Here is a 105644-nt window from a genome sequence, read left to right on the forward strand (position 1 = left end):
AATTAAAAATTTAAATATTTAATTAAATATGTTGTCAATGATTTTATTTTTTACTTTGTTAAGGAAAAATTATAGCCTGAGATTATTTGAGCCACCCTAGGATAACTAAGCCAGGAATCACTATTGTAAATAAGCAGTGTTTACCGATGGAGGCATGTGTTATGTGGGGCAGGGAGGAAGCAGGGAGAGGAGGTATATCAGAATTACTGGGAAAGCTTCTCCAAAGCACAAATGTCCATGCTCCTCTCTACTGCTCCTTTAGGTTAAGAACCACTGATACAAAAGAAAGTAGAAAAACAGAAGTATAATGGCAGAGACCCCAAGTTCTCCAATTTTTAGAATTGACTTTGCCTTTAGCTTGCAAACTGAGTAATATAAGCCAAATTCTGCATATGGTAGGAAATCCAGAGCCTTCTCCAATGTTCCCATGGTTTGCTGTAAAGGGAACTTACGTTCTTCTAGATGCCAAATGCCTGATCCTGCAGAATTCCAAATCCCCACTCACTATCTATCTATCCCCCTTCCTCTGTCCCCACCCCACTGTGTGGGCAGCCATCCCTGCACTTGCTTTCTCTTCATTCATGCCAAATACCACGGATATAAATCACCTCCACTCCCAGCTCTCCCTAAATCTGTTACACGGCTTCATTGTTTGCCATTGCATTTGGTCTGTTTTGTTTGCTGCTAAATGCTGTGCCCCATGCCATAGGAACCCAATAAATAAGTGTATAATGAGCGAATGATTGAATGAAGAGAGTTTATTGTTTGTTATTTATTTTAACTATGTAGTGGAGTTTCACTGTGGGCTTTGGATACTGGAGATTACTTATACCAAGACTCAGAACAGGAAACAACTTCAAATGGACCCCTACACAGCTCTCTTTTCCAAGCTCCTGGACCATCCCCTACAGGGGATTTCTCACAAGCCTTTCCCTTTAGGCCACTTGTGTGACTTTCTTGGGGATTCTTTACTTTCTCTTTCACACCCCACCCTGTCTCTCCTCCTGCCCCAAGTTTAGGGCTCTTCCTGCTTCCATTGCTGGTTCAACCAGAAACATCTCTGCCCAATCAAAAATCCAGTGGTTGTGTTTCCAATGCTGGATACCTAAAACTTAATTAATCATAAAACGTGGTTCATGACATGGTCTCATCCTTGGTTCAGGCATGGTCTTCTTTGTATTTGTTTATTTACCTATCTGTTTGCATAAAAAACAATTTGTTTGTTATGCAATAAATACCTGTGTACACACTACCCTGCATGACAGTGGAAACATTCACAATTTCTAACATCCTACAATGTTATCTTCCCTATCTTATACCCTGCCTCCCTCCGCCAGAAGTAACCACTACCTTGCAACTTACGTTAGTCTTCCCTTTGCTTTTTAGAACTACAGTTTTACCATAATATAAATATTTCTTAAAAAGCATATTGGGTAGTTGTAGTTTTTTGTAACTTCTTTAAATGAGTTTTGTGGGCCGGGCGCGGTGGCTCAAGCCTGTAATCCCAGCACTTTGGGAGGCGGAGACGGGCGGATCACGAGGTCAGGAGATCGAGTCCATCCTGGCCAACACGGTGAAACCCCGTCTCTACTAAAAACTACAAAAAGAACTAGCCAGGCAAGGTGGCGGGCGCCTGTAGTCCCAGCTACCCGGGAGGCTGAGGCAGGAGAATGGCGTGAACCCAGGAGGCAGAGCTTGCAGTGAGCTGAGATCCGGCCACTGCACTCCAGCCTGGGTGACAGAGCGAGACTCCGTCTCAAAAAAAAACAAAAAATGAGTTTTGTGGTATATGTAACCTTTTGAGAGCTTAATTTTTATTCAAATTCTATTTCTAGCATCATTTATATTCATTTTCTTTCCAGTAAGATATTTTATTGTATGAAGGTACCACAATTTGTCTCTTCTCCTGTCATGAGGCATGTAAGTTTTTTTCAAAGTTTTTGCTGTTTCAAACAGAAACACTTCCATGGAAATTCTTGTGTATGTCTCCTAATGTACACCTGCAATAATTTATTTTGAGTATATGCCTAGTGTAGAATTACTCATCATAGATATATGAGTCTCCAACTTTAAGAGATAATGCCAAATTGCTTGCTAAAGTGGTTAAAGCAATGTACACTCCCATCAGCAAACTATAAACTAATCTACTGATCCACAAACTTCCCAATATTTTGTGTTAGACTTTTTTAACTTGCCAATTTACTGTGTTTAAAATAGTATCTCACTGTCATCTTGATTTTTGTTTATCCACTTCACTGATCACTAATGAACTTGAGTATCTCTTCATAGATTAATTGGTCATATGTTTTGTCTCTTCTGTTAGTTTCCTATTCATGGCTTTTGTCCATTTTTAAATCACTGGTATGGCCATTCTTTATTAGTTTATAAATGTCCTTTAGGTCCTTTAGATATTATTGTTATCAATTTTTTGCCAGGGTGCCACAAATATTTTGTCTCCATTTATTTTTCCACTTTCTTAAAAATATCTTTTAATATGCAGACATTTTTGGTTTTAATATATTAAATTTATTGTCAGAGACATATGCTGTCATAGAAGTTTAAGGGATGGCCTTGAAGGGTGGTGATAAGAGAAATTTTCCAAATGATTAGAGCTTCAAGCTGGGTACCTGATCAAACACTTTGTACAAAAAAAGGGAGTGATCCAAGATTAGAACATACATGGACTTATGGACAGTGACCAACACATAGCCAGCTCTTCAGGGACTCTACTAGTTTCACAGAGCTGCCATGGAAATGACCACAAATTGAGCAACTTCAGTTTACTCCCTCTTGGCTGGGTACAGTGATTCACTCCTATAATCCCAGAACTTTGGGAGGCCAAGACAGGAGGATCACTTGAGGCCAGGTGTTCAAGATTGGACTGGACAACATAGCAAGACTCGGTCTCCACAAAAAATAAAAATAATTTACTCCCTGGTTGGTTTAGGAGGCCAAAAGTCTGAAATCAAGTTGTCAGCTGAGTTGGTTCTTATGGAAGTCCAAGGAAGAAAACATCCTGGGCCTCTCTCCTAGCTTCTGGTGATTGCTGGCAATTCTTGGTGTTCCTTGACTTGCAGACTCATCATTCCAATCTCTGCCACTATTGTCATATCACCTTCTTCCCTACGGATCTCTCTTGTGTTCTCCTCTTCTTATAAAAACACAAGTCAAGATATGTTCAGGATGATTCCAAGATGTTTCATCTCAAGATTTTTAACCAATTGCATCTGCAAGGACACTATTTTCAATAAGGTCACATTCTGAAGTTTCAGGCGGACATGAATTTTGGGGGGACACTGTTCAACCCACCACAGGGGCTTAAAAAAGGAAAAGATGGGAAAATCTAGAAAAAGGAGATCTTGGAAATAGACATGCGGTTGGACATTAAAGAACAAGCATGAAGAATGAAGAGTTTCATGAGATATGTTAACAACCACCAACACCCACCAAAGAGTGCCAACGTCGAAGGAACACCAAACAGCCAGTCACAGACAAAATGACTCATCCAGCTCACATCAGTCAGCCTCTGTCATCAGCAACCCCACTGCACTATGGCTAAGTGGATGCAGTAGCCATCATGGCAGGGAGAGAGGCTATGCATATGTCCAACCTAGGTTCCCATTCATCAAGATTGATTTAAATGCTACTCCTGCCAAACGTACAACCTACGAGCAAGAGAGACCAGTGCTGAGCGCTCCATACAGAATCACACTCTCTGGCCTCTTGTTTTCCTCATTCAACAATAATTTATGGAAATTCCTGCAAATTATTTGGATGCCCTCTAATTCATTCTTTTTAATGGCCACATAATACTCCGTGACATTCCAAAGCTTTTCCTACAATGGTCTCCTTTCACATTACGACATACTGTCAACTTCCTCTGATGGTAGGAAAATGGAACAAATTGTCAAGAGTAATTGACTATGAGGATACCTGAGAAGATCCTGTCTGACTTGTCGTCTGCCAGTAACACACTTCCTCTCCTCCTGCTCTCATTTCACATCACACAGCAAAAGTTAATAGTTCAGAGCTGAATTTCTACAACTGATAAATTTAATTCTGGGAATTGAGTTATAACTTTAAAATCTATTTCTGGCTACAAGCTAGTAAAGCTACTGCTCTCTCAAATAAATGATAAAAACAGGGAAACTCCTTTAAGGACTTTCCAGGAGACTTAGCAGAAAGCTAATAGTATTTTAAAAGCTGCAACTATATTCTCAGAGTCACGGTAAATAGAGGAAAGTCAATAGCAGGTATCTAAAACTCTGGTGCAGAAGTTCATGTAGCCAGGCGTGGTAGTTCATGCCTCTAATCCCAGCACTTTGGGAGGCTGAGGCAGGCAGATTGCCTGAGGTCAGGAGTTCGAGATTAGCCTGGCCAACATGATGAAACTCTATCTCTACTAAAAATACAAAAATTAGCCAGTCATGGTGGCAGGCACCTGTAATTCCAGCTACTCGCATGGCTGAGGCAGGAGAATCACTTGAACCGGGAAGGTGGAGGTTGCAGTGAGCCGAGATCGTGCCATTGTACTCCAGCCTGGGTGACAAGAGCAAAACTCTGTCTCAAAAAAAAGAAAAAAGAAAAAAAAAAAAGAAAAAAGAAAAGTTCATGTAGGTCCTTTTGAGGACCATCATATATCCACACATTTTTCTTAATAATGAGCTAAAATTGATCTAGAAAGAGGTGATGGAAATGGCAAAAGAGAACCTGTCTACCTTCCACTTGTCCTCAGAAAAGCAGCAGCTGCCACAGGATGGCCTTATATGGCATTTGTTTCCTGTTGTCCCTTGAGTGAAGTCTGCAGGGACACACTAGGGCAAGTGGTACTTGCCATTTCCTGGAAGACAACCACAGGGCCGACTCTATAATTACCCAGAGGCCCTGCCTAGGTACCACAGTAGTAATCAGGCATCGGTCACCGGAAGGAGAGACGAATTGGGGCTCTGGATAGATATGCTGGACACAGACAGTGAACCGTCCAAACCCCATTTGTACAGAGCCTATCAAGAAAGCTTTGCCCCTACAGATGCTACACAAAACATTGTGTACATGTTACACAAGGCAATGGACAACCACCACAAACTGCTCTGCAGTCCAAAATATCTGAATGAGGGCAAAATTTTATGAATGCAAATAAATAGTGCTTGAGTATCTAGAGATGCAGTTTACATTGGCAACAAATCCTGTGTCTTGTCTATCTGGATCTCAGATCAAAAAATCATGACTCTACCAACTAACTGCCAGTTTTAAGTGACCCCTAGGATGAGTCCTCTAACAATTTCATTTCTCTGCAATGCAGCAAACAGTACATTAGCTAGGGTTAAATCAGCACCTGTGATTTCATAACAAACCAACCAATTCTAATACCATGTCTAAATTATGTGGCTATTTGTAATCACTTCCCTTGGAAGGTATAACCTTTTATTGTAACAAATAATATATCAGATCACCTTCTAAAATACACCTCCTTCTCTTATTAAAAACTAAATGATTTCACATGGTTTGATTTTTATTGTCTCAAGAAATTTCCACAGTCTTTTAAGAAGTGGTTCTCAAACTTTATCCTGGGAACTCTTTCTTCAGAAGAAATATTCCCAGAGGGACAGACAGATAAAAGCAGAGCTCTCTTAATTTGCAGTTGGGCATTTTCCCTCCTATTGCATTGCTCCCCAATAAAGAAAGAAAAAAATCTGTCATGGCTTATGTGTTCATGTAGTCATTATTTTTAACTTATTGAAATAATTATAAACTCAGGAAAAGTTGCAAAAAATAATACAGAAACGTCCTGAGGGCGCTTCCCCCAGTTTCCTCCAAAGGTAACATCTTACTTAAGTATAATGCACTATCAAAACCAGGAATACCATTAACCAGACTATAGACTACTCAAATTCCACTGGTTTTCACATGCAGTCATTGTTTTGTATAGTTCTATGAAACGTTATCTCACGTATAGATTCCATCGCCACAAAGGAGCTCCATTGTGATACCCCTTTATAGCCGCACCCTCTCTCCATCCCCATTCTTAATCCTTGGCAACCACTGATCTGCCTCCATTACCTGATCTCTAAAATGTTACCATTTCAAGAATGTGATATATGTGGAATCATACATTATGTAACCCATTGAGACTGGCATTTTTCATTTAGCATAACACCCTTAAGATCTATCCAAGCTGACATGCTATATGAATAATTCACCCCTTTGTATTTCAAGATAGATTTCCAATTTATAGATTTACCTCAGTTTCTTCATCCATCCACCTTTTGAAGGACATTTGGGTTGTTTCCACCTAGAGTTATTGCAAATAAAACCGCAGAAAATATTTGTGTACAGGTTTTTGTGTGAACATAAGTTTTCATTTCTCTAGGATAAATGCCCAAGACTGCATATGCTAGAATGTATGGCAAGCAATGTTTAATTTTATATGAAACTGCCAAACTGTTTTCCAGAGTAGCTGCCCCAATTTACATTCCTACCAGCAATGTATGAGCGATCTAAGTATCTCTGCATTCTCAACAGCATTTAATATTATTAATATTTTTTCCCATGCTATTATGTATGTAGAGGAGAAATGATTTATTTTTAAGAGCATTACCTTTCCTTTCTTTGTGTGCCCAACTTAAAATTGGTAACTATTTAAATTAAAATAGTGTTTCCTAAACATAAAGTTAGCATAAGGTAAATGTGATAATTTGAACTCAGGAATGGCTATTTCAAACTGACTCTCAGTGAATGGCTTACACTGAGGTCAGTGATCTGCTCCCAGCTTTAGAGACTAGAAGCTATTTTATTCATTGACCTAGAGATAGAAGAATATACAGGCATTGAGCCATGCCAAACTCCCAAGAGATGTATCTACAAGCTAGCATATCAAGTATAGCTATATCAGACAAAGCTTGCCCAGGGGAAGGGTACTCATTTCCTCTGGTTTGGTGGGTCACCCAAGAGCACAAACCTCAGAGCAAATATTTACAGAAGGAAAGTACAGAACGTGGCATGTTCTTATAGGCATATTTATGAAGCTAAGCCGGTTGGATAGAAAGCTTCCTTCATTTTAGGTATTCCCTAATGAATCATGATCACAGTCTATGAGGCGAAATCATTCTTTGGCCATTGACCATGCTACAGAAAAAGATCCACTATTAATCCCCTTTCTATAAAAGGGTTACTTACCTTCTTCTAAAGGTAACATTGCAACATGAGCTTTCTTCTTTCAAGTTCCATTAACATGCTAATTCCCAAGTGTATTAATTTTCATTGATTATATTTTAAAATACTGACTTCCTATAGATGCTGTGGACCCACTCTCATAGAGCAGAATATTACCTCTAAATTATAGGATAATTCTAAACTGGTAAATAACCAATTGCAACCTTAGACTGAATTTTTTAAAGCTTGTTTTGAAATGTGAAACAATACATGTCCTGAGTAAATTAGACTTAAGAGTCCTCAGCATGTGATTGCACTGATCACGGAGGTAGCTTTTATTCTAAATTTTAGAGTCTATAATACTTTGATGTCTACATCACTCTATCCAGGGACTGAGTATTTTAAAACCCTAAGTACAGGCTATGTAGGTAATCACATTGCTACTTGTTAGAGTTCTAATCATACAAAATAGTATTTAACCAAAAACCCAAAAGAGCTTTGGTAATTGATAACATTGCAAATATAACTGTGCATCACCACTGATCACTAGAGCTGGATCTTTATTATGGGACAAAGAACTATGAGAAAAAGATTTGAAAAATACTTGGAAACTCAAAACTTAATGTGGTCTCTTGAATTTTAATTGGTCTACTTCAAAGGGATGTATTTCCTTTCTGAAAATGTCTGCATTACATTGAAACTATTTGCAACTATCTTTATTATTGTGGTTGAGTAGAGTGCCAGTTTTATTGAGTTAATTTGTCTGTGTTTGTTATAGATTAAGCTAAGATGTCTCAAAATTCTGTGGCTAATACAAGGTAGAAGTTTATTGCTCTCTCACATGTAACAGTCCGTAGATAGATGATCTGAGACTGAAAGGGCATCTCTGCCATGTCCATTACACACCTTCCATCGCTGGCTCTAAAATGGCTGCTCCAGAACCCTCCATCACATCTACCTCTCAGGCAGTAAGAAGAAAGAAAATAAGTTTGTGTTTCTCATTTATTTCAAGGGCATGATGAGAAACTGGCACACACCACTTCTGCTGCTATTCTACTGCCAAGAACTTAGTCATAAGGGCACAGCTACTGCAAGTGAATGTGGGAAATATAGACTCCAGCTGGAAAGCAGCATGCCCATCTATGACTCAGGAGTTTTGATGCTAAAGAAAAAAGGACAAAACAGATACTGATAGACAACTCACAGCCTCTCCCACAATGACCAGTTCTTTCTCATTTATAGCCAACTCTTCATCATCCCTTCCATTATTTTCAGTATATCACCAAGTCCAAGTTCACAATTGAAATGAAGCAGAAAACAGGAACTTTTTCAATCCGGGATGCTGTCTGGTTTGCAATTAAGGAACTCTATGGCTGCTTCTAGAGGCAAGAGTCTGAAGTACATTCCCTTCTCTTACTCTAGTATGTTGATGGCATTCACCAGTTCTATTGGTAAGTGATTGCACTTCAGGGATAAACAAAGGAATATGGACAGGAAGATGAGGAAAAATGGTTTTAAATATAACAAACAGAAGTCTCCTTGAGAGTAAAATTTATGTTTTTAATTTTGTTCAACTTTCTCACATTGCTTAGTAAAGGTAGTAGAAGCAGCAGCCATGGTTGTGGTAATAGCAATAGTAGTAGTAGGAATTGTAGTTGTAGATAAAAGTAAGACAAGTTACCAACCAGGCACGGTGGCTCATGCCTATAATCCCAGGCCTTTGGGAGGCCAAGGCAGGTGGATCACTTGAGCTCAGGAATTCAAGACCAGCCCGGGCAACATGGTGAAACCCTCTCTCTACCAAAAATACAAAAAGTTATCCAGGCATGGTGGTGTGAGCCTGTGGTCCCAGCTGCTTGGGAGGCTGAGGTGGGAGGATCGCTTGAGCTTGAGAGGTGGAGGTTGCAGTGAGCCAAGATTGCACCACTGTGCTCCAGCATGGGTGAAAGAGTGACACCCCATCTCAAAAACAAAAAAGTAAGACAAGTTACCACCTTATATCTATTAGGATGGCCACTATCCAAAAAGAAAAAGCCAGAAAATTACAAGTGTTGAGAAGAACGTAGAGTAATTGGAACTCTTACACACTGTTGATGGGAATACATGTGAAAAGGTACAGCCACTAGGGAAAACAGTATGGTGGTGCCTAAAAAAACTTGAGATAAAATTGCTATATGATTGCAATTCCATTTCTGAGTAGACACCCAAAATAATTGAAAGTAAGGTCTCGAAGAGATGTTTATATGCCCATGTTCATAGCTGCATTATTCACAATAGCAACCCAAATGTACATCAACAGTTGAATAGATAAGCATGCGGGAGATTTATACAATGGAATATTATTCAGCCTTAAAACCGAAGGAAATGCCAGCATGTGCTACAACATGAATGAAACTTGAAGACATTATGCTAAGCAAGATAAGCCAGTCACAAAGAAAACACTGATTCCACTCATATGACATACTTATAGTAGCGGTCAAATCAGGGAGACAGAAAGGAGAATGATGGTTGCCAGGGACTTGGAGAAAGGTGGGGAATGAGGTGTTATTGTTTAATGTGTATAGAGTTTCAGGTTTTTTTTTTTTTTGGTCTTTTTTTTTTTTTTTTTGAGATGGAATCTCACTCTGTCATCCAGGCTGGAGTGCAGTGGTGCATTCTTGGTTCACTGTAACCTCCACCTCCCCAGTTAAAGCAATTCTCCTGTCTCAGCCTCCCAAGTGGCTGGGACTACAGGTGTGTACCACCATGCCTGGCTAATTTTTATATTTTTATTAAAGACAGGGTTTCACCATATTGGTCAGGCTGGTCTCGAACTCCTGACCTTAAGTGATCCACCCACCGCAGCCTCCCAAAGTGCTGAGATTACAGGCCTGAGCCACCACACCCCGACAGAGTTTCAGTTTTACAAGTTGGAAAGAGTTCTGGAGATGGACGGCAGTGATGGCTGAACATTATAAATGCATTTAATACCACTGAGCTATACATTTAAAAATGGTTAAGATGGTAAATTTTCTGTTATACATGTCACATACCACAGTATTTCATAGTAAAAAAAAAAAGGGAGAAAAAATAGTAATAAATATTGTCTTTTACTGTACACTTGTTATGTGCCAAGTCTTTCTTATTTTCCTAAATAATTTCATTGGATCCTCATAACAATCCCGCATGGTAATTAATTTGTCTCTTTTGAAAATGAGGACTCTGGAACCAGGTGCAGTGGCTCATGCCTGGAATCCCAGCACTCTGGGAGACTGAAGTGGGCAGATCACTTGAGATCGGGAGTTTGAGACCAGCCTAGGCAATATGGTGAAACACCATCTCTACAAAATATTTTTTTAAAAAAAGAAAGAAAAAAGAAAAGAAAATGCTGAAGTAAAGTGAGGTGAAGTATCTTGCCCTAAATTTCATAACAAGTACAGAATAATACCAGAATTTTAAGATAGGCAGCCTGACCAGGGATGGTGGCTCATGCCTGTAATCCCAGCACTTTAGGAGGCTGAGGCAGGTGGATCACTTGAGGTCAGGAGTTTGAGACCAGCCTGGCCAACATGGTGAAACCCTGTCTCTGCTAAAAATACACAAAGTAGCCAGACATGGTGGCGCAAATGTAGTCCCAGTTACTCGGGTGGGTTGAAGCAGGACAATCACTTGAACCTAGGAGGCAGAGGTTGCAGTGAGCCAAGATCATGCCACTGCACTCCAGCCTGAGAAAGAGGAGTGAGATTCTACTCAAAAAAAAAAAAAAAAAAAAGAGGCAGCCTAACTGCCTATATTATAGAGCAGGCCTAATAGATGCCCTTTATTAAGGCACTGTGCTAGACCCTTCACATGTGTATAGTGACAATAATCTTATGGTGCTATTTACACATGGGAAAATGGGATTTAAAAGATCAGATAACTTTCCTTAAGTCACACAGCTAGTGAATAATGGAAACAAGATTTAAACCCAGACAGTCTGATTCCTATCCCCCAAACGAATACAGAGCTCAGGCTCCGAGCTGCACACATAAAAGATGCTTGCAAGTGATGATGAGCATTTTTTCGATCTAGAGCTAGATGTACCATATGACCCAGCCATCCCACTACTGGGTATATACCCAAAGGATTATAAATTACTCTACTACAAAGACACATGCACACGTATGTTTATTGCGGCACTATTCACAATAGCAAAGACTTGGAATCAACCCAAATGTCCATCTGTGACAGACTGGATTAAGAAAATGTGGCACATATACACCATGGAATACTATGCAGCCATAAAAAAGGATGGGTTTGCGTCCTTTGTAGGGACATGGATGCAGCTGGAATCCATCATTCTTAGCAAACTATCACAAGAAGAGAAAACCAAACACCGCATGTTCTCACTCATAGGTGGGAACTGAACAATGAGATCACTTGGACTCGGGAAGGGGAACATCACACACTGGGGCCTATCATGGGGAGGGGGGAGGAGGGAGGGATTGCATTGGGGAGTTATACATGATATAAACGTCATGCACATGTACCCTAGAACTTAAAGTATAATAAATAAATAAATAAATAAAAAAGATGCTTGCTAGCATCGTCTGCTGTTTGTTGGGGAAAGGATAAACTAATATGACTTTTTCATCTTCTAAAAACTTTTCTATTCTTCCTTCTAATTCAGTAGAAGCACACTGGAATATCGAGTTAAAACAGTTCCACGTGGGCGAGCAGGTATCAAGTTAAAACAGTTCCACAAGGGTGAGCAGGTAGATTTGTTTGGTCCGATAAGTCAGTCATCTTTGTCTTGTGTCTGGTAAAAATGAAGTTGTTTTGTCTCATTATGGCCCTGAGAGGTATTTAAGGTTCTATCCAGAGATATCTTATGTTTGTCATCTTTGTCTGACTACAAAAATAAAACCAATGGTGTGCTGCAGCTACAAGCACAAAGGTTGAGTGCATGAAGGTTGGAAGGATAAAAGATCAAGGGAGTGAGGGGATGTTTCTTAGCTATATTCATTGCGATGCCTTCCCTTCTTCCTCTTGTCTCTGTCACATACATGCTCCCCTAAAATTCACTAGGAACAGCCACCCCTGAGCACCTATATCCAGGCATTTTCCTATACCTCAGACCCTAGAAACAATTATAAGGGCAATACAGATGCTCCTCGATTTATGATGGAGTTACTTCCTGACAAACCCATTGTAGGCTGAAAATATCCTAAACCAAAAATGCATTTAGAAAACTGAACCCACCTTAAACAGACTCAGAACAGTCGTGTTAGCCCACAGTTGAGCAAAATCATCTAACACAAAGCTTATTTTGTAATAAAGTGTTGAATTTCTCATGTAATTTATTGAATTCTGTACTGAAAGTCAACAAAAGAATGGTAAGTGTACTCAAAGCATGGTTTCTGCTGAATGCATATAGCTTCTGCATTATCATAAAGTTGAAAAATTGTGAGTTGAACAGTCGAGGATCATCTGTATGTGTTTCCTCCATCTTCATTTTATCTTCCTTCTGTCCTACTTTTGTGGATGTATTCAAGCTTTTCTTTTTTCTTTCTTTTTTTTTTTTTTTTTTTTTTGAGACAGAGTCTTGCTCTGTCCCCCAGGCTGGAGTGCAATGGCACAATCTTGGCTCACTGCAACCTCTGCCTCCCAAGTTCACACAATTATCCTGCCTCAGCCTCCCAAGTAGCTGGGATTACAGGCCCCCGCCACCACGCCCGGCTAATTTTTTGTATTTTTAGTAGAGATGGAGTTTTGCCATGTTGGCCAGGCTGGTCTCAAATTCCTAACGTCAGGTGATCCACCTTCCTTGGCCTCCCAAAGTGCTGGGATTACAGGCATGAGCCTCCACATCTGGCCTTCAAACTATTCTTATGAGAGCTACAAATTCCTCATAAAAGCCTCTGCCCTGACTACACCTCTCCGTCCCTGCTTATGCTTAACCAACCCACTTGCTTATTCAACAATGATGTGTGGCTTCACACAGAGCCAGGCACTGTTTTAGGTTCTTGAGACACAATAATGAACAAAACAGACAACCATCTCCACCCTTGAGAAATTCACATTCTAGCAAGGGCAGGTAGGAAATAAACATGATGCATTATAAATGAGTAAATAGTTTATTAAAAGATCATTATTCTGTGTTTTAAAAAAGGAGAAAAAAGTTGGGCAGGGAAGAAGGATTAAAAGACCAAAGGGAAGAAGGAAAAAGTATGTTTTCAGTATTAAATAGTGTGGGCAGAGAGATCTCATTGAGGAGAAACTGGAACAAAGACTTGAGGTTGGTGAGAGAGTAAGCCAAGTAGGTAAACTAGGGAAGAGCATTCCAGGCAGAAGGAGGAGCAAACACAAAGGCTCCCCAGCAACAGTGTATCTGAAGGGTGCGAAGAGCTGCAGGGATGCCAGTGTTCTGCAGCAGAGTGAGTGAATGGGGAGACAATAGCAGGAGATGAGGTCAGCACAGTTACTGCACCGTAGCCTCAAGAACTTGGAGACTAATGTGAGGACTTGGGGTGTTACTCTGAGTGAAACTGGGTGCAAATAGAAGGTAAATTTCACTTTCTCCTGATTTAACTAATATAGACAGAACATTTCTCCTCTTTTAAGAAAACATATAAAAAATCTAAGAAATAACACAATGGGAAGGACCATGACATAACCAAGTTAATCTCCTACATCTAAAGTGTTTCCAACTTGCTGAGGGGAACAACTTCTTCTCTAAGATCTCCTTTAAACCCAGTGCTGTGGTCGGGTGCGGTGACTCCCGCCTGTAATCCCAGCACTTTGGGAGGCCAAGGTGGGCAGATCACCTGAGGTCAGGAGTTCAGACCAACATGCCAAAACCCCATCTCTACTAAGAATACAAAATTAGCCAGTCATGATGGCATGTGCCTGTAATCCCAGCTACTTGGGTGGCTGAGGGATGAAAATCGCTTGAACCCAGGAAGCAGAGATTGCAGTGAGCCAAGATCATGCCACTGTACTCCAGCCTGGGCGACAGCAAGACTGTATCTCAAAAGAAAACAACAAACAACAACAACAAAAACCCAGTGCTGTATCCTAATCACTATCCTCCCTTCAAAAACTATAAGAGAACTTTGTAGAAAAGCACATAATCCTGTCTTCAGATATATTCTTTTAGCTTGCATAAACTCTTGTGAAAAGATATTTTGTCAGTTAACAATAGGATTTTCCAGTCCTTCATGCTTGCTAATTGGGTCCTCAAGCTCTAGGACTTCGAGAACCCAAGACTTCCATAAAATTAAAAATGAACAAACACAATTTATTCTAACAAAAATGTGGCGATTTAGATGCCTAAAACATCAGGAATCTGGTTTAAAGCCACAAAGTTATCTTTCCAGCCCAGATTAATGTTTAAGTGGAGTGATTATTTTCATTGGTTCTCATTTTTGTGTAATTATTTAGCCATGACTTTCAACATTCAAGGGTAAATATTTATATTTATATTAAGATGGAGAACATTTCCTTCCGAAAAACTGCTAAAGCTACTTGGGTGAAGTGCAAAACCCCAAGGGAATGCCTGAGTTGAACAATTGATGAAATGCTGAATCAAGAATCCAGTGAATTCAGGGGAAAGGAATGAGAGGCTGTAGCAGACATACCCTTCAGGTGTATCAGGTGAAGGAAAAAGCCAAGCAGGTCAGGGGATCACCGAGCGGACAAGGAGAAAGAGAGGGAAGGAGGACACTGTGGAATAGGACAGCCAGAAAAAGATCAAAAGGAGCAAACACATCAGCTGTGGATTTTTAAAGTGGATTTCAGCAGCCTGTGCTCTGTACAGGCCCTCTCTACAACCCCACAAAGGCACAGATGACACATAGGTCATAGGCACCCTTCAATCATTTAAACTTTTTTAAAGCAGTCATGAAGAAATACAGCCATGAAATGTGGAGACATACAATTCTCTCTTAATAAATAGTAATAATACTTCTCCTTAGGTGTTTTCAGTGCTTGAATGGCTCACCATGCTTTATCTCCTCCCAGTGAAGGAAGAAATGAGTATCTATTATTAACCCCAGGTTGCAAGGAATGACATCACCAAGGCAACAAGAAAGCAAAAGGCTGAGAAAGGAAAAGAGAGCATGTTAACTAGATCACAGGACAGGATTTTTCAACCTCGGCACTACTGACATTTTGGACAGCATAATTATTTGTTGAGAGGTTGGGGCAGGATGGGGATGGCAAGAACCCGTCCTGGGCACTGCAGACTGTTTAAAAATCACTCTGTCCTCTACTCACTAAGCTGCCAATAGCACCTTCCCATTCATGACCATCAAAAATGTCTCCGAGCTTTGCTAAATGCAAAATCACCCCCAGTTGAGCCCAGCTCTCAGAGTGTGACCCACTTGTGCCATACGTAACTCTTTCCTCATTCTCATCCCCAAAACCCAGCTAAAAATAATAAGGAGGCTGACATATCTGTACTTTTGAAAACTAGCACTAGAGTGGCAATCAAAAAGTCAATAGAAATAAAAAAATAAACTTCAGAATTCTAGTTAGATGCTGTCCAACCTTAATGTTTTTGCAGCAACTACATAGATATTTCATATTGACAAGAGACTAATTTATATAAATGGGTTTTTGTTTATGTGATCGAGAAATGTAACCCATATGAAAAATTTTATCAACTGCTGAAAGGAACTAGAAGGCTGAACCTTTTATTTGCTTGGTCAAAAGGTGAGTTTCTTTCTTCCCGTCTTCTTTTAAGTGAAATAAAGACATAGTTTGAAAACACACCTGCCCATTTGGCTCAATAGTTGAGTCTTGTCTGGCTGTAGTGTAAAAATAGGCATTCCTCTGTCTAAACATGAAAATAGCACTTCCTCAACAAAAGCCAAAGCTTTTAGAACGACAAAAGATGTTTACTTTCATAAAAAAGCCTTTTCCTCTAGTGTTTATTTGAGGATTGTGTAGGTGTCCTAGCAGAAGTAAGCAGGTATATAAGGCTCAGAGACAAGCCTGTGACAGCATGCTTCCTGCAGCAGCTGAGACAGGCTTGTGATCGTCACAACTTTCTACATGTTAGGTTGAGAATATACACTGGTGTAATGGACATCTTCCCCTTTTCATAAGTTGTAGTCATATTGAAATAATAATAAAGATCAAACTAATTGTCTAATCTTTGTGAGACACATTATATTCACTTATTCATTTGTTTATCCAACAAATCATTATTCAAAATCTAACAAGCAATGTTCTAGATGTTTAAATGTATTGGTGAACTAACAAAAAAAAATTAAAAATCTCTGCCCTTGCGGAGATGTTAAAAAATAAGATGGGCAGGCTGGATGCAGTGGTTCATGCCTGTAATCCCAGGAGTTTGGGAGGCTGAGGCAGGTAGATCACCTAAGATCAAGAGTTTGAGACCAGTCTGGCCAACATGGTGAAATTTCGTCTCTACTGAAAATACAAAAAAAATTAGCTGGGCGTGCTGGTGCATGCCTGTAGTCCTAGCTTTTCGGGAAGGCTGAGGCAGAAGAATCACTTGAACTCAGGAGGCGGAGGTTGCAGTGAGCAAAGATCATGCGCCTGTAATCCCATCACTTCGGGAGGCCGAGGTGGGCAGTTCACCTGAGGTCAGAAGTTCAAGACCAGCCTGGCCGACATGGTGAAACCCCATCTCTACTAAAAATACAAAAATTAGTTTGGAGGCACACTCCTGTAATCCCAGCTACTCCGGAGGCTGAGGCAGGAGAATCACTTGAACCTGGGAGGTGGAGGCTGTAGTGAACCGAGATCGTAGCTCTGCACTCCAGGCTGGGCAACAGAGCAAGCCTCCATTTCAAAAAAAATAGAATAAAATAAAAATAAGATATAGATATATAGATAGATATAGATGGATATAGATATATAGACATGTGTATACCATTCGAAGGTTAGAAATGAAACAGGGCAGTGTTGGCAAATTTTCTGAAAAGGGCCACGTAGTAAATTGTTTAGACTTTGTGGGCCACATTGTCTCTCAACTCTGCCATTGCTGGACAAAAGCAGTCATACTCAAGGTGTAAAATAAAACAATAACAACAAATGAGTTTGGCTGTGTTCCAGTAAAACTTTATTATTTACAAAAACAGGTGGTTGGAGGTCATAATTTGCCAACCCCTGAAATGTGGTAAAGGGAATCAGGAGTTCAAGAGGGTCATCAATTTTAAATAGGATGATCAAGGTGATAATATATTCAATCAAAAACTAGAAGGAGGTGAACAAGTCAAACTTGTGGTTATATAGAGGAAGAACATTCCAGGTTGAGGGGCAGCCAGTGCAAAAGTCCTGTGGCAGCATATTGTCCAGTGCATTTTGGAGCTCAGCAAAGAGCTCTCTGTCTGGCTGAGGCAGAATGATGGGCAACCCTATTTCTAACCACCTCACTGGTATCACAATTCATTTTCTTCTTTCTTCCTTTCCACTCCATCCCCTTTCTGTTGAATGAAATGTGTTACTACAATGAGTAAGGGCTCAGAAATAGGCTTTTTCCTGACCTAGGAAATGTAAGAGGCATTGATGTGTTCTATTTTGTCCCCATTAAGGCTTTGGTTCAACTCAATGCTGAGAACAGAGATGACAGATGAAGGCAAGAATACCTAACCGCAGTGGTTTCCTCTAGCAACCTTTTACCAACACATTCTAATCCTCAGCAAAACCAGCAGAATGAAGATTTCTGATCAGAAAGGCAACTATAAAATACTGCCTTATTCACTTGGCCTGTTTATTCCTGGAGTGTTTTTCAGAGGGAGCTGGATGTAACTTTTTATAGGACCAGAAGGTAGGACTGTAATTTCTAAATTGTCAATAAACCCATCTACTAGCAAGTACTTTATAACTCTGGATCCTTATGTGCTGTGAAGGAAAAATACCTTGAGCCTTCAGATGCCAGCAGAGCAAAGCCAGTCCAGGTTCTCAAGTCCACAGGCTCACCCAGAGTGGGACAATACACCTTGTGTCCAAGAGTGAGAACCCATGGGCATGAGGGAGCCTTGGCAGGGATGGCGTGGTGTGAAATCTGTTTTTATTTGATTCGAGATGGAGTCTGCTTATAATGCAATTTTGAATAACTTTTTATTTATTCCATCTTATTCCATAAGATATGTTTCTTATGAAATGATAACATATCAAGGGATATAGGGTAAAACAAAAACATGGGTAAGATTAGCATGCATATAGAAACAGAACTATCATTTGACCCAGCAGTCCCATTACTTGGTGTATACCCAAAGGAATAGAAATCATTCTACCATAAAGACACATACACACATATGTTCACTGCAGCACTATTCATAAGAGCAAAGACGTGGAATCAACCTAAATGCCCATCAATGACAGAATTTTTTAATTTTTTAAAATTTTTTAATTTTTTTTTTTTTTTTTTGAGACGGAGTTCCCCTCTATCACCCAGGCTGGAGTGCAGTGGTGCAACCTTGGCTCACTGCAAGCTCTACCTCCCAGGTTCACACCATTCTCCTGCCTCAGCCTCCCGAGTAGCTGGAATTCAGGTGCGTGCCACCACACCCAGCAATTTTTTGTATTTTTAGTACAGACGGGGTTTCTCCATGCTAACCAGGATGGCCTTGATCTCCTGACCTCGTGATCCACCCATCTCAGCCTCCCAAAGTGCTGGGATTACAGGCGTGAGCCACCATGCCCCGCCAGATAGAATTTTTAAAAGTGTGGTACATATACACCATAGAATACTATAGTGTTCAGTATGGAATATGATGCAGGCTTAAAAAAGAATGAGATCATGTCTTTTATAGGAACATGAATGGATCTGGAGGCCATTATCCTTAGCAAACTAATACTGCATGTTCTCACTTAGAAGTGGAAGCTAAAGCTGGGCATGGTGGCTCACGCCTGTAATCCCAGCACTTTGGGAGGCCGAGACAGGCAGATCATGAGGTCGGGAGATCAAGACCATCCTGGCTAACATGATGAAATCCCATCTCTACTAAAAAATACCAAAAATTAGCCGGGCCTGGTGACGGGTACCTGTAGTCCCAGCTACTCGGGAGGCTGAGGCAGGAGAATGGCGTGAACCCGGGAGGCAGAGCTTGCAGTGAGCTGTGATGGCGCCACTGTACTCCAGCCTGAGCGACAGAGTGAGACTCCGTCTCAAAAAATAATAATAATAATAAGTGGGAGCTAAATGATGAGAACTCATGGACACAAAGTGGGGAACAACAGACACTGGGGCCTACTTGAGAGTGGAGGGTGGGAGGAGGGAGAGGATCAGGAAAAATAACTACTGCGTAGTAGGCTTAGCATCTGGGTGACAAAATAATCTGTACACCAAATCCTCATGACACAAGTTTACCTATATAACAAACCTGCACAGGGACTCCCGAACCTAAAAATGAAGTTTAAAAAAAAAAAAAAAGATTTTACAGGGCGCCAAAACTTCACTCCCCACTTAAACCTTGCTCCACACCTTTCCCATCCACATAAAGTGCATTTTGGCTCCCTGGAATTCTTCCAGTTGCCAGAATGCACCGTCTTCTCCTCAGCAGGTGGTTCCTCTTCAGGTCAGGAATGCCAGAACCCTACCTCCTTTCCCTTAGGAAACGTTCACACATCCTCCGTCCCAAAGGGGACTTCTTCAAATGAAGTCCCGTCTTGCTATGCTCTTATAGTGAGGGCCCTTCCCTTCATAGCACTTTTCAGTTTGTGCATCTATCTGAGTAATAAATAAATATCTGTCTCTTCCTCTAAACTGGAAGCTTCGTGAGGACAGAAATCCTTCTCCTTTTGCTCCCCATCATATCTCCATCAGCCAGCTGTCACATACGGGCACATGTGGGCACTTCGTACATACTGGTTGAATAAATGAAGCCTCCCAGCAGTCAAAGGAAAGAGAAAAACCTAATAAGTTAAAATATTTACAAAGTCAATATATCAAGACAGACAGCTTTTCCTGCACTCTGAGTTTTAAGCAAAATTTCTCCCATGGGTCCTCAAAATTTCTTCCATAGGTCCTTAAAAACAGAACATTGTATGAATTTGTAGACAACATTTTTATGTTGATATAATAATGCATTTTTTTTTTAATTTTTTTAATTTTAATTTTTATTTTTTGAGAGAGAGTTTCACTCTTTCACCTTGGTTGGAATGCAGTGGCACGATCTCGGCTCACTGCAACCTCAGTCTTCCAAGTTCAAGTGATTCTTCTGCCTCAGCCTCCCAAGTAGCTGGAATTACAGGCACCTGCCACCACACCCAGCTAATTTTTGTATTTTTAGTAGAGACAGGATTTCACCATGTTGGCCAGTCTAGTCTCGAACTCCTGACCTCAGGTGATCCACCCTCCTCAGCCTCCCAAAGTGCTGGGATCACAGGTATGAGCCACCACCCCTGGCCTAATAACACATTTCACAATTCAGTACAAATAATTCTACAGGACCCAAAGCAACGTGATCCAGGAGCACAGTTCTCTCAGGGGTCTGGTTTCATGCAAAGGTAAAATAACATGAGAGAAATTGAGCGAGAGGGACTGCACATCCTTCAGGCCCTCCTCCATAAGTATTTCTTCCAGTCAGGATTATGGTCTGATTGGATAGCTGAGAGGTGAAGGTTACAGTCTCTGTGAACACAGAAAGGGCAGATCCACATGCAGTCTTTGATCATCAGCTGGAAACAGAATGATAATTCAATTGACCATTGTTCAGGATGGAGCTTTCTTCATTCAGCTGGAGAAAGAATGCGTCCTTGTCTCATTCATTTAAGGATGACTGTGGTTCATACTCCCCTCTTGTGGCCACTTCCAAGTATACTGGCCTGTACCCAGGAGCCCGGTAAGGCAAAAGAGATATCAAATTCTTTTATGTAAGTTATTTAACCTAGGAATCGCTCATTCTTTTTTCCTTCTAGAAGTCAGACCAGTTTTTAAAAATTAGCAGATGTTGAACAGCATGTTAAAACGAGGGTCAAACATATTAAATCTTCATTGGTCAATATTTTAAAATGTTTAAAAGGCTCAATATTTGGGCCAAAGAAGGTAGACAAATGACGCAAATGCATGAGAAGCCTGATGGTTCCTTATACATTACCCTTCCTGAAGTGTGTTTGCCTTCTCTCAATTTGGTTCCCTTCAAATCTAACACATCCATAGATTTGGAACTTTTGGGGCATTTGGGAAGGAATGATCTGGTGAATGAAGCAATCAATAGAGTTGCAAACGCTCATTTTACAAATATTTAAGTACTTGCCACTGTGGGGAATCAAGGTTATATAAGAAATGATCCCCGACAGGGCACAATGGCTCATGTCTATAATCCCAGCACTTTGGGAGGCTCAGGTGGGAAGATCACTTGAGCTCAGGAGTTTGAGACCAGCCTGACCAACACAGGGAGAACCCCATCCCTGGAAAAAAGAAATCTTTTTTTAATTAGCTGGGTCTGGTGGCTTAAGCCTGTAGACCCAGCTACTTGGAAGGCTGAGGTAGGAGGATTGCTTGAGCCTGGGAGGTCAAGGCGGCAGTGAGCCATAATTGGCCATGGCACACCAGCCTGGGTGACAGACAGGACAGAGCAAGTCCCTGAGGAAGGAAGGAAGGAAGGAAGGAAGGAAGGAAGGAAGGAAGGAAGGAAGGAAAGAGAGAGAGAGAGAAAGAGAAAGGAAGAGAGAGAAAGAAAGAGAAAGAAAGAAAAGAAACAGGAGTGAAAGAAAGGAAAGAAAAGAAAGGAAGGAAGGAAGGAAGGAAGGAAGAAGGAAGGAAGGAAGGAAGGAAGGAAGGAAAATAGATAAATAGATAGATAGATCCCTGCTTGAAAATATTACCCAGTAAGGGATAGGGGACCTCTATACAAATAACTGTGTTACACAATGAAAAGTGAAAAACGCCAGAGAAAAAATTAAATGAATATGCTATTCCCCTATGACACAGGACAGAGTCAGAGATGGGAAGTGAGGGACAAAGGGTGATGAGCCACTCCTTCTGAGCCAGCGCACCCTATCACACTTACTCTGAGCAGAGTGTTCCAAGCACTTTATGAAGAATAATACGTTACTGAAGTTTAGAGAAAGAATAACCTCTTATCAGACATAGCAAAGAAGGCTTCTTGGAAAGGAGACATCTAAAGTTCGACCTTGAAAGATTGGTAAGATTTAATTATGAAAGTTTCCAGCAGAAGAAGCCACCTTAGTCAAAGGATTGAGACAGAAAATTACAAAGCAAGGAAAGGAGAAAAAGTTAATGTTCACGTAAGTGAAGGGAAGATATTACATAAAGTGGCAGATGGCTTTAACATGCCTGGCTCACGAGTTTAGAATTGACTTGGTAGGCAGTGGGAAGCTATTGAAAACTTTTAAGCAGGAGAGAGGAACATGATGTGAGTTACACTTTGAGAGGGTGAAAATGTTTAAAATAGTGTTTAAGATAGATTGGGTTGGAAAGAGAAGGAAGTCTCTGGAACTCTGCTCAAAACTTAGTGTTCAGCGGCCCAGCCCAGCTCACAGACCTGTTTTATTTGGCACAAGGGCTGTTGGTCAATATTTAGTAATCCCATAAAATGTTAGATCTCTGGTTTCTCTCTAAAACAGTAAAATGATCAGACAATGTTGGGCTGCCATTTCCCGGTGACAATAAAGCTACAAGAATTGAGTAGCGGTTGCCACCTTCAGATGGACTACATATTTTCCATTTCCCAAGTCCCAGGCACCCCCTCTTGTCTTCCTAATGCAAAAGCCAGCTGCCAGTCATCCCTTCCTGTGTTGGGAGGGTGTCATTTTCTTGCTTCTGGCCCCCTTCATTAATTTCTGTGGTCTCCCTGGCCCTTGAGGGCAATTTGCATTTGTGGATGTGAGTTCAGAGGTAGGGAAAATAGTCAGATGTGAAGTGATCGGGGCTTTCATCAGGGATTTGAGCATAGGAATGAAAATGGGCATGTGCAGGAGATATTTGTCCTGTGCTTTTACAGATCTCAACCCACTTTAGCACACAACGTGAGAAGCACTAACAACATGGACAGAAAGCTTATAATTATAAAGAGTTTGACTGCATGTCCTCAGAAAAGTAACTGTAATGTTTTCAAAAAGTTATTCTTCTGTGTTCTTTTATAAATGTTTGTAGAGTAATGAATGCTGTTATAAATATTATATCGCGTTCTTAGAAAATCATTCATGACTGAGTTTCTCCAGCTATAAATTGTAATTGCCAATCAATTACCCCACAGTAAATTGTGTTTTTTTTCAGGCATGAGACGTGTTTCAGTCAATTGTTGAGGATCATTGGTAAAAGGGCAAAATTGGTTCAGGAGTAGCTAGAACTCTATTCTTTTATATATAAAACACAGATAAAGATAATAGTATATAAATAGATATACAGTGTATCTGGAGTATTAAAATTTCATGGTGGGAGGAGACATTTAGGAAAAAGTTCAAAAAGCTCCTTGGGAGAGTGATAATGAAAATAAATTTTTGAGAAATACTGAGCTAGCGAGGACAGGCATTGTGCAAATCATTCATTTTTGTCTCATTTCAAGTTGCCAGCCAGTTAATGCCGATGTAGACTCTAAACAGTCCGAAGCTGGCTCTCCTAACATTTGCTAGAGACCAAGCCTCAGCTATATCCCTGATGTTGTACAATCAGACCACGCAAAATCTAAAAAACCCATTGCTCCTTCACAAGGGAAATATCAACAAAAATTAAAATACCGTTGCTCAAAACCAACAAGAAAACACAACCACTGGAACAAATTTCCAGAATACGTTTGCATCATTGCACAAGCAGTACTTCTTAGTCTAAAACATCTTGCTCTGGGAACTGAACACTACAGCCAAGAAACCATCAGACATTTGGAGAAGGGCGGCATTTGGCTAATAACAGCAAAGTGACCTCACCCATGAGAAGGCCCAAGTATAAACTTCTGTCCTGGTGAACAAGACACAGCCTGCAAGTCAAATGCACAGAAATATAAAGTCCAGCTGCACCTCACTTGGACAAGAGATCTGTACACCAGGCGATTTGATACATTGGGCTCTGTGTCTAACCTAAGGTGAGGTCAGAATGAAAAAGTTGCTACATAGCTTATGCTGCTATTACCCAGCCAATCCAAATTCCCCCAAATTCAATGAGGGCTCTGTCTGAGAAAAGACAACGGCATAAAACTCAACGGACTTATGTGAGCAGCTGCTGTGTTTGCATAGCTTGACTAAAGGGATATATTTCACCCGTCTGCCTGAAAATCATCATTCTTCACAGAGAGTATTAGCAGTTCATGTGAAAAGAGGAGGCGGTCTATATCCTATTAGAGGTTCCATGACACAGTCTTCAACAACATTCAGCTTTCTTATTGGCCTTCATCATCATTATCGTTATTATCATATATTGAACCCCAGCACTATGCAAACATCATCTCTTTTCCTCGCAGGTACTCTATTAGACAGGTATTTTTATCATCCTCATTGGACACATGAGGATAATGAGTCACACAGAGAGAGGTTAGTAACTTGCCCAACATCGCACAGCTAGGAAGCATCAGAGCTGGAACTTGAATTCAGGCCTTTCCAACTTATCAATTTTCTGCTGTACTTCCTCCAGGGAGAGCAAGGATTTTGAACACACTCTCCTTCCTCACAGGGCTTGATTGGTGTAATTTAGCTTGAGGAATAGAAATTATTTCTGGTAGTATTCAGTGGCATCAGTGATTAGCAAAAACCCCCCAGGCCTTTTTTTTATGTCTTATGATAGTCCAGCACCTGATAGGGAGGTAGCATGAAGGCTTAATGGGTTAAAAAAACAACAGGCAGTGAATTTCAACTCCAAATGTCCTTCATTTTAGAACATACCAATTCTGAATCAAAGCACTGGATACACATAACTCTTTGGGCTGGAACTCACGCACATGTCTAGCACTCTGGCAATAAATCTGATAGTCCATGTTCACAGCAAATACCATCAGGCTAGATTCTTTCGGATTTTTCTCTACAGAGTTTGGTGAGAGTATGGCCCTGCTTCCTTGATTTTAGAGTTTTGGCCCCCAAAACTTGGAGAAAATAAAGTTCTATTGTCTTAAGCCAAACAGTTTATGGTAAATTGTGATGGCAGCCCTTGGAAACCAATACAGATTTTGGTACTGAGAATGGGGTACCACCATAACAAATTCCTAAAAATGTTGAAGTGGATTTGGAATTGGATAATGGTGGTAGTGGGAAGAATTTTTAGACACTTTTTTTTTTTTCCATTTTTTTGAGACCGAGTCTGGCTTTGTCACCCATGCTGGAGTTCAGTGGTGCAATCTTGGCTCACTGCAACCTCCGCCTCCCAGGTAAGTGATTCTCATGCCTCAGCCTCCCAAGTAGTTGGGATTACAGGCACAGGCCACTGCGCCTTTAATGGAGATGGGTTTTCACCATGTTGGCCAGGCTGGTCTCCAACTTCTGAGCTCAAATGATCCAACCACCTCAGCCTCACATAGTGCTGGGATTACAGGCCTGAGCCACCACTCCGGGCCTAGACACATGGTTTTAAAGAGTCTAGATTGCCTTGAAAAGATTGTTGGGGCCGGGCGCGGTAGCTCATGCCTGTAATCCCAGCACTCTGGGAGGCCGAGGTGGGCGGATCACAAGGTCAGGAAATCGAGACCATCCTGGCTAACACGGTGAAACTCCGTCTCTGCTAAAAATACAAATAATTAGCCAGGCATGGTGGCAGGCGCCTGTAGTCCCAGCTACTCGGGAGGCTGAGGCAGGAGAATGGCATGAACCCAGGAGGCGGAGCTTGCGGTGAGCCGAGTTCGCGCCACTGCACTCCAGCCTGGGCGACAGAGTGAGACTCCATCTCAAAAGGAAAAAGAAAAGATTGTTGATGGAAATGTGGACGTTAGAGGAGATTCCAGGAAGGGCTCAGAAAGAAGTAAGGAGAACTGTAGATAAATCGTCTATCATCTTAGAGAACATGTATTTGTCACAAACAGAATGTTGGTAGAAATATAAAAGGTGATTCTGGTGAGGACTCAGAGGAAGTGATGATCATGTTATTGGACACTGGCGGGAAGGCGATTCTTGTTATAAAATGGCAGGAACTTGACTGAATTATGTTCTACTGTTGGGTGGAAAGCAGAACTCATAAGTGATGAACTTGGATATTGAACTGATGAGATTTCCAAACACAGTGTGGAAAATGTGGCCTGGTTTTTTCTTGCTATTTATAGTAGAAAATGAGAAGAAAGAGATAATTGGAGGAAGAAACTGTTAAGCAAAATATAACTTGATGACTTTGGAAATTCTCAGCCTATCCAGAATGCAAATGGCGAGAAAGCATGCTCTGGGAAGAACACCAAGAGTTTGGCTAAACAACCTTTTGTTATAGAGATTAGATATGTGAGTGTGACCTATGGATTCAATCAACCTTCTCAGCAGGAGGCCAGAAATACAAGTGGGTTTATCCAGGAAAAATCCGTGCAGCACCTTCTTATCTGATGGCTCGGACCCCCATGAATTGCATAGGAAACCAATAATGTTTTTAAGAATGTTATATCAGCAGAAAATATGCCAACCTGGGCTTCAAGAAACAGAGGCAGGACAAAATGAAGGCTGTAGGACTTTCAAAATTCTATGTGACTGCGAACTCGTGCTATCTGTCAAGGAAAAGAAAAAATGATTCCTGCTGGGCACAGTGGCTCACATGTGCAATCCCAGCACTTTGGGGGTCCAAGGCAGGCAGATTGCTTGAGCCCAGTTCGAGACCAGGCTGGGCAACATGGTGAAACCCCATCTCTGCCAAAAACACAGCAATTTGCCAGGTACCATGGGACACACCTGTAGTCTCAGCTACTCCAGAGGCTGAGGTGGGAGGATCACTTGAACCTGGAAAGCAGAGGTTGCAGTAAGCCAAGATCATACCACTGCACTCCAGCCTGGGTGACAGAGTGAGATCCTGCCTCATTAAATAAATAAATAAATAAAAATAAAAACATGTCAATTGAGGAAAATGACGAGACAAGTCTCAATAATTTTAGGAGATTTATTTACCCAAGTTAAGGACGCACCCGGGAGATAGGTCTATGCCTTTCTCTGAAGATGATTTTGAGGGCTCCAAATTTAAAGGGGAAAGGGTGGGATATTGAGAAGCACACAGTTTTCATGTAAGAGAGGTTAGGGAAAATAGTCATTTATGCCTTTTCCTGACTCCATGAATCTACATTTTTTTTACATAAGATGACAGAAACAAAACGGGCAGAGGAAAAATGTGGAGAATCTGCATTTTACATCAGATAACACAAACAAAATGGGGTCAGGGAACAGTCAGATAAGCATTTGTGTCTGGTGGGCCAGAGCAGACTGCACCTGTAAAGATAAGCTATCAATTTGCATTGCCATGGTAAAGTCATAGGAGCTCACTAGGAATTTCCTTGTGGGCAAAATATGGGGGGGGCATGTAGCTTTTCATTTCATCTTGTAGCCATCTTATTTACAAACCAAACAGGGAGGCAGGTTTGCATGACCCAGTTCCCAGCTTGACTTTTCCCTTTGGCTAAATGAGTGTGAGGTCCCCAAATTTAATTTCCTTTCACACATGAATAAATGCCTCCTGTAATAGGCTGAATTGTGTCTCCTCCAAACTCATATGTTGAAATACCTCAGAATGTGACTATATTTAGAGATAGGGCTTTTCAAGTAACTAAGGTAAAGTCAAGTCATAAGACTGGCCCCTAATCCACAATGACTGGTGTCCTTATAGGAAGGGATTAGGATACAGATACACACAGCAGAAGGACCATGTGAAGGCACAGCAAGATGGTTATCTGCAAGCCAAGGAGAGAGGCTTGGAGAGAAACCAACCCTCCTGACACCTTGACCTTGGATTTCCAGCCTCTAGAACTGGAAGGAAAACAAATATCTGCTGTTTAAGGCACCCAGCCTGTGGTATTTTCCTATGGCAGGCCTAGCAAAGTAATACAACTCAGAAGATAGTTCAGGAGCTGGTGGGGTTCCTGCAGGCACTGAGGGCAGAGCCTCTGTGGGCCAGGGGCAGAGTACTGAGCCACAGAGGATTATTCTCAGGCCTGAAATACGATGGAATTTGGCTTGCTCTGTATTGAACTTGCTTGGAACAAGTGACGCTTGTCCATTTATGTATTCCTTCCATTTTCTCCATTTCAGAATGAAACTGTTTACACCATACCATTGTATTTGCGGAGAGATAACTGGTTTTCTACTTTCATAGATGAGGAATCGGGATGAATCATACCGAGTCTCACATACACCTGATTTAGATGATGATGATTTTTGACTTAATGATATTTAAATGAGATTTGGAATTTAGAGTTAATGCTGGAATAGTTTCAGAAATTTGAAATGGGTTAAGAATGAGACGGATGTATTCTGCATATGGAAAAGACATGAATTTTGGGGGACCAGAGAATGGACTATAATCGGCTGAATTGCTCCCCAAAAAGATATGTTCAAGTCTCCATCCCTCATACGTGAATGTGAGCTTATTTGAAAATACAGTCTTTGCAGATGTAATCAAGTTAACATGAGGTCACATTGGATTACAGTAAACCCTGAATCCAATGACTGGTATCCTCACAAGAAGAGGGCACACAGAGATTCACAGGAGATGCACAGGGAAAGAAGGCCATGAGAAGAGGGAAGCAGAGACTGGTGTGATGCAGCTATGAGCCAAGAAATACCAGGCGTTTCTGGAAGCTATGCACTGGAAGTCAGGAAGAGGCAAGAAAGTATTCTTCCCTGTGGCATTTGGATGCAGCAGGTGCCTGCTGACACCTTGATTTCAGACCTTTAGCCTCTAGAACTTCAACAACATACATTTCTGTTGTTTTAAGCCACCCAGTTTGCGGTAATTTGTTATGACAGCCCAGGAAACTAATGCAAACCTCTTATAGCTCTTTAGAACCATATGATTGTGTGACACTAAGATAATCTAACCCCTTATGTTTCTGTAATCCCAGTTGTCTCAATTATTTGTATCTTTATAGGGCTGCCTCTTATTTTTGCCCTAATTTTCTCTCCCTTCCCCGCTTTATGTCTTATATCTGCCCTGCCATGCTTTCTTTTAAAACTTTGCTCTGCCCCTTCTATCTTCTTTTCTTCCTTCTTCCTAATACTTTCTTTCTCAACAAGGTCTCCTTCCATTCCTGATGAAAATCTGTTTTCTGGTTCTCTTGCCTGTGGTTCACCCTCCGGATGGGAGGAATATATCTCCCCATCCCACTGAAGTCAGATGTGGTCAAATGACTTACTTTGATCAACGAAATGTAGGCAGAAGTGATATATATTACACCCAGGCAGAAGCTTCACAAACCAGGCATATTTTGCCGTATCTCTTTTTCTTCTGCCAAGGGAATTGGTCCATCAGCCTAGACTCCAGAATAAAGACATGCAACAGAATTACAGCAGACCTGCAATAAACATGCAGCATGAATGGAAAAATCAAAACAAAAATTTGTTGTTGTAAGGATCTGTTATTTGGGGATTATTTGTTGCTACTGCATAACATGTTCTTACACTCCCTAACATTCAATGAGAACACTTTCCAGATCTCCCTTTTATCTAATGAATAAAGATCAAACTGCTTAGCCTGATACCTGAAATCCATTAGCCCTGGCCAGATGCAGTGGCTCACGCCTGTAATCCCAGCACTTTGGGAGTCTGAGGCAGGTCACCTAAGGTCAGGAGTTCGAGACCATCCTGGCCAACATGGTGAAAGCCCGTCTCTACTAAAAATACAAAAATTAGCCAGGTGTAGTGCCACACACCTGTAATCCCAGCTACTTGGGAGGCTAAGGCAGGAGAATCACTGAAACCCGGGAGGCAGAGGCTGCAGTGAGCCGAGATCGGGCCACTGCACTCCAGCCTGGGTGACAGAGCGAGACTCTGTCTCAAAAAAAATAAAAAATAAAAATAAAATAAAATAGAATCCACTAGTCCTAACCTATCTTTCTCCTTTTATTTTAACTTACCTTGCTTCAAAGTTTATTACTAAAAAAAAGCAATTAATTACATTACACATTATATTTAATTTGTTAAATATAAAATGCGTAATGTAATTTTGTGAAATACAATGTGTAATGTATAAATATAATGTGTAATGTGTAAATATAATGTGTAATGTGTAATATAATAATTACCACATTATACTTAACAAAATATTGTGCACATTTTGCTACTGTCTTACTTGTTAATTGCTCTCTGTATATCAAGCATCTGCCTAAGACCAAATAGAGGGCATGACTAAACCCATAGAAGTGCTGGCCTGGGACAGGATAGCTAGAATAAACTCCTGCAAGAGCCCATAGTTAGAAAATGACCCAGTAGGTTAATAATCAGCACAGAGCTGAGAGATCTGAAATGGTTCAGTGCCAAGTTCTTTTTTTTTTTTTTTTTTTTGAGACGGAGTCTCGCTCTGTCGCCCGGACTGGAGTGCAGTGGCCGGATCTCAGCTCACTGCAAGCTCCGCCTCCCGGGTTCCCGCCATTCTCCTGCCTCAGCCTCCCGAGTAGCTGGGACTACAGGCGCCGCCACCTCGCCCGGCTAGTTTTTTTTTTGTATTTTATTTTTAGTAGAGACGGGGTTTCACAGTGTTAGCCAGGATGGTCTCGATCTCCTGACCTCGTGATCCGCCCGTCTCGGCCTCCCAAAGTGCTGGGATTACAGGCTTGAGCCACCGCGCCCGGCCAGGTGCCAAGTTCTGATAGTACTTTGGGGGTGAGGAAATTCCACAGGCAGAGATCAGTAACTCAGCTGGAATTGAGACCTTAAAATGGGTCCCAGAAGCAAGACCCACAGAGAACTAAATATCAAGGTCTTAAAAACAAAATGGAAAAAATATTTTAAATGTAATGGGGTATTATGGACTGAATTATTTCCCCCAAAATTCATAAATTGAAGTCCTAACCCCCAATGTTACTATATGTAGAGACAGAGCCTTTAAAGAGATAAATTAAGGTTAAATGAGGACATAAAAGTGATCTAATCCAACAGCACTGGCATTCTTATAAAAAGAGGCAGAGACAGCAGAAGTACACATGCCCAGGGGAAGTACCGTGTGAGGACACAGTGAGAAAGTGATCATCCACAAGCCAAGGAGAGAGGCCTCAGGAGAAACCACCCCTGCTGACACATTGATCTTGGACTTCCAGCCTCCAGAACTGTGAGAAAATTAATTTCTGTTGTTTAAGCCACCCAATTTGTGGTATTTTGTTATGTCAGCCCTAGCAAACTAATACATTGGATAAGCAAGGAAGAGGATCCTACAGGCCAGGTCCTGGCCAAGATCAGTACAGACACTCTGTTTTCACTGCAGCTTTTTCACTCACCCATACTTACCTCCTTCCTGGGGATCTCCACTATTCCAAGGGAATCATGTGACCTTCTGACAATGAGTGTATGCCTTGGCTCTTAGACTCGTAATAGGCAGGAACTACATTTCCTTTATATCACCCAGAGGCTTCTGCTATATGTAACAAAGAGGTTCTGTATATGCTTGAGGATTAATTAATGTGTTCTCTGCTCCTTCCCCAGAATTAGGGGTTATTAACTTCATAGAATCCCTGAGAGGATATTGGCGGGGGGTGGGGTGGGGTGCGGGTTTCATAGATGGGTTTTAGGAGCTTGCCCACAGTTTTCATCAGATTCTCAAAGGGAATCCTAAAAGGTAAAAAAAAAAAAAAAAAAGAAAATCCACTTAGATGTTGACATCTGTCACATCCTCTGACCAGCACTGATGTTATGTCTCTTCATGTACGGTAACAGAATGAGCTTTTTGCCAAAGTTTTGCCAACCCATTTAGACGTCTCATATGTTTTCTAAATCTGGTCTATAGCTCCATCTGTTAGGTGAGTATTGTTGCGGGTTTATTGTCCTCAGCATTCTGAACTGTAAACTATTTTAGAAAGAACAGCTTCAGAAACAATAAGAGTTTGAATATCTGCCAACAAACATTTCCAAATAAAGCTATACTCAAAAGACACTGCGAATTCAAAGGCCTTTTTTTTAATTCATTTTTCTCTCTTGTTATAAGAAACACACTGGGTCTTTATTAGTCATGTTATAAATTAATAAGACTTCCGATAAAACTGAGAGTCGGCCGGGCGTGGTGGTTCACACCTGTAATCCCAGCACTTTGGGAGGCTGAGGCGGGCGGATCACGAGGTCAGGAGCTCGAGACCACACTGGCTAACATGGTGAAACCGCGTCTCTACTAAAAATACAAAAAATTAGCCAGGCATGGTGGTAGGCACCTGTAGTCCCAGCTACTCAGGAGGCTGAGGCAGGAGAATGGCATGAACCCAGGAGGCGGAGCTTGCAGTGAGCCAAGATCGCTCCACTGCACTCCAGCCTGGGCGACAGAGTGAGACTCTGTCTCAAAAAAAAACAAAAAAACTGAGAGTCAAAATTCTCAAGCTTTGTCATCCACAGATGAACTCTCTAGGTACCTATTTACATTTAAGAGATGAATCCAGTTTGCTTTAATTATTTTTTAGGTTAACACAGAGTTACATAAGGAAATTTATTTTGATCATTTTGCAGAAGCATAAAATATCAATTTTAGCAGAAAAAAATTTTTACTTGGGTAACTCTTTTTTTCCAGAGCCCTCTAAATGAAATTTTTTTCTACATTCTTGTTGAATCAATGTAATCACCTGAAATCAATCTTACAAAGCCATCTCAAATAAATGGGGAATGCTAGTTAGACTAAGAAGTTAATATTCTGAGTCCCCAAGAAAATTTTCCTCAGCAAACTAGGGCCAAATCCTCAGAAATGCTTTTCTTACATATTCTTCAATAGTCTCACTGCTCCTGCGCCCCTCGGGAGACTTGGAAAAATGGTCTGTGTCTTCCACAGTTCTCAGAGCAGCTGTGCACAGACACCAGGGAGTAGCATGGTCAAACACTGCCCACCCCTTTATCCTTCCTCGGAGGAGATCGCTCAACCCCTAGACCTTGGCTAAGGAAAAACATCCTATTGTCTGAGGCAAAAAGACATCAAATCGTTTCATCCTGTCCTGGGAAAGGCAGTTTGGAACAAGTTATCCTGATTCTAGAGACGTGAGATTGTTCCCAGCTGCACCGTGACTTGTTTTTGGCTCCTAGGCAAAGTGCCCAGTTTCCTCTGCTCCCAAATTTCTCCAACTGCAAAATAGAGATAATTCTTGTTACCTTTTTCTTGCAGTGTTCTGAAAATAAATAGGGCAAATAATTCTAAAGTGTTTTGAGAGATTTGGCTGAGGGCATATTTGCCTAGAATTGTAGGTGGGATTTTTTTGTTTATTTTGGTTTTATTTTGTTTTTATCAGTGTTTTTGCTTTTGGCCAGACTTGGGCATATATTTAGAAAATCTGAATTAAATTAAATTTTAATTATTCATCTGATGTTAATGGAATATTTATAGTATGCAAAGCACTGTGCTAGACACCAGGAGAATGCAGAAAGGGCACCTCCCCTTCCTTCAAGGAGCTTACAGCTTGCTCAGAAGCAGATATGATATATATATATATATATGTGTCTATATCATATAATACAGGTACTCTAGATAAGTTACACAAGTGTGGCTGTCAGCCATGGTAGCTGATTTGGAATCCCATCCTGTAAGTTACAGTTGGAGACCCTAGAAAAACCACTCAGCCTTACTAAGCTTTAGTTTCCTCTTATGTAAATGATAATAGCTAACATTTATTGAGTGTCTACCACATGACAGGGGTGTTCTATGCAGTTTATGCATATTAACTAACTTAAAACTCAGATAATTGCCTGAGATAGATGTTATCATAATTTCCATATGTGTATCCCTGTCTCGTAGATAAAAGCACTGATGCTTTAGAGAGGTTATATAACTTGTCCCGGGTCATAGTTAGGAAGTGGTGAAGATAGGATGCAAATCCAAGCTGGCTGGCCTCAAATTCTGCCAATTCAACCACTGTATGACATACCCCTCAAATGGGAACACAGTAAGACTTGCCATGAGTCGTGAGGATCAACTGATAATAACGCATAAAAAGCTGTTAGCACAGTGCCTGACAGATAATAAATGTGTGATAAATGTAGATGTAGCAGTAGAAGAGATTAGACACGTATACAAATAACCAGAATGCCAGGCCAAAAGTAAGTGCGCACCTCCATTCTTTTTCATGGGAAACCTCCTTCTTAGAGACTAGCCATTATAACCATGGAGTTACAGTGAGGAGCTGTGTTGAGGGGAGAACGGCAACATTTCTGAATCAACATACAAGTGATCTATAAGGAGCAATCAATTTTATATATGTACATTTCCAAAGCTCATTCAAAGAAGGTTAAGATATCTGAAGTACCCTCCTATTAAAATTCAGACTGTCTTTGTTAGAACAATTTCCAATTGAGCAATGCAAAAATGCGTCTGCTACAATTTCTCTTCTTCCCTCCTTTAATCCCTACTCCCCAATTTCCTTTAGGAAGAAACAACAGCATGGAGTTTCTTTTCAAGGTCTTAAAATAAAAAACTCCAAAAAAGGGATGCTGCTTATAAAACCTCTCAGAGTTGTTTGAAAAAGAAAAAAAAAAAAAAGCATAAAGAGCCAAGTGCTTATATTCTGGCCAAGTTATGAGGCTCTGAGAACAAGAGCTTGAGGGGAAAACTTAACCCCATTCACGCCACCAGAATTAGCTCTTTCCCTTTTGGTTTGCATGTACTGCCTGTAAAGCCTTTGCAGTGAGAGGCCAGCCTGCTAGGGAAATCCAGGAATCTGCAACAAAAACGATGACAGTCTGAAATACTCTCTGGTGCCAACCTCCAAATTCTCGTCTGTCACTTCAGACCCCCACTAGTTGACAGAGCAGCAGAATTTCAACTCCAGTAGACTTGAATGTGCCTCTGGGCAAAGAAGCAGAGCTAACGAGGAAAGGGATTTAAAGAGTTTTTCTTGGGTATTTGTCAAACTTTTATTCCCTGTCTGTGGGCAGAGGGGATTCAACTTCAATTTTCTGCAGCGGCTCTGGGTCCAGCCCCTTACTTAAAGGTAAGTTTTAATAAATTTATGGCATTATCTAATTGCATTTGTTAAGCTGATGTGCGTGATCAGATAAAGCTGTCAAATATTTTTGCCTAAATAATGCAAAGCCATTTATTTACCAAAAAAAAAAAAACTTTTTTGTGATTTACAGAAAAGATACTTAATAGAGAATTTTACAATTTGTATTCATGTTTTCTTGTTTCTTGCGAAATTAAATAATGAGTACTAATAAATGATGGTGATTTTAGTGAAGACCGAGAATAGAAATGTGGAACTGTTGATCGCCTCAGTAGCATTCAGATCTTAGTGAAGCCTGAATCCTGAAATGTGTTTTGTAGAAGTACTTTATTACATACATGAAATAAACTATAGAGAAGGTAGTTTAAAAAACACACTTTCAAATCAAATAATTTGTATGTTTTCCATATTTAAATAATCTGAAGTTATTCAGTCTCCTGCACCTCACAGCAATGTAGAAACGGAACTTTTTGCTTTTCCAAAAGGTAGGAAAATTTCTCCTTTTATACTATATTCTTGTTTGATTATTTTTAAGTTACTGTGATTATTTTCCTCTCTTGATTCCCCTTTACAGCTTTATAACTAATTGCTTTTTGCCTCCTACTATCATTTGTTAAGATGCTCACACATAGACCTAAAGTTTCTCTAATTCTTGATGATGTCTTATTTACAAAAGCAAAAAGGAGAGAGGAGAATTAAAGAGCTAGCTAAAGAGACTATGATAACTCATGTTATAGTGTACTACCATTTCTGACTCTCTTTTCTAAAATAAAGCAATAATGTAAGTTGTGCTTTTTCATCCTTCTCAGGTAATAAAGGTCACTCTGCAAGAGAAAAAGAAAAAGAAAAAAAAAAAAAACTTGCATTTAACTGCAGATCAATACTGTTGAAACAGTACACCAAGAGGTACTGCAGAAAGAGTATCTCTTTTGCACTGCCTTTAATCTGCAAAGAGGTTAAATATGTCACCTTGGCATTGTATCTGAGCTCTCCTCTGGCCCAGGGCCTAAGCACATTGAATAGAAATGTTCACTCAGTCCAAGTCAGCAGAAATCTTTTTTTTTTTAATTCCCCCCTTTCTCGTAGACAGCAGCTTTTTTCAGTTCACAGCTTACTCAATTGAACCTGATGGTTATGACTATAGCTAACTATGATTTTTTTTTTTTATTAAAAACACCATCTTTGGAAATATTTAAGTTTACATTTCTGTTCATTTAATAAGATCTAGCAAAGCAGAGCAGTTTATTTCATCTAGTTATCATCCAATCAACTAGTGCCACTTTCCACATTTTGGAGAAGAATATGCACATGTTATTTATGAACCTCGCCTTTTTCTTTCAGAAAATTTTCACACAGCCATTGAGCAATTAGAGTACTGGCATTTCCTTCCCAGGTCTTTTGAGAATTAATCCCCAATAGCTTCTCATGGCACAGATTCACATATCAACTAAGTAAAAATAATAGTGATGACAGAAATAAAATGAGTAGTGATGTATCTGGACAACTTCAAAACATTACTTATTTCATTTCCTCTTGACTGTTATTTTTACTCAGTCGACTTAAACACTGCTATTTTACTTAAGTTTAACACCATGTCCAGAACAGGTTGGCAACATTTTTCCACCAAGAAGAGCATAAACAACTTGTTAGAAGACTTGAAGTGCACATAGCCCTCACTTATCCCTCCAGAATGATCTTCAGTGGAGAAGGAGACCCCCATAAATAAATCCAGTAGAATTTCCCAGTAGGTCTGGCTGCCTGAGAGATGTCCAACAAGGCCAGGGTCTGTTTCTCACAGGACTCACAGGGCATCTTCTGCCAAAGGCTGAGTTAGCAATGATATAACTACCTGGAGCTAGCCTGGCTTTTGTCTTAGTCATCAAAAGATGGTTAGAACTTTGAAAAACAGAGTGCATGGTCTTGACTGATTGTTCCAAAGGTGGGGAGGCAATCTAATAAAGTGAATAAGACCATGACCTGTGATTTGTATCTGACCATATGGACCCAGTTTATATAAGACTACGGTTTATATCCAAGCTTTACCACTAAATAGCTCTGTGACTTTGGGCAAACAATTTAATCTCTGTGCCTCAGTCTCTTCATTCATGGAAATGAGATTATAAAATCAGTAGCTATGTCAGAGATTTGTTGTAAGAATAAAGGGAAGAAAAGAGCCATGTCTGGTACATTAAAGCAATCAATCAATCGTAGATAATATGAAAGTACTGGATTAACTATATGTCCCTATTGAAACTCCGTAGAACGGGAACTGACTCTAGATCTTTTCCCAGGGTTTCTTCCTTGTACTTACACATTTTGCTCTATAATAAAATACGAATGCCAGGTCTATGCCTCTGAGGCAGCACAGCAGAGTGGACACAGCATGGGCTTCAGAGTCCAATGCATCTGGGCTAGAATCCTGACTCTGCCTCTTACAAGCAGAGTAAGCTTCAGCAGTTACTTCCCATGTGCAGGACGCAGTTTACCCATCTGTTTAGCAAAATGGGGACAATAATACACACAAATGAGGTTGTTGTAGGAATCAAATGTGATGTTTATTAAATGCCAAGTATAGCACTTGGCAGAGAAGTAAACACATAGGAACGTTGACTGGTTGCTTATAAGGAATCTCGTATATCAGTGAGGGCTCTGTTACATACTTGCAATGATATCTCTGGTAGTAACAATGGAGATCAATTTGAATTGGCTTTTCTATCCAAAGAAACGTAAAAGTAAACCTGACACTACTGTTTTCCCCTGGTGGGGGGGCCTCAACACGAGGTATTGATTGCTATGAGTCTTCACTGCTGCATCAGTTAGTAGCTTCTTAATGGCCGAGTCAAAGGAAACCAAAGGAAGTGTTCTGTGTCAGCTTGCCATTACACAGAGTGAGAAGAAATGCTGCTTTGCTGTCAATTCTGTTTTATTGGCTTACTTGGACAAGAGGGAAGGCCCCCAACATTTCTTCTTTCTTATCTCTTCTAAAGGCAAGAATAGGGCTTTTGACTTGCTCCGGGGGATATTTTTCCTAACTGAAATTCAAACGAAAAAGTCTTTTTTGTTTGTTTGTTTCTTTTGTCTTTGTTTTGCGTTTTTGTAAACCTCTCCCCTATGTTCCTAGCATTGAAATGTCAGCTGCTTTTTCTGGCTGTGTGTAGCAGGAGCAGGCTGTCGTCATAGCAATGAAAGGGTGCAGAGAGACTCCTGCTTCATGACCCGCTCTGGGAAATAACTCTTAGTCTGCTTTAAAATCCTTCTTTAGAAATGAAGTCTCCAGTCCTGGCTTGTTTCCTTCCTATTACACAACCAACTTATGTACACTCATTGCAGTAGCTAAATGTTTCCTTTAAAGATTTAGTGAATAGGTATTTTAAAAATGAACAAGAGAGCTGCTGAAACAGTGACTAGTTTACTGTGGCATACAGGGGAAAAACAACTGGGAAGGCAAAGGAAGAGAAATAGAAATGGCCTCACATGGTACACGTACTGCAGCACACCCTGAAATAAATCCATTTTTCAAGTTCCCACTGCTTCCTCCCATCTTCACGATGTGCTGTGGTGTAGTGGTTATGGAGAGGGAATTCTAGGGCAGACTGCCTGGACTTCAATCCTGGCACTCATACTTTCCAGTTGTTTTAATCTAATCCATTCTGTGCCTCTGTCTTCTCATCTGTGAAATAGATATAATAACAGTCATAAAATTGTCATGGGAATTGAATGAGATTGAGCATGTAAGGCATTTATTATAGTATCTAACCCATGGTAAAGGTTGGCTGCTAAGCTCAGGAGCCTCAGTTTCCCCACTTGTGAAATGTGGATAACAGCTAATTCATAAAATCATTGTATTATTTATTATTTATTTATTTATTTTGGAGATACAGTCTTGCTCTGTTGCCCAGGCTAAACTACAGTGACATGATCTCAGCTCACTGCAACCTCCACTTCCCAGGTTCAAGTGATTCTTGTGCCTCAGTCCTCTGAGTAGCTGGGACTACAGGCATGTGTTACCATGCCTGGCTGATTTTTATTGTTTTAGTAGAGATGGCGTTTTGTCATGTTGACCAGGCTGGTCTCAAACTCCAGGCCTCAAGTGATCCGCCTGCCTCAGCCTCCCAAGGTGCTGGGATTACAGGTGTGAGCCACCATGCCCAGATGATCATTGTATGATTAACTAAATAATGAATGTACGTTCTCAATAAGTAGTGGTTATTACAATTCTTTTCATCATTTTGTTACTGAAACACCAAGGTTCCAGTCTAAGTCCTTCTGCTCACTTCACAGAAAGCCAATCATTGAGACAACAAGTATTGCCAATGAAGAAGGCTTTAATCAGGTGCTGCAGTTGAGGAGATAGGAGCACAGTCTCAAATCCATCTCCCTGACTGACTAAAACTAGGGGTTTACATAGCAGGGGAGAAATGTAACAATGTGTAAGAAAATAAGAACTGGGGAGGGGTAGGGAAACAGTCAAGGTGAATAAGGGGGTTAGGCATCTGCTGCAGTGGTCTGGTGAGTTTCCATTCTTTGATACTATTGTAGGAGCCTGAATGTCCTGTCCTGAGGAAGGAACTTAGATAAAACAAATATAAGTTTCACACTTTAAGACCAGGAGGGTCAGTTTCTATGTTTTTCAAAAAGATCTGTCTGTGGGACTATTGGGTAAGTTTCAGTTTGATCTAACTCTGACATGAATGGCCTTTTTGAACTTGGAATCTCCCAGTGAGTTAAATGTAATGAATAGAGGCCTCAGAATTATCATTGCATAAATGTGAACCATTCGATTTCTAAAGGGGGAAAAAAGAATTGTGACTTTTTACATTTATAAAGACTCATCTCATCTTGATTAACACTAGAGTAAAAAGTATTAAAGCATCTTATATTTCATTAACTTTTTATTAAGTTTCTGTTTCAGTTCCTCCAGTGTTTTCTAGGTCATGCAATTATGAAAATAAGTTAGCATTTTTATCTTACATCTCAAACAACTAATGTATTCAGTGTTCTATCCCATGCAAAATGCCAGAGATACAGCAGGGAGCAAAACTAGAGAGGAGCTGAGCTCTTGTGGTGCTTACCATGTAGTTAGGAAAATGGTCATTAATCAAACCATCACAATAATGAAAACTGCATAGGCCCAAACATAAGGTGCCCCCAAATACAATACCATCTTCATCTTTCTAGTTAGAACATCCTCAACCAAAGTGTTTGGCCAAACAGAACATACAAATGGGTAACATATTGTAATGTACACTTGGGATATTTAATCTATGGTTCAAATACATATTTAATATGTTCTTTTAATTTAAATATTTTAAACTTATTAACATGACTTTTTCCTTTCTCACACTTCATGAAACAATTTTGCTAAAACTCTTCACACACATCTTTAACACCAGTGTGTATGTTCACTAGATCCATGCTGTAATTATCTAATACAGAGCACATCATCAATCCTTCTGCAAGTTGCTAAACATCTGCTGATGCTGCAAATTTAATCCCCAGGCATTAGTCCTGATTCGTGGTCATGATCTCCACACTTTCATTATTTACTAGATTGTTTTTTCCAGTGCTCTTTAAAGGGCTTATTTAAAAACCACTTGAAACTATAAGTGTGACTTTCTAAAATTGTGTGATTCCAACTTGCAATAATGAAGTCATACCTCAGGAATAATGACTAAACCTGCTTTAAATATCTTTATATATTTTTCATCTATTTTGTCAAAGTGACCTTCCTAAGAACAAAAATAAGCATTGTTTGAGATTTTTTTTTTTTTTTTTTTTTTGAGACAGAGTCTCATTATGTCACCCAGGCTGGAGTGCAGTGGTGCAATCTTGGCTCCCTGCAACCTCTGCCTCCTGGGCTGGAGCAATTCTTCTTCCTCAGCCTCCCGAGTGGCTAGGATTACGGGTGTGCACCACCACACCTGGCTAATTTTTTGTATTTTTAGTAGAGACAGGGTTTCACCATGTTGGCTAGGCTGACCTTGAACTCCTGACCTCAGGTGATCACCCACTTCGGCCTCCCAGAGTGCTGGAATTACAGGCGTGAGCCACCGTGCCCGGCCACTTGAGATAATTTCTAATTTTTTTTTTGAATAATACTTTGCTGCTCAAAATGAAGAAACTGAGATGGTGACTGTTAATGTGAGAGACTTTGGAAGCACTTGAATATAAGGCAAATCCCTCTTTTTTACAGCAGGATTTGGGGGAGTGAAAAAAAAAACACATTTTATTTGAACACATACCATATATAATGATACACTGAAATAAGTGTTCTGAGGGCAAAACACCTCTGTTCTAAGAGAGTATATAAGGATCCTGACCTCCACTCAGGGTCAATAATGGCTTTCCTTGATCTGAAGTCTGAATAGAGGTTAACTCTGTGTGTGTGTGTGTGTGTGTGTTGCAGGGGGGAACATGTGTGTATGTGTGTGTGTGTGTTTGGTGGTGGTGGCTGGGAAGAGTGGGTGCTGGCAAGAGAATTCTGACAGTGTGAACAACTTGTGCAAAGACCCTGGAGCAAGAGGGATTGTGGCCTATTTAAGGAACCGAGAGGCAACCAGCTCCCAAGAGCAAGGGCAGAGCAGTGGGAGGTGTAAATCTCCATAATACTCCCCATAATACTCCCTTCCCTGAGCACTAAATGTATGTGCCTTCTGCTTGATTCAGGTTTAATGTATATCTTTAACATCTGGATGGATTTTTGGTTAGTCTCAAAGCCCCAACAGGCATGACCATGTCTGTCCCTAGCTCAGACCCCTATGGTGGTAGGTTCAATTAGGAAGGATGATGGGCAGTTGAAGGTCAGAGGCCCAGAAAAGTCTTAAGTCATTAACTCTGAGTATATCATATACACTCACAGAGCTGGGACACCTTGATGTCAGATGGTGACTCAGCAGAGAACTCAAAATAGAAGAACGTCTTTTTCATCCTTCAGACGACTTTAGGGCCAAACCATAGAGCTCTCCCCAGAGACTCAATGATACTTTAAAAGCTCTAAAGCATCAGTGTTAATGCTGGATCAGGTAACAGCACGTATATGTTAGCCAAAATATGACTAAGAGATTTGCTGTCTGATAACAAGGCTTTTAACTATTATGTAAAGACAAGGTGAACAAGAATATTCTGAGTCTGATTATAAAGCACCTATAATAACTGTTTTGTTTACTACATTTCCCAGAAAGGAAATTTTTCCATGGTTGTAATAATTACTAAAAATAGCAGTCTACAGGCTTCCTCTGATATAAACAAATGCAACAGAAGATACCTGGCCTTATTTGGATGCATGGATGTACATACTCCAGGAAATGACAGGCCAAGAGTAATAAGAAAAAGAAAGTAACAAGACAAACCTCTCCTTTTTCTAGTACACATGGTATGTCTTTCTTAGTTCATTAAACTTTAGACAAAGTGATAAATAGATCAAGTTGCCAACATCTGCCTTGAAACCCAAAAACACTGAAACAAGTTCCCTAGACCCAGAAGGGAAGGAAGAGGACTTGTAAGTTTTGCTGAGGCTGCCGGAGAAGGAGCTAACCACTGGAGGCTTCAGACTGGACAGTTCAGAAACCAGGGGAACGCTAGGCAACACAAGGAAAATTCAACTAGAAAGACTTGAAGCAATAACTACCAGCACTAAAATGTCCAGGGAGTCACTGATGTGGCCAATATCAATAGAGAGGAATACTGTTCCTCCTTTCAGAGGTATGGATGACTGCGTTTGCAGTCTGGTTCTGGTTCAGTGTCCAGACAGCTTATTAATGCTTAAGAGAAAAGGAACGAGAAGGAAGATAGAAAGAAGTACAGCAAGGCAAGAAGTGCCCAGGGGAGACAGGTATGGTAAGTTGATTTAAGTGACATGGCAATATAGAGAACTTCAAAAATAAAATTTATCTTTTGAAATTTAAATTTAAGTTAATGTTTTAAAAAACTATAGGAACTGAAAATAAATCAAATACAAATATCTACTTCGACCTAATCTTACTGCAATTTCAGTTTCTAGCAAATATCATAGAAACTGAAGTGGAACAAAAAAAAGAATGCAAAATAACAAAGAATGCAAAACCGTAATACCCAAAATAAAAACATAGTCTGGTCGTTTGTGTAAGTTCCCTAATAAATCTAGAGGGAGAATTATGTTTTCATGTTTCAGTGTATGCCAAACTTTAGACACCCTCCTCTTTCTAGGAGATACAAATTTCAGGAGCGATATTTAGCTATTACACACTTAGCTTTTCATCAGAGATGGGGGGTAGCTGACACACACATGGCCCATTCTGCCCATGCCTTTCAGGTCAGTCTCTGAGGGCTTGGCTGGGCTATGTTTCCAGCTAACAGAAAGGAAAGTTAGGCCCCTTTTCCTTGCTTTTCCAGGGACCGACCTTGTAGAGTGCTGAGAAATCCAATTACAACTTCCTTTCATGGTGAAATCCAATTACAACCTCTCCCATGGTGAAAGCCAAACTTTTTGATACAAAAGGAAACTAAACAAAAGGGCTTCAAGCAGGGGATATGCTTATGCTTTGCCTTCTCACTTAGGCAATTATGCAGAAAGGTTGCAATGACCTTGGCTTGCCTTGCTTAGGAACAAAAGTCATAATCTACTACCCCCTACTCCCACAAAAAGAAAAAAACATTTTCATATCTGATTCCAGGAGTTTGGGGAGTTTTCTCAAGGATCCATTAGTCAGGCAAAGCAAATTTTGAGTCAACACTTGCTCCCTCCCACACACTTTTCTTTTCGGCAAGATGACTTTTCTTATTGAACTTGGAATGCCATGTTGAACAATAAATAAATTAGTGAATTATTTAGGCCAATATCCTCCCATAATCTGTTTCCAACAACTTCTTCTTTTTTTTTTTTTTTTTTTGAGACAGAGTCTGGCTCTGTCGCCCAGGCTAGAGTACAGGGTGCAGTGGTGCAATCTCGGCTCACTGCAACCTCCACATACCCAGCTCAAGCGATTCTCCTGCCTCAGCCTCCTAAGTAGCTGGGACTACAGGCTCCTGTCATCACGCCTGGCTAGTTTTTGTATTTGTAATAGAGATGAGGTTTCACCATGTTGGCCGGGCTGGTCTTGAACTTCTGGCCTCAAGTGATCCACCCAGCTCGGCCGCCCAAAGTGCTAGGATTACAGGTGTGAGCCACCGTGCCTGGCCTGTTTTTGATACCTTTGTAATCTCTGATGCTGTGTGTCACCCTTTCAGCCAAACTGTTTGCTTGAGGTTAGTGAGAAACTGCAGTACTGCTTGGAAAGGGGTCATCCTAAATTCCTAAAACCTAGTTGAGATAAATGGAAACAGTTCTCAAAACAGTAATTTATGAAAATAGATATTTTATAAGTACGTGACACAAGTCTATAATTGCTGAGATATTTAATAATAGAATTACTAACCACATTCTATTCAAATCTCTGTCACTTCTATATAATCACTGTACTCCACTGAATGTATATAAAATACATATTTGCAGCTTATAGAGAAAAAATTTGCAAATTTTCGGAAGAATCATGCAGTCAACTAATAGGTTTTTAATTGAAGATGAGTGGAGTGGGGAGTGGTAAATGGTTATCCTTTTTCAAAAATTAGGACAAACTTTACCCTAGGTTCAAATAAAAGTGCTATGCCCACTGAGTTAATGAACCCACCATTCAAAGCGGCCCTAAATAGCTCTGAAAGCAAAGCATTTTTACATTATTTCATTCAACTTGAGTTATCTAATTGCCTATATAACATCATAGGGATCCAGGCCGGACACAATGGCTCATACCTGTAATCCCAGCACTTTGGGAGGCTGAGTTGGGTGGATCACTTCCGGTCAGGAGTTCAAGACCAGCCTGACCAACATGGTGAAAACCTGTCTCTACCAAAAAATATAAAAATTAGTCAGGCGTGGTTGTGTGTGCCTGTAGTCCCAGCTACTCAGGAGGTTGAGGCAGGAGAATTGCTTGAACCCGGGAGGCAAAGGGTGCAGTGAGTGGAGATCGGCCATTGCACTCCAGCCTGGGCAACAGAGCAAGACTCTGTCTCAAAAAAAAAAAAAAAAAAGGGACCCAATAGGAAGGTACTCTGAGATGTATAAAAATCAGAAGAATTCACCTTTATGATGGGTAAATAAAACATGTAAATGGTTTCATGATGTGTTTGGTCAGATGTTCATGCTGTCTTAGCTCATTGAAATCATTTTTAACTCTCAAGCCATTAGTTCAGTGGATTCTCCCAACCTTTTACTGAGGACCAAACACCTTTGAGCTAATTCTCGCTAAATCAAGGGAGTATTCTGTTAGAATTCAGAAGAAACAAAACACAGATTCTTAACCCTAAGCGTCTTCTTTTTCACTCTTTTTCTTCCCTGTTGCCCAACTCCAACTAATGGGTTTTGAGGACTTTATAATGGGAAGCAGGTTAATGTCTTTCTAGAGAAAAAAACTTTTCAATAATTTCCTAAAATATGGGGAGAAGAAAATACTGGAAGATGTTGTTATAAAATAGAAAAATACTTGGTTGAAACCTTGGTACTCATAGTGATCTTGTATTCATTAGCTTTTTGGATAGGCATAGGAGGGGAAGAGAAGTATCAGCATCATCTCACTGATAAAAACAGCTGATGTCTTCTTACAATCTGAAAATGAAGCCATTGATTTCAAAAGCAAATGTTTTATAATACTCTGAAAAACACTCTGGATTGGATCATTCAAGGTTACGATAACCTGAGATAACTGCAGCCTCAAACTCTTGGGCTCAAGCAATCCTCCTGCCTCAGCCTCCTCAGTAGCTGGGACTACAGGCATGAGCCATTAAGCCTGGCTTCAGGGGAATAATCTTCTCCCATGGTGGGAGGAGAATAATTAACAGCTATGGACCAGCTGTGGGCAAGCTGTGCCTTTTCCTTGCTGAAAGACATCTTCTTAGCGTTTTCTCTCTGAAGGCATAAATAAGCTTCCAGGTTTTCATGCTATTTTCAAAGAACTTTTCAAACTCTAACCTTAAAATCCATTAGTTTATTACATCTGCTTCTTTCAGAAAAGGTAGATAATAAGTAACTTTGCACCACTGAAGTAAGCAAGCAATTGTTTCCCATATTAAATGTGTTGGCCCTCACCAAGGTACATGAGAAGCTTGGACCATGATGTGAATCCTAAAGGGACTTCTGCTGGGACTGAATGCTTGCATTAGTGGTTCACACAAGAACTAAATGCTCATCAAAGTACACCATTATTCCCCAGAAGGTCCCAACACCATGAGAATGAGGCTACTTGGAACTGTTCTTTGGTATTATTTGTTGTTTTTCTTAATCCTGGAAGAGAACTACCCCCCCAGTGAATAATTCTTGGTCCATTCACAGAGCTGAAAGCACTTGAAATTCCTCTCCCAACTAGCAGAATTTAACAACTGACTTACTCTGTTAGCAAAAGAGGGACAATTTCCACTGAATCCAAAGGAGTTTAATATTATACTGGTAGAGTTTAACTAATAAGGGAAACTCAAATAAGAGCAGTCAGAGGAGAAAGCCAAGAACAAGGCATTCAGGGGAAAGAAATTACAGGGGTAGTAGAGAGACAAATAAATTAAGGGGCAGGGAGAAGAGTTAAAGGCAGAAAAAGAAGAGGATTAAACTATCTGAAAATTTCAGGGGCTAGGCTTTAAAAGGTGTATTGTCATACTATTAACAACATGAAGTCAATCATTCAGATATTATTAAGTTACTGCAATATCACAAATGCCAGGACTTCAGGTGAGCCATCCTAAGAGCAGATTCAGGGTTTGTGAAGCCAAGAGTTTATACTTATGTTTGGGACCTTCTTTTTTAAAAATATAAAAGTCAAAATCAAGTCGAGAACTTTCTATGGAGCCTGCACAAGTGAGGGGCCCTGAAACTGAAGCTTCCTAGTTTTATAGCACGTCTATCCTGACCATATTCAAATGTCTATATCCCAAATATAACAAAAAGTGGAGGAAAATAAATAAACGTAAATATGAGAAAATCCTGCGTTCTCTTTCTCTGAGAAAGAGAAAATAGTAGCACAGATACCATAGCAGGACTTGAGCAAAGAAAAATAAATCTGGCCAATATAATTTCTCCTGCTATAACACAGGGCAGGAGTGGTGGACCCTTTCTGAAGGACTGGCAGATACCTGAGAAAAAGAACAGGGAACTGTCTCCTTGGATGGATCCATCCCATCTAGAGCTCTGGAATGAGACACAATGAGATTAGTGAGTGGTACGATAAGATGAGAAACTCTGAAAGGCATGATTAAGAGGTGATGAAAGGTGGCTGTTGCACAAGCTTGGGTAAGATAAGCCTAGGTGATCCTCTAAATATAATTAAAGTAATCCCTCAATTACACATTATAGAAAAGGAGGAATGGACTAACTTTGCCTGAGCAAGAAAGAAACAGACCTTTAAGAATGTGTCTGAAAAACCATCCCTCTGGGTGCCTTTTGGTTTCCATGCTCCTCACTGCTGACTGGGCACAGTGGCAAAGAGGGATGTTCAGGAAGCACTCACTGAATGGTAGTTCTGTGAAATGGAGGTGAGGGTCACAGATGGGAGTGCATGGGTGGTACACAGGTGAAGTGCTTAGCATAGAACCTGGCATATAGTCAAATCTCAGGAAATGTATATGCCATTGTATGAGCTACTATTAATGGTCTAAAATAAAAATGTACTTTTTCACTAAAATAATACTTTGATGACCATAAGTGATTCTACTACTAATGAGTACACTTGAGTGCTATTCCACACAAAAATATTTAATGTTTATAGCCAATTATATATTGCCACTTACAAACTTAGTAACTCAAAACAACTGTTTCATAATGTCTCAAGATCTGGTGGGTCAGAAATTTGGGCAGGCCTCTCAGAGGCACTCAGCTAGGAGATGAGCTGATCCGGAGTGGCCTCTCCACTCATATGTCCTGCGCATTTGTGAAGACAGATGCAAAGCTGGGATTGGTAGAACGGTTGAAGTGTCTTCTGTGACATGACAGTTTCAGAAAATTGTTCAAGCCTCCCAAAATGAGTTTTCCAGAAGATCCAGGTAAAAGTTCCAAGGTTTCTTATGACCTAGCCTCAGAAGTCCCAGATCATCATTTCTGTCTCAATCAATTGGCCAAGTAAGTCACTAAACCCAATCCAGATTCAAGGAAAGGAGAATTAGACTCCACCTCTCAATAGGAGAAATAGCAAAGAATTTACAGCAATCTCTACCACAATATTTATACCTATTAAATAAGAAATGTAAGAAATTGTCTCAAGGCAACTACCCAAGAGAGTTAGAATAGAGTTGACATTTGTGGGCGTTTGGCTCTTAATGGGAGACCTATTTCTGCCATGACAAATGATTCCTCTGGAGATTTGTTTTAATGGTACATGGGTCAGCCAATAGAAAAACTCTAGGCATTTGAAATTCAAATGCTGGATGTTCTGTATAAAATGCTGTCTAGCTATCATCTTTTAAAATTCTAGCTGAGGTTCTCCTGAAAGTTTTGTAACGATACACCCTGTTCCTAACAGAAGGAAAGGGCTCTCCTTCCAGTTACCCATCATCCCTCATCTTTAACCTCTCTAAATCCATGAAAAGAAATAGTGGGATGAAAGAAAGAAAGAAATAACCTAAGGACTCTAGTAAAGGGATGAATTAAAGTGTCTGAATTATTCATTATTGGGGTTATCAAGCCATTTTCTACCTTATGAGTGTTTCAGAGATATGATAACATCTTTCATTTCAGTTTTACAGTTGGTGAAATTACCAAATAACTGTAGGATCACATTTGAATCTCAAAACAACTCCAGAAGATAGATAAGAAAATGCATTATTATTTTTCCTCTTTTGTAGATGAAGAAACCAGTGACTTGACCAAAGTCTCTTAGCTGGTAAAAGGCAGTTCAACTCTGGAACTTAGATCTTCCAGTTCCATACCAACTGTCCTTTAAACTATGCGGCTGCCTTTGAATAAGCTCATGCATTTGAGCAAAATAATATTTATTTAGTTTCACATCAATACTGCATATTTAAGTCTTTGAGAATAATAACTCTGTGCGTTCCAAAATTTGTCTCATTTTTTGCATTTTTCATCTGGAGTCTTATTTTCTATTTCTGCAAAAATAATCTGTATTTTGTAGTCAGTGCACACCAAACTCGAATGTCTCAAAATAAATGACTTTTTACTCATCCAAGAATAAATGGTATTCATCATACTTAGCAAGGACATCATGGTTTTGATTTTTCAAAGTACTTTGCAAGCATCAGCTAATTAAGCCTCCCTGAATCTTCAATATGACAGTTGTTTTCAAAATATCTCTCATTTCCCAGGAAAGTTCTCCATTCTGTCTTACTTATACAAATCAGCACATTTGCTCAGTTCTTAAAATAAGAAGCTAAAGGCCATGAAATTATTTTTGATCAATATGTGGCAAATACAATTAGCTCAGTGAGACGAAAATGCCCAGTGACTAGTCTGAAGGACAACGTGGAACACGACGGAAGAACACAAAGTGTTGTATAGGCTAGATACTGGATTGTCCCACAAGGTCCTTCAAAAATAAAACATAGGCATCTTCTTTATAATTGAAACTTGAAGGGGTTTCCTGCTTGGATCATTCTAAATGACATGACCATACTCTGCATTTAAATTTTGTTTTCAATTACAGGATGGAAAAAACTCTTAAAAAAATAATTCCATCTTTGGACTCAGTAATAATCCGGGACCATGCAGTAAATTTTGGCTCTCAAAAAGCCTGCACAAGTGGCCATCTGAGGTTATATGACAATCCCTAGACTTGTTCTCTGCCTTAAAATGTCTTCCATACAGCCACGCCAGGATTCTCAGCATTTGATAGCTCCTTTTGGGTTAAGAACAATGTGAACATACCTGTTACCTGAGAATAGAAAGATATTAATTCAGGAATAATTTTTTGTTATTGCTTTTCGATAGAGTCTCACTCTATTGCCCACGCTGGAGTGTAGTGGCTCAATCGTGGCTCACTTTAACCTCCACTTCCCGGGTTCAAGCAATTCTCCTGCCTCAGCCTCCCGAGTGGCTGGGATTACAGGCGCCTGCCATCACGCCCAGCTAATTTTTGTGTTTTCAGTAGAGACAGGGTTTCACCATGTTGGCCAGGCTGGTCTCAAACTCCTGACCTCAAGTGATCTGCCTGCCTCAGCCTCCCAAAGTGGTGGGATTGCAGGCTTGAGTCACCATGCCCAGCCCTAATTCAGGAATATTCCTATTTCCTTGGTATGGTTTAGATGCATGCAAAAAACAAAGATTTACAAGTATAGAATATAGGATAGGTGAGTTTGTGTTTAATGAGTGAACTAAAAGTAAATATGTTCTGGAACTAGCTCCTGGGAAGCTTGAAATCCCCTAGGGGAGGAAGATACGGAAAATGGGAGGAGAAACACTAAGGTTCTTTTCCCTTATATCACACTTAACACAAGACATATGTAGTTAATACAAGATATAAATGACTCTAATGATGTTACCAATGAGAGGCAGCAGGTAGAACAATGGAAATAATAATCATTTGCATGTGTAAGGTACTTCAGAGTTTGCAAAGAGCTTCCTCACCTCGGTGACTACTTTGACATTGGAAGGAACTGTTATTCCCATCCTATAGATGAAGTTTGGAGAGAGAGTAATTTGTTCAACGTAGTATTTATTACTTGGCAAAGCCAGGGCCCAAAGCCAGAACTTCTGGCTTCCAGTCTGTAGCCGTTCACTGGTCTGTTTGGGGAGAATATTGGCTACTGAGTCCAAAGCTCAGCATTTCTAATTCTTGCTCACCTCTTAAGCCTTGTACATTCAGCCAAATAATTTAGACTCTTCAAGCTTCTGTTTCTTTACATTTAAAAATTATATCCCTCCTTTCTTTATTGAATCAAATGAGAGAGTATATAAGAAAACACTTCATAAACTGTGAAATGCTAAATAAATATAAGGAAGGTATAACTAAATCCATCTTAATACGTTAATATTCCTTGGAACCCTGCCTCAAGACACGCTTACAGTTAAACTTTCCTCCCTTTTGTGTTAAAGAATCAAGAGTTCCTCCTTCTCTTTGGAGTTAAACCTTTCACATGTGCTTTAATAGTAGACCAGCAAATATGTATCCAGGACTTACTAAGATGGTATCGTCTCACTTAATCTTCATACCATTTTATAGACAATGAACTGAAGACCCCAAAAGCTACACAATTTGCTCAATTATGCAAATTAAGTATCAGAGCCTATGACATCCTATTTCAAAACTTATGCCTTTAATTGTTATGAAATATTTTCTTGCTAATGGTTTTGGCAACTGATCTGTTTTTCCTTATTGTGGTTATCAGTTGCTGTAAAACAGTATGCCCTCACATTAAATGGCTTAAAATCACATCCCTTTATTTGCTCATAATTATTCAATCTGGATTGGGCTCGACTGCGTGATTCTTCTGCTGATTTTGTCTGGAGTTAATTCATTTGGCTTCAGTAAGCTAGGAGCACATCTGGGGCTGAATCATCCAGGAGGGTCTGTTATCCTGCAAGGTTCTGGCCATGTGGTCTTTCATCATTCAGTAGTCTGGTTCAAGCTTTTGTACAGCATGGCTGATAGCTTCCACCAAGAGGAAAAACTCCAATGTGCAAAGGTTTACCAAGTTTCTGCTGGCATCATGCTTGCTAATGTCACATTGGTCAAAGCAATGTTAAGGCCCACGTCATAGGGAAATGAAGCCCAGAAGTTGCGGTTTACTGGGGGTCACTATTGTTTACCGTATCTCCTCTCTTACCCTTTATCTTCAATTTTTCCTTATTTACCTGTCCTTTCCCTTCAGCATAGAAGGAAAATCTGGGGCCGGGCACAGTGGCTCATGCCTGTAATCCCAGTAATTTTAGGGGGCTGAGGCAGGTGGATCACCTGAGGTCAGGAGTTTGAGACCAGCCTGACCAACATGGTGAAACCCTATCTCTACTAAAAATACAAAAAATTAGCTGGGTTTGGTGGTGCATGCCTGTAATCCCAGCTACTCAGGAGGCTGAGGCACGAGAATCACTTGAAGCCGGGAGGCGGAGGTTGCAGTGAGCCTGGATCACGCCACTGCACTCCAGCTTGGAAAACAGAGTGAGACTCTGTCTCAAAAAAAAAAAAAAAAAGACAGAGGAAAGGAAAGGGAAGGGAAGGGAAGGGAAGGGGAGGGCAGGGAAGGGAAAGAGGGAAGGAAGGAAGGAAGGAAAGAAGGAAGGAAGGAGGGAAGGGAAGGAAAGGGAAGGGAAGGGAAGGGAATCTGAATGATCACATTCAAATACAAATATAAATTTCCTGTAACTGCACATTCCCTTTAAGCTACTACCTTACTCTCCTTTGCACAGCCAATCATTTTTAGAGTGGTCTACACTCACTGTCCTCACTTCATCACTGCCTGTTCACTCTCCTATCACTGCAGGCTGGCATCCAGCGACACCACGGCAACAAAACGGCTCTCCCTGAGCTCCTCAATAACCTCTGCACTTCCAGAGGCAACGGATAATTTCCTGACTTTGTTTGCTTTGAACTCTCTGTGACATTTAACACTTCCCTTTTCTCATGTGACTCTTGTTTCTCTCACTGTTTGTATCTTTAGCTCTTCCCATCCTCTGATGGTGCCTAATGATCTTCACTCCCCAGGGTTCTGGCTCCAGCTCTCTGCTCAACTGGTTGAATAACTGCTCATGCTACAGCATCCAAACTACATCTGTAACCCCAAACTCCATGCTTACCTCCAGACCTATTTACCCAAGTATCTACTAGCTCTACTCAAATTCAACAAGCCCAAAACTAATTCACTATCATTCTTCTAAAACCAAACCTTCCTCCTATAATCCTTCACCTTGGTAATTAATACCATCATTTACTAAGTTGCTCAAATTAGAAATGTGATAACTCAAGACTTTTCCTTCTCATATTCCTACAATATCTAATTCATCATTAAGTTTTATCTGTTCTTTTTTTTTTTTTTTTAATTATTTCTTAGAACTATCCAGTTGTGGTTTGGTAAATGAACAACCCCATTCTCTGAGAGAGGGAGAGGTGGATGACACTTGATAGTTTTCAGGGTGTGATTGATCCTCCCACCACAAATGATTTTGATGCAGGATATTTTCTTGACCCCTTCATGGAACTCGCCGCAGGGTTTCCTTGTTTACTCAGCCCACCCTGCTCAATCCCTTGCAGGAAGGATCCCGCAGGCGAATGTGTGCAGGAACCTAAGCAAGCGAGGGCAGGAACTGGCCACTTGGGCACCAGCAGAAGCAAACTCCATGTGGGCCCCTCACCAGCGTCCCGGTGTGGGCACCTGCCATCCCAAGCCCAGAGGGCATGTAACCATACTCTTTTAGCTCCACCGTACGCAGATAGCAGTGTGTTATCAGCTCAGTGAGCCATTTGCCTCATCACGTGGGGCAGCTGCCTTCCGCCAGCAAGGGCAAAAGGCCAGTGCAACCGCCTTTTTGGGTACCTGCACATAGTGTGTCCGAGTTCTTGTCCAGTGCCCAAGAGGAATGAGGTCACTCAGAGGTCACACAGATGAATTGAAGGATGGTTAATGTGGAGATTTGTTGTTTTTTTTTTTCAGTGATGAAAGCAGCTTTCAGTGGACAGGGGAGCTGGAAAGGGAACGGAAAGGGAAGATCCCTCTCCTCTGAATCAGGTCAGCTCTCTCCTATGTCCAGGCGCTTCTTCCCGACATCTAGCTGCTTCTTCCCTCTGCTGGCTGAGTTCTGGGGTCTTTATAGGCACAGGATGGGGACAGGGCAGGCCATAGGTAGTTTTGGCAAAGGCAATATTCTATTGGTAAAAAGACATTTTTCAGAAAGAACCAATCGGGAGAGAATGGAAGTTTTCACTTTGGGCTGTGGGTTTCAGGCTTTTCGGCTTGAAGGTGGGATTTTGCCAGGGACCCACCCCTGTATGCCTACAGTTTCTCTGCCTCCTGTTGCTATTAATTTTAAGCTACCAATGTAACATCACTGAACAGAATTCAGGAAGAGACATGCAGAACACATATGGTGTTTCCACCAACAGATGTAATAGATGTAAAAAATCTCGAAAGAGTAGATAATAGTGAAATAATTATGAAGTGATGAGTTTTTACTATTTACTTTCTTTGTTTTTAATATAATTAATTTAATTATACATGTATGTAATTTAATTTTTAATTGATGGCTTTAACAACCAAGTCAAAAAATTCTTGAAATGTAACAAACAGCTCTCACAAACCAGTACAACCTGGATCCATCCCTCTCTTCTCCACTCCCAAGACCACAGCCAAACCATAAGGCTCTGACCACCTCACCTTGATGTTACAATTGTCTCTCACAGGTCATGCTACTGGTCTGTCCTCCACACAGCTGTCACACATGCAAATCTGGTTATATCATCACCCCTGTCCACAAACGTGTGCACACACACAGAGACATACACACATGCATGCACACACATACACACTTACAATAATTATTTGGGTCCCTATAGCTTTATGGCTGGAATTTTTAAGTTTTTTTTAATGCACTATGACTTTACAATATGGCTATCTGCTTGCTTTTGAGCCTTGTCTACCGCAGCCCACTTCCCCTATTGACAGTCTAGAGACCCAAATATTAACATCCTGGAGACTCGATGCTTCTGCAACTTCACCCATGCTGCCGCCTGCCACCCTGTACAGTACACTTCTCATCCTTCATGCAGCTAACTACTGTTTGTTAGTTTTCAAACCTCAGATCAAGAATTACCTTCTCTGGAGGTCATCTCTTTGCAGTAGTTAAGAACACTGTAGTTAAGAACACAGACCTGAAATCAAACAGAATTGTTAAATATCTGCTCTGCCATTTCTTAGCTGTGTAACCTTGAACAAGTTACTTGATCTTTATGCCTGAGTTTCCTTACTAGTGAAATGATTACAATAATGTGCTTACCTGATAGAATTGTTCAGAAAATTTAAAGAATATGTGTGTGCAAAGTTCTTAGAATAGTGCCTAGAACTTAAGCACTTAGGACATAGTAAAGTTAGCTATTATTAACTACCTAACTTAAAAATGCTTCCGATCTCTCTTTCCATTGCATTATGTATGTAATCATCACATTGCACTATATGATTTTACATAAATATGTTATACATTTATAGATACATTATTAGTATATAGAAACATATATAGATATGTGTATATAATACATATGTAGATACATGTATATAAGTATATAGATACATATATACATATATATTATACATATAGCCCTCAACCTGTGGGATCTGACACTATCTCCAGGTACACATATGTAGTATATACATATATGTATACTACATATGTATATATGTATCTATGTACTTATATACATGTATCTATATATGTATACATTTATCTATATACATATATACATTATATACATATATGTATCTATACACACACACATATATATGTTTCATCCATGGTTCCTGTCTCATAACTCCCATAGACCTTGTTATAATGTTATAATGTTGGTGCACTTTAGGCCTCATAAGTGGACCTCAGAATAACAGGATCTCTCTTTCTAATCTTCTGTTTTTTTACCTGCTACTTTTTCTCCCCAAGGCAGGACTCTAATCTTCCCCTGCCTTTACCTACCTTGTGAGATTGTAGGTTATAAGACCCCCATTTCAGAAAGGGTTCTCCTCCATATTCTGGAGGAAGGAATGTTGCACGGAGAGGCCAAGAAGAGACCCAGCACAGTGACTCATGCCTGTAATCTCAGCACTTTGGGAGGTCAAGGTGGGAGAATCGTTTGAACCCAGGAGTTCAAGACCAGCCTGGGCAACATAGGAAAAAAAAAAAAAATTAATTACCCAAGTGTGGAGGCAATCGCTTGTAACCCCAACTACTTGGGAGGTTGAGGTGGGAGCATGCTTGGGCCCAGGAGGTCGAAATCACACCACTGCACTCCGGCCTCACAGTCAGAGTGAGACCCACCTCAAAGGAAAAAAAAAAGAGGCCAAAAAGAATCTGAACAGATGGGCCTTGCTGGGTTTCCCTACTCCACCATTGAGCACTAAAGCGTACCCTTTTTGTCTAAACACATTTCTATGTGGTTGTCAATGGTGCCTATCCTTTTATGAAGTCTCCATAAAAGGCACAAGGGGACAAGGTTTGAAGAAATTACAAGATAACTGAACCTATGGAGGTTCCTAGAGGGTGTGTTCTGGGGAGGGCTTGGAATCTCTGTGCCCCTTCCCCCATACCTCGCCCTTTGCATCTCTTCATTTGTATCCTTTGTAATATCCTTTATTATAAACCAGTAAACCCAAGTAGGTGTTTCCCTGAGTTCTGTGACCCACTCTAGCAAATTAATCGAACCCAAAGAGCGAGTCATGGAAGCCCAACTTGAAACCAGTCAGTCCGAAGTTCTGGAGGCCTGATCTTGTGACTGGTATCTGGGAAAGGGAAGATGTCTTGTGAGACTGAGCCCTCAACCTGTGGGATCTGACGCTATCTCCAGTTACACAGTGTCAGAATTCATTTGGAAGACACTCAGCTGGTGCCTGCTGCAGAGTTGATTACTTGCATGTTGATGACGAAAAATCTTCCACATTTGGTCACAGAAGTCTTCTGTGTTGATGGTAGTGTTGTGTGAGACCAGAGGAAAAGCAATTTGAGATTTTCCACATGCAGAAACTCTTAAGACAGAAACTATATGTCCCTGTACTTAGGCAGTGTCTAGTAAGCACTCAATGAATGAATTTAAAAAATGAATGAGTGATGTAAGCTCTCACCAACTGGACATTCTTTCCTTTTGATTCATTCAGCTACATTTAGATTTAGGGAAATGAAGGGAACTTGTGAGATCATGCGGACAGATTAAAAGATAAATATTTTCTCAAATTTAATTAGCTGTGCATGTTGCTGCAACAAACAATGTCAAAAAGAAATGAGCCTTATGACACACAACACTTTTGATAATTCTTGCTTCCCCTTTAAGTTGTACCATTTGTAAGAAAATAGGATAGCATTCCATGTGCCTAATTCCATTGTTACGTGTGGTGAATGTCGGAAACACTCCTGGCATTAAAAGGAGCCTAAATGTGTGGCCAGAATGGACTTTAATGTTCTACTGGACAATTTTTCTGACCTCACAGCAAAACTTAAATTACATTATTTTCTGAGAATCTAAGTTGTTTATTCAATAATCACAACTTAACTTATCTGGAAGATGAGAGAAAAAAGAATTAAAATTTATTAAGCATCTCCTAGGTATCAGGCAGATTTACAGGTATCATTTCTTCTAAGTCTCACAAAACTGAATTAGATGTTTTATTAGTCAAGGTTCTCCAGAGAAACAGAATCAATAGGAGATAGGTAGGTAGGTAGGGAGGGAGGGAGGTAGGTAGGTAGATAGATATAGATAATGAGGACTTAGTTCACATTAATGGAGCCAGTCCCAAGATCTGCAGTCAGCAAATTGGAAAACCAGGAGAGCCAATTGTATAGTTCCCATTCAAGTCTGAAGACCTGACAACCAATGATGTGAGTTCTAGTCCAAGTCTGAAGTCCTAAGAATTGGAGGGCTGATGGTGTTAAGTCCCAGTCCAATGGCAGAATATCAATGTCCCAACTCAAACAGATAGGCAGAGAGAGAGAAAGAATTCTTCCTTCCTCTGCCTTTTTGTTCTGTTCAGGTCCCCAATGGATTGAATTATGCCCATTCACATTGGGTACAGCAATCTGCTTTATTCTGTCTACCAATTCAAATGCTAATTCCTTCAGAACACACCCTCAAAGACATAAGCAGGAATAATGTCTAAGTAGATATCTGGGCATCCCATGGTCTAGTCACGTTGACATATAAAATTAACCATGGCAGATGTTATCCCCATTTTTAGATGGGGAATCTGAGGCTTAGGGGGCTAAGTAACTTGCCAAAGATCATATAGATGGCAAATGTAGCTCCAGACTTCAAATGCATGTCTCTCTAATCTGAAAGCACCATTCTGCTTCCACTAAACCAATGGTTCTCAATCAGGGCGATTTTGCCCCCCATGGAACATTTGGCAACGTCTGAAGACATTTTTGGTTGTCCCTAGCTGGTGGGTGATGGGGGCTCACTACTGACATCTAATGGGCAGAGGCCAGGAATGCTGCTAAGCATCCTACAATGCACAGGACAGCCCCCCGCAACAAAGAATCATCAAGCCAAAATGTTAATAGTGCCAAGGTAAAGAAACCCTGCACTAAATCATACTGTTTTGTATTTCTATAGTTTTCAAAAACAGTAGAATAGTAATAACATACTGATCTAAAACATAAGGCTAGGCACAGTGGCTCATCTCTGTAATCCCAGCACTTTGGGAGGCTGAGGTAGGAGGAATGCTTGAGGTCAGAGGTTTGAGACCAGGCTGGGCAACATGGCAAGACCCCATCTCTACAAAAAAATACAAACAATTAGCCGAGCATAGTAGTGTGCACCTATATCCCCAGCTATTTCAGAGTCTGGGGCAGGAGGATGACCTGAGCCCAGGAGTCAGAGGCTGCAGTGAGCTATGATTGCAATTACACTCCAGCCTGAGCAACAGAGCCAGACCCTGTCTCAAAAATAAAAATAAATAAATAAAATAAAATATAAGTGACTATAGTTCCACAAATCTAATAAATATTTGTGGAATAAATGAATAAATAAGTAAACGTTGAATTTAAAATGTAGAGGAAAGAAACTGCATTTTTCAATGATTATTTACAATTAGCATTCACTAACAGGATAGAATGTTTTAAATTATCATCGATAATAGAGTCTATATATTTACTTTAAGCATGAATTACTATATATAAAATATTTTATTTTAATACAATAAAAATTATGGAATATATGTTAGTGGGTTTAGTAGTTTAAAGGGAAAAGATAGCAGCAATTTAAGGTTCATAAATTTAATGGAATTATTTTCAATTTTAGAATCCTAAAATATTAGGGCTAGAGGATCATCTAGGTCTCACTCTTCATTGTTCATCACTTGAGAAAACTGTATCTAAAAAAGGGCAAGTGACTTTCCCAAGGTCTCCTGGCAGTCAGGGACACTGCTAGAGACAGAATCCAGCTCTCCTGACAATTTAATGCTTTTCTCGTTGTAAGGTGTTTTTCAATGTATTGGAGTTTGGGGCAGCGGGGAGAGGTTGCTCCATGTTTTTACTTAAATACATTTTTCTTTCATTGAAAATTGAATTCCTATGCTTTTTGCCTTGTTTAGACCATAAGATATTTTATTTAAAGAAACTTTTGATATCAAGTAATCCAACCAACCTTCTAAGATAAGCCTTTTCCTTCAACACAAGAAAGTGCATTTTGCCAAGTATATACCATCTTACTACTTTAAATGTTTGGAACTTTTTCTTTAAAAACTCAAACTCAAAGTGAAATCTCAATTCATCCCAGTGGTGTTTTTTTTTGGTTTGTTTTGGGATTCTTTTTAGTTTTTGCCCCCCTTCCTTACACCTTTTCTGTAAGAGGTAAAATGGAGAATTTTCAAAACTGCTAGAAAAAAGCTGGACTAGGAGCCAGGAAACCTCGCTTCAATCCCAGCTCCCCTTCTACAGAGTCGGTGACCTCCAGCATGTCACACTGTAGGCTTTCTAGGCCTGTTCTTCATCTGCCACATCCTGGGGTTGTTGTAAAGATCAAATAAGGTAATATCCCATTTGTAAATTTATTTGGTAAACCCAAAGCACTATGGCAATAGAAATTTCAAGTATATTTTATATACCATTACCCTTTCTAAATAAAGTAAACATGCATTCCATTGTTAATATTCTAAATTTCTCCTTGTTATATGGAGTCATTTTCAGAGGGATCACTTAGACGAATTATATTTGAGTCTCCAAGTACATGTCATTTTCATTAAAACTGGGAATTGATTAGTCCAGACTAGTTTATTTAAGGTTGTAAATGATTGTTTCTCCCCACACCCCTGATTCAATCCTCCCACCCCCTACCCCACCATACACACACACACACACACACACAGTACACACACACACAATCCCAAACCACTTTCTATGTGCAGCTTTACTCTCCATTCTTCCAACTCACTGTTCCCTGGTACAGGTGGCCCACCCTGCGTTATTTGAATAGTGAGATAGGTAAAAATGTGTTCTTGTTCCTAACATGATGGGGAAGCCTATGCTATAGCCCCGTTTTCTTCAATAGAAACTTCATTTGCTGCTACTTTGGGAGGCCGAGGCAGGTGGATCACTTGAGGCCAGGAGTTCGAGACCAGCCTGGACAACATGGTGAAACCCCCGTCTCTACTAAAAATACAAAAATTAGCCAGTCATGGTGGCACATGCCAGTAATTCCAGCTACTTGGGAGGCTGAGGCATGAGAATCACTTGAGCCTGGGAGGGCAGAGGTTATAGTGAACCAAGATTGCACTATTGCACTCCAGCTTGGGCAACAGAATGAGACTCTGTCTCAAAAAAAAAAAAAGGTGGGGGGGGAACCTTCATTTGCTGAGTTAGAACCAAAGACTCATAGGAATTCCTATGTGTCACACCAAAAATGATGATGATAATGATGGAGGAAAATAAGGAGAATATGAAGAAAATATGAAATGGAAGTCATCTGTTGTTAAATGGAGATGAAACATGTACATATGTTGCCACTTCCTGCTAAAATTCCAGAATAATGATAGGAAAAGAATAGTAATAATACAGACTCACAGTGACTAAGATAAAAGAAGAGGAGACAAAGAAGATAAGTGTCAACACATCTTTAGAAGATGGAAGACTGACTTAGAACAGGGAAAGCTTAAACCTAAGAGTCTGCAGAGAAGGATGCCATAGACAAAGAAGGAAGCCATTCACACCGAAGGACCCATGCAAGTTTCCAGAATTGGAGGCACCAGGTGATTTGAAAGGCAAGGTGAGGATAGACGCTGAAATCTGGAGTATTGGTTGAAAGCCTATCAGATTAACTCTTAGATTCAAGATCCTTCCTCCTGCCTGCACAGGCAGAGGACTTCCATGTTTCAACACAAGCAGGAAAAAGCTTATCCTCTGGCTCTGCACTCAGGGTAAGCACAATGTCAGGTGGCAGGTGGAGCCATACAGAAACCTAGGGCTAAGTGAAAAATCAGTGTGTGCACTGAGACAACTCCAGTCTCTTCACTCATCTCACAGAATGCTAGCAGATTTATATTTGCTTCCCAAGGTAAGAGGAAGGAATTTCTCCTCTAGAGAAAAGAAAATCTCCCTAAAATGTCTGAGAATGACCTTTGGGGTGCCCCATCGAGACTGTCAGATTCCTGCTCTTGGAACCCTCCAATGCTCCATGGAACTGTTCTTTGGAAGCCCTCCAAGCCCTGTCCATAAAGTACTAATTGGCTTTCTAGTGACTCACTGCTAAGTACTAACGGACAGCCAAATACGTCAAATATTAGAGAAAAGCTTTCAACATGAAAAACAAAGATCAAAACAAACTAACTGGGAAAAAAAGGGAACAAGAAGGAAACAGAAAATGCAGGATGCAGAGGAAATTTTCAAAATATTTGATTAATATCCTCAAGGAGACAAGAACATATGTCACACTAATAAAGAACAGGACAATATTAAAAAGAGAAGCCAACAGGAAATAAATTCTCACTCATGTGGAAGCAAAAAAGTTGATCTCATAGAAGTGAGAAGTACAACAGATCTCATAGAAGTAAGAAGTAAGAAGTACAACTTGAGGCTGGGAAGGGTGAGGGGAAGAAAGGAATAGGGAGATATTTTCTAAAGGACATAAAACTATAGCTAATAGGAGGAATAAGTTCTAGTGCTCTATACCACTGTAGGATATTATATATTTCAAATAGCTAGAAAGAGGACACTGTTCCCAATACAAAGAAATAATAACTGTTTGAGGTGATGGATATGCTAATTATCCTTATCTGATCACTATACATTATATGTAGTGAAACATCACTATGTACCCCATGAATATGTATAATTATTATTTGTCAATTTAAAATAAAATTAAAAAAGAAAATGAAGTATATGAATATAATTGTTTTAATCAATAAGAGAGGCCAGGCACAGTGGCTCATCCCTGTAATCCTAGCACTTTGGGGGGCTGAGGTGGGCAGATCACTTTGAGCTCAGGAGTTTGAGACCAGCCTGGGCAACATGGTGAAACCCTATCTCTAGGGAAAAAAAAAAAAAAATCAATGGGAGAGATGGAAGGTAAAATTGAGAAAGTTTCCCAGAATGATGGACACACTATTGAAGAGAAGAGCAAAAATGATTTGAAATCAGAGAATCAACCCCAGAATTCTGATATTTAACTAATATAAATTCCAGAAAGAAAAGACAAAAAATAGAAGGTCAAATCCATTAAAGAACTAACACATGAAATGCTCCCCAGAACAGAAATACATAAATTTCCAAATTCAAAGGGCCTAATGAGTTTCTAAAATAAATGTAAAAGTATCCAAGCTAAGGCGGAGATGGTAATATTTCAGAAGACTGGGGCCAAATGTAAAAATGTAAAAGCATCCATAAAGAAGAAAAAAAATACTGTGTTCGTAAAAACTTTGGGGAAAAACTCACATCAGAGTTCTTACTAGCAACACTGGAAATTATAAGAAAATAGACCAATGCTTTAAAAAAAATTCTGAGAAAAAATTCCAGTCTAGAATTCTATATCTAGTCAAACTATGTACCAAGTAAAGGGTAAAATACAGGTATTTTTCTAATATGCAGTACCTTAAAAATTCTGTCTCCTGTGTATGATTTCTCAAGAAACTTATGGAGTATGTGCTTCATCAAAATGAGGGAGAAAACTAAGAAAGAAAAATATATGGGACCTAGGCAGCAAGAAATCAAACAGAAGAAAAAAGACAAAGGGGATTACCAGGGTGTGGTGACCCCAAGTATGAACCCCAGGAGAAAAGCCGCACAGCAGCCTGGAATACACCAGTCCAAAGGAAGCAAGAAATCTGAGACTCTGGGAGTGCCACTTCCAAGGGGGGAAATGAACACAAGGGATTTCCTTAGGGGGTTGTTAATGTTGCTATGTTGTTGTTATTGTTGTTACCATATTAAGAGGAAATTTTTAATTTTGTTGGAAAATTCAGGAAGAATAAGTGATGGGTGCACAAAAAAGTATGTAAAAAGCTTTAAAAGGAAGGCAATTTCTAAATCAAAACAAAACCAAAATATTGTTCAAGAAAAGAAATGTCAGTGTGGTTCAACACATGAAACTACTACTTGGTTCAACTGTGAAGAATATTACATTGTCATGAATGTTAAATAAAAAATTTAAACAAGAATTGTCATAAAATTATTTTAGGAAGAGAAGTGTGTGCGTGTGTGTGTTGTGCGCGTGCGCGTGCGTGTGTGTGAAGTGATAGTTGTTGCAATATTAAATCCCTAGAGTAATACTTAATATATTTTAAAATATCCGTTTAAGCATATTGTGTAGAAATATTGGGATAAGTAGCAGAAGAAACTGCTTAGTTTCTTTATAAACCTCAAAGTCTTATTTAAAACTCTGTGAATGTGTTTATGATTGCAAAAAATAATTTAAAGGAGTCATCTAGTATGTCTGGGAGATCCATAAAACCTCCATTAAATACTAAAAACTAGCCCTAATCCCAGTTAGAGATCAGACCACCAGACTCAGGGATACCCTGCAAAAAAACGTAGGCTGCCCACTACTTTCAAGAACCACAATAATATAACTCGTGTGTGGGAAAAGCCTTAGACCCAGAGTTCATCTGGAGACGACTTACTTAACCTCTCTGAGCCTCACTTGTCTCATTTCTAAACTTAAAGAGTTCGTTTGGAACTAACTAAACTCAAATGAAAGGCAAATAACAAAAGTGAGAGATCTAGCACAAACGCCAGCATCCCTTACAGAGGGTAGTCTCAACACAGATGCAGCCAACTCTTGTCATGAAGGCCTGTTGTTGCTAAGAGGTTAGATGGTTCAAGAGAAACTGGAAATTTGGATTTTGACATGAAACCTTTGGAATTTAAAATACTGGTTTAAAATGCACAGTGCCTACCAAACCAAACCTATCTGAAGGCCACCCCCAACTCACAGATTGCCAGTAAAGACCTCTGAATTAGATGAACATAAATGCCCTCTAGGTCTATGACTCTGTGGCAGTGCAGTGTTGTATGACTAAAAATCTTCACTGAATGAATGTGTTTCTTTACCACTAAACAGGCGGCGTGTTTTTACTCAAACTTGACATACCACGTTACTTCATTTCGTGATTTTTTTTTCATTATAAATACTCACAAATCTTAAGACCTGAGATCTGCACAGCGTCTTTACTCAAAGAAGTACAGTCATAAACAGAGATATGTTCTGCCAAACATGGCCTGACCAAAAAATCAGGGAGTAATTTTCACAGGTACACAACTGAGTAAGACCTGCCATCGATCTGTCTTTTCAGACATATTAATCCACAAAGATAGAAATCACTTTTATATGCCAAGGACAATATCAAGCTCAGTATTTGCTAAGATTATCTTTCAGTTTTTCATGAGGCAACTTTTCCCTACCACTGATAATTATCTTCTTGGTTCACAGATCTGGAAAGCATGAAGACTGGGCTTTTTTTCCTGTGTATCTTGGGAACTGCAGCTGCAATCCCGGTAAATTTCCTTTCTTCTGTTATTACATCTCTTTCTCCTAATATTTAATTTAGAAATCCTCCATTTAAAAGAAAATGTTATTATATAATGGTTTGAAATTCTCTTTTTTATTTTAATTATATTCTTTATTGCCCAAGTAATAAACAAGTAATTGGAAAACTGAAGGTACTTAAAAAAAATTTTTTTGAACTATCAGGTTCTACAAGACACAATAAATATGCAGCAGAAAGTGTGGGCTATCCATTTATTAGCCATAGAATATGCCCAAATACCCAAGACACAGGAAGAAATAAATTCTCCCAGGGAAGTTCATCACATTGTTATTATAAACCTAAGACTTTAGACCAGGCGCAGTGGCTCACACCTGTAATCCCAGCACTTTGGAAGACCAAGGTGAGCGGATCACCTGAGGTTAGGAGTTCAAGACCAGCCTGGCCAACATGGCAAAACCCTGTCTCTACTAAAAAAATACAAAAATTAGCCAGGTGTGGTGGTGGGCACCTGTAATCCCAGCTACTCGGGAGGCTGAGGCAAGGAAAATCAATCAGGAGGCAGAGGTTGCAGTGAGCTAAGATCACTCCACTGCACTCCAGCCTGGGCAACAGAGCAAGACTCTGTCAAAAAAAAAAAAAAAACTTAAGGTGCATATCCACAGTCTCCAGCAGCATTTTCTTCAAGATCAAATAGATTGGCTGAGAAAAATTTTGAGAGTCTATAATGAAAACAGGAACCAATGGGTTAGGCAGGAAACAATACAGTAATCATAAACAAGCTCCTAACTCATTCTTGGGAGGCTGTCCAAGCAAGTATACTGAAAGTAGGCAGGACTAGAATATTCTCTTCTTCATGGTCAGATACACTGGCCCCATTTGCACAGCAGTAAAGCAGCTGAACACATATTAGATCATTTGAAACCGCATCAGTGGACTCAAAACAAACTGAAAGTTAAAAAACAAATGAAACCATGGCATGGATGACCACCAGAGACGTTCCGCAAATGATCCATGGAATCCTTCATTAAACCAAAGGATTGTGCCATTTTTTTTCTTTTTCACCAAATGGAGGAATCAGCCTCTTTTAAATAGACAAAGCAATTTCTCAATTGTCCCTTTCCTCCCTTCCTCTCTAGGTCTAAAATTCTGTCCTTGCTTTTTGGATAAGTTGTTAGCTAGCTCCTGGTTGACAAATGTGTCAGCAAAAACAAACTCCATGGCATCGAGACCAAGCTGTTCTTGGAAGACAGAGTATATGACCACTATCAGGAACCATGCTTAAGCAGCGTGGAGCTACTCCAGCTGAAATTATACATTACACCCTGAAATTACAAAATCGGGACAAATTAATGTTCAACACTGAAAGGAGTTCCCACAAAACCATTGTTTTCTCCTGAAAATGTGCTTTGTCCTTGCAGCTGTTGCTATTATGTAAATACACATAAAAAAGTGTCTTTGGGCCACGCACTGTGGCTCCTACCTGTAATCCCAGCACTTTGGGAGGTCAAGGCCAGAGGGTCACTTGAGCCCAGGAGTTCAAGACCAGCCTGGGTAACATAGTGAAGCCTTGTCTCTACAAAAAAAAAAAAAAAAAAAAAAATTGGTCAGGTGCCATGGCATGTGCCTGTAGTCCCAGCTACTTGAGAGGCACAGGAGGGAGGATCCCTTGAGCCAGGAGAGTCGAGGCTGCAGTGAGCCAAGATCACACCACAGCATTCCAGCCTGGGTGGCAGAGCAAGACTCTGTCTCAAAAAACAAAAAAAGTTTGAACCAAATGTTTGAATGACACACTTGTATTTAGACACATTCCAGATGTTTCCTTTCTGGGACAATTTGATAACATGTAAACCTAGCCAAACACTAGAAAGCTAAGTATCTTCTCATAGAACTGACCTATTAAAAATTTGTATCATTTTCCCTGCCTGCCTGAATTCTCCAGATGTAAATGGATTCTGTGTAGTTGGGAGATTCCGAATAGATTTCCAGAGGGCACGTTAAATAAATAGAAATATGCTCATAATGATAAAACGTAATTTCAATTGCAGAATATTTCTGAAAGTAAAAGAGCTGCCATTTTTTGTGTGCATTTCTTCCTGCTTGGGCAGTAGATGAATGGAGGGGCAGAGAGAGTGACCAGTTCTCCACCAATAAGCCTAAAATCTCCCCCATCCATTGCCTTCTGTGATGCCCCCTGTTGGCAGCTTAACCAAAGTGGCCACCATTCTTTTTCCTTTTCCCCCTTCTTTAAGGCTTCTTTATAAACTTTTTCAAATTAATTACCCATCTTAGGTGAAAAGGAGATAAGAAGCAAAACAGCAAACCAAACCTAAAGGAATCCTATACTTTGCCCAGAAGCCGTGGCTCGCCTCTGTAATCCCAGCACTTTGGGAGGCCGAGGTGGGCAGATCACTTGAGGCCAGGAGTTCAAGACCAGCCTGGCCAACATGGTGAAACCCTGTCTCTACTAAAACAAATAAATAAATAAACACAAAAATTAGCATGGCATGGTAGCAGGCACCTGCAATCCCAGCTACTCAGGAGGCTGAGGCATGAGAATCGTTTGAACCCCGCAGACGGAGGTTACAGTGAGCCGAAATCGTGCCACTGTACTTCAGCCTGGGCAACTGAGCAAGACTCAAAAAAAAATTAAAAATTAAAAGATAAATCCTGTATTCTATGGTTTTCTTTATATTACACAGTCAGCGCTATAGGACCTGCTAATGGAATAAAAATAAGTTAATCCAAATAGAATCCCAGTTTCATACTTACATCTGGATATGCTATCTGAGTGTCCAGAGTATCTCTCTAATAAAGATCTACAGTGAATATCTGCCTCAGATACTGGGCAGTTTATATTACTACCACGGTGTGATGTTAGCACTAGCAATAGTAATTTTCAGTTGGGCATCTCCTTAAAATTTATAAAAATTTTTTATACATAACCTTATTTTGATATTTCTGCTCACTTGATATTTCTTGCCACCTTGAGAGATGGCAGGGTAGAAATTAATGACCTTGACCGGGAATGGTGGTTCATGTCTGTAATCTCAGCACTTTGGGAGGCCAAGACAGGAAGATTGCTTGAGTTCAGAAGTTCAAGGCCAGCCTGGGCAACATAGTGAAACTCCATCTCTACAAAAAATACAAAAATCACCCAGGCATGGTGGTGCCTGTAGTCCCAGCTACTGGGGAGGCTGAAGTGGAAGAGTGGCTTCAGCCTGGGAGGCGGAGGTTGCAGTGAGCCGAGACTGCACCACTGAACTCCACCCTGGGCAAGAGGCTGAAGTTAATTAATAAGTTAATGTGATTAATTAATTTTATTAATATTTTTAAATTAATAAAAAATATTAACGACCTGTCAAACCACAGATAGAAAGTAAATAGCAGAGGCAAGACTTGAATGGAGGACTCTTACCTCCAAGTTCAGTTGTTCAACTGCCCCATCATGCATCACTGCCCAGCTCTTTATCTAAGTCTCCAATCTTGCTAGAAACAGGACCATCCCTCTAATAGAAATTAATAGTCCAGACATGCCCTTTTCTACTAGGCTTAGTGCCCTGTCTCACACAGTCTTTGAATTAATTCTATTTTTTTTTTTTTTTTTTTGAGATAGAGTTTCCCTCTTGTTGCCTAGGCTGGAGTGCAATGGCATGATCTCAGTTCACTGCAACCTCTGCCTCCAGGGTTCAAGCGATTCTCCTGCCTCAGCCTCCCAAGTAGCTGCGATTACAGGCACCCACCAGCATGCCCAGCTAATTTTTTGTATTTTTAATAGAGACGGGGTTTCACCATGTTGTCCAGGCTGGTCTAGAACTCCTGCCCTTGACCTCAGGTGATTAGCCCACCTCAGCCTCCCAAAGACCTGGGATTACAGGCGTGAGCCACCGCAACCAGACCTTATATTGTTTTTTATTAACATTTCCTGATCAATGTTAAGGCCAATGGTGTTAAGAAATCAAACAAATATTGATTAAAAGTTTATAAATTTTTCGGCTAATTATTAGTGAGCACTTAAATTAGGAAAATATATAATACTATAGCCTATGGTTAATTTTATTTGACTTCAACTTTCCGCTAAACAACACTTTCCAAAATTGTAAAGTATAAATGCTTTGCAAACGTTTAAAAAACACAGAAAATAATTTCAAAACTCAAAGTTACCATTATTGAAATGCATTTTGCTTTATTTCTACCTAGTATCTGCATAAATAACTTTTTTTTAAACACAATTGAGATCCTGCTTCCACTTAACATTCTGTTCTAGGCATTTGCTTATATCCTCAAAAACTCTAGAGAGTATTTTTAAATTGTTGGTATGAATGAAGTATATTGCTACTAATAATGATGACAACAAGAGTAACTAGCAAATTTTTAAATTAGCATCCAGACATGAATAACAAAAACCAGTTTTTAATTTTTTCAGACAAATGCAAGATTATTATCTGATCATTCTAAACCAACTGCTGAAACGGTAGCACCCGACAACACTGCAATCCCCAATTTAAGGGCTGAAGATGCAGAAAATGAAAAAGAAACAGCAGTATCCCCAGAAGACCATTCCCACCGTAAGGTAAAAGTAACATCATTTATATTCATATAATTTTTTAATTCTCCAAAGGTCTTAGTTTCAAAGCATGGTAAAAGAGATTATGTCATTTATGTCTCAGTTTTTTTTAAAACATGATGATCACCTCAACTGCCTCCAATCACTAGAAGAATCATGAGGATTAATGAGTTTTACTACTTGGGCTGAGCTGCTGTATACTTGTTTCATTTTATAAAATCCAAATTCAGTTTAAACCTGTGGCTGCAGAGTGTGAGGAATATTATAAACATGTTTACATGATAGTGTGTGAAGAAAAAGAATAATGAATATTAAACGTTACCTTAGGCATAAATACGGTTATATTATCATTTGTTTGAAGAATGAACTTTTTTTTCTTTTAAGGCTGAAAAATCATCAGTACTAAAGTCAAAAGAGGAAAGCCATGAACAGTCAGCAGAACAGGGCAAGAGTTCTAGCCAAGAGCTGGGACTGAAGGACCAAGAGGACAGAGATGGTGACTTCAGTGTGAATTTGGAGTATGTACCAACTGAAGGTATATTGGACATAAAAGAAGATATGAGTGAGCCTCAGGAGAAAAACCCCTCAGAGAACACTGACTTTTTGGCTCCTGGTGTTAGTTCCTTCATAGATTCTAACCAACAAGAAAGTATCACAAAGAGAGAGGAAAACCAAGAACAACCTAGAAATTATTCACATCATCAGTTGAACAGGAGCAGTAAACATAGCCAAGACCTAAGGGATCAAGGAAACCAAGAGCAGGATCCAAATATTTCCAATGGAGAAGAGGAAGAAGAAAAAGAGCCAGGTGAAGTTGGTACCCACAATGATAACCAAGAAGGAAAGACAGAATTGCCCAGGGAGGATGCTAACAGCAAGCAGGAGGAAGACAATACCCAATCTGATGACATTTTGGAAGAGTCTGATCAACCAACTCAAGTAAGCAAGATGCAGGAGGATGAATTTGAGCAGGGTAACCAAGAACAAGAAGATGATAACTCCAATGCAGAAATGGAAGAGGAAAATGCATCGAACATCAATAAGCACATTCAAGAAACTGAATGGCCGAGTCAAGAGGGTAAAACTGGCCTGGAAGCTATCAGCAACCACAAAGAGATAGATGAAAAGACTGCTTCTGAGGCTTTGCTCATGGAACCTACTGACGATGGTACCATGCCCAGAAATCACGGAGCTGATGATGATGGCGGTGATGATGGCGATGATGGCCCCAGACACAGTGCAAGTGATGACTACTTCATCCCAAGCCAGGCCTTTCTGGAGGCCGAGAGAGCTCAATCCATTGCCTATCCCCTCAAAATTGAGGAGCAAAGGGAAAAAGCACATGAAAATGAAAATATAGATACCAGTGAGCCTGGAGAGCACCAAGAGGTAAGATTATTTTAAATGGTCCTTGTTCAATAAAGCCAGCATTATCAATAAACAGTCATGACCTTTCTCTGTGCTCTCACAGTGTCCTATATGGACGTCTACTAGTACATTACTAAAATATATTACAATTATTTCTTTTTAGGTCCATTTCTATCATTAGGCTGAGAAATAATTGTAATTATTTGGGTCCCCATAGAAGCAGATCTTGGATTTGAGTGTTGTTTATTTAAGAAGCACAGGGAACAAAGATAGAGGAGTGGAGAAGTAACACAAGAAGGAAAGGAAGCTAATAAAAGGAACATCATTCAAGCTATGTAAAGACACTTTCTCAGAATTATTCCATTTGGTGACTGAAGGAGCTAGGGCACTTCTTTTGGCTGAGGATTGCTAGGGGGGTATTAATTTTCCAGCATGTCCAGTCTGTCCCTTGAGTGAGTCAGGTCAATTTCCATGATTTTTCAGGCACAGAAATGCAGATTTTGGCCATTGAAAGTCCCTGGAACTAGCTGAAATGATAAATTATGACAGATCTGAAGGATGGGAGACACTGAGAGCTGCTGCTCTAATGCCTTGAAAGCAGATGCCATATTGTTTTCGAGTTGAATCACCAGTGTCCAACAAAATGCCTCTGACATAACAAAAGAGCCAACAATGTTTGTTGAATTAGTTATAAACATTAAGGCCCTACTTTATTAAGCAAACACATACCAAAATGATAATCTGGAAACTACAGCAGGATCAGGGCAGAGAGGAAGCATATTTGGAGCTTTCGTTCAAAATCCTGGCAGCCACCTACCAGCAGGACTTGGCACAGATTTTGGTGCACAAAGTCAATGGTAACCTCAATTACTGAGAACTCTGCTGCCACTCTAATGTAGGAGTTTTCTTACACCTTAAAAGCCTGGTAAGAAAGCTTTACCAACAAATTCAGAGAGATTTCCAATGTAACTCTGGCTTAACTAAAAAATCACAAGATAATACTACATTTCTAGTGTTTTCTCAAATCCAAAGAGGAGACTCCAAGTCTTATTGAGTAATCCCCAGAGATACCGCACTACGTCTTGTTGATAAAGATAGAACTGGGTCCTGTTCTCCAAGAGTTACTGTCTATCTCCACAGTTGTGACTGATTTCCCTTTCTTTTTTCTTTTTTTCTTTTTTCTTTTATTTTGTTTGAGACGGAGTCTCACTCCTTCACCCAGGCTGGAGTGCAGTGGTGCGATCTTGGCTCACTGCAACTTCAGCTTCCCAGGTTCAAGCAATTATCCTATCTCGGCCTCCCAAGTAGGTGGAACTATAGGCGCCTGCCACCACGCCCAGCTAATTTTTGTATTTTTAGTAGAGATGGGGTTTCACCTTGTTGGTCAGGCTGGTCACAAACTCCTGACCTCAGGTGATCCACCCACCTCAGCTTCCCAAAGTGCTGGGATTATAGGCTCCATTTCTTTCCTTTTTTTCTGTTTTGTTTTGTTTTTAGAGACGAAGTCTTGCTCTGTCTCCTAGGCTGGAGTGCAGTGGTGCAATCACAGCTTCCTGCAGCCTCAATCTCCTGGGCTCTAGTAGTCCTCCCACCTTAGCCTCCTGAGTAACTGGGACCACAGGCACACACCATCACGCCCAGCTGGGTTTTTTTTCTTTTTTTTTTTTTTGGTAGAGATGGAGTTTCCCTATGTTGCCCAGGCTAATCTTAAACTCCTGGGCTTGAAGTGATCCTTCCACTCTGGCCTCCCAAAGTGCTGGGATTACACACATGAGCCACCGCACCCAACCTGGTTTCCCTTTCTGAGATTTGAAATGACTTGAGCATGAAAAATACTCTGTGAAAGTATGCACAGTGGGAATATAAATTAAGTAATGGCTCTCCTCTTAGTAGATTTTAACTTTTGCTCTTGTTATTCTAAAGGCCAAGAAAGCAGAGAACTCATCAAATGATGAGGAAACGTCAAGTGAAGGCAACAAGAGGGTGCATGGTGTGGGTGAGTATGCACAAAGCAAGCTGTTTGTGACTATATCAAGGAAGAAATGGAATCTGCCACTTTGGGCTTGTCCCTCCATCCTTTGTGACTACTGCACAGAATTTTTTCTCTCACCAACCCTCTGCAAGGAAATGCTCCCATAAATCGTTGACATTTTCTTGTACATACTTGATATACAACTATGGGTAAATGTGTTTACAAACTGGAAGCCCTGTTTAGATATTAGTGAAAAGGCTAGAGTTCTTCTTCCTTAAATCCTTTTGCTTCTGAAAAGAATTAATTCTACCTTATTTATTCTCAAATCTGTAACTTGCTTGTGAATTTATATCCCATACATGATAAAGGACCTAATTCCTCCCCCTATCACAAACATTTTGAATTTCAGCCTTATTTCACTTCTGACCAGTTTGCACAACATTGCACTAAGAACTTCAGACTATGACCATCTCAGGCATAGAGGAGCTGTCTGTTCTTTGCACATCTCCAATCCAAACAGCTACAAAAGGAAATCTAGATTATCATCTAAAATAGTCTATAAAATTATCATGTAAAATAGAAGGTTCCATCTGGAAATTAATACATCAATTAAAGAGGATTCCAATGTCTTCCCACTTCCAAATTTGCAAATTTCAAGGACTTCAAAATTTCCCCCTCATTAGTGAAAATGAAACTAGTTGAGTAAATTTGTATTTACATACTCAATTTAACTTTGTCCATGTTTCCTGTCTAATCTTTTCTGTTAGATTCTTGCATGAGCTTCCAGTGTAAAAGAGGCCACATCTGTAAGGTAGACCAACAGGGAAAACCTCACTGTGTCTGCCAGGATCCAGTGACTTGTCCTCCAACAAAACTCCTTGACCAAGTAAGTATTCTGCAAAATAGTCTTTAAGTGGCTCCAAACGGTTAGTGACTGAAATGAAAACATTTGCAATTGAAATATTTGCTTAAAAAAGGTACATAGGTTATCATCTAATATTTGGAACATCTGCAGTTTTCATTCTACTGAGCTTACCTAGAGCTAAATTGTCATCACCATTGGTACAGTTTAGTTGATTTTTTTGATGCCAAATGGAACAATTATGGTTTTAATAGTCTCACCTGGCCGGGCACGGTGGCTCAAGCCTGTAATCCCAGCACTTTGGGAGGCCGAGATGGGCGGATCATGAGGTCAGGAGATCGAGACCATCCTGGCTAACACGGTGAAACCCCGTCTCTACTAAAAAATACAAAAAAAATTAGCCCAGTGTGGTGGCAGGCGCCTGTAGTCCCAGCTACTCAGGAGGCTGAGGCAGGAGAATGGCGTGAACCCGGGAGGCAGAGCTTGCAGTGAGCTGAGATCCAGCCACTGCACTCCAGCCTGGGTGACAGAGCAAGACTCCCAAAAATAAATAAATAAATAAATAGTCTCACCTACCTGACCACATCTTTGACACAGCACTGTTATCAGCATATGAGCTCTAAGGAGCAGAGTGTCTTCCAGTGAGTATTTGGCTCTATCAGCTTTTACTCCTGCTTATCTTCCATAGGTTTGTGGCACTGACAATCAGACCTATGCCAGTTCCTGTCATCTATTCGCTACTAAATGCAGACTGGAGGGGACCAAAAAGGGGCATCAACTCCAGCTGGATTATTTTGGAGCCTGCAAATGTAAGATTATGTCCCTTCTGTCAACCATGATCTCTGAGAGGGTTTGGGGTGAATCTGGACATGCCTGAATTATCTATATGCAAACAGGGAAAAGCTAATGTAGTTCTGAACACAAAAATCATCAACTGGAGAAACTTAAAAAATAAGAACTCTCTGGCCTTAACCATAGGAGATTCTGATTTAACTGAACTAGGTTGGAACCCTGACTTTTTTTTATTATTATTTGTTTTTAAAGTAACCTAGACAATTCTAATGTGCAGCCAGGACTCAGAACCACTATGATAATGTTATCCACTTAATCATAGAGTTGAATCACTGGAATTTTGCTACATTATTTGCCCTCTTCCCAATTTAAGTTAAGCCTTTGCCAAGAAGTTTTCCGACAACACATTCTTCCAAAAGTTTGTTAAGGCTGTCTTCCTTCCCCAGGATGCTCTCAATTGTGTTTGGCTCCCCTTACCACTAAGTGATTCTCCACATTAGCAATGCTCACTATTATTTCTGGGTCTCCTCCCCTTCCAGACACAGGAGAGGATGAAATATGTCAGCCTCCTGGACATTAGGTATGACCATATATCTTGCTTTGTCCAACGAAATGTGAAAAAAAAATCATCTGTGTGAGTTCTGGGCAGAAGCATTGAGGAGCTGGGGTATGGCTCTCCATCCTCTGCTCCTTTGCCACAACAAACTCTCTTTGAGATAGTGGCCTCAAAAAATGGCAACGTCATTGGTGGCTAACAAGATGGCCAAACAGGGACTGCTCTGGTCTGCAGCTTCCAGTGAGATCAACACGGGAGGGTGATTTCTGCATTTCCAACTGAGGTACTCGGCTCATTGGGACTGGTTAGACAGTGGGTGCAGCTCATGGAGGGGGAGCCAAAGCAGGGTGGGGTGTTGCCTCACCCAGGAAGTGCAAGGGGTCGGGGAACTCCCTCCCCTAGCCAAGGGACGCTGTGAGGGACTGTGCTGCAAAGGACGGTGCATTCTGGCCCAGATACTATGCTTTTCCCACAGTCTTCGCAATCTACAGACCAGGAGATTCCCTACGGTGCCAACACCACCAGGACGCTGGGTTTCAAACACAACACTGGGCCACCGTTTGGGCAGACACCGAGCTAGCTGCAGGAGTTTTTTTTTTTCTCATACCCCAGTGGCACCTGGAATGCCAAGACAGAACTGTTTACTTCCCTGGAAATGTGACTGAAGCCAGGGAGCCAAATGGTCTAGCTCCATGGATCCTACGCCCATGGAGCCTAGCAAGCTAAGATCCACTGGCTTGAAATTCTCGCTGCCAGCACAGCAGTCTGAAATAGACCTGAGATGCTTGAGTTTGGTTGGGGGAGGGGCATCTGCCATTACTGAGGCTTGAGTTGGCGGTTTTCCCCTCACAGTGTAAACAAAGCCGCTAGGAAGTTCGGACTGGGTGGAGCCCACCGCAGCACCGTAAAGCCACTGTAGCTAGACTGCCTCTCTAGATTCTTCCTTTCTGGGAAGGGCATCTCTGAAAGTAAGGCAACAGCCCCAGTCAGGGGCTTATGGATAAAGTTCCCATCTCCTTGGGACAGAGCGCCTGGGGGAAGGGGTGGCTGTGGGCGCAGCTTCAGCACACTTAAATGTTCCTGCCTGCCCACTCTGAAGAGAGCAGCAGATCTCCCAGCGCAGCACTTGAGCTTTGCTAAGGGACAGACTGCCTCCTTAGGTGGGTCCCTGACCACCGTGCCTCCTGACTGGGAGAAACCTCCAAGCAGGGGTCAGCAGACATCTCATACAGGAGCACTCCAGCTGGCATCTGGCGGGTACCCCTCTGGGACGAAACTTCCAGAGGAAGGAACAGGCAGCAATGTTCGCTGTTCTGCAGCCTCTGCTGGTGATATCCAGGCAAACAAGGTCTAGAATGGACCTCAAGTGAACTCCAGCAGACCTGCAGCAGAGGGGACTGTTAGAAGGAAAACTAATGAACAGAAAAGAGCAGCATCAACCTCAACAAAAAAGATATCTACACAAATACCCCATCTGAAGGTCACTAACATCAAAGAACAAAGGCAGAAAATCCACGAAGATGAGGAAAAACCAGCACAAAAAGCCTGCAAATTCCAAAAATGGAAATACCTCTTCTCCTCCAAAGGATCGCAACTCCTTGCCAGCATGGGAACAAAAGTGGATGGAGAATTAGTTTGAGGAATTGACAGAAGTAGACTTCAGAAAGTGGGTAATTACAAACTCCTCTGAGCTAAAGGAGCATGTTATAAACCAATGCAAGGAAGTTAAGAACCTTGAAAAAAGTTTAGAGGAATTGCTAACCAGAATAACTAGTTTAGAGAATAACATAAATGACCTGATGGAGCTGGAAAATACAGCACGAGAACTTTATGAAGCATACACAAGTATCAATAGCCAAATCAATTAAGCAGAAGAAAGGATATCAGAAATTGAAGATCAACTTAATGAAATAAAGCATGAAGACAAGATTAGAGAAAAAAGAATGAAAAGGAACGAACAAAGCCTCCAAGAACTATGGTACTATGTGAAAAGACCAAACCTACATTTGATTGGTGTACCTGAAAGTAATGAGAAGAATGGAACCAAGTTGGAAAACCCTCTTCAGGATATTATCCAGGAGAACTTCCCCAACCTAGCAAGACAGACCAACATTGAAATTCAGGAAATACAGAGAACACCACAAAGATAAGCACCTCAAGAAGAGCAACTCCAAGACACATAATCGTCAGATTCACCAAGGTTGAAATGAAGGAAAAAATGTTAAGGGCAGCTAGACAGAAAGGTCAGAATACCCACAAAGGGAAGCCCATCAGACTAACAGTGGAACTCTCTGCAGAAACCCTACAAGCAAGAAGAGAGTGGGGGCCAATATTCAACATGCTTAAAAAATTTTCAACCTAGAATTTCATAACCAGTCAAACTAAACTTCATAAGTGAAGGAGAAATAAAATCCTTTACAGATAAGCAAATGCTGAGAGATTTTTTCACCACCAGGCCTGCTTTACAACAGATCCTGAAGGAACCACTGAATATAAAGAGGGAAAACCAGTACCAGCCACTGCAAAAACATACCAAATTGTAAAGACCATTGACACGATGAAGAAACTGCATCAACTAACAGGCAAAATAACCAGCTAGCATCATAATGACAGGATCAAATTCACACATAACAATATTAATTTTAAATGTAAACATGCTAAATGCCCCAATTAAAAGACACAGACTGGCAAATTGGATAGAGTCAAAAGTGCTGTATTAAGGAGCCCCAGCTCATGTGCAAAGACACACATTGGCTCAAAGTAAAAGGATGGAGGACTATTTACCAAGAATTGGAAAGCAAAAAAAAAAGCAGGAGTTGCAATCCTAGCTTCTGATAAAACAGGCTTTAAACCAACAAAGACCAAAAAAGACAAAGAAGGGCATTACATAATGGTAAAGGGATCAATGCAACAAGAAGAGCTAACTATCCTAAATATATATGCACCCAATATAGGAGCACCCAGATACACAAAGCAAGTTCTTAGAGACCTTAGACTCCCACACAATAATAGTGGGAGACTTTAATACTCCACTGCAAAATATTAGACAGATCAACAAGACAGAAATTAACAAGTATATTCAGGACTTGAACTCAGCTCTGGACTAAGTGGACCTAATAGACATGTACAGAACTCTCCACCCCAAATCAATAGAATATACATTCTTCTCAGCACCACATTGCACTTATTCTAAAATTGACCAAATAATTGAAAGTAAAAACTCCTCAGCAAATGCAAAAGAATGGAAATCATAACAGTCTCTCAGACCACAGTGCAATCAAATTAGAACTCAGGATTAAGAAACTCACTCAAAACCGCACAACTACATGTTAACTGAACAACCTGCTCCTGAATGGACTACTGGGTAAATAACCAAATTAAGGCAGAAATAAGGAAGTTCCTTGAAACCAATGAGAATGAAGACACAATGTGCCAGAATCTCTGGGACACAGCTAAAGCAGCATTTAGAGGGAAATTTATACCACTAAATGCCCATAGGAGAAAGCAGGAAAGATCTAAAATTGACACCCTAGCATCACAATTGAAACAACTAGAGAAGCAAAAGCAAACAAATTCAAAAGCTAGCAGAAGACAAGAAATAACTAAGATCAGAGCATAACTGAAGGAGATAGAGACACGAAAAACCCTTCAAAAAATCAATGAATATAGGAGCTGGTTTTTTGAAAAGATTAACAAAATGGATAGACTGCTAGCCAGACTAATACAGAAGAAAAGAGAGAAGAATCAAATAGATACAATAAAAAATGATAAAGGGGATATCACCACTGATCCCACAGAAATACAAACTACCATCAGAAAATACTATAAACACCTCTACACAAATAAACTAGAAAATCCAGAAGAAACAGATAAATTCCTGGACACATATACCTTCCCAAGACTAAACCAGGAAGAAGTTGAATCCCTGAATAGACCAATAACAAGTTCTGAAATTGAGGCAGTAATTAATAGTCTACCAATCAAAAAAAGCCAAGGGCCAGAAAGATTCACAGCTGAATTCTACCAGAGGTACAAAGAGGAGCTGGTACCATTCCTTTTGAAACTATTCCAAACAATAGAAAGACAGGGGCCGGGCGCGGTGGCTCAAGCCTGTAATCCCAGCACTTTGGGAGGCCGAGACGGGTGGATCGCGAGGTCAGGAGATCGAGACCAACCTAGCTAACACGGCGAAACCCCGTCTCTACTGAAAAAATACAAAAAACTAGCCGGGCGAGTTGGCGGGCCCCTGTAGTCCCAGCTACTTGGGAGGCTAAGGCAGGAGAATGGCGTAAACCCGGGAGGCGGAGCTTGCAGTGAGCTGAGATCCGGCCACTGCACTCCAGCCTGGGCTACAGAGCGAGACTCCGTCTCAAAAAAAAAAAAAAAAAAAAAAGAAAGAAAGACAGGGAGTCCTCCCTAGTTCATTTTATGAGGCCAGCATCATCCTGATACCAAAACCTGACAGTGACACAATGAAAAAAGAAAATTTCAGGCTAATATCCCTGATGAACATCGATGCGAAAATCCTCAATAAAATACTGACAAACCAAATCCAGGAGCACATAAAAAAGCTTATCTACCACAATCAAGTCACCTTCATCCCTGGGATGCAAAGATGGTTCAACATATGCAAATCAATAAATGTAATCCATCACATAAACAGAACTAATAACAAAAACCACACAATTATCTCAATAGATGCAGAAAAGGACTTCAACAAAATTCAACACCCCTTCATGCTAAAAACTCTCAATAAACTAGGTATTGATGGAACATATCTCAAAATAATAACAGCTATTTATGACAAACCCATAGCTAATATCATACTGAATGGGCAGAAGCTGGAAGCATTCCCTTTAAAAACCAGCACAAGACAAGAATGCCCTCTCTTACCACTCCTATTCAACATAGTATTGGAAGTTTTGGCCAGGGCAGTGAGGCAAGAGAAAGAAATCAAGGGTATTCAAATAGGAAGAGAGGAAGTCGAATTGTCTCTGTTTGCAGATGACATAATTGTATATTTAGAAAACCCCATCGTCTCAGGCCAAAATCTCCTCAAGCTGATAAGCAACTTCAGCAAAGTCTCAGGATACAAAATCAATGTGCAAAAATCACAAGCATTCCTATATACCAGTAATAGACAAGCAGAGAGCCAAATCATAAGTGAATGCCCATTCACAATCGCTACAAAGAGAATAAAATACCTAGGGATACAACTTACAATGGATGTGAAGGACCTCTTCAAGGAGAACTACAAAGCACTGCTGAAGGAGATAAGGACACAAACAAATGGAAAAATATCCATGAGCACGGATAGGAAGAATCAATATCGTGAAAATGGTTCTACTGACCAAAGTAATTTATAGATTCAATCCTATCCCCATCAAGCTATCACTGACTTTCTTCACAGAATTAGAAAAAACTACTTTAAAGTTCATATGGAACCAAAAAAGAGCCCATATATCCAAGACAATCCTAAGCAAAAAGAACAAAGCTGGAGGCATCACGCTACATAACTTAAAACTATACTACAAGGCTACAGTAACCAAAACAGCATGGTACTGGTATCAAAACAGATATATAGACCAATGGAACAGAACACAGGCCTGAAAAATACCACCACACATCTACAAACATCTGATATTTGACAAACCTGACAAAAACAAGCAATGGGGAAAGGATTCCCTATTTAATAAATGGTGTTGGGAAAACTGGCTAGCCATATGTAGAAAACTGAAACTGGGCCCCTTCTATACACTTCATACAAAAATTAACTCAAGATGGATTAAAGACTTAAACATAAGACCTAAAACCATAAAAACCCTAGAAGAAAACTTAGGCAATACCATTCAGGACATAGGCGTGGGCAAAGACTTCATGACTAAAATACCAAAAGCAATGACAACAAAAGCCAAAATTGACTAATGGGATCTAACTAAACTAAAGAGCTTCTGCACAGTGAAAGAAACTATCATCAGAGTAAACAGGCAACCTACAGAATGGGAGAAAATTTTTGCAATCTTCCATCTAATTAAGGGCTTATATCCAGAATCTACAAGGAACTAATACAAATTTACAAGAAAAAAACAACCACATCAAAAAGTGGGTGAAGGATATGAACAGACACTTCTCAAAAGAAGACATTTATGTGGCCAACAAACATATGAAAAAAAGTTCAAAATCAGTGGTCATTACAGAAATGCAAATCGAAACCACAATGAGATACCATCTCATGCCAGTTACAATGGCAATCATTAAAAAGTCAGGAAACAACAGATACTGGAGAGAATGTGGAGAAATAGGAACACTTTTATACTGTTGGTGGGAGTAAAGTAGTTCAACCATTGTGGAAGACAGTGTGGCAATTCCTCAAGGATCTAGAACTAGAAATACCATTTGATACAGCAATCCCATTACTGGGTACATACCCAAAGGATTATAAATTGTTCTACTATAAAGACGCATTCACACATATTTATTACAGCACTCTTCACAATAGCAAAGACTTGAAACCAACCCAAATGCCCATCAATGATAGACTGGATAAAGAAAATGTGACACATATACACCATGGAATACTATGCAGCCATAAAAAAAGGATGAGTTCATGTCCTTTGCAGGGACATGCATGAAGCTGGAAACCATCATTCTCGGCAAACTAACACAGGAACAGAAAACCAAACACCACATGTTCTCACTCATAAGTAGGAGCTGAACCATGAGAACACATGGACACAAGGAGGGGAACATCATACACCAGGGCCTGTCAGGGGCTGGGGGACTAGGGGAGGGATAGCATTAGGAGAAATATCTAATGTAGATGATGGGTTGACAGGTGCAGCAAACCACCATGGCACGTGTATACTTACGTAACAAACCTGCACGTTCTGCACATGTATCTCATAACTTAAAGTATAATTTTTTTTAAAAAATGGCAGTCATCCTGAGCTCTGGGGAGACTGCAATGAGCAGAGAGCCCTCCTGCCAACTTGTATTGGACTTGTAGCAGTATTGCAAAATTGACTTTTGTTTCTTTAAGTCACTGAGATTTAGCATTATTTCTTACCATAGTATCAGCTAATATCTACCTTTTCCTCTATTCAATAGCACTTGTGCCCTCCACCTACAAATTTCAACTCTGATTCTACAGCAGTGATTCTGGGGCCTAGCTGCACATCCAAATAGAATTTGGAGTTTTAAAACATCCTGATGCCCAAACTTCACACCAGACCAGTCACATCAGAATTTACTTGATTGGAAGCTGGCATTTGGTATGTTTTTTAAAACCCCAGGCAATTCTGTTGTGCTGCTGCCAGGGCTAAGGACCACTGTCATAATAATGGGGCCCTGAGAAGGCTCTGTCAGTTGCCAGAAGTTGTTAAGCTTCCTATTATGAGGACTTGCCATAGTACACGAATAAGCCCAAAGATTACAGTACATTTTCTGCTTGTAACAGCTATTCCTACTTGTACGGACTTTGAAGTGACTCAGTTTCCTCTACGGATGAGAGACTGGCTCAAGAATATCCTCATGCAGCTTTATGAAGCCAACTCTGAACACGCTGGCTATCTAAATGAGAAGCAGAGAAGTAAAGTAAGTTATCCACAGATTAGCTTCTTCAATTATACATATTTATATATATATAATTTGTATATATCCATGTATATGCATATATGCATATGTTTATATACGCATATGTATATACATATGTGCATATATGCAATTGTATGTAGTAAAATGAGCATTTAAGCAAATATAACCAAATCAGCAAATATATGTATAAGTATGTCAGTTGGGATTAAACATGGTGCGAAAATAAATAAAACAGGAAGGAGGGTGTGCATTAACTGTGTCAGACGCTGGTTATAGGTTGTGAGTTGAGGACTGAGAATTGGCCAGAGATTTAGCATGTCAAGGTCATAGTTGACCTTGATAGGAGCTGTTCCTGGGCTGGGAGCATGTTTCAGGAGGGAAGCTCCAGTGGAGAGAGTTCAACAGAGACTAGGAGAAAGGATGTGGATGTAGCAAGTATAGACAATCCTTTCAAGGAGTTTTGCTATAAAGAGATAAAGAGAAATGGGGTGGCAGCTGAAGGGGAAAGTGAGTTCAAGAGTCCCCCCTAGCAGTGGGAGATGGTAGAGGATGTTTGTATGCTTCTGGAAATAACCCAGTCAAGAAAGAAATATTAGTGAGGAGCAGAGAATGCACACAACTGCCAGAGGGCATTCTTCAATACGTGTCCCAGCCGGATGAGAGGGGCTGGACTTAGATTAGGAGCACAGGAAGGTCACAGGTAGGAAAGCTGTGGTTCTGGGAGCAGGTGGAGGTTCTGTTTGCTTCCAGTTACTCAGTGAAATAAGAGGCAACATCACAAGCTGACAGTTTCACATGCACTGCTCAAGAATAATTTCTAGCCTCCATCTTGAATACATTGTCACAGAGAGCCTTGAGGATATTAGCTTTGAAACAGGGAAATTTCAATGGGGCTGGCCAAGCAGTAACACACAGGGTGAAAGCGAGACTGAGTGGGCACTGGATGGATGACCTAGAAGACTAAGAATGGACTCTGCCATCAGGGGAAGGAGCAGCACTTTTCACTAACTAATCAAAAATTTTCCCTCAGTCAATTCAGCCCTTTTCATTAAAACCTCATAGTTAAAAAAAAAAAAAAAAAAAAGCGGTGAACATTAATTACTTGTTAAAAGAAAGAGGCAAAATATACTTAAAATATTTAAAAGTTTAAAAAAGATTTAAATTTCTTCTAAAAACCAGAGGTTTCTTACATCAGGTGCTATTCTGTGTAGGCATGAGAAAGGCCTGTAGTATTGATTGGAAGGAATTTCATTTGGTTGCACATGATGTCCTGAGCTTGTTTTCCTCTATCGTGTTACTGTCACTCTTCAAGTAAAGTTTAGCAAGTGACGAGTCCATTACATTTGTCTGATTCTCTGACAGTCTTCCGCCTTCTTAACCCCAGGTCAAGAAAATTTACCTGGATGAAAAGAGGCTCTTGGCTGGGGACCATCCCATTGACCTTCTCTTAAGGGACTTTAAGAAAAACTACCACATGTATGTGTATCCTGTGCACTGGCAGTTTAGTGAACTTGACCAACACCCTATGGATAGGTAAGAACATTTCTAGATTTATCTCTCTGATGAAATATCTACGTATCTATGCAGAAGGAAAATCTAAACAGATTTAGGACATTTCCCAGTTCCATTTTAGAATACTGTAATGCCTGGTTAGGAGTCTAAACACAAAGCTGCTGTGTGTGATGTACCCTAGAACTTAAAGTATAATAATAAAAAAAAGTCTGGAACTTGATAGAGCTTATGTTGATAAAGTTTATGTTTTATAATTTTATCTTTTAATTCCATTTGTCAGTGAACGTTTTGAAGTCCCCTTATCACAATTATCAAAGCTATGTAATATTCCTTAAAAAAAAAAAAAAGCTGCCGCGAAGATAGCAGAATATGGCTACACCACAGCTCCTAAGTTTACATGTTAAGGTCCAGCTTCCCACAGAGACTCCTCCAACTTTCTCATTCTTGATCCTAAATTCCCAAGACTGGCCCAATGTGGGTCAAGTGACTACATCTAAAACAATCAGGTATGGTCAGTGGATGAGAACCAGGTTGTACCAACATGATTGCTGGGTACACCCTTGTAGATTTAGGGTGGGAAAAGGACAGTTCCTGTGAAGACAGAAACCTCGTGAATCGACATCCCAAAAGCAGTCAACCTTACCCACAAATCGTTTATTTCATTTCATTAGCAGTTTTTTATCAGTATTCTATTTAGTTCACATATACAGCAACCTTATGGGAGAAAAATGTCCTTGGTGAGCCTAAGAGTTAAATCTTCATGCACAAGCTATTTAGTTAATAGGATGCCATGTATTTCATTGCAGAGTCCTGACACATTCCGAACTTGCTCCTCTGCGAGCATCTCTGGTGCCCATGGAACACTGCATAACCCGTTTCTTTGAGGAGTGTGACCCCAACAAGGATAAACATATCACCCTGAAGGAGTGGGGCCACTGCTTTGGAATTAAAGAAGGTAAATTCATCACCAGCCAAAGACGAGGGATGTCTTCTTCCCCAGACAAGCCCTAAGCCCCCGCATGCTTCATAGAGAGGTCCTGCCACATGTTCAAATTGGAAGCTAGAAACAAAAAGGTAGCAGCTTCCCAGATAGGACTCCCTTGGTGCATGTGCTGTCATTACAAAGTCACTTCTTACTACCTTTATGGCACTGTTTTCAAAGAGTAGCAAGGGTGAACATGGATTGAGGTCTCAACAGTCAGCTAAGCCTAAAAAGACACGTGAATCCAGAGTTGGGTCAAATCTCAGCAGGCTTTGTGTCCTTCCTTATTTAATATCCTACCTTAACCTGGGCCTTGGGCCCAACTTTTCAAAATTACACGTAAAGAATAAATAAGCAAGCCCTTTTCTGACAATGGGAAATGTCAGAACATCTCAGAATCCATTACCAACACACTGAAGACTGGATTTTACATCACAAGTAGTGCTGGGATAATCCTTTAACCCAAAACTCACCCATGACTTCATCTTCAATGAATGGGAACTGTGGGAGGGTAGATCAGAGCATTCTTTCTTCACTCCTGCAGTGGAGGATATTAAATGTAGACACTTTTTTGCTGGGTTATGTCTTAATATGTTTCCTTTTCTTTCCTTAAGTTAGACTTGACTTTTATGAGCAGGTATGTTTTCAATAATTAAGATATGAAAGTCTGGGCACGGTGGCTCATGCCTGTAATCCCAGCACTTTGGGAGGCCGAGGTCGGTGGATCACCTGAGGTCAGGAGTTAGAGACGAGCATGGCCAACATGGTGAAACTCTGCTTCTACCAAAAATACAAAACGTAGGTGGGCTTGGTGGCACGCGCCTGTAATCCCAGCTACTCGGGAGGCTGAGGCAGGAGAATTGTTTGAACCTGGGAGACAGAGGTTGCAGTGAGCCAAGATCGCGCCACTGCACTCCAGCCTGGGTGACAGACAGAGTGAGACACGGTCTCAAAAAAAAGAAAGATGTTCAAACAGTGAGCATTCAAATCTACTTGCAATTCTCACTACACACACACAAAAACGATAGTATGTGAGGTAATGCATTCGCTAATCAGATCAATTTAGCCATTCCACAATGTATATATATTTTAAAAGGTCATGTTTTACATGATAAATACATACCATCTTTATTTGTCAGTTAAAATAAATAAATAAGGAAAATACCATTCACAGAACGTAAATTAACAGTGAACATCAAATCTCTGAAACAGAGATTTCATTTGTGTTTACAATATACCATCGGGATAAACATGCAGCTAGACTGATAAAGAAAATCAGTTCATCAAACATTGGAAGTTCCCAAAAAGAAATAACTTGTGCAAACTTCATTTTTAAAATATTCCCCATATATATGTAGAATGCCTTGAAATTAGAGAGGAAGAGGTGAAAGTATGAGGATTTACTTATTAATAAATAGGTAAGCAGAGAGGGTCAGTCCTTCTCCTTGCAATAATATCATTCTGTGAAATAAACTTTCTGTGAAAGGATGTATATTTTTGTAAGTACCTAGTTCTGTGTATTAGTTGTCTATGCTGCATAGTGAATCACCTCACAACTTAACAGGTTAAATTCTTTCTCACGGTTTCCAAGGGTCGAGAATCTCACAGTAACTAACCTGGATGGCTCTGCATTAGGATCTCTCATTAGGTTGTGGTCAAGGGGTCATGCAGTGCGGCAGTTATCTGATGGCTTGACTGTGGCTAAGGGTCTACTTCTAAGCTCACTCCCATGGCTTTTTGCAGGAGCCTTCAGTATCCCATCATGTAGGCCTTTCGTCCACAGGGCTGCCCACAGCATGGTATCTGGTTTCCTCCAGAGTGAGTGACCAGGCAGAAAGAGAAAGCCAAGACTGAGGCCCCAATGTCTTTTGTAACCTAACCTCAGAAGTTATATATCATGACTTCTGCCTCATTGTATTGGGTCACACTGACCAATCCTACTACAGCAGGAGGAGGAGAAGGAGACCACACGGGATTGGGTGTCAACTGTCTTTCTAACATCTATGATACATGCAGAGTACTTATAAAAATTCAGATATATCCCTCTGTCCTGCCCTGACCCACCATTATCTAGAGGGGAAAACGTAGCTGGAATAGGATGTATTTATGGATGCCTGTTTATATGACATGTGATTTTAAATGACTGATAAAAAGGCAAATTTAAACAGAGGCCATTTTACTTAAGAAAACCAGTTGCATCTCATTCTTCCTTTTGCAAAGCTTCTGGCAGCTCTTCAGTGTGTAAGCTCATCCAGGCTCCGCTGGGCGGTTGTCTGGGAGGAGCAGGAAGGACTTAAAGTCCAGTCATTTACAAAGCTGTTAATGATCTTGTTTGTGCACTGTGGTTTGGCTATCATTGCCTTATTTTGAAGAAAGGAAAAAATTATCACATAATAAACCAATAAAGCAGTTATTAAATATTCAGTCAGAACACGTAAACAAGTTATTGCTTTGGAATGTAGCTAAAGGAAAAAAATTTATTTTTAAGTATACCCTTCTTTCCTTCAAGGCTGAGAAATCCACAGAAGGAGAAGATAGAGCTTAGCCAATGTTTTCCTGAATTTTAACTGCCTATGATAGATGTGCCCATATATTCCTCACATAGCTGTTATTAACTAGCTATGTGAATTAGGGCATGTCGCTTATCCTCAGTGAGTCTCATTTTCCTTATCTGTAAAAATGGGGTTCAAATAACAGGTGCAGGAGTCCTCATTTATTTTGCGCACATGCATACCATGCATTGACACATATCCATGCTAATCGTCAGAAAATCTTCCAAGTGAGACTAACAGGGTAAACAACTCAGATGAATGCAAGTTCCCCAAAGCCATTTAAAGACATTATCCTAAGAGTACTGGGGAATCACCAAAGTGTTTCAAACAAGTCAGTGATTTCCCTGGGTTTGTATTTAAGAAGGATTCCCCTGGTTACATTGTGGCAGGGCCAAAGAACTGTTGAGAGAATATTGCGGTAAACCCAGGCAAGAGCTGATGAGAACTTGAACTAGGGGAGTGATCAAAAGGAAAAAAAAAAAAAAGAGAGAGAAGTAAACATATTCAAGATATATTTTAAAATGTAAGCATACTGAAATGTATATCATGTGGAAATAAGACAATATTTGATAGGAAACATGGGGGAGCAGAGAGCAGAGAGGTGAGAGACTGAAAAGAGAAGTACAATGCCTAGGTCCCTGACTTAGAGCAGGCAGAATAAATAGAGGTAAATAGAGGCACCTTCCACTGAGAAAACACGAGAACAGAAGTGGATTTGGAGTAAATGACCAATTCCATTTTAAATACTTTGAATCCTAAAGTATTAGGTTGTCTCTTAAGTGTTAGTTTCATGCAAAAGTAATTATGGTTTGGCCATTATCGCTACCACTCCATCAAAACTACCATTATCCCTACCATGCCCAACACTGATGGGCACCTACATTGATTTTATATCTTTGCTATTGTGAATAGTGCTGCAATGAGCATGTGAGTTCATGTGTCTTTTTAGTAAAATGATTTTTTTATAAATATACCCAGTAATGGGATTGCTGGGTTGAATAGCAGTTCTGTTTTAAGTTCTTTGAGAAATCTCCAAACGGCTTTCCACAGTGGCTCAACTAATTTACATTACCAGTGTCTAAGCATTCCTTTTTCTCTGCAGCTTCACCAGCATGTTGTTTTTAGACTTTTTAATTATAGCCATTCTGACTGCTATGAACTGGCATCTCATTGTGAGATGGTTTTGATTTAAATTTTCCTGATTATTAGTAATGTGGAACTTTATATATATTTGTTGGCTGCTTATATATCAAGACAGGGTTTTGGAACTGAAATGCATATTTGAGGATTATAAGCATACAGAGAATAATTGACACCAGGGAAGGGAATTAATTCTCCCAAGGAAAACGCATTGACTTACATGAAAAGGGGTCTAGGATTGAACACCATGCTGAGAAACAACATCTAGATGATGGATGGGGAGGAAGCAAGAATTCAGTCAGGACATTGAAGTTTCTCCTGAAATGAAGGAAGAAAACCAGGATAGTGCCATGCAAAGGAGGTGTTTCAAAGAGGAGGAAGAGATTGGCAGTGCCAAAGGCGACTGAGATGTCAAAGAAGATGAAAGAAATAAAGATATCCTGGGTGGCCTTGGTTACAGTAGTTTTGGTGGAATGGGAGAGATGGAAGTCACATTCTATAGGTTCAGAAGAAAAGGGAGATGAGAAAGGGTAAGGAGTGAATGTTTGAGTGCAGCAAAGACCTAGAAAAGATACAGAGTAAGGGGAGCATTTTTTAGAATAAAAGAGATTTGAGCACTCCTTTCATTTATTCATTCATTTGCTCAAGAAATCTTTACAGATGGTCTACATAAATGCAGGCACTGTTCTAGAGGCTAAATATAAAACATATTTAAATGCTAATGGGAGGATCTAGTAAAAAAAAGGAAAGGTGGAAGAAGGATGTAAGAAAAAAAGAGGAAAGTAAAAGGAGAATCTTGTGAAGGTCAGAAGAGATCTTGAGCATAGGTAGAGGAATTAGCCTTAACGTCAAGAAAAAGGACAATCTCTTATCTGAGCAACAGAAAGAAGACAAAGGCTATGGGTGCAAATATAAGTAAATGTGTAAGTAATGAAGCTATTATCTCCATTTTACATATGAAGCCAGTACTCAAAAAAAATAGATCAAAGTCCATAATCTTTCCCACTCTCTGGGCCAGATAAAGATTATTAGCAGGAAAATTACCTAGTGCCCACACAGAGTAGTATAATAGTTTGCTAGGGAGGGCCATGTTGGTAAGGAGTGATCTTATATCTGTTAGAGGATGCTGTCTTCTTCCACAAGTATGGCAACAATTTCTTTGACAAGCTACTCACTTAAAAGCTGGATTTACCTAGCACTACATTTCTATTTATTTCCATTATATTTCAGCTCACCTTCTAGATTAGTATGCTTGGCACTTCTTGGCTGGACCTCCCCTTAACCTGCTCTTCCTTTATCAGTGGTTCTCAACCCTGCAGCCGAATTACCTGCAGAGTTTTCTAAATGTCTACATGCCATTAGTCCACCCCTAGGGATTCGGATTCTAGAGTCCAGAAGTGAGGCCTAAAAATATATATTTTTAAAAGTTCACAAGTGATGTTGATGTCCCACCAGAGTTGAGGATCACCATTATACTGCCTTATTAGATGGTTTCTCTAATCCCCTAGCTCTAATATTATTTGTGCTACTACTCTGGCTACTTTCTAAAAGTGTTATTTTGCTTCTTGTTTTTTACAGAAGACATAGATGAAAATCTCTTGTTTTGAATGAAGATTTTAAAGAACTCAACTTTCCAGCATCCTCCTCTGTTCTAACCACTTCAGAAATATATGCAGCTGTAATACTTGTAGATTTATATTTAGCAAAATGTTTGCATGGATGACAAGACAATGAGAGTAATTGCTTGATAACAACTTATGCACCAGGTATTTAACATTAACTTTGGAAACAAAAATGCAAAATTAAGTAAAGTCAATATATGCAAAATACTGTACATTGTGAACAGAAGTTTAATTCATAGTAATTTCACTCTCTGCATCGACTTATGAGATAATTAATGATAAAACTATTAACGATAAAAATAATGCATTTGTATTGTTCATAATATCATATGCACTTCAAGAAAATGGAATGCTACTCTTGTGGTTTACGTGTATTATTTTCAATATCTTAATACCCTAATAAACAGTCCATAAAAATCCAAATGCTTAGTCAAGTGTATTTCCAGTTATAATTTAGACAATCAAATGTGAAAGATCAACCCAAGACTCACACTTCATGTCAAATTATAATTGTGCTTCCTAAACCCTACTACTTTAAGTGTGTGTATATGTGCGTGTGTGTGTGTGCGCGTGTGTGTGTGGTTGAGGAAAAAGTGTGAGACACCTCTTACAGGAAACAATACTCAGTGGTAAGAGCTGCTCATTAATGTCCTTCATCATTATGTAAGTTTAAACAGAATAAAAATAAATTCAAGTGCTTTTTTACCAAATTTGATTTAAAATGTAGAACAAGCTGGCTGGGCGCGGTGGCTCAAGCCTGTAATCCCAGCACTTTGGGAGGCCGAGACGGGCGGATCACGAGGTCAGGAGATGGAGACCATCCTGGCTAACACTGTGAAACCCCGTCTCTACTAAAAAAAAATACAAAAAATTAGCCGGGTGAGATGGCGGGCGCCTGTAGTCCCAGCTACTCGGGAGGCTGAGGCGAGAGAATGGCGTAAACCCGGGAGGCGGAGCTTGCAGTGAGCTGAGATCTGGCCACTGCACTCCAGCCTGGGCGACAGAGCGAGACTCCGTCTCAAAAAAAAAAAAAAAGAACAAGCTGGGTGCAGAGGCTCACAACTATAATCTCAACACCTTGGGAGGCCAAGGTGGTGGATTCCTTGAGCTCAGGAGTTCAAGACCAGCCTAGGCAACATGGAGAAACCCTGTCTCTACAAAAACTTAAAAAAATAGCCAGGCGTAGTGGCATGCACCTGTTGTCCCAGCTACTTGGCAGACTGAGGTAGGAGAATTGCTTGAGACCAGTAGGTCGAGGCTGCAGTGAGCTGATATTGTGCCACTGCACTCCAGCCTGGGTGACAGGACAAGGTCCTGTCTCAAAAAATAAATAAATGAAAATAAAATGTGAAGATTATGCACTGCTTGATCCAACTAATTCTAACTTTATGTGCAGTTGAGCATGTGTGCTGGGGAGGAGGACAGCCCTGCAAAAATTTCTACATATTCATTGCCTCAAAATTAAAAAATGTAAGGGTAAAACAGGAAGAGGGCCATAAAGCGTCTTGATGTCCAATGTAGAAAGAGATTAAATATTATTAATGTAAACTGATAGTGAAAAAACCTGTCATAAGCAAAAATTTGTGTTTTTATTTGGGCTCTTCTTTGGTAGCTATTACAGTAAAAGCTAGGTCACAAAAATATGACATCATAATATAGTTTTGCAAGTTCTGAAGTAAGGCAATAAAAGAACATGTCACCCACTTTATTTGACTATTTGAAAGAAAATGGTTTTTCACATATTTTTCTAGATGAAATGAAAGATATCAACACAATTATCTTTTACTATTTTTTCAAATAATCAAAAATTTGTTGTTGTTGTTACAGACCTTATCTGTGATAGTCACTGAGCGAACATACCCCTAGGAATTTTATCTGAAAGATACTTACAGAATAGTTTATTTTTTATCAGAGTAATCTTCTTTATTTCAAAATTGTATTCATTGTCTCTTTTCATAGCTCAATAAATTACTTATTCTTTTGTGAGACAGAGTCTTGCTCTGTCACCCAGGCTGGAGTGCAGTGGCACAATCTCAGCTCACTGCAACCTCTGCCTCCCAGGTTCAAGCAATTCTCCTGCCTCAACCTCCTGAGTAGCTGAGATTACAGGCGCGTGCCACCACACCGGCTTATTTTTGTATTTTTAGTAGAAATGGGGTTTCACCATGTTGGTCAGGCTGGTCTCGAACTCCTGACCTCGTGATCCGCCCACCTCGGCCTCGCAAAGTGCTGGGATTACAGGCGTGAGCCACTGCACCTGGCCAATTATCTTATTCTTAACTAGAACTATATCATACTATGTCCTTTCTAAATAATTAAGTTCAATTTGATTAATCAAAATCTAATTAAGTATTATTTGTAATTTTTTCCAACTACAGAAATAATTTTAGAAACTATTCCAAATTTCAGAACATTTTTATATGAAGCTGAAAAGGTCTTAGCTAATTACAAACTAGGTTGTTGGGAACAGTGAAGTCGTATTCAGAGGTATTAATTAGGCCTGAATTATCTTTTACCCTCAGACAACTTTCAAAAATATTTTAGAATAGTGAAAAGCGACCTTAACATCAAGGTAAGGACACCACCTCAATATCTACTAAAAAAAATTATTTGAAAATAATATTCATTTTGAAATGAAAAATATTGAATACTAGAAATTTTCAAACCTTAAAATTTCTGTATCATTTAAGGCTCTCACATGTACAGCTAGCTCATTTATAGAGACACATTAAAATTCTTGGTGGTCACAATTTTTAATTGTGGGTTATTTGTGATAAAGACATACTCTAATCCCAACCTAGGAGATGAAGTTATTTTCTCAGTAATCAGTCTGTAAGTCTACCTCTGTGTAATTGACATATTTTGGAAGTTGGAGATCCTGGTGTGAACACAATTATTCAGTTTAGCTTTGAATTTTGTGACTCATATTGCCCGTAACCATAAAGGCATTAGTAACATGGCTTAAATACTAGATGGGCATAGAGATTCTAGACAATCACACTGCTCCTTGAATTTGCTGCTCCAAGAGCCACTGAAGCAAAGGTAATTGAAGAGATATATAGTATAATTTGGACTGATTCTACTGCACTAGATAAAAGAATGTAACATATTCTTGTATTGGGTAATTTAACGATTTCTAATAGGTCCACTTCTAAAAAGAAGAAAGACATTAAAGTGTTTGAATCCAGAAGGAATAAAAATACAAAGAAAAAACATGAAAAAGGAAAAGAAGGGAAATAAGTTGCCTAAATTCAGGCAAAGTAGCACTAAGATAAATCAGGGTTGAGTTTTAAATCTATAACAGCTGAAGTGTGATTTATAGATGCAGATATAGATATAACTTGCCTCAAATGCTGGAGATAAGTCTTGATAAGAATATGATGAAGTTGTTTTTCTTTCAAAATCCAGTTCCAGAGTACTGATTTGGTTTGAAACTCACAAGGTAAGTTAATTTGAATTAAACGTGATTTTTAAAACATAAAAATGCCTCCTTTCAGAACCAACGGACCAATAAAAGGTCAGTTGATTTGCTTTATTGAATCTGCATTTACTCATATTGTGCTGATTTTCTACCAACCCATTACATCTTACAAAATTTTTCCCATACAATTTCCTTCCCGAGAACTATAACTGGCAATAACAGCAACCAGACTATATGAAGGCCTGGTAGGTCTCACAGAGGTACAAGCTTCAGGTGGATTTATTTCTGTATTACATGAAAACTTTCCTCTCATTTTAGCCAGTAGTGATCAATTCCTAATAATAAGCACGATGCAACACTGGTGTTTAAAGATTTGTGAGTAGAATTGAGCACAGTGGCTCATACCTGTAATCCCAGCACTTTGGAAGGCTGTGGTGGGAAGGTTGCTTGAGGCCAGAAGTTCAAGACCAGCCTTGCAACAGGGGGGCAACATAGCAAGACCCCATCTCTAAGGAGATTTTTTAAAAATTAGCCAAGTGTGGTGGCACACACCTGTAGTCCTAGCTCCTTGGGAGACTGAGGCAGAAGGATCACTTGAGCCCAGCAGTTCGAGGGTACAGGAGGCTATGATTGTGCCACTGCACTCCAGCATGGGTGACAGAGCAAGACCCTGTCTCGAAAAAAAGAAAAAAGAAAGATTTGTGTGTAAAGATCACAAACTCAACTTCAGGGACCAAACATGTACAGTGTATAGGCTGAACTGTAACTTTATAAGAAAGTAGAACGTAATGGGCTATTTTGGGAGCTAAACAGTGCATGTCTTGTTTAAGGAATTCAAAGCTTTGAAAAACACTCTTGTAGGTTTACAAAACCGATGTTTGGAGGCAGGATTTATCTGGACCACTATTTCAACACCTCTAACTAATCTACCTATTTACAATAGGAATAGGACTTAAATAGAAAAAAACTCAAAATGATCTTCTGCCCCTTCAATTCCAGGCTTGACCTTTAGAATGAAATTTCTCATCTTGGCTGGCCTTTTGAGCACTGCCACTGCTCTGCCCATCCCCGTGAGTACACCCTCCTCAGTTGCTGACTCAATTTCAGATTTAGAGTCATCGCATTTCTGGGCTAGAAAGCGGGTCTTATCTTTTCATTTCACAAAAGAGGAAAGTGGAATCCAGGAAAGTCATAGAACTAGGAGTTCACCACTCTTTGTCAGCCCAAGACTCTGCCCAGGAAAAATCTCAGCTCCATATGCCATGTGCTAGCTGTGTGACCTTGAACTAACCCATGGTTTCCTTGTCTATGAAATGAGTCCTAGGAACACCTCAGAGTTGCATGGAGATAATTTTTTTAATGCATCTGAAGCAGGAAGGGTCCTATCTGAAAGACAGGATGTTCTGAATAAACTCAGTGATACAGAACAAATATTCTGCAGTGATCCAAGTCTAAATTAAGCAGTTTGAATTGAGTTTCATTTGTGATGCCCTTGCCCCAAACCATCTCATGTTTTCTTAAAAGGCTGTTACGTGGAAATGCTCTGACACCAGAGGACTATCTACTTCATTGTAGATTTGATTTTAAAGAAGGAAATATTTAAGATAACTTACATCGATTGCTGAAATATGAATGTAGTAACAACTTATGCCTGAATAATATTTGAGGGATCATACAGACACATCTTTAAAAGTCCAATTTCTGAAAACTAGGTTTGGATAAAAAGCTACATTCATCTATAGTGCCCTTGATAACAAACCTAATTTGTTTCTTTAGACCACAATCCTTTTTGCAAAGCTGACAAGTGTCATGGTCTAAAATTCAAACAATTTGTATTGCCTGTTTCTTTATGCTGATGGGAATGTTGCAGTACACATATTTCATTAATTCTAACACGTAGTTTTTGGTATTTTAGCAGCTCTGAAATTCAGCTGTGTCTTACAAACATAATGTGGTAAAGTGTCATGGCACCTTAACAGCAGTGCTTTTCTTTTATGGTAATTTATAAAATAATGGTGCTTCTGACAATGATAGCCTCTAAGAATATATGAAATACTGTAATCCCAGAACATCATTAACTTCACCTATATAGACATTTTGTCATCAAAATGACTATATACAAATGAGATCCACTGAGTCTAACCTGTGTTTACTAGTCTGAATATGAGGGCACCCCATAGGCAAGAAACTCCCCTGCACACTTTGTAACAAAGGAGCTTTTGAAGAAGTGAGGGAGCTTTCAAAATTTGTGTTTGGGATGCAGAACTTAAATGTACATTTCCACACTCCCTTCACTTTGAATTTATAACTACTGAGAACTAAATCAAGAACACTATTCATTCAAAGATTTACAAAAGGAGATATTCACGTAATATGGAATTAATCTTAAGAAATGTAAATAAAAGTATTCTTTGGATATAAATTTAAAAGCAAAAAGCACTTGGTCTTCCAAATCATTGCACAAAATTAAACATTTTCCTATTAGATATCCAACTGCTTTTTATTTCAGAAGTGAAGTTACATTACTGACGGGTATAACGCTCCATAGTAGCTTATTACCTATTCTCCTTTAGAACAAAACCTCTCTTTAGTGAATAACGTATTGCCATATCCTGCTTTACCTTGTTGCTGTTATTGTTTTGCAAGCTTGAACAATATGCTGAAAATTCCAGTGAACAGGTAAACTTCTAGTTGTATTTTTAAATAATGCATTCATCATTTTAAAAGTTTGCCATTGTCTGAAATGACTGACATTCTGTTTCTTTTTAGAGATTTATCTTCTACCCACCACAAGTACCACCATTTTTCCCTCAGGTCCCATTTCCCCTACCTCCACAACCGCCCCTGGTAAGCATGGGTTTGGGGAATCTGAAATAGCTGAAAGGATTTATTAGTTGGATGGTGGTTATGAAACTTTCCAAATTTTGAAAATGAGACTTTAGGCAGTCCGCAGGAATCAGCTATTCAAACTTCTCTCCCGTATAGCTTATAATGGAATGTGACAAGGGGCTAGCAAATTTCCCTCCAAATCTTCAGTGCCCTCTCCCAGTGTTTCTCTGCACTTACTATTAAAAAGGTGTTTGTGCTGAATTACTCTGACTGTTAGGAGCTTATTCTTTATGAAGAGAATACTTCTTTCTATAAAATCCATTCTTTTGCTTTTTCTAATTCACCTTGTTGCTTTCTTTCTCTAAAAAGATTTTTTTCCCAGCTGTCTATAACTTTTTCCCAAGTTCAAGCAAAATAGTTATTTTGCTTTTCTGTTTGGACCCTCTCCAATCTCTCCTAATATCTGGATTCTTAAAACTTTTCAATAAAGTTTGGAACAATGCTAAATACACAATAGAGTTGCCTGTATTCTATATATATCACTTTTGTAAGTAGACTTCATTATAGAGTCAACGGTGAGTGCTTGAGATTCAAACAGCATAAGTTCAGATCTGATGAGGAAGAGCGATTCATAAAGGGAAACTACAATGCAATTTGCTAAGTATTTCGAGGCACAAATACAAAGCTACGGATCAAAGACTTCAGAGAAGACAATATCTGAACCAGGTCTTAAAGGAAGACAAATGGACGAAACATTTCAGACAGAGGAACAGCAAGTGCATGGGTGCAGACTTGAAAAGCACAAGGCAATTTGGGGGTAGAAAATTATTTTAGTCTAAAATAATGATGCTGCAACACAGATTGGGGCCTTGTTAAATTTGGATAAGTATTTAAGTAATTATTTTTTTCTTTAAAAATCACATACATTTTAAAACTTCACATACCCCTTATTTACAGACAAGGGCCTCACTATGTTACCCAGGCTGGTCTCAAACTCCTGGGCTCAAGTGATCCTCCCACCTCCCATAGGCTCCCCAGTAGCTGGGATTACAGGTGTATACCACCACGCCCAGCTCACAAACATTTTAAAACTGCATCTTGCTTAATATCGTCTGATCCCCTAAATATTTTTAAATATACAAACATGATTTTGCATAACTGTTTTTATATCTAAATACAATAAACACCTTCCCTTTGCTTGCATTTAATTTCAAACTGTGTTTCTCTCAACTTTTAGAAATTTGTCACTAAACTTAGTCCTCAACAGAACATTTATTCTCCTTTACTGTTTTTACTAGTTCTGGTTGAATCCTAGCTGTTAAATTCTAAATATTATACTTGCACTTATAATTAATTGCTAATTATTTTGGTTCTCGTCAGGACTAGGTGCATTGTTTCCCTATTGTTTGCTAAAATTTGTTAAGTTTTTTTGTTTTTGTTTTTGTTTTTGTTTTCGTTTTCGACACAGTCTCGCTCTGTTGCCCAGGCTGGAGTACAGTGGTGCAATCTCAGCTCACAACCTCCGCCTCCCAGGTTCAAGCAATTCTCCTGCCTCAGCAGCCTCCCCTGTAGCCACCATGCCTGGCTAATTTCTGTGTTTTTAGTACAGATGGGTTTCACCATGTTGGTCAGGCTGAGCAAACTCACTCCTGACCCCAAGTGATCTGCCCACCTCGGCCTCCGAAAGTGCTAGGATTACAGGCATGAGTGACCGCGCCCGACAAGATTTATTTTAAACTGAGGCAAAATCCTGGAGTCTTGGTTTATAATTAGAACTTAAGAATCGCTGTTAACATTTAAATTTAAATTTATTTAAATCTATGTGACAATTAAAAGAATCACTATTCTGTGAAATGGAAACTCTTCCTACCACCAGATGGCAGACTAGTATCTTAAAAGCAAGCAAAGAAAGTAACCTTACTGTAGGGAAAGTGGTAGATTTGTAAAAACTATCAACACGTACATAAGACAGATTCCTGGGCTTTAAGTTAGACAAATAAAGAAAAACAACCATACCTTTTGAAAAAAAAAATTATATTGGACCCACTAGTTTCTAATCTCCACCAAACAGAAGGTGAGCTCTCCAAGTGTCATTTACTGCTATCCCTAAATCCCAGATATAGAATAATTGCTCAGTAAATATTGTAGGGATGGATGGATAGATGGATGCAAGGACGAGTGAATGTACGAATAACTGAGAAAAAGCAAGAGAAAGTGTTCACAGTTTCGTTCACAATTTACTTTTTTTTCTTTTTGTAGACTTCTATTCCTTTTCCTTACAATCCAAATCAGGTAGTTATACTTAAAGCTTCCTTAGGAAATACTTAAACTAATACAAAACAAAAACTTGAAAATTCTTTACATTTAATTGTGGAGAAATTTGATACCAATAACTATGTGCTAACATTCTCTTTGGGGGACCATTAGTTATTGATATTTTGATTTCAGTAATTTAATATACAAATTTCACATATCCTTGAAAACTGAACTACCTAAGACCTGAAACTTTCTTTATTTGTGTGGAATAAACCCAGGGACCAACCAGTAGAAAAAGCATTTAATTTGAAGTTAAATGATCTAGAGATGTAAGCTCCATGTCTGCCTTTTAATGCTTTGGAATTTTCTTTAACTCCTTTGACCCTTATCCTCTTCTAGAATATAAAACAGTGACAACAGATGATTTACAAAGTCCATTTCACCACTAAAATTTTATGCTCACATTTGTCATTAGTGGGGGTAAAATGCATTCTTATTGAAATGTAATCTATCCCAGAAGCATTTGAAATAGATTTAAGGTTAGTCATGGTATAAAGGAATTGCTCAAATTTTACTTTTGAAAAGATTTTACTGAATTCATGATAAACACATAAGATGAGGCTGATTCAGTAACATACAAAAAAGTTATGTATATTTCAGCATGTTAACTCCAAGTAATAATATCCCTATTATGATTTTCTGTTTCTGAGACTGAGCCTCGCTCTGTCACCCAAGCTGGAGTGCAGTGGTGCAATTGCAGCTTACTACAACTTTCACCTCCCAGGTACAAGCGATTCTTCAGCCTCAGCCTCCTGAGTAGCTGGGACTACAGGGACGCACTACCACACTGGGCTAATTTTTGTGTTTTCTGTAGAGATGGGGTTTCATCACGTTGCCCATGCTGGTCTTGAACTCCTGGACTCAAGTGACCCGCCTGCCTTGGCCTCCCAAAGTGCTGTATTACAGGAGTGAGCCACCATGCCCAGAACACTTATTACAATTATAGGAAGTAACATTATTAAAGTTTTCTTTCAGAAAGAGGTGATCCCAAAATACAATCTTTTTCAAACCCAATAAGCACAGGTTTAATAACCTTTCCAAGAAGTCCCAGCTATGTTTGGAGCCCACAACAGAAAATATGGACTATATGTTTCCAGAGATAGGTTTGGGGGGGTACTTAAAATATTAGTGAATTTTAATCTTAGTAATTGAACTTCAGAAATGATGAGAATTCTAAAAAGTATGCTTTCATTTACCAAGCTAATATACAATATATAAGATACAAAAGTAGATGAAATGCTGAATTACAATTCCTTATTTAACTGTTTGCTTTATTCTAGGTCCTCACACCTAATGATCTTATCGCGGTAAATATATTCTGCCCTGTTATTCTATAAAGTCCATATAAATACTACATTCAACCCCTCTCAATGGTCCTAATTAAGGTAGGGAGCAGGGAAAGGCACCCTAACAGAACAAATACTACCTGAAGGCATTGTTCGTGCCTAAGATCTGTCACTGTTGGGACAGTGTTTAGCTTAAATATTACTGCATACATTCTGAGACAGACAGCTCAACAAGTAAAGAGATTAACCTTTTAGACCGAGTAGTCAATTTCTTGAGCAAGCTGCCAGAATCTTAAAACAGGACCATGTGGACGCTACAAAGCAATTTTCCAGTAAAACTGCTTGTGTAAGCAAGTTCTCAAAACAAAGTATTCATAGTTGTCCTACAATTTTAGTTCAAGTATCATTCACACAGGGAATCTGAATCATTTATGAAAGATGGGACTTGTATGGAAGTGTACACAGAGGGTTTCTTAACCATTCAAATAAATTTTCTAACTTTCAAATATGGTGAATACCATTACAAAGTTGTAGAAAGAAGAAAATATTTCTGTGAATTAAAGGTATTTAAATCTAGATACTGGGTCATTTTAAAATCTTGTATCATATAAATAATATACTAAGCAATAAAATGGAATTTTTCAGTAAAATAGATTTTCATATACTAAGTATATTAACTTGCATAGGTAGTAAGTTAAATGTAGGTTTAAAAATAAACCTGTTGACAGCACTGATCATCGATTTTTCTTCCTTCACAGTTACTCATTGCTATTTTGAACCAACTAGGGGTAAGGCTCTATTTTTATGCTATAATAAACTACACATTTACTTAATAAAGACAATATCTTACTAAATTTTTATTTTTTTTTTTTACTTTTAGAACTTCTTTGGGGTAAGATTTTATTTCCATGACTAAATTGATAAAAGTAAGTTACATTCAATGCCAGGAAAGGTAAGAAAAACTCTTTGTAACTATAAAAATATACGAGAGTCAACCCCAACTAATCTACCAAACTAGAACTCATGAGTTATAAACTCGTTTCCTCCAAAATCTTTACATCAAAATTTTTGCCAGTCTAAAAAGGTATTTTTTAATAATGTCCATGATATTTCACAAAATTTAAGTTTATAGGCATATATGCAATATGAAATTTCAACAACAAAGTTTGCTTCAGGCTTTTTTTTTTTTTTAGAAGGAGTCTTGCTCTGTCACCCAGGCTGGAGTGCAGCAGCGCGATCTCAGCTCACTGCAACCTCCACCTCCCAGGCTCAAGCGATTCTCCTGCCTCAGCCTTTCTAGTAGCTGGGATTACAAGCATGTGCCACCACACCCATCTAATTCTTACATTTTTAGTAGAAACGGGGTTTCACCATGTTGGCCAGGCTGGTCTCAAACTCCTGACCTCAAGAGATCCGCCTGCCTTGGCCTCCCAAAGTCCTGGGATTACAGGCATGAGCCACTGTGCTCAGCCTTTCAGGCTTATTTTTGTCTTATAGGCAATTCATCGTAAATAACGAGAAAAGCCTACTGTAAAATTGCCACACCTAGAAGTGGACTGATCTCAAGGCAAGGTAACACATCTTAACAGAAAGCATTAACTTGCTTGATACAAAGGTTACAAACTTTGACTTTTACTTTGACTTTCACTGAAGTTTGCTTTCAAGCAAAATACATACCAAAAAAAGAAAAAGAAAAGAAAAATATGAAGACCAAAAAGGCATAATCCCTTTTGCTGTTTTAATATTTTTAAGAAACAGGATCTTGCTATGTTGTCCTGGCTGGACTGCAGTGGATATTCCAGGCCCAATCATAGTGTATTACAGCCTTGGAGAAAGAAACTGGATTTCCACCCAACTGCTTCTCTCCTAACAAGTTTCACTGTCCTGAAGTGCTTATTTAGTACCTTTTACCATTTCAAACACGTTTATCAGGCTATCTGAGGCCAAGTGGGAGAGATTAAGCTCTACGCTATCAACAGTTAAGGATTCAATTTATCAGCATTTAACGGTTCCACATTATTTTCCATCTCCAACATACACGATTATACCAATATTAACACACCAGCAATACAATAACCATAAAATGGGAGGCATGGGTGAAGAAGGAATTGTGGTGAAAATATCTTCATATAATAAATTATAACTATAATCTGTATTATCTATTTTGACAGAAATAATTCTCCCACTACTATGCCGGAAGTTACATATGGTTAGTAAAATCTCCAGATTCTTTCAAGCATTTATATCCTTTTAAATATTTTTATCAAGAGTTTAATTGCCTCTGATTGTGTCCACAACGGTAAATTAATATGATGAAAACAGGTGTAAACAAGACCAATTAATTACAAATGCTTTCTTCAAAGGATGTATTTTAAAGTCAGTTTACTAAAACTCTGGAAATATTTTAGAAAATCACCATCACCAGAAGTCCTAAGCATAAGAAAACATACTGTTAAATAAGAGCCTCTCGAAGTGCTCAGAATTTTCAAGTTCTCCCTTTAGCCACCAAATATTTAGTTTTTAAAGTAGTTATGATCTTAAGGAAGCTTTGCATATCCTTCTATTTGAGTTTGAAATGCTTTCAAAAGCTCAAGAACACCTGCTGACAAAACAAATACTGACTGTGGCCCTTTATCCTTAGGTTATTATCAAATAAACTATCTTTGGGGCAAAATTACACAAACAACTTCAACAATGCTAGCCAAATCAGCTGTGGCCCTCACATTTCAAGTCACAAATCACAAGTGCAATACTATGAATAACATGAGTACTGTTTCTGTAACACATAATCTTCCAAGCTGCATACTTAAACAATAAATCATAAAAGACTCTTAACCTTAGTAGGGAATACAATAGACAGAATAGGTTTGCAAACCAGTCAGACTGTGATTCAAATCCCAGCTCTACTAGCAAATAAAACCATGGGCAACCTTTCTAAATATCAATGTATTCATTTGTGAAATGGCAATACTATTACCTAACAGGGTGTGGTGAGAATTAAGTAATATAATACAGATACTCAGTAAATGGCATATATTATTTATTTTACTAAATGTCTCTAAAATAAAAAGCATTCATTTTACATAAGACATAAGGAAAATAAATATGAGAGGAATATTACCTAGTGATACAGCAGAAAGATCTTCCTCTAGGAATATCTGAAACTAACATTTTAATTTTTTTCCCTATTATAGACGGTGCTGGATATTTACAGTTATCAGAAGATTATCTACTTCTATCTTATCTATAGTTGATGGTAGTTTTATAATTTTGCATACTTTGTACCTGTTCCAGTGAAAACTCCAAAAAACCATAAAGAATTTATCTAGACCATGGGCTTTAGTCATACTTTAAATAAACCTTTAATATAACCAAATGTCTTTATTAATAGCAGTTCAAATGTATCAAAACTATTAAACAGGCTGGGAATGGTGGCTCACACCTGTAATCCCAACACTTTGGGAGGCTGAGGTGGGAGGAGCTCTTGGGCCCAGGAGTTCAAGACCAGCCTGGGCAACATAGAGAAATCCCAGACTCAACAAAAAAAAATTTTTAATTAGTTGGGTGTGGTGGTGCATACATGTGGCCCCAACTAATTGGGAGGCTGAGGTGGAAGGACTGCTTGGGCCCAGGAGGTTGAGGCTGCAGTGAGCCATCAGTGAGCCAGTGGTGCTATCATGGGCAACAGAGTGAGACCCTGTCTCAAAATACTATGAAACACAAGTAAATGCCAACATTTTCAGAAATTGCTCAAACAGTTAAAAGAGCTTTTGTAAGCAGCTTCAATTTTGGAGAACTCTATTCAGTGATAGGAAGCAGCAGTTTCTTCCTGCCAAATGGTGAAAGTAGAAGCCGACTTCCATGCAGGAAGACCATCTAACCTCTTGAGCAGGTCATCCTCATCAAGTATTAATCCCTTATTACTCACCGTAGGGACCAGGATTTTACAGCTATTTAGAAGTTAATACATACATACGCCCTATTTATAACTATTCCAGAAGGGCTGGAGGTATCCTGAAATCAAACATTCTAATGCATCTCAGGAAAACCTACAGTCATAACTGAGGGGAAAAAAAAGCCTCCTGTCAGTTCAATTCAGCTTTACCACCGAAAGTTCTGACATCAAATAAACAAAACAAAAAACAGAAAAACACTTTGTTTTACCTTAACCCTCTCTAGCTACAGAGTAGGCCTAATATCTTTTTCAAACATCTGAAGGAAAGAAAACAATCATGTCTCTCTCCCCTAAAGCTTTTCTTGAGATGCTCCAGTTGTAGCCCAACCCTACACAGGTTGACAGGAGCTCCTATCACAGGGCTTTCCAAAGGAGATCCTTAGCCAGAATGAGATAAACATGTCCACTAAGACAAGGTAGTACTACTTTTCTTTCCTCTTCCTTGCTTCCAAAAACCCCCAAAGCACTAACCCCCTCCTTTCCTCTGGGATTTATAACATTAACCATGCTTTTCTCAAAAACCTATTTCAATCTTCAACATTTCTTTCCTAATAAAAAACACTAACTCACAGAGACCTCCACCTCTGTTCCTGTTTTTACAGAACCAAAATAATTACTTATTATATATTGATCACATATTAAGATATTTTGGATATAATGGATTAAATTATTACAAACCATTTTACTTGTTTCTTATTTTTAATGCGACTACCAAGAAGTTTAAAATTCATATATGGCTAACATTTTCCTTTGTGTTTGTTTTGTTGTTAAGTACAGGGGTACATGTGCAGGCTTGCTACATAGGTAAACTTGTGTCATGAGGGCTTGTTGTACAGATTATTTCATCACCCAGGTATTAAGCCTAGTACCCATTAGTTATTTTTCCTCATCCTCTCCCTCCTCCCACCCTCCAGTAGGCCCCAGAATGTTGTTCCCTTGTCCATGTGTTCTCACCATTTAGCTCACTCACAAGAGAACATGCAGTGTTCTGCATCAGTTTGCTAAGGATAATGGCCTACAGCTCCATCCATGTCTTTTCAGAGGACATGATCTTATTCTTTTTTACGGCTGCATAGTATTCCATGGTGTATATATACCAAATTGTCTTTATCCAGTCTATCACCGATGAGCATTTAGGTTGATTTCATGTCTTTGCTATTGTGAATAGTGCAGCAGTGAACATATGCGTGAATATGTCTTTATAACAGAACAATTTATATTCTTTCGGGTATATACCCAGTAATGGGACTGCTGGGTCAAATCTTTAAATCTTGGACGACTCTCTACATTGTCTTCCACAATGGTGGGACCAATTTACACTCCCACTAACAGTGTATAAGCATTCCTTTTTCTCTACAACCTCACCAGCATCAGTAATTTTTTGTCCTGATTTCAATTCTTTTCCGAACATCCATTTTTAACTGATTTATAACATACAGTAGTTTCACTAGAGTAAAATGAACATATTGATTTAAATACTAACTTCCTGGACCTTTTTTAATTCAGAATTTTTGAAAATGAGAATATCAGCTCTTGTTCACTGATCCTGACCTCTATTGACTAGTGGCTGAAATTTCCTCTTAAACCTAACAATTCTAAAGTCAAGAAAA

The 105644-nt window shown here is 39.7% G+C and overlaps 1 protein-coding gene across 1 annotated transcript; it reads left to right on the forward strand.

Moving 5' to 3' along the window:
* The first annotated feature begins 34246 nt into the window (after positions 1 to 34246).
* On the forward strand, positions 34247 to 90650 carry SPARCL1 (SPARC like 1). The gene is made up of 11 exons (XM_033214133.1): positions 34247 to 35093; positions 64655 to 64719; positions 69136 to 69282; positions 69661 to 70665; positions 72568 to 72640; positions 73384 to 73502; positions 74167 to 74287; positions 82283 to 82419; positions 83804 to 83952; positions 84738 to 84886; positions 90184 to 90650. The coding sequence occupies exons 2-11, from the start codon at positions 64666 to 64668 to the stop codon at positions 90210 to 90212; spliced, it is 1983 nt and encodes a 660-aa protein (XP_033070024.1). The 5' UTR covers positions 34247 to 35093; positions 64655 to 64665; the 3' UTR covers positions 90213 to 90650.
* Positions 90651 to 105644: the final 14994 nt, after the last annotated feature.

Source organism: Trachypithecus francoisi, unplaced genomic scaffold (genome assembly GCF_009764315.1).
Source record: "Trachypithecus francoisi isolate TF-2019V2 unplaced genomic scaffold, Tfra_2.0 Lachesis_group1, whole genome shotgun sequence".
NCBI classification, from domain to species: Eukaryota; Metazoa; Chordata; class Mammalia; order Primates; family Cercopithecidae; genus Trachypithecus; species Trachypithecus francoisi.

Excerpts from the sequence above, each read along its gene's own strand:
- SPARCL1 (XM_033214133.1), top strand. The coding sequence starts at position 64,666 with ATGAAGACTGGGCTTTTTTTCCTGTGTATCTTGGGAACTGCAGCTGCA. Across the intron at positions 82,420-83,803 it reads ATGAGAAGCAGAGAAGTAAA|GTCAAGAAAATTTACCTGGA; the intron begins GTAAGTTATCCA and ends TCTTAACCCCAG. Across the intron at positions 84,887-90,183 it reads CTGCTTTGGAATTAAAGAAG|AAGACATAGATGAAAATCTC; the intron begins GTAAATTCATCA and ends TGTTTTTTACAG.